General features: G+C 34.9%; 2 protein-coding genes across 2 annotated transcripts; both read right to left on the bottom strand.

The window, feature by feature from the left end:
* Positions 1-28559: 28559 nt before the first annotated feature.
* Positions 28560-47805, bottom strand: LOC138709068 (phospholipase A2-like). The gene is made up of 4 exons (XM_069839574.1): positions 47733-47805; positions 42037-42189; positions 31393-31552; positions 28560-28775 (listed from the first exon to the last, which is right to left on the bottom strand). Exons 2-4 carry the CDS (start codon positions 42176-42178, stop codon positions 28619-28621), a joined length of 459 nt encoding a protein of 152 aa, XP_069695675.1. The 5' UTR covers positions 42179-42189; positions 47733-47805; the 3' UTR covers positions 28560-28618.
* A 10866-nt stretch (positions 47806-58671) lies between these two features.
* LOC138697568 (phospholipase A2-like) lies at positions 58672-135239 on the bottom strand. Its single transcript, XM_069822918.1, has 5 exons — positions 135082-135239; positions 114781-115015; positions 99639-99798; positions 64608-64760; positions 58672-60382 (listed from the first exon to the last, which is right to left on the bottom strand). Exons 1-5 carry the CDS (start codon positions 135112-135114, stop codon positions 60298-60300), a joined length of 666 nt encoding a protein of 221 aa, XP_069679019.1. The 5' UTR covers positions 135115-135239; the 3' UTR covers positions 58672-60297.
* Positions 135240-144179: the final 8940 nt, after the last annotated feature.

The raw sequence follows: 144179 nt of genomic DNA, 5'->3' as shown, positions 1-144179 counted from the left end.
TTTGCGCTCTTCTGCTGCCTCTCTTTTGCGCTCTTCTGCTGCCTCTCTTTTGCGCTCTTCTGCTGGCTCTCTTTTGCGCTCTTCTGCTGCCTCTCTTTTGCGCTCTTCTGCTGCCTCTCTTTTGCGCTCTTCTGCTGCCTCTCTTTTGCTCTCCTCTCCTGCTTCTCTTTTGCGCTCTTCTGCTGCTTCTCTTTTGCGCTCTTCTGCTGCCTCTCTTTTGCTCTCCTCTCCTGCTTCTCTTTTGCGCTCTTCTGCTGCCTCTCTTTTGCTCTCCTCTCCTGCTTCTCTTTTGCGCTCTTTTGCTGTTTCTCTTTTGCGCTCTTCTGCTGCCTCTCTTTTGCTCTCCTCTCCTGCTTCTCTTTTGCGCTCTTCTGCTGCCTCTCTTTTGCTCTCCTCTCCTGCTTCTCTTTAGCGCTCTTCTGCTGCTTCTCTTTTGCGCTCTTCTGCTGCCTCTCTTTTGCTCTCCTCTCCTGCAAATGGGATGTAATGGACTCATTTTTTATTTATGTATTTATTTATTTATTTATTAATTAATTTATTCACTTATTTACTTATTTATTTAATTTTTATGTATGAAGAAACTAAAATTAAGATATAGGCTACTGAAACCTTAAAACTCAAATAGGCGTTTTACAATACTGTAAAACTCTACCAATCTTCATAGTTCTCTATGAAACGTAGACATATTTTAAAAAAATTAAATGAATGCTTAAGGAACAAAATAAACAATTACCTTACTGTAATATCCCAGGTATAATCATTAGGAACACTTAAACACTGTAGTTAATGTAGTATTTCAATTAGCATCTTTCTCAAACAGTAGCAACCTAGTACAAACGGTATAACCTAGAAGTAACGAGATAAAACAAAATAAATTATTCTTGGACATAAAAATAAACTTAATTAATCAATAATAATTACAGAAAACTATGTGAATTGTACACTAAGAAAACTCATAGACACACTAAATGACAAAATGTAAGACATTAAAGAATACATAAATTTAATATTAAAATCTTGCATGTAGAAAATATGTCAGTTGTAGGAAGATCTATTCTTTAATTGTTTATTGATTTATTTTATTTATTTTTAAATGATTTATTTACTTATTTGTTTGTACACATTTTTCAATTTAAATTTATGTAAGAAAAATTCAAATTATAGTCTACTAAAACCATGAAATAGGTACTAAAAGTCAAATAGGCATTTTAGAAGATTGTAAAACTCTACCAATCTTCATAGTTCTCTATGATACATGGACATATTTCTAAAATATTAAATGAATGCTTAAGGAACAAATCCAACAATTACCTTACTGTAATATCCCAGGTATAATCATCAGGAACACTTAAAACCTCTTAATTAATTTAGCATTTTAATTAGGATCTTTCTCAAACAGTAGGAATCTAGTATAAAGGGTATAACTTGGAAGTAACAAGATAAAATAAATTAAATTATTCTTGGATATAAAAATAAAATTAATTAATCAATAAGAATTAAAGAAAACAATGTAAATTATACACTAAGAACTCTCAAAATCACACTAAATTGCAAAATGTAAGACATTAAAGAATACACAGACTTAATATTAAAATCTGGCGTGTAGAAAATATGTCAGTTGTAGGAAGATGATCTATTCTTTATTTATTTGTTTATTTATTTTTATTTATTCATTTGTTTTTTGTCTGTTTCTTTGTTTATTCATTTATTTATTCACTCATTCATTCATTGTTTCACTCTTTCATTTATTTATTTATTTATTTATTTATTTATTTATTTATTTATATATATATATATATAATTTAAATACAATTACACATTTTTCAATTTAATTTTTATGTAAGAAAAACTCAAATTATATAGTCTACTAAAACCATGAAATAGGTACTAAAAATTCAAATAGGCATTTTAGAATACTGTAAAACTCTACCAATATTCACAGTTCTCTATGAAAAGTGGACATATTTTTAAAGAGTTAAATGAATGCTTAAGGAACAAAACAAGCAATTACCTTACTGTAATATCCTAGGTATACTCATCAGGAACACTTGAACCCATGTAGTTAATTTAATATTTCAATTAGCATCTTCCTAAAACAGTAGGCATGTAGCATAAACCGTATAGCCTAGAAGTAATCAGATAAAATAAAATAAATTATTATTGGATATAAAATAACTTAATTAACCAATAATAATTCAAAAAAACTCTGTAAATTATACACTAATAACTCTCATAATCACACTAAATGATAAAATGTAAGACATTAAAAATACACAAACTTAATATTAAAATCTGGCAAATAGAAAATATGTCAACTGTAGGAAGAGCTATTTACATATTTATTTATTTATTTATTTATTTATTTATTTGCTTGTTTATTTGCCTGTTTGTTTGTTTGTTTGTTTGCTTGTTTATTTATTTATTCACTCATTCATTCTTTTATTTATTTATCTATGTATTTATTTATTGAAATACCAATACATATTTGTCAATTTAATTTTTATGTAAGAAAAAGTCAAAATATATATTCTACTAAAACCATGAATTAGGTACTAAAAATTCAAATAGATATTTTAGAATACTGCAAAACTCTACCAATATTCATAGTTCTCTATGAAACGTGGACATATTTTTAAAATGTTAAATGAATGCGGAACAAAACAAACAATTACCTTACTGTAATATCCCAGGTATAATCATCAGGAACACTTAAACCCATGTAGTTAATTTAGTATTTCATTTATCATCGTTCTCAAACAGTAGGCATCTAGTATAAACGGTATAACCTAGAAGTAACCAGACAAAAGAAAATAAGTTAATTTTGGATATAAAAAGAGACTTAATAAATAAATAATAATGAAAGAAAATTCTGCACATTATACACTAAAACTCTCAAAATCGCACTAAGTGACAAACTGTAAGACATTAAAGAATACACAAACTTAATATTAAAATCTTGCAAGTAGAAAATATGTCGGTTGTTGGAAGATCTATTCTTTATTTGTTTATTAGTTATTTATTTATTTGTTTGTTTTTTATTTATTCGTTTATTTATTCACTGATTCATTCGTTTATTTATTTATTTATTCATTCATTTATTTAATTTAAATACTAGTACACATTTTTCAATTTAATGTTTAAGTAAGAAAAACTCAATTTATATAATCTACTAAAACCATGAAATAGGTATTAAAATCTCAAATAGTCATTTTAGAATACTGTAAAACTCTACCAAACTTCATAGTTCTCTATGAAACGTGGGCATATTTTTAAAATGTTAAATGAATGCTTAAGGAACAAATCAAACAATTACCTTACTGTAATATCCCAGGTATACTCTCAGGAACACTTAAGCCCATGTGGTTAATTTAGTATTTCATTTAGCATCGTTCTCAAACAGTAGGCATCTAGTATAAACTGTATAACCTAGAAGTAACCAGATAAAATAAAATAAATTATTCTTGGACATAAAAAGAACCTTAATTAATCAATAATATTTAAAGAAAACTCTGTAAATTATACACTAAGAACTCTCACAATTACACTAAATAACAAAATGTAAGACATTAAAGAATCCACAAACTTAATATTAAATAATTGATTAAATGGTGATCTTACTTGTTGTTAATTGTGTAAGCATATGCGGCTTACAGCTGTTTCGGTGCTTCTTCACACCATCCTCAGAGCCTACTAGATCTCGGCGTCATCTCGAACTTCTAGAATTATTTATATTCAAGTGTTAAAAGCAGTGTACGAAAGATACAACATGGATTAATATTAAACTCTGGCAAGTGGAAAATGTGTCAGTTGTAGCAAGATGATCTATTATTTATTTATTTATTTATTTATTTATTTTATCCATTATATATATATATTTATTTGTATATTTCGTTTATTATTTACTTTCTTATTTATTTATTTGTTTATTCGTTTGTGTATGTATGTATTTATTTATTTAAACACTAGTACATATTTTTTAACTTAATTTTTATGTATAAAAAACTAAAATTATACAGGCTACTAAAACCATGAAATAGATAGTAATGGCTCAAACAGGAATTTTAGAATACTGTAAACTTTACCGACTTCATAGTTCTCTATGAAACGTGGACATATTTTTAAAATGTTAAATGAATGCTTAAGGAACAAAACAAACAATTACCTTATTGTAATATCCCAGGTAAAATCATTAGGAACACTTATCCATGTAGTTAATTTAGTATTTCAATTAGCATCTTTCTCAAACAGTAGGCACCTAGTACAAAGAAGTAACGAGATGAAATAAAATATATTTTTCTTGACATAAAAATAAAACTAATTATTCAATAATAATTAAATAAATGTATTTAAATTATATACCAAGATCTCTCATAATCTCACTAAATCACAAAATGTAAGACATTAAGGTATATGTACACCCACAAAACGCAAAAACAGATGAAAAATTAGAATTTTCGAAATATAACTATTTTAATAGAGAATTTTCACCCCTTTAATTTGATATAAGAATTTTCGATTTATGCCTTATGGTTTTTCAGATAAGTCCCATTTTATAAAATTCTGCGTCATCAGCCACGGTCACTTCTACGAAGATCACTCCAAAAGTAATGCACAAAATATTTAAAGTTTATTTTTTATTCTAAACCTTTACAATTTATGGAGGTCATAGATACATCCTTCCCCCTTGTATTTAAATTTAATTTAAGTCGTTCCCGTGAGTGGCGCTAGGGAGTAGCTCAGACTAGAGCTTTATATAGACAGAGTACCGCAACTGTCTTCCCTACCGCTTGCCGACAATGCGGCGCTCTGATTGGTTCACGTGACCTCGCGCGCTTCTCTGGACCCAAAGCCCGCTAGTAGTAGCATAAGAAAACCATTGAATTCAGTTAAATACCCATTTTCTTCTTAGTTTAAAGGCAGTAAAATGCCACAATGTTGTGCATATGGATGTTACACAAGGCAAGAGAAAGGTGTACATCTTTATCGGATACCTCAAGGGCAGAGAGATAAGAAAAGAAGAAAAATTTGGGTGGCAAGGATAAACTTCGTGTCCATTTAGAAAGTAAATTATACTAAGTACGAATTATATAAGAAGAAGGTAATATAAAATGGACAAGCTTACATTGGAGCTCTGTACTCCTGTATACTAATATTTATATAATTTCAGTAATTGCATGCACAGCTATGAAAATAATACTTTATAATTTCTATCATGGAGGAAGGTGCTGTTACCTCGTCTGACAAATTTCTTTGAAGTTGGGGAAAGTTGAACAAAGTTGAATTCTCTGTCTGATGAAACATCCAGACGATGACGGTATTCTGATTTTTTTCTTTGTCACCTTTATTGTTTTTATTAGCCACCGATCCATAGAAATGGCACTGTACGAAAATTAATAAACTTAATATTTTGTAAGTTTATTATGCTAGAAACTGTAGCCACACGGTTTTTCATACACACGTTACATAGATTTTTAACACAAACACATGGATGAATATTAATAACTAATCATGCCTTTTTTGTCATTAAACCCTATGCGCTTTTCCCTACAAAAGGATCTACTTCCACTGTTCGAAAAACGTATACTTAACACTTCGCACTAACTTAACACAAACTAATGTAGAACAGTCGAGAGTGACTATCAGACTGAAGCTGTCGGACAAAAAAACTTACGTTTAAAGTCAAAGTAGTACTGGAGAAGGATTTTAGAAAGCTGAAGGACAAAAAAATTCTTTATTTTGAAAGGAAAATTGGCACATGTAAGACCCTTTAAAATAGGCCTAAAACCTTTGTTACACGTGCACTTAGAATTGGGAGAGAAATAAAACCATAAAAACGAGACATGACGGTCTCACAAGTTCAATGAAAAGAAGGAAAAACGGCAAACCTTGCCCTTCAACATTTCTGAAAAGTAGAGACTTTCATTCTATATAAAAAAAGGAGTTACCCATTTTTAAAGTTATTGTTTTCGTAACACAGTAAGTCGGTTGGATGACCCTTTCAATGTTTCGTTTTAGAAATTCGGTGTCCATCATTCTTCCACCGTGGCTGTTTGAGGATCACTAGAAGAAAAAAACATTACTTGAGCTCTAAAAATTAGTTTCCTTTTAACATCTCTCTTTAGTTACTGCTTACAGAAGGTCAATATTTTTCTTCCCCTTTTATGACTCTGCCTTTCCGAATACTGTATTCAACAAAACTCTTCCCCTTTTACGATCATGAATGCTACATAGCGAAGAGGAGGTTTTCAATGTAAAGTTACAACACATTATTGACCAGTATAACTAAAAACTATCCTCTAAATAAGTCTCCGAACATATTACAGATATTCCTAAATGAAATTAAACAAAATATTATTCTGTTATTAATTAAAAGAGCATGATAAATCGAGAAGTAGTGCGAAGGGTGGTAGTAGAAGTGTTGGAATGAGAGAGGCAGTTCGAACTTTCAAGTAATTTAGGTCCCATTACAAAGATTACAATGTTAAAATTGACAATATGGATGGAAGAACTCCCTAAGTCAGGTTACGTACTTATTTAAGATAATTACTGCAGAATATGATTCTCTGGTGCCTGTAGGATGTAACAATAGTTCGAACTAAGTCATAAACCTTGATATTACACTATTTTATTAAAAACAAGCATCTGAAACTGGAATAACGATGTAACTCAAGAAAGTGAGAAACCATAGGCCTAATAATAAAATTAGGTTAGTAAACCATCTTTCACTATTGCTACTTCTCGTCATTGGAATTCTCTGCCGCCTGAAGCCAAGAGCTGCCGAACTTTATTTTCTTTTAAATGTAAATTAGAAAAATATCTTATGATGAGTTGCCAGACCTAACGCGTTGCAAATATTTAATGCAATGTATTCCACTGTATTTATTTATATTTTTGTTTCTTATTTTTATTGCGTAATCATGTAAATCGTGTTTATTTATCACTTAACACCAATATGTATGTGTTGTTTTATATTATTTATTATTATTAGTCTACTTTTTATTGTGCACATTTTATTCAATAGTCGGTTTCTGCTTTAATTATGTGAATCTTACTTGTAATCTAATACTAATATGTATTCCAATGTGTTTATTTTTATTTTTACTGTGTATATTTTTTATTGGATTATCGGCTTCTAGCAACATTAATATGTATTCCACTATGTTTATTTTTATTTTATGAGGTATTTTTTTATGTAACTACCTCTTTTGATTTCATTGTGTACCTAAATCGTATCAGTATGTAATTACTTAATGCCGATCCAGTTGTTGTTCAACTTGAGTGTAAGAGAAGGCCTTACGGCCTTAACTCTGCCAGGTTAAATAAAGCCATTATTATTATTATTATTATTATTATTATTATTATTATTATTATTATTATTATTAAACTATTAAAAATTGAGTAAAGTGTAATTTCACCTACGAACTATTGTAAAGATTCATTTACGAAAGTATGAGAATTTTAACTAAATTTTTTATTGGTGCATTTTTTTTTACTAATTTTCTCGTAACTGCATTTTTAGCTACACACTTCTTCCATCAATCTCGACAATTAATGCTAGCCTTATAAACATATTTCAGGCAACGCATTTTACTGAGAGTGACCGAAAATGGCCATGATTACAATAATTTTATATTCGAGTATTTGCTTCAAATAATTTTATTTCAATGTTCTAATTTATTTATCTATAAGTTTGTGTTTCATTTAAAAACAAATGTACTAAAATCACTAAAATATTGAGCTTTTATTGGAGAATATTGCAAACAAATATGAAAGTAAAGAGTTCCACTGAAACTGAATAGGCCAGTCACCTTATTTCATATATTCTGTTCGATATCGTATGTAAGTAACTGCCATCAAACTACATAATAGACTTCTTAAAATTCTACTTGTAAAACAAGAGTGTTATGGTCTGCCTGAGTTTCCTAATTCAAAACATATCATGGAATAATACTTGCAGTACGCCTACATTATATATTTGCTCTCCCGTCTTGCCAGAGCTGATACGCGAATAACATGTATTTGCAACGCTTCTAATTGAGATATTACATTTAAAAGTTCATAGTGTTATGAGTAAGACATTTAGCTACATGTCAGTATATTTACAATTATTATCGGTGCCCTAGAATGGAATTTACAGCATAGAAACTGAGAGAGCGCGTCAATTTCCCTATTCCAGCAATGTTAACAAAGCGAGCGTTTGGGTCCACCGTCGACCTTTGCGGTACTCTGTCTATATAGAGCTCTACAGTGCATGAGGATTAAGTTGGCGTGATTTCTACTGTCCTTGTCTGAGGTCCTTGTCTACCGACTGCCACCAGATGTGACGGGCAAGAGGTTTCCTTTTGTACAATTCTTGGAATGCCCTTTCTCCTCCCTTCTCCCAACACACTTTTGCAAACCCAATTAGTGGATCTCTCAGTGGCGTCTCGGGGTTGTTCGAGTTCATTAGTTAGTAGTATCTTGTGAATAGTGAAGTGAGTTTGTATCTTTTTTTTATTGGGTTATTTTACGACGCTAAATCAACATCTCAGGTTATTTAGCGTCTGAATGAAATGAAAGTGATAATGCCGGTGAAATGAGTCCGGGGTCCACCACCGAAAGTTACCCAGCATTTGCTCGTATTGGGTTGAGGGAAAACCTCGAAAAAACCTCAACCAGGTACTGTAACTTGCCCCGACCGGGATTCGAACCCGGGCCACCTGGTTTCGCGGCCAGACGCGCTGACCGTTACTCCACAGGTGTGGACGAGTTTGTATCTTGTACCAATTTAATATAATATAATTCAGAAATTAAAATGTTTTCGGAGATACATGGTTTCACTGTTACCTTAAATATTGTAATGAGTGTTGTGCTCTTGTATTTAATAATAATGGTAGGCAATATGGGAAAACGCGGGAAAGCCTTGAAGTCGGACGGTATGAACATGGTTATTAATGCACATAAATTCTTTACTGGAGAATATGAGGCACTGAAATGCGGAAAACAAACAATATCTGTGCTGATTTTTATCGAAAGTACTGCTGCAGCGACACATATATCATCTCGTGGTGTTAACAGGATTAAAATAGAAAAAAAAAAAAAACAAACAAAAAAAAACAAACAAAAAATCAAAAGGAAGCGCTAGAAAGCGGAAGTGGAAGTGTGCTGCGAACTCCAGGAAAGAAACGCCCGAACAGAACTCTTAAAAAACGTGTGTAACAGGTTAAAAGTGAGCGCACTTGCAAAAGTGACGAAAGAAAATTGGAGGAAGGCCTGTGAACGCATAGAAGAGGTTGAACAATTTTATTGGGCGAAGGATGGACTTGTAGATGGAAATTTATTATTCGTTCGTAATCAATTTGGACGACACGGACACGGACGAACTTTCTGGCGGAGTGGAGTCAGAATTTGAAGAGGAAGAGAATGCCGCCACTGGTAACTCGTGGTCGTTTGAAGGAGTGTCGACCATCATAAATGAGGGTAGAGAGAGATGGTGAGCATTCTCTCTCTTTCTAAAAGGGACTAGACAAGTAAATCCTCATGGACTGTAGCTCAGACGTGTTGGTTCAGACTTTTATCGTGCAGCTATACAGGCCCTCTTTCCAAGGTGGCGTAAGGCAGTTGAAAGGTGCGGAGGTTATGTGGAAAAGTGACGTATTGTTCCTAAAGGATGTATCTACATCCTATGGAAAAAGCAAAGCTGTAGGCTAAAAATGTAATTTTTAAATAAATATTGTGGATTACTTTTGGAGTGATCCTCGTAGCAGTCAATCTCCTTGTCCAGCATTGCTTGTAAAATAAACTTCTTTCTAGTCCCAAAATAGATGTATAGATATCAGGGCATGATCATGATCATTAGATTGAAAACGCGTTTTTACATAATGAAGTAATTAATAATCTTTTACTGTTAGTCATAAAACTGTAAATTTGTGTGTCAGTGATGTTGTACGTCATTTTAATAAGAGTCCAAAAGTAGAAATTAAAATTCTGAGGAGGATGAGCATAAACCCTGGAACAAGCACCATCGCAGGATTTGTTGCATCAATGGAAAATAAGGACAAAAATGCCAAAAACATTCAACACCTGAAGTTAAAACAAGGCGGAGGTATTTGAGAGGCAGAAAGAAGCTGAAACAGGACCGACATGAAGCTGCTTAAGGGGTGACATATGATGATGCAGTCTTCTAGGCCCTGAAAGTTTATGGTTCATTTACTGCAAATAGAAATTTTAGGATATTTAATTATTTTAAACATGATATCTCAGTCAAATATGGTGATACCAAGAAGATATTGGTGTCATTTTGAAGCTTGAAATGTCCCCTAGTGCCTGACAATAAGTAAAATAACATTAATGTAGTTAATAATTAACTATGGATGTTTTACATGATTTATGCAACATAAAATATTAGTATAAGTTACATATATGGTAATATTTAATTAATGTAAATGAAAATAAAAAATAGCTCTATGTCAGGCACTAAAGAATAGTTTTAGCTATAAAATGGTGAAGAAACTGTGGTTCTATCTTAAAAACATGAGCGATCATGTTTCAAGTTGTATGTCAAAATTATAAACAAAATAATTTTTATAAACAATTTAGACATAATTTCAAGGGATCTGTTCACTTCATTCTCTTTCTGGAACCATTCTCAATTATATAAAAATTTTACAGAGCAAAATTATGCAAAACAAAATTTTTTGTATGTAAAGGTGTACATAATACCTTAAAGAATACACAAACTTAATATTAAAATCTGGCATGTAGGAAGTATGTCAGTTGTAGGAAAATGTATTCTTAAGTAAATTATAATTCAGGATTAAATTTCGGAATGAAAGGAAACCGAAGAGAATAAGTCGCTTGCTCATTTAGAAACCTGGCTGGCAAAGATGGAGGGAGCGAGATATGTCCACCGGTTGGGATCAAAAAGAATGCTTATGAGTCGACTGAAAACCTAAGACACATATGATTGCTTGAACGTTAATGCATCGGAAATGGAGGTAGGTCAAATAAATCAAATGGTTAGAACTTATGACGTAAAAAAAGAAATGCAGACTGTGTAAATATTCTTCGACATTTCTGCTTAACTTTTATCTCACAGGAAATTTGTCATATAAAAACTTTAACGCAGTTATCCTTAGAGAAGGCTGAAGCAGGAATACTTACATACAGTAGTAAACAAGGCATTCGAAAAATATTGGCGTAGTTCCAATGATAAGCAGTAGTATGTGTCTGAAAGCTTGCAGTCTAAATTTTCAATTTTGTATTCATGTTCTTGTATCCAGAGTAACACATAACATAGCGCCTGGCCTTTTGTTGATAAACTTATTGTATCCAGACTCGGTATTGTCTGACTATTGTTAGGACACGGGTTATGGATTCGTGTCTATGGTGACGTATTATATGTATATTTATGTAGCTTGGTATTGTTATATTATTAAGAAATTAATTACATCTTACACTGTAAGTGGAGTTAATTCTTAGTACTGCTCCGTATTATTACTAATCTTCAAAATAATAATTGTAAGCTTTGGTTCTCTTGAAATTATTTGTACAGTCAGTAACTTAGTTGGCTCTAGATGTTTAATTACTTACTTTAATCACTAAAGTAGAAAACTAATATACTAGTATATTTTCCATTTTGTATTTGTTGTGACTTTATTTTTCTGTACCTACTCTATTTGTATTTGTATTTTTACTTTTATTTATTTTTCTTATTTATTTATTCTCTCTGCACTTCTTTTTTGGCAGAGAAGTCCTGATGGTCTTAATTACATCATAATAAATAAATAAATAAATAAATAAATAAATAAATAAATAAATAAATAAATAAATAAATAAATAAATAAATAAATAAATAAATAAAGTAGTAAGTAGTAAATAAGTAATAAGGCGTAAGTAAAGTAAGTAAATAAGTAAATAGGTAAAAAAATAAACAAGTAAATAAATTAGCAAATAAGTGAATTAATAAGTCAATAATTAAGTAAAGGTCTCTCAAGCAGGGAATACCGAAGGAATGCGAATAAAACAATGTGATAAGGAAGAGCGGGCGACAGGAATGGTCACGAGATAGCTTGAATGATATTCAAGAGTACAGTCGGAAGAGAAATGACATCGATAGAAATAGTCTTGCGTTGTGATAGTTACATTACGACTTTAGTTTGTTCCATTGCATGTGAATACGTGTCTTGTATCGCACGGTATTATTATTTCATTTGTAAATATATGTTGCGCGTTTAATTAACTTCGAATTTTTCTCTTGTTACGTTCTTTATTTCCACAGCGATGTCCTCATTTGTTCATCTTCTTGGAAGAGACAAGTACTTCCATCGGCCCGTACCTCCTCCTCTCTCGGCGTGCCTACATACACAAGTCAAAACAAACAGTAACGCCACCATTGCTTTTCGGTAATCGTTCCTTGCGCGAGCTATAAATAAGTAAATAGGTAAATTGAGTAAGGTGATAAGATCATGGATCTACATCATCATGCTTCATGCACTACATACAGTAATATCTTATTTATTGCAGCGTTTTCTGGGTTGATACATATCTCTTCTACTGATTGGCTTATACATTTTAAATAAAATGGGAGTCTGTTTGGATTTCATTCTTTGATCATGGTTTATATACGTACCTTCTTCGCTGTTGTTTAATTCTGCCTTTCTTCCCTTATATCTTGGTGTCTGTGATAGTTTCGTTAAAAACCTCCTTTTATATACCTGAATCTTATTTCTTTTATCTTTTTCTCTAAATGTCAATATTTCACTTCCATATAATAATTTCGACAGATATTATTACTTAATAAAAATATAGTATCTTCCCTGCGTTTATTTTGCAGAAATTGTCTTATAATTATATTTAAATATATGTTTACATCTGTTTTGTTTGTCAGTTTCCATTTTATATTATGGGTTCGTACTATATGTAAAATATATCAACTTGGTCTTCAACATTACTTGCTACTACAATTTTTGGACTAATATTTTCTTTACCTTTGAATACCACAACTTTATTTTTATTTGGACTTACCATGTTATATTCTATTGCAGTTATCTTTATCACCGTTGCATAACGATAATTAACGACTACATTGTATCAACTTTCCAGGAAATATATCGATAGGGACCCTACGTGAATATTGGTTGAATAGGAAATCACAAAAATTCCTAGAATTGGAGGAAATTTTCATTTAAATATTACTATATATTGAGTTGTTCAATTCCCTAAGATAATTCAATTAATAAATTACCCGTAAACAGCAAATCAAGCTTTCAGGTATAACTCCCGTAAAGTTGATTTGAATAATTTCGAAGGAAAAATTGTTCCGGAGCCGGGTATCGAACCCGGGACCTTTGGTTAAACGTACCAACGCTCTACCAACTAAGCTACCCGGGAACTCTACCAGACACCGATCCAATTTTTCCCTCTGTATCACAAACCTCAAAGTGGGCTGACAACCGTCAAGCAACCAACATTGTGTGCACACTAACTCTGTGTGACTTAAATTGTGGCTTTCTGTTAACGAACAGTGACGTATATTATGCAAATCAATCTTTCAGGTATAACTCCCTGTAAAGTTTATTTGAATAATTTCGAAGGAAAAATTGTTGCGGATGGGATTAATTCCAGAGGGGAAAAAGCAAGCACTACCCTCACCACAAGCCTCACCCCCGAGATGATACAAATTAATCCCATCCGAGCTTTACCAGTCTTATTAAGCACACAGAAGATGCCTTTCTTTGAAATAACGAAACCACGTTTTTTTGCAGGTTTCTATTATTTTCACTAAACTGTACTTGACATTGGAAAGGGTCGTAATGTACCCCTTCCAAGAAGGCTCGATTTTCTTGACCATTGCTGCTGTGAGACACCGTGCACTCTGATTATGAAATCGCTCAGTACTGGTCTGTCACCTCTCACCACAGCTGTCGTGCGGCTCCTGACGCATATGACGTCATTCAAAATACGTTTCCAGAGATCGGAAACAACACAGCTTCCTGTTCATGTACACACTGTTATACCATGCGATAGGGATTTTGCAATGATCAAAAGGAACGTACGGAGGCATGATAGGATTTACATTATTCACTAGTTAATTGATCGTAACAAGCAGCTCACAACAAAAGTTCACCTGTTTTGAAATGGAAACACCTGAGATTGTGTTACATTTCAAAAACTGGTGGCCTCCACTTTACAAGAAATGTTTCGTAGCCCAAGAAACTGCAAACAAACCAAAGGGAGAAAGGTTGTTTTTTGGAATAAGCAGCCTGTATCATTTTCATTAGAATTCAGATAACCATGGAGTACGCATAACTTCCACGCATATCAACGGGGTAGTGCAACATACGTTCATCCTGAGGCAAACATCAAGGCAGTTCGTTTAAGCCGTATCCTTTCCTAATCCTGCATTTAAAACAGAATACCATTAGCTAAGGCATAGCTTGAAGACATTGCCAAGGCTATCCAGTATGTTCCAAACGACATAAGGCTTTCTATGACGAGTTTAGGGAATGGCCTGAGTCCGCAGAAACGTAAATCAATGGAGAATGACCCAGGAGCGAATATGGAACTAGGAGGGACAGTAAACTAAGAAGGAGAGCTAGAAGAAATAGTTAAGAATTTGAAACACAAATTATATATTTTGTGTTGTTTTCAGTTCTTTGATTTAATTTTTTGCTAAATTTTGTTAATTTAGTAGATTTTGGAATATGATTACTCTTAATACAGTAGACTTAATGAAAGATTATTTTATGAAGTTCTTGTCTCTTAAACAATTCTATGTAACCCACCTGAGATCTTATAAATTTGTCTCTTTGTTTAGATGTGAATATGTTTTTTTATGTTTTTCCACAAATATAGTTTCATGGAAATATGCTCTTTTAAAAACGACATGTTCAAATATGTCCCTTCAATAAATTAATATATTTTTTTTATTTCACTTGCTCTTGATACCTTATCTTCTACCAACAATGTTAAAATAATTGCCCTTTATCTTCAAATACATTCCAGAAACAGTTTTTTTTATCTCGTGAAAAGTTGTGTTTTTGGACTTGTGACCTTTCTAAAATGACCGATTCGAATCAATATTGTGTAGTCTAAGTCAGATGCTTGTGATTAGACTCCGCCACTGTGTTTTATACTCCTCGATTGATATTACATCTTATATATTGCGGGATGCGTTCAGTGATGTCATCGTGAGTACAAATTTGCCGACTGCTGCATTATACTATAGGGTCATTCCATATCAAATCAACAAGGCACTCAACCCGACCGACTCAGATTTCTTTCAAAATTTGAGGGTTTGTTTGACCTGCCGCGCTAACTAAAACTGCCGAGTTTCATATGTCCTGTGCTTTTCGTTTTCTGTCAGTGGCGTTTCAAACATGAAGAGAAATCACATTTCTGTAAGCACGCCGCTTCAATTAAAATTATATATCTCAGCAACGTCTCCAGATAAATTTACAAAAATTGGGTGATACATTCTTAATATGTGATAGTTTTTATTACTTATATTGTTTTCTGCATGTATTCAATTATACTAAAAAAACATGGTGAAACAATTTTCATATATTCATATTTAAAAATGCGGGGGTTCTATTTTAATGAAAAAAATATATAGTACGCCTCAATTAGTGATATAATGAACTGATAAGTTTCAACTTGGAATCTTCATAGGTTATAAAGATAAAAATTATTATGTCACAGCAAGCGTAAGCTAACCGTATAAGTCGCGATAATTATGTCCCACACATTCGTTGTATTTAATTATATTTGATCATATTCTTGAATGTCGCTATGTAATTTAACATGTAGTACATAATTCGAATTTTTTAAATTATTATCTGAAATAAATTATTGTCACATGGATTTTGTTAAACCTGAAGTTCTGTAAGAAATGCTTACCTTTCATTGCTGAGATGAAATAGCCTGATAATCTTTCCAGACAGAATGCAGTGTTGTTTCAACTGCATTTTAAAACTACTTAGCAAGTATAATACCCATCCTAAACAGCAGGACTGTATGAAACTTGTGTTCCAGGCACTGCTGTGGATTTTGCAAATCGAAGAGCAAGCATTTTTTCCTCTTCAGTGTAGCCTTTTTTAGTCACATAAACGGTATTAATGTTTGGGAGATGATGTCTTGTCCAGTCGTACAATTCCCTAGCTGTAGTTATTTGTTTATCGGATGGTCTCTGCAAACTAGCACAAGCCGCAAACCTTTTAAGTGTCCCACCTACAACGTCGCATGCTCTTTTGCCATGCGATATGCAAAAATAATGCAATTCTGTTGGAAATCCAAAATCTTCTTCATGTTATGTGAGGTTCAGGAAATTTTTTTCTATTTTTATACTGAGCAGAGAATCCATCGGAGAAATACATAATTTTTGTGGTGAATTACAGATGTTTGTTTTAATGACTCCATTAGATATTTTTGAAACAGATGTACAGCTGTAGTGTCGTATTTCGGGCAGTGTGAAATTATTACCAGATTTTTAATAGAGACTGTATCGGATGACGATTCGTTATGATATATTACGAAAGTATGAATGGTTGTCTGCACATTAGTCCTATGATATGACTGAATTTCATCTTGGATTACGAAATAATAGTTTTCAGCGAAGTCGCATAACACAACAAGCAGGCATGGCTGTAGAAATGGTTTCATATCACGTAGAAACTTACTTTGTTCAGATGATATAAATGAGTGAGTCATTAAATCAAGTTTCTCCAAGAGACAGTCGAAAAATTTGTCTGTGGGTTTCATTATAGTCTCAAGCGTTGATCGGTCAGTCGTCATCCACTGCTTGTAGGTCACTGATTCACTGCAGTTTTATACGAAACATTTCTCTAAACCCTCTCTTATTTTGAATGGTTCAGGACATCCTGTACATTTCCTGAACAAGCAATTTATATGAGGAGGATTGCACACCATAGTAGCCAAGAAATGTTAAGTTGGAAAGTATAAAGAAAAATTTTCTTGAAATCCACGTAGACCTGAAACTTTAATAAATTTCTTCCGGCATAAGTTTTACATTCTAATAGGACACAAACACAGACAGTATAGTCCACTAACTCCAGCTAGAATACAATTTCTTGGTCAGGGTTAGAATTTTTAAACACTGCATATAATTAATTTCTGCTCATGTGATTTACTCCCTGATTCTTTAATCACAACAAATATTTCTTACCAGGCCATCATTCTGCTTATTTCGTCAGAACAACAGAATTCTTTAACTTTACCGGCAACAGCCGCGAGCAAGGGTTTTCCAGGTTTCGGATTTGGAGAACACAAAATTCCCTTTCCCTTTGCCAGGGCTTTGGCTTTCCGAATTATGTATTCGAAAGCTGAAAGAAACTCTTTTTTATATTATTTACGCTTCAGTTTTTAGGTAGTAGTGTTAAAATGGTGATTTTCTCACTTTCACCTGAATTTTGAAAATTTTCCTGCAACTGAGACAAAATTTCAGATCAGAAAGGTCCTGGTTCCTCGGCATATTTATATCGAAGGCTTTGTCTTTTACAATATTTTAAAATTTCTGTCTCTTACATTTCTCTTGTTGTAGCCTTTCTTGTTTAATAAGGAACACACCTTGGTCAAAAAGACTTGTATTTAATGAACTTACATTTGCTGTAGAGTCGACGTATTCTTCATTACTAGAGTCATTATGAGGATTCTGCGTAATAGCATCATATTATATTTTTTATTTCTTTGCGACACATAGCGCACACCTTTTGTTCCTGTTTTAAATCAGGAAATACATTAAGCATCCATTGATATATTTTTTTTACTGATATTCCTGAAACGTTTCCAAAATGAAACTTACACCAAGGGGAGAATACTCTTACCTCTATAGCATACATTTTTCGTGAAATAATTTATGACCCGCATTTATAGATATTCAATGTTAAAATGTGTTTCACGTGATTATTCAATAAAGAATTATTACTTTGATGCAAACCTATTTTTATTGAAACGTATGATCCTTTAGCTTTAAAATAAGCCCAAGTTTAAGATTCTACCTCAATTAGAAGAGAAGTTATGAATTATTTTTGTTGACATAGTATGCGACATTTTTACATTTTTTCTCATATTGACAGAATTGCTGTATGGATATCGTGCATTATTGAGGGATAAAATTTTACATAATTACTTAACTTAAGGTTCTTTACTATCCTACCAAATTTAATGAAAATCTGAGGTGGTCGGGTTGAAAAGTCCACTTTTTTGTGTTGATTTGACATGGAATGCCCCTATAAGAAGATAGTAGAGATGCTTCCCAGGAAACACTTGAAACTTGTACGAGTAAATGAATGCTTTAAATGGGCTCAGTAATCAGTTTTGCTGTCTGTTTAATTTCTCGTCTGTTTGCAACTTAATGGAATTTTCATAGAGATGAATATTAACTGGCAGAAGGTGTTAATATTTTCCCGTAAAGTATAGAAGAGTTATTTGTCTTGTATTGCAACCAGCGTTGAGTCCAGCCAAAGTAGGAACATTTTGTTTTGTTCTCTTCAGTGTACAAAATTGAATCACATACTAGTAGTTCCTGCATTCATGTGAGGATTTATTGATGCTGACAAACAGTCTAATTACGCATATTTATTGTATTTTATTCAGTATTATATTAAGTAAAGACAAAACCATTAATCTCTAAAGGCTTATTTAATAAAGTATAATGTATTCATTCATAGTTTTTTTGCCCAAGGGTAGGTCTTTCACTGCAAACTCAGCAATGACTCAACATATTCCTTTTTCTCTTCCTGTTCAGTTTCAGAATCATTCTTTCTTCACTCACTCTTTCCAGCATAGTTTCATTTCTTATTCTGTCTGCCCACTTCACACGCTCCATTTTTCTCAATATCCACATTTCAAATGTGTATATTCGCTTCTCTTCACATAGTCGGAATGTCCACGTTTCTGCCTCATGCAATGTAACACTCCACACAAGGTACTTCACTAGTCTCTTCCTTACTTCTTTCACCAAAAGTCCGCATAAGATGCTCCTTTTTCTATTAAAAGCTTCCTTGGCCATTGCTATCCTCATTTTGACTTCTTGGCAGCAGCTACTGCTTATAGTACACCCCAAGTATCTGAAGCTGTCCATTTACTCTATTGCCTCATTTCCAATTCACTCATTTACATCCTTTTTTTTTTCTTCTTCCGATAACCAGGGTCTTTGTCTTGTTGACATTTATCTTCATCCCATACTGCTCACAGCTGTCATTTAGCTCCAGTAGTATGTCCCTTAGTATCATCTTTGCTAACAACGCCATAATTATCATCAGCAAATATTATACATTTTATTCTTCTTCCTCCTACTGTCACTCCTCCCGTGTTCTGGAAACAGTTCTTCATTAAATTCTTCTAGTAGATGTTGAACAGGGTAGGTAATAAAGGGCTTCCTTGTCGTACTCCTCTCCCTATTTCACTTCCTTCTGACATTTCTTTTTCTATCCTGGATTTGATTCGTTTTTTAGTATAAAGGTTACAGAACCTACTCCAAATGGTTTAGGAATGAAGCTATTTAGCATTTAAATAGACTATGTATTTCAATTTTGCCGCTTTTTACTCCTAATTTTCTTTAAGTAGTTTTCTCATATCCTGTTCTACGATATGGCGACAACTTTTTGGAGTGTCTGTTTTTAATATTCCTTTTATATCATCTGCATAGCGTGTGTAATGAGCAATTATGTGTATGTTACACAGCGCTCTTTATTTTCTGTTGTAAAGGGGAAAAATGGATTAAAATAAGATTTCATTTTTTTTTCAGCTTAAGAAACCAACTTAATTCTTGAGAATTATATTAACTTTATTTAACATAATATTACATTTGCAGTAATTGCACAGCGATACTTAAATACCTAACACAAAATTGCAGCAATAGAGCAAAACAAAGTCTTCCTTTCATTACCCGGGGTATATAACAGTTTCTGGACTGTTCATGTTTACGTCAGTAAATTGGGACGTCAAACCATTGCCATTGTTTCTCCAGGGTCTCGTTCAATTCGTACATTTCACATCTATTCTTCAAGATACTGAAACATTACATTAAACATTGAAATAGTTTGCAGAACAAAATAATATTGATGTGGGAAATATGAAATTGCAGTTTACAAATAAATTGTACATAAACGTCGCTACTGAATGTTGTTGAGATTATAACAATATTCTCTTCAGAATACAATGTTATTTAAATCAGTCACCTATCCCAATTCTCACTGTATTTATAAAATATAAGTCACTGGAAATAATTTCGCATAAATTCTTAAAGGTACTTACAGTATAATTGTATATGGGTATTGAAAGTGGTAAAGTCCATCTATACTAATAATAAATCTGTAGCCGAAATTTTTCTGGTAATTTTCGATTTTCCAAAAATAATTGGTCCTAACATATATAATTAACCACCCTGAAACCGAAAATCGCTTTTTTGACATTTTTGTTTGTATGTCTGTCTGTCTGTCTGTCTGTATGTTTGTTACCTTTTCACGCGATAATGGCTGAACGGATTTCGATGACAATTGGAATATAAATTATGTTCGTTGTAACTTAGATTTTAGGCTATTTGGCATTCAAAATACATTATTTAAAAGGGGGGTTGTAAGGAGGCCTGAATTAAATAAATCGAAATATCTCGCTTATTATTGATTTTTATGAAAAATGTTACATAACAAAAGTTTCTTTAAAAATAATTTTCGATAAGTTTTATTGCTTGAAAAATTTTGATAGGACTGATATTTAATGAGATAAATGAGTTTTAAAATTAAAATAACTGCCATCTAAGGCCGTATAATGAAATAAAAAACAAATGACTTCGTCTACAGGGGCGGCTTTTGGGGCACCACCAATGAAAGAAACAAAAAATAATACCCTAAAAATCAGTTGTAATAATTTATTTCTACGTATTTTATTCTAATTTCATTTGAACGAGCGCGCGCACAGATCGGGACGCACTCTTGCAGTGTTTTTTCGAACGTTGGAGCCAGTTCTCTGTGGCACCGGGTAAGCCCATATAACACTGTACAAAAGACTACTGGTTTAGTTCATATGCGGTTCTTATGGCGTAGACTGAGCCGAGTTCAATTTGACTCAGTAGTTAAAATTCCGCCCGCTGGAGCGCAGTAATCCAGAAATTCCGCTAGATGGCAGGGTTTGTTGGAAAAGTTTGGCAGGAAACCATTGTCTCAAGAGCAGACTTACACGAAAAGTTCGGCGCCAAATCTTAATGCAATGTTACCAATTCAAAACTAATGCACACAACTTGGATTTGAAAGTACAAATTACTATTCATTTAACTGTATCGAATGCAGAGAAAGTCAGTCATGGTTATTTTTAGAAAGACAACTACGTATTTCCTCATATTATGTAACACTATTTGTTAATTTAGTGTGATATTTGTTTTATTTCGCGGCAACTAAATATCGTTACACTGTTGCTAGTATTGATGCTTTTGTTAACGATATATGAGATTTATGCAGGACATGAACATGTGTTATTCAAGCTGCTGCCTTGGATTCATCGGTCTGTTTAAGTGAAGTATAAACGTTTTCATTTATTGTCTGTATCACCGTTCATTTCGTGTGTTTTTGCCAGTAACTTTACGAGTTCTAAAAGTTATTTATATTTTCCATTTCTTTCCTTAATTCTAGAAGATGAACTATGTGATACTTTCGAGGAGACAATCAAAATTTTGAAATTGTTAATTACAATGCCCATCTCCACTTCTGAAGCTGAGCGATGCTTTTCTATGCTGAAAAGAATAACCACATTATTTCTTAGAAACACTATGAAGGAAGAAAGATTGAGTGCTTTAGGAATGTTATCGTGCGAAAAATCTTTCGTATGCAAGATTGAAGGTTTCAATGCAAAAGTGATAGACTTGTTTGCCAACAAAAAGGAACGACGAATGGATTTCCAGTACCGTTCTTTTTAATCCAGATGCAGATGTCTCTCTCTCTCGGCGTTGGATTGGCACTTTGGTGAGTACATTGCTTGGAATTTAAAAATGTTAGTGATTAGTTAAATTCCTCTCTTAACATTCAAATGATAAATTTTATATAAGCATATTTTTAAGTTAGAAAAGTGTTTATTGCTGTTTTAGGTTTCATATAGGCCTACTAGTTGCATTATTAACTGCACACCTGGTAAAATAGCTCGCTTAATTAATTTGTTTTATTTAACATAATGTAAACATGAGCTGTGATTATCACCTTTCACTTGGTGATTTGCGTGCAACCTTCTTACATTTTTGGCACCACCACCAGAATGTCTCACCGGCCGCCACTGTTCGTCTATAAGGGGCCTTGGACAGCAACAATCGAAAGCTATGGAAGCTAGCCTACAGAGAATGTTTCTGTGTTTGTATGAAGTAATATCGGAAGCTAAATTAACCGATTTGTATAATTAATTATTATTTCACCATTGGAAAGTGTAGTTTCTCTAGATGGACATAATGCTATAATGTTATTACAGTAACTTCTGATATAATATAATATAATATAATATAATATAATATAATATAATATAATATAATATAATATAATATAATATTTGAAGGATTCAGAACCATAGTGGGCCAAACGCCATTTACTGAATACGTAGAAAACAAGGGTTAAAATTAAGTTATTACCATAATTCAGTGGAAACCTATAACAAGTAAAATAAAGTATACACATTAAATCTAAATGATGTCAATGTTCATTAAACTATGGTTGCATGTAATAAAAATCAGAAACATGTTAAAGGAATTGTCATTGCACCAATTGAGTGTCTCTGGACCAAAATGATCGCATTTTAATTATTTGGATGCAATTTAAATTAAGTAACATATTAAACGATTTATCCTTCAATCAAACACGAATGTTCCCTGGATCAAATGTCCTATTTTAATTATGTAATTACTTTATATTTATTTCTAACGGGTGCAGCGGAGCGCACGGGTGCGGCTAGTATAATAATAAAGAAGCTTACAAGATATTAAAAAATCCAGAATTCACCCATTTTTGTAAGAAAACTTCCGCCATCCCGCCAAGTACAGAGTGGAGCATTTTCGATTACCTACTTTTAGGTTGTTATCACTCCAAAGCAGCTACCTGTGTTTACAGCGTTCATTTGGATTTCTGAAACTATGGAGCGCTGGCTCGTTCAGCAGCGTATATTCTGCGTATAGCAGTTTATTGCAACAAGGTCCGTTGTAGGAGTGCAGCGGGCGTTCCGGAGGGAGTTTGGAGATGGACACAACCGCGGAGCAGTTCTTACACGCAAGACAATTAATGGTGGACCCAATAATGATGAGAGTATTCATAATTGACCACACCCGCGAGAAGAACGGTACGAACACCTGAAAACATTGCACGGGTAAGTGCTGCTCTCCAAGCGTTCAGCAAGGCGTCACTTACAAACATTGCAATTAACACGACAAGCCTGCATAGGATCTTGCATGATGACCTTCACTTCCACCCGTAGAAGACGCAAATGGTTCAGCACCTGAAGGAGGAAGACAAGGCCTTAAGTGTACAGACACAGTCTAGTGTATACAGTCACGAAACTCAATACGTAGTAAATATGCATCCATAGATAGTTGCTAACCACTAGGATCGCTAATATCGCCTCATTACAGACAATGCGAAATAGTACCGGCACAGTCTATTGTTCCTAGCACCCTCACAACTCAAACTTCGTGACTGTACAGTATATACTAGACTGTGTAACGCACTGCTAACTAGGATAAATTCCGATCCTGGATTCATTATTCCCTCTTTATGATTGATGAGGCTAATTTTCACTTGGCAGGGTATGTGAATAAACAGAATTTCAGGTATTCGGCGCCTCAGACATGAAGACAAGAATCAGGGACGAAATTGCACACATTGCTCCTGAGCTCATTGCGCGTGTCATGCGAAGCTTTGTAGACCGTCTGACGCAATGTGTTGCAAAGTAAGGAGGGCATTTGAAAGACATCATTTTCCACAAATAACATGTAAAATGTAAATCCAGAGGTATACATTGTGTTATAAAAGTGCAAAATATGCATATATTTCACTACAAGTGCTTTAATCTTTCGTTAAAACTAGGTAATCAAAAATGCTCCATCCTGTATATGAAATTCCCATTTTGCGAGATTTTTTCCGCTATCCAACAGCACTGCTGTTAAGCAACAAAATATTTACATCCACTAAATGGAGAGTGACTACTGATTGTAGTGAAATTAAAAAGAGAGTTCGTTATAAACACATTGCTGCTTCATAGTACTGACAACGGTCAACGAATGGAATTTTTCATTGTTGCGCGCGCGCGCACACACACACACACACACACACACACACACACACACACACACACATATATATATATATATATATATATATATACTTTGCCTTCAGTTCCTCCTTCACAACCATGACACATATTATAGCGTGGAAGTGAAATAACCCTGAGATTTTCAGAGCGAATAGCTCATGCTGTATGTAACAAAAAGTGTAGTAACTAAAGATGAGGGATTTGTGCGGATTGTCGTCAGGTTGCGTGTGCATAGACATTATACAGCTGTATGCCCAGTGTTGACTTCCGACGTAAACAAACCACGCGAAGAGTACAGCCGAAAAATGACAAATGCAACACTTCGTTAAGGTTTAGCAGATGACAATATACAAATATGAGGAATATGTTGAAACATATGTATAGTCAGAAGAAGAAACTTGCCCTTATGATTTATCCATAGCTTCAGAGCCATCACAAGCCGAATTGCACTGCACTACTACAGACATTCTTTAATTATCGAATGTCAAACGTCGTCGTCGATCACTCAAACAGTTTTTGAACTGCGAAAAGCTTCTATCAACGTCACAGGACGTTAACTGTGCATATGTCAAGTATACTATCCTATCGCCTGATGATTTTGCATTCTTCAGCATGTTACAAATTGTTCACTTTTTATTAGGTTATTTTACGACGCTTTATCAACATCTTAAGTTATTTAGCGTCTGAATGAGATGAAGGCGATAATGCCGGTGAAATGAGTCCGGGGTCCAACACCGAAAGTTACCCAGCATTTGCTAATATTGGGTTGAGGGAAAACCCCGGAAAAAACCTCAACCAGGTAACTTCCCCGACCGGGCCACCTGGTTTCGCGGCTAGACGCGCTAACCGTTACTCCACAGGTGTGGACTACACATTGTTAAATAGTCCTTATTTTTCTGTAGAATGTTTTGCCATTTTATTCTTTATTCTCTGTTTGCAAGGTCCTGGAGGTCCTTCCCTGATTTTTTCTGACACCTCTTTTATTATTGCTATGCTCTTTGAATTTCCAAACCAGATGTTTCTGTGTTATGCTTTCCTGTATCGTTGCGTGATTTTGGTGTATGAACTTTATATGTTCAAACAGTTTAGAGGAAATAAGAGATTTGGCAGTATTAATGGCAGATGCATTTTCAGTACTTAAAGCATCATTTACTTTTATAACTGAAGTGTAATTTACTGCCTCTACCCCGGTACCAAATCTTCTAATTACTGGTTTTGGTGGAAGGACAATACCTGGTGCAATGTGTCCAAATAATTGCAGGCGCCTTAAGAAATATTTTTTTTATTGCAGATATGAAGGTGTCAACACCACTAAACATAGCACGGATCTCCTCAGCCAATCTATTGAGACCATGAGTAAGGCACGTTATGTGAATAATGTTCTTATACCGTTCTTTTATTCCATTTGCTGCCTTCACCATATAGGGGGCAGCATCGGTAACGAACAGTAGTACGTCTTCATATCTAACCTCAAGAGACCATAAAAGACACATAGCATTATGAAACAAGACTTCAATAGAATTATGATTCACTTTATCCAAAACCTTGGCAGTCAACAAAAAGGTTTTACCTGGACCGTCTCTTGATAGTACACCTACAACTACGTTTGCCACAAATCTGCCTGTTACATCGGTAGTTTCATCTATTGACATCCATATTTTGTTACCGTTGACAGATCTTCTAATATAACCCAATGTATTTTCATAGCAATCAGATACATAGTCTTTACGGAGAGTTGTCTGATTCGGAACGCGCTGCTTGGTATATTTTTCCAAAAATCCTCGAACGGAATATTTGCTTTAATCATCATCGCACATAAATCCTTAGGAAATTCTGATTTTGCTTTTGATACTGATTTTGATGTTGAGGGAATCACCACCTTTAAAGCGCGTGCAATATTGTCTTTATGTTTTCTACGTAATACTTCATACATAATATTGCAGTATCTCCGTAACAAAGTATTTCATTTCACATTCTTTATTTGCTTAGTTTCCGTCATTGTAGGTAACTACTGCTCACTACGTCCGTTCACCACTGCAGTGCATTGGACTATGAAAGCCTGTGTTCGTTTCGTGTTGTTATAAGACGGCAAGTAGGCAAATGGATAGCGTGTAGTTGCATTTCTTTTGGTTGCACTGGTCGTAGTTGTTCACCTGTCTGTCCACCTATGCTCCCTGTCGAGTCAACGTGTTTTTCGTGCCGCGCACAAACCCCTCATCTTTAGTAATAACATATTGGTGGGAAGTTCAGAGAAAAAGTTATTTATTCTTTCCAAATGTTTAACATCCTCTTGTTCGTAAGTATTGCCAGTAGGATCGTGATTTTTGTCCATATCGATAGAAAAACTAATCAAGAAGAATTTCTCTTTCTGACGTATTTCAATAACGTGGACGGTTTTCGTGTAAATTTAATTTTAAAACCACTAATTTCAAGCCACCGAACGATTAAACTGGCTTGCAACTTTCTAGCCAGAGAGGGAAGTTCGCGTAGCGACATAGGCCTCAGTTCCTTGACCTCATACACCTGTTTTACGAGAAGAAAGAGGATGGTGTTATCGGCGATGTTGCCAGACTGCAGACACTTTCAACTTAATTTTCTATTTACTCGTGTATTTAATTATCAAACGTAATATAGGTTTTCTGTTTCTTTAAGTTTATCCTATCGTCTCTTTCAATCTGGAGGATTATTTCACTTGTACCCTATATTCATTCATTCACTCATTCATTCATTCATTGTAGAGAGTATCTTGACTTACGGAGGGGGGAGCTGGACTCTAACAGAAAGACAAAAAGACCGTGTTAGATCTGTGGAAATGGATCAACTGAGGAGTCTATGCATATCCCGTCTCTAGAGGGTGAGAAATGATACGATTTTGGAAAAGTGGAACATACAAGAAGATGTGGTCGACCGTTTGGAATGTCGAAGGCTTCAATGGTTTGGACAGAGGATGCCCGAGGAACGATGGCCTAAAAATGTTTTGAATTGGTCACCCCCAGGGAGGAGAAGAAAAGGACGACTTCGACTTGCATGGAGAGGAGGAGTTGTTGAGGCCATGGAAGCTAGAGGATTGGAAAATGGATCTTGGGATGACCGACAACAATGGGAAAGGGGAATAAAAGGCAACCGCTGAAAGTGGAAACGCCTATAAAAGTAAAAAGTAAATCATTCATTAGTTCGTTCGTTCATTCAGTGTTCTGCCTAAGGGCAGCTCTTTTATTGCAAACCCAGCTTTCTCCAATCTTTCCTATTTTCTGCCTTTCTCTTTTTCTTCTCTTATGATCCATATATCTTAATGGCGTCTATAATCTGATATCTTGTTCTGCCCAGAACTCTTCTCCTGTTCACCATTCTTTCCAGTGCATCATTCAGTAGACAGTATGAATTATATTTTAATTTGTAGCCCTACTTCAGTTATTAAGCAAATTACATTTTCTCCCCCTAGTATGAAATAGACTCGTGCTATGGTTATTTATTTAATTATTTATTTATCCAATTTTTATTTATTTCCTTATTCATTTGTTTACTTACATACTTACTTAGTTTTATATATATATATATTTATTTATTTATTTATTCATTCATTTATTTGATCCGGTGGAGTTAGTGCCATCAGGCCTTCTCTACCACACTATCAGAAATACAAATACAAATGGAAACAAATGCACAGAGAATAAGTAAAGAAGAAAAAGAATTTAAAGTTCTGATACGAATACAAAATAGACACAAATGCAAATAAGCGGAGGAAAGAAAAAAACAAGCACAAAGGTAAAATTACAATAGGTACAAAAACACTAATATAATTATGGTAGCTGTTTTGTCGTCAGTGATTTCAAATTAAACTTCACAAGATTAGGAGTTTTGTTGTCAGTCAGACTCCTGTAAATAAAACTGTTATTGCATGACGTTCCTACGCATTCATTAATTTATTCATTCATTGATATTCATTGATTTAATCTATGCTTCACTGATGCCTATTACTGGTCTTGCATATCTGTCTCTATGCAACGTCACAGGTTACGAATCGGGAATGAGAGATATCAAAATGCAGTACTAATCTGTGAGAAAAACTATGTCTAAACGTTCAGCTTACACTGTGGCCAGAGCAATGGAATGAAGACAAGCATATATATTTTGTTTTGCTTTTTAGTATACTACGACTCTCAATATCAAGATAAACCACTTGAAAGTCAACGGTCAATCACTGACAGAGACATAATACAACTTCTGTACACGTCATATATTTTTCGTACCTCCAATAAAAACGTAGTCACGTGAATAAAACTGATAATCAGTGTTCCGAAGACGTTAGTGTCTAAAATTGTCTTTACTAAATTAATTACACTCACTTATTATGCTTTTTGCATTTCACAATGGGATAGTCGTTTCTGTAGCATTGAGTGCCCAGGACGTCGAAATATGCAATTCCAACTTCTGTGGAAGTGATGTCGTTATTCTCTTTTAAGCAGTGATAGAAATCATAATCGCACTTGCAGATTAATCTGGAAAAAACATATACATACAGTAATAGCCATCAATTGAATGTTTATTACTGAAATTGTAGTTATCAAATAATTTTAGTGTATCGGATGTCTGACTCTAGCCGTTTATAAATTGTTTTAGGCATCACGAACAACACGACTAGGGTTGGACAATTTTCGTCTTTGAAATTATCTAACCCGCAGCGGTTGTATTTTAGTTTAAATAATGATTGATAACAGCTAAAATAAGAAATAGTTTTAAACTAGTTGACTGATTGATATATTGATTCAAGCGATGCGTTTGAGTAAAGAAAGATTAATTTTTAATACGCTAATGGCTCTCAGCTGTAGAAATGGGTACTGTGAATATTTCGACTGTCTGTGAGGGTTCGATCCCCGGTTATTCTTTTCGTACTCTTCAATGTCTAATTCCGATAGAAGGTGAGTATGAAAGTTTCTAGTTTATACTACTTTAAAATAGAAATATGTAATCAATGAAAACATTTTATGAACCAGCTATGAAAGCTTGAATCCTGCCTTCGGTAATTATTCACAGTTCGAATCTCTGAAACTCGTGACAGAAAAAGTGAATGATAGTGGCAAAAGAATAGAATATAAGATATCCCAGCAAGCAGTATATGTCAACATGGTCCAGCTCAAATGCGGGTGTCATTCATTTCGTAAGTCACAGACCATTTGAAGGGTTCAGAGCCATATTGGGCCAAGCGCCATATATTAAAAACGGATAAAACAAGGGTTAAAATTAAGTGGTTACCATAATTTAATGAAACATATGCACATTAAAACTAAATTATATGTAAATCTTCATTAAATTATAGTACACCGTGTCCCGCTTAGAGGGATCGAGAAATAAGTGATAATTTCAAGTGTAAATAATGGTTTATTAACATAACTTTTTACATAACTTGATGTAAAAAAAACTCAGAATGCTGAATGCAAGTCGATGTGTGTGCCTTGAATTGATCTGCAGACATCTAAACGGTATTCAACCTTCCGCCAATTATTCTATGCCATTTGTAGATACACTAGCGCGCTGCACTTGTGATGCGTTGTCTCAGTTCCTCCAAATTGTTAGCTCTTCCTCTTTGGTACACAGCATCCTTCACAAAGCCTCAGAAAAAAAGTCCAAGAGGGTCAGATCGAGTAACCTGATTGGCCAGGCAATGGGTCCTCGTCTTCCAATTCATCTATCCATGTATGACGAACACGGCATTGTACTCGCGTAACAGATTTTTCTTCTGCTAGCTATAGCACATACTGAACTTTCTGTTGTGGTGTCCACATGTTGACCATGGCGTGTTCTCCTACAAAATGGCGCCAGGCTTGTTTTAGCAACAAACAAACGAAGTTACGCATGCAGCTGTTTTCAGACTTTGTTGCGTAAACTTGGACAGTTTCTGCATCTTGTCAGTTGTAAATCTTAACGATATCTTTATCTGATTTTAAGTGGTGAGTATTTTTTCTCGATCTCTCTAAGCGGGACACGGTGTATTTACTTAACTTTAACTCTTGCTTTCTCCCTTTTTAATAATTGGCGCTTGGCCCACTATGGTCCTGAACCCTTCATTTGTATGTTATAGTCTGAATCCAACGTTTTCCATGGTCTATCTAGGTTGTGACGTTTTAAAGATAGTGTCTCTAGCAAGTGACGTACTCAAAATATCTTTAAATAAATGAATAAATTGTGTTAAAACTCTACATGTTCTATTCTTTACGCGTACCTTCTTGTCATGTCCGTTATTTAATCCGAACGAAACAAAAGAAATTAATTTGAAGGATTGGCTAATTTACGATGTTGTTGTTTAGTCAACTATACGAAAACAGGTCTGAACCTCACGAGCGACACCAAGAAGGCACCGCTTATGAGGCAACTGGGCCAGGAGATAATGGGGTAGGGTGGCCAGTTCTTTTCCTCCCCTCCATTGTATACATCACCGACTAGCTACATATTAGCTACACTAGTCAGACTTCAGATGTATACAAACAATATGATTCTTCCTCTTACACATCTCGTCAAGTGAGATTTACTGCCCGATTATAAATGTACATATCATTCATAACCTCAATTAAAGGAATAACTTACATATTAAGAACTAATATGAGAAGAGCGAATGACTCGATAAAACACTACACAATGAAAAACGTTGAAAAGCCGAAAGAAAATAAATAATTAATATAACAGATTGACTGCACATGTTTAACACAAAATTATCAAACTAAAAAGCCTAGGTAACATTTACGTGATGATGTCAGTGGACATTATACAGACACCTGATTTCGCCTGGGAACCATTAAACACCTACCACTTGTCTGGACTGATATTGGGCTGCTTAAAAAAACGGCATAAATCAGACATCTTCTATATTGTGTTAAACCTATAGTCGAAAAGATACATGGAAATAGTACACAATTAAATCTAGCCTGACTATAGTACTTGACTCAAAACGGACTCGTGTGTTTATATTATTCGGTAAAGATATTGGAAAGTCTCTAGTGGAGGAAATTGTAAATACTATGTGACAGAGATGCTGGTTTGCCTCCAGCTGTTCTCAACAAAAGTGTCTGGAATTGTGAGAAAGTCTGAGCACTGTACCAGAAGGAAATAATATAATATTACTTCGTATAAAAGGAGTTGTTGGTGAGATTGTATTTCGTTTTGCCCGCTTCTATTATATCCGGACAGCTATCGTGCTCTCTGCAGCATTTGTCAGCTTCTTGGGAGGTTCCCAAGTCTGTGAAATTCATCGCTATATTTCCCGATCCACACCACTTAGTCCCTGTGAACAAGAGCAGAAACTTGAAACTGTTGTTTGGAGAAATATGGCCTTATGGCAGTATCTTGAAATTCTTAGTATATGATAAAACAGCACATTTAAAAATAATCGCAAATCAAAAATAATTTTTACATATATAATTCTTAATTGGAATAACTTCACAAACAAAAGCGGTTCTACTGCGAAATATATAAGGTTGTGATTGACACTGCATGGGTGAACTCACATGTGTGGAGGCTCGGCATTATTTTGCTCAGTAATAATTCATGACCCGTGGTAACATAAGGGGGTCATGAAGTACAGCAATAATACTGATTCCTCTATTTATAAGTCGTCCCGATATCTCTGTCATTTGTTTCTATTGTCGGGAGGACAGGTAACGATTAGATTTATGGACGTATGATACGTAGGCCTCGGAAGTTGATGAAATATCATATTTTTGCTGAGGGATCATAGACAATGCAGGATGCAATATAAACTCTTTAACTTCAGCACGAACTAATATAGCCTAATTTGCAGTTCATTTTTATGTTCAGATATGTTTAGTAATATAATACAATATATATATATATATATATATATATATATATATATATATATATATAAGTTCAATCATAAGACATATCTCTTTGCAAATGTTTATTTGCTATGAAGGCATTAAATATATATATATTTTTTTTTTTTTTTCTCAGATGCATAAATCATCACTAAACATCAGTGGTGTCCTAAGTCAACATCATTGCTAACGTTTTCGCCTTATTTGGCATCATCAGATATAATAAAATGCGTGATCTGAAATTTAAAAATGAATTGGCAAACAACAGTGAATGAAATCTTGATGAGTTTTATGTATGAAACTAGTATAGGTTGTTATAATTGCAATACAAGTTTGAAAGAAAACAAAGGTATATACATATAACTCATGTTACAGGTGTGCATATATGATTAAATGAGCAATTGAATTATGCAAAATGTCGGCGGTGTTAAAACATCAATTAAAATTTGATTATGAATGAAAATGAAGATATATCATAGATTTAAATTTACGAAGGATAAAATGTATTAAAATACTATATAATTAGTGTAACACTATGTTACAAATTGATGAGTCTTGTATTTTACGTTGACAATTAATCATTATCAAGAACATATGCTTTGGCTTCTGCTGTGATGTACTGAAATAAAGGGGGGGAAGATATGAATCAGTTATGAATCGTAGTTAGCATATGTTGTACTCTTTAATAAATTGTTTAAGTTTGCTTACGTATATGTACACTTGGATTTAGACATGAATATTCTATCTGATATAATGCGTGCTAAAAATAGTTGTCATTGGTGGTTTGTTGTAATCATGGTTAACAGGAATTGTATGTATGCTTTCTGAAAATAAGGAAAGTATTGATTTAATAATATGCTTCGAACAGTGTGGTTGGTTATAGGCCTTCATAGCAAATAAACATTTGCAAAGAGATATGCCTTATGATTGAACTTATATATATATATATATATATATATATATATATATATATATATATATATATATATATATATATATTGCAATATAGCCTAGCCTAATTTAATTTGCATTTTTGGTCTTCTGTTGTCTATTCGTCATTTTTTAGGAAAATATTCCATTTTCTGTTGCATTTTTGTCCTTTTCTGCTTATGAACGGACACTTTTTACGGTGTAGACGTAGTCAATATTAGAGATCTACTGCAGGTTGCTTACGCAAATTGATTAAGTCTTACAGAAATGTTCCTTATGGTTGCACTAGTTTCGATTCCTGATCACGTGTGTTACGTGCTTTCTCCGGTCAACGCAGTACAAAAAATATTGCAGCCGTAGTGCCCGCAGTCAGCATATTTGTATCTCACAAGTGAAGACGTAAAAATTCCGAAGTTGAGCAAATACGACAAAGTTTTTGCGACAGTTTTGATTGCGTATTTTCCTATAAAATCATGATCATTTTTTAAATTTTAATGTCATATTTTCAGAAATTTAAGGTCATTTTATAGGTAATTTTTCTGTAACTTTTAGGCCATCAACATCCGAGCCCTAATGATAATGATCATAGATCACTAGTGTATGACATCATGAACTGGACTCCAGTTCTAGTGACATGTCACTAAATTATACTTGGTTGTTCTTTCAGCGAACGCGCATGCGAATCCACGATCACGTGTGCTACTCAGAACGGCAGTCAGTTTGAACATTTATAAAAATTAATGGAATTATTAATTCTTTCAGTATCATGTCAACATTAATTGTCTTGTTTGCATTTTTGTCTTGTAACATTTCTCAATATTAATGGCATTGCCTTCTCGTACATTTTTTCATTGAAAGAGTAGGAATTGATATAAACGTTTCCTATGAAAGTTGTTTGTTTTGATGAGCTCTATCAAATGGTACCCTATTTGACCCCGACTCCCATTTAAAATTTTAAAGTGATACGCCACTGACCCTACTTCCTGTTAGGGTCGATTGATGAAATCAAGCTCAAGTGAAAGTTTACATGTGGTTTAGTTATAAATATTTTTGTGTCGAAAATTTTAATGCACTAGTTTCAGAAATAAATGGCTGTTACGGGTGATCTGAAGCACCCTATACAGGGTGATTTAAAACCTCTGCGACAAACTGAGTGGTGATAGATCTAACAATAAGGAACCCGTTTTGTTAAAAAACCTATGTCTTTTGACGCGTCGTTTCGAAGTTACCGTTGAAAATGTTTTTGCGCGGGGGTACGTCAATGTATGCGATGTGTGCACCCCTGTTTGTTTGTTGAGATGTTTGTAAGAGACGTGAAGGCTTGTTGTTGTTTGTTTACGTTTAATGTTCAATACCTATTGCTTTCAGTTCAGTGTAATCATCAATTGAGAATGGATGTCTACGCGGTCTTCCACCAATACGCCGGGGACGAAGAGATCCATCATCTCGAAGGCGCTGAGAAGTCAAGCAATGGTGAGGGTGATTTCTGTTCTGAAACTGTTGTTGGTACATGTGGAGAGCTCTTCTTCCGTTTCCGCGAGCCTCCCCGTAACACATTATCATGTCGGCTAACTCGGGAAAAGTGTAGACATCCATTCTCAATTGATGATTACACTGAACTGAAAGGAAAAGGTTTTGAACATAAAACGTAAACAAACAACAACAACCCTTCTCGTCTCTTACAAACATCTCAACAAACAAACAGGGATACACACATTCGCATAGGCTGCATTGACATAAGCCCGCATAAAAATATTTTCAACGGTAACTTCGAAACGACGCGTCAAAAGACATAGGTTGTTTAACAAAAAGAATTCCTAATTGCCAGATCTATCACCCCTCAGAGTTTTTCGCAGAGGTTTTGAATCACTCTGTATATATGCACTATAAAATCTTGAAATTTTGTTACAAATAACTTGAAATGAATTTATATAATGGTAGCATATGATTAGCAACGAAAAAATAAAACATACAATTTTGCTAAAATCCGCCTCCTACTTATTGGTATCACTTGAGGTTTCAACCAGTCTTCGGACTGTTGATTAAACTTTATTCATAAACAGAAGTTTTGGGTGAAGATTTGAGAATAAGACAGAAAATTCTTCGTGCACTACTGCCGTTAGCTTGTACAGCTGTCAAAAGAAAAAGTGGCCGCTCTCCTGAAACAAAGTTCCCTTCGGGTATCTTCACTACAATTCGGAGACAGGCGATGTTACATGTTGTTGGACCACGTTGCCAGATATCTACAGTTATAATTGAAGTATTCTGTGTGTTATTCGATAGCGCAATGGTAGCGTTCAGGCCTCTTATTCATGAGGTCCTGCGTTCGACTACAACCTCGTGCTTTTTATGTTCTTTTTTGTTATGTTTTTGAGAGAGACAAACTATACATAATGGCTCCTTTCTCTTGTACGATTATTTTAGTAATTAACATCAGGTTCATTAATATAATATGCCATGACTTTATCATTATGATATTGTGGATGCAAATGGAAAGAAAAAAGATTTTATTCTCAATAAAAATATCTTTCGTGGCATAAACAAAACAAATTTACTGGTGTCGGCCTTAAAACATTCAAACAATTAAGCGTTCAAAAAACAAAACAAAAAGCCACAATTCAATATTTAGTTTATCTTCCTCTTATCTCGATCATCTTGCAGTCGAGTGGGCATGGAATTGACTAGTCTTTGCATATAGCGACTGTTCTTAGACACGATATTCCAGGCATTCTGAACATACATACATACATAAGTGTTCTCTCCATGGGCAGGTCTTTCATTGCAAACCCAGCAATCTCCAATCTTTCCTATTTTCTGCCTTCCTCTTAGTCTCCGCATATGATCCACATATCCTAATGTCGTCTATTATTCTTTTCAACCAGAGACCCAACCAATTCCTTTTTCTCTTTCTAATCAGTTTCAGCATCATTCTTTCTTCACTCACTTTTTCAAACACAATTTTATTTCTTATTCTGTCTGTCCACTTCACACGCACCGTTCTTCTCCACAACCACATTTCAAATGCTTCAATTCGTTTCTCTTCATTTCGTCGTAATGTCCATGTTCCTTCCCCATACGATGCCACACTCCACACAAAGCACTTCACTAGTCTCTTCCTTAGTTCTTTTTCCAGAGGTCCGCAGAAGATCCTTCTTCTTCTATTAAAAGCTTCCTTTGTTCATGTTTGCAGTTTTTCTTGGGAAGGATAGTTCTAAATGCGGTAACATTCCGTTGCTTTCCGCACACCACTATCTCTTTCGCATCTTATTAAATTCCAGGGGGCCCAAGCGTGGAGATGAGGAGAGTGGATTTGACTAATTGGGCCTTCCGGACTTCACCGAAAGTCACGGTAAGCGTTAAATATTAATTCTATCAGGATGTTTGACCCGATCAGAGACCGGGAAATCTCAATTAGCCTTTGCCCCCCGCATCCTGGACTAGCTTCTACGAATCATCAGAAAATCTTAGAGTGTGACTGGGCCAATTTTTCCGAAAATGTTTCCACACTTTTGCCCTCGTAGCTCAGCAGACGAACGTCGGAATTTAGATGTCAACGTCTCAGGTTCAATTCCTCGTTACTCCTTTTCATTTTATTGTGGTTCAAGGTAGAATAATGTAATAATATAAAAAGAAAAACTAATACCAGTATTATGCAACTGGATTTTTCCAAACCCAATATTAAATTCATGTTATTTATATCGCTAAAGAGCGATTACAATATAAATAACTTGAATATTATTTATACAGTATCACTAAAGAACGATAACAGAATATAAATGATAAATATCGGTTTGTTTAATTAATATAAGATATTATATAATACGTATTTAATTATCTAAATAAAATAACATATTTTACAAAGAAATATGGTTATTTGTGTTATAATAATTACTTACATAAAATACAGATTATTTATATTGCGAAAGAACAGTAACAATATAAATAACTTGAATATTATTTTATAATGCTATTGAAGGAAAACAGAATATAAATGATAACTTGAATATTATTTATATTGCTAAAGAACGATAGCAATATAAAAAACGTGAATATTGTTCATATCGGAATTTCACAGATTTATTACAGATGTATTTAAGAAATTGTAGAAGAATAGTAATTAGTAACAGTGTCCTATTTATTCTTCTTGGAGCCAAATTTGTAACTTTTAAAAGTGTGGTTACTATGTTGAAGTGTATGTGTTGCAACGGATCCTTGATTTGTTATGTATGTGAGTCAGTTATGGGATGCTTGATGTCGTCGCAATGTCGTAATTATAGTTTGATTGTGTTTGTGTGACTATTGTGTATTAATTTATGATGTATGGTACGGAAAGCTGCATATTTGTGTTATAGAAGTATTACGTATGTGTGTTGTTAATGTTTTTGTATGTTTCAAATTGATAACTGATATTTGTTTTGCAATCGCAATGCCTAATTTACGGATTGTTTATGTTTTGTTTACATCGCGTAAGCTAATTTAATTTTCTTTTCCATTTCTCTTCATGCTTATCTTTTTTGTGTATAAAACTATAGCCCTAAAATACGTATGTAAAATAGGGCTAACCCCCATTGGAGATACAATGATAATTATTATCCATATCGTTACAATACGATAACAGAATACAAATGATGACTTGAATTTTATTCATATCTCTAAAGAACGATAACAAAATATAAATAACATGATATCCATAAAGAACGATAACTGGATATAAATGATAATTTGAATATCATTTACTTCGCTAAAGAACGATTAAAAAATAAAATGAACACTTGAAGAAGGCCCGAACCCACAACCTTTGAATCATTAAACAAGCACTCTACCGCTGGTCTACGAGGCGCAGATATGGAACACTTTCATAGTTCGGGAACTGCTTGTACAAGCACATGCATCGTGTAACATCGCCGCGACCCGAAGTGGACTTTGAAAATATTCGCTGTTCACGAGTGCGGCCACTTTTTTTTTTGACAACTGTACATCGGCGAAGTTCTTGTGAAGTCAGTAAATAATGTATGCGTCGCTGTTTGACACAATACTTAGAATAATGTTCTCTTTGTAGTTATTGGTGAATGTCTAGCAAACGTTGACGATTTCATTGTTTATAATTGTAATTAATAATGTTATCTGCAACAGCCAAATACTTAGAATAATTAGGCTGTCACTCGAATTTAAAATAATACTGAGCTTGAGTCTTATTGGTACCTACAGTTATTTTAATCGTAATGACAGATGACTGATAAGGAAACGATCTATTTTGTCACATTTTTGTGATGACACGATTAAAGGTATTCACAAGTTTTGGAATTTTCTGCTAGTATTGTTAATATGGTGAGAATTCATCGCCTGAAATGACACAGCAGAAAAAAAGACAAGTTAAACCATCCATAACAGGATATCTGACTAGACTCTGAATGTCTAACTAAAAATAAAGTAGGCTACAGATGAAATTTACATGGACCAAAATACTTTGCTAAATTCCCAGGACATGTCCTCCAATTATCATCCGTCACACTTTCTAGTAGGCTATATACAGGGACATCATTTTATTTTTACTAACATTTTTAATATTAACCTGTCTATACCTTTAGAGAACCGGAAACACCGCTTGCTCCCCCCTCCAAGACTGGAGTTCGATGATAATGGCGTAAAACACAAATCACTCTTCTAGGTATAGGAAGGAAGAAAAGTAGTTAATCCATTTACGTAAACTAGGAAATATCGCGATTTTAAGTTTGATAATTTTCATTAGGTTTTTCTTTAATCAAAGTACAGTACTGTATTAAGAATAAGTGTTTTTACTCACGAAGTGAGTTATCCATGTGAACGTATTCATTATGCAGTGTATATTATACTGTCTACAGTACATTAGCGTACAATATAGAGAAAGAAGTTAAATTGAAAAATAATCATAATATGAATAGCTATTTAAACACAATTTTGAAAATGGTGGCCGTTCATTTCGATACAGGCTTCAGTTCTTTTGTGCATATTATCGCACTATAGACTATTGCATCTAATTCCAATTGCCAGTTCCGTCCTTCGTACTAGTAACTCATGTTGAAATAATTCTGTACCTACTCTACGTACTGTAAATTCAATCTTCACTTCTGCCCGACCCGAAAATATAAAATTACTCAGACATGCTATCTACTGTCCGTCCAAGTGGTTATGCCGCAGGATTGTAGAAAGTGAGGAAATCACGTGACAGTTAATTACTTAACGAGGCCCTTTTATTTAAGTTAAATTAAACAGCTATATAATATTACGTAAACTTCCAATTCCTAAGAGAAATTAATGTTTTCAGAAAAGAGCTAAGACAGCCCAGCTATTACAGAGGGGCGAGCAGAAGCAGGTGGGGGAAATCGGGATGCGACGTAGGCAAACGGACAGTACCTGTGCGAAAATATGATTCAATATTGAAAGCTCTTTCGTCACTGGAAAACGCGAACATATTTCTGGAACGTACTATACTCAGTAACGCAGTACTGCTTACTATCTGCGGTCTTGGTTCTGTGTGGAGTTGGAACTTCCTTAGTGGGAGTGAAGTACATTCAAAAACTCAGGTACAATAAAAATTGAAGTAAAAATAAAATGATGTCCCTGTATAAATTGAGCTTATTTTCTAGAATTTTGAAAACGTGACATGGCCATTCGCTTTTCAACAACTTAAAAGAATAACATCACAATAATGAGAGTTTTTTAAATAGTTATTTTTAAACTATGACGTAATAATTTTCACTGTATACTCGTAGAAGTCATAATATTCCTGTGACATTTCATCAATGAAAACTTGTTTGAAGATATTCTAAATAATAATAATAATAATAATAATAATAATAATAATAATAATAATAATAATAATACTTTATTGCTATAACAAACTACATTATTGATTTTTTATATATAAAACACTGCAGCACCCCCAGAAAGAGTAAGTTACATACTCGTGCTTAGGGGACATTCCACATAATGTTATGACTAGGGAAAGGGATTTGGAGTATTATAAAGAATGGTGAAACGTAGTATAGATATTCGTAGATCTGTGACTGTCAAGCGAGCTGCGTCACAGAGCATGGACGAGTACAGTTCACTTCATACAAACTTACACGCAACGTGCTGTAAAAGTATTTCAGAATAAACATATGGAATAGTTTAATGACATATAGTGGCCTACATACATAATCTGTATTTCACTTTGAACTACATATGTTTTTCTTGGCAACGCACAAAACACCAATAAACAACATTACAAATATACATAATTAAATATCAATCTCTGCGTCCTCGCGTGTCAGGGGAAATATTGATGGCTGATAGTTGTCTTCTGTATGGAACTCGATTCTAAATATGTGTGTTTTTCTGTCAGGAGCGTGCTAAATTAAAACCTTTATTTACAATATCATGAAATATGATTTATTTTTTTATTTTATTGGGTTATTTTACGACGCTGTATCAACATCTAGGTTATTTAGCGTCTGAAAGAAATGAAGGTGATAATGCCGGTGAAATGAGTCCGGGGTCCAGCACCGAAAGTTACCCAGCATTTGCTCGTATTGGGTTGAGGGAAAACCCCGGAAAAAACCTCAACCAGGTAACTTGCCCCGACCGGGATTCGAAGCCGGGCCATCTGGTTTCGCGGCCAGACGCGCTGACCGTTACTCCAGAGATGTGGACGAAATATGATAATATGTACACAACGTACACTACAGTATTTAGAATATATATATATATAATACTACAATATTTACAACATAGCCTAATAGAGTATCATTAAATGTTGAACAAAATGTAGAGCCAAACGAAATGGCATTTTCAATTAATGCTATGTTTTGGTGATGAAACAATTATTCCTGCTGTGCCTTGTTATAATAAATTGTAAATATCATTTTCAAATTTTCTAAATAATAACTTTGCTCTTTTGCAAGGAAGGAAATTTTTTAACATGGAAAAACTCCGCTCTACATCTGCAGAGACAATTGGAGAGTACTTGAAACAAAATACGTCAATTAAATTCACATGTTGAATGACGTCATTGGGACACGTAGTTAGTGCATCTGAAATCTGACTGAGAATACTGTACCTATCATTTTTAATCAAAACTCTGTTCATTTTTTCACCAACACGTTTTCCTACTTCACCTTCTACTGCACTCAGTTTATTTACAATAGTACTCATAATATTTATTTGCTTAACTAGTTCTACTCCTGACAGTACTAATCGAATAATGGCATCCGGTAAATATAAAAAATTTGACTTAATATCCATGATTTCTTTTTTGATTATTCTATCATTTAGCAGTTCCTGGCATATTTGAATCTCAGTCGAAAGACTGGACCACTTTCTTCACAGATTGGAGGTGATGTGCGTAATAATAATTGTTGCAAGCTTCTAACCTTGACCCCCATCTCTTAAGAACTGGACATGGGGGAAGCGATAATTTAGGGAATTGTTTCCTGAATTTTGATACTCGATCTTAGCTTTTACAAATATAATCTTTCAATTTTGTATTGTTAGTTGGTTTCACTTTCGGCATTGTACATGCACTTCATTACGCTGAACTGCAAACCTGCATGTTGAAGTTCTTATGCGACAACTGTCCCGTTCACCTGTTGTTGACGTGCAGAGATCTGCGAGTATGTCATGGAGGGGAGGACTTGGTATAAAGGGTTGTAAACAAATGACTGTGTAGATGCCAATACTAGCTTTCACTACTCCAAATTCCGTTCCCTAGTTATGACATTATGTTAAATAACAGTAAAAAAACTGGAAAGCACAGATATCACAATAATTGAACTTTAAATCATCTCTCTAAACGGCAATTTTTTTATTGTTTTTTTTAAATAAGGAGCATTAGCAAATTTGATATTACTTTTATTATAGTACGACTCATTCGCACTTCAAAGTAGGCGTATTCCACGTAACTGTATTTGGCTCCACGTTATTAATAATACTGTAATTATACTATTAAATACTAAAAATATTACAACATACGAGTATGTACCTGGAAAGATGAGACTAAACCTTGGATAATTCTTGTATCCTCCTCTCTTGATAGAAATAGACCATCCTTCACATTTTTGCGTCCAGCTCGTTAATATAACGAGAATAATAGACAAGCTCTGGTGAAGGCTGCAATATGCCATAACAGATGAATCTAAAAATAATAAGAGACACTAAAATGAGAATTTTTTGATCATTTAACTACAAATTACTACAATATCTGTTGTTTCAATACAGATTATATATTTGTTTGCAATGTAATCTAAAATTAACTTTTACATCCTTAACTTTATATTACACCTTAAAGGAACTAAAACTGAACATCATCACGTCGGTGACAATGAAAAAAAAAGACAATACATTGAGGTGTACCGGATTTCAGACATCTTCCATTTTTTGTTCAGTAGGTTCGAAGTGATAACACATTTTATTCTGGAATCTAAGTAAAAACAGTATTTTATTCAGATTGTCCCACGAGAAAAGGTCAGTATTCTAGAAGATCATAGCATGGCCATTTTTAAATAAAAGGTTTTTATGCATATGTGGTCTGTACTGAAGGGTTACAGAAATAGAACGGTTTGAATGTAAATGTTAACAAGTTAAAAAAAAGTTTTATTTCGAGTTGTTTCTTGTTCAACTCACAAAGATTTTACATTACATTCTCAAAAATTTTTCTGTCGGTTCAACTCGTGCAAGACGCTGACGCGTTGTGCTCATTAAAAATTATCGTGACGTATCTTGACACCAGCAACAGCATCTATTATACGAGCGACCAGATCGCCTCTTGTAATAATTTTCCTTCTGTACACTTAACTCGACACATAACCTCATAAAGAAAATAATCTGAGATTTTAAGCCCGGAGATCTTGGTGGTCGGGAATTATAGTACCACGACCAATCCACCAATTAGGATATTTGGTATTGAGATGAGCCCTCACACCATGCCATTAATGACGAGAGGCTCTTTCATGCTGAAAGTACATAACACGTTATGTAGCAAAGAAACTTCCTCTAGTAGTCTTAAAATATACGTCGTAAAAATAGTATGTACTTTGTTCCATCCATATGATCGCCTAAAACAGTGGTTCCCACATGGGAGACGTGTAAACAGCTGATGAGTGGGTCACGGAATGATGTACAAATTTAAATAAATTACGCCTTATTAACATACACTTATTGTATGTTCAGAAACATCAATAACATTACTTATTTACTTACTTACTTACTTACTGGCTTTTAAGGAACCCGGAGGTTCATTGACGCCCTCACATAAGCCCGCCATTGTTCCCTGTCCTGAGCAAGATTAATCCATTCTCCATCGTCATATCCCACTCCCTCAAATCCATTTTAATATTATCTTCCCATCTACGTCTCGGCCTCTCTAAAGGTATTTTTCCCTCCGGCCTCCCAACTAACACTCTATATGCATTTCTGGATTCGTCCATACGTGCTACATGCCCTGCCCATCTCAAACGTCTGGATTTAATGTTCCTAATTATGTGAGGTGAAGAATACAATTCATGCAGTTCTGTGTTGTGTAACTTTCTCCATTCTCCTGTAACTTCATCCCTCTTAGCCCCAAATATTTTCCTAAGCATCTTATTCTCAAACACCCTTAACCTATGTTCCTCTCTCAAAGTGAGAGTCCAAGTTTCACAACATCAATAACTTTTAACATAAGAATAGAAAAGGTTTAAATAGTTACACACTAACAAAACAACAAATGTTCCTGATTTTCAGAAAGTAATTCTCAAATCTCGACTGAATTCTATATACACAGTGATACCACATTCAATTTCAATGAAATTTCATATCTTTATTTTGATGGCAACCGAGAAGTTTATTTTGTATAAATATGAGATTGAAAATGTTATCAAAAAATAAGAGCTTCTTTCGCAAGTTGGAGATATTCATGCATTCTTTTGATCCAGAACTGGTCTACACTCTGCGAAAAAGCTAGTTTCAATATTCGATCAGTAGGTACGTACATAATTCAGCCAGTTAAACGCAACTGTCTAAAAATATATTTACTATCCATTTGTGACTGTTGTATTGTTTTCAGTGTCTTCTGGAAAATGCTCAAAAAGCTTTAATCTAGAATTATGCAAACTTAACTCCATATTCGCAAAAAAACAAATTGGGTATTCTTCTGTCATACATAGTTAAATTTTCCACGAGTTTTTTAATGTACTGGAGTGCATCACATTTCCTTTTGTCCAGTCATGTCGACCAGAAATCAAGTTTCTCCATAAATCCTTTGATTCTGTCCCTTACTGTTATTATGTTAACATCTTGGCCTTGCAAACTACTATTCAAAGTGTTAGTGTTCGAAAAATCGGCAAAGAAGGCTACTAGAAATGATGTTCATGTAATATTTAGTCTCGTTTTGCACAGTATTAATCTATTTTGATATTCACTAATTTTCAGTAAAATTATCATTGTTTCGAAACCACTGGTCTAAAGTAACGGGACCTATCGCAATGTCATTCATCATATCCCACCACACATTCATCGGGAAAACGAAATTGGAAATTTGTATCCTCAATTTAGTGTTTGGGAGACTTAAACACTGTTACGTGTATTACTGATTTCGTTATGGATGAACGTAACTTCATTAGAAGATAGTATTACCGGAATCAATAAAATTGACAATTGGTATGTAACCAGTTACGGAGTCGTACATGTTTACCGTTGTCTTCTATGTGATTACTGGGGGCGTGACATCGGTATATTTATTAGTTTGAAGGTGAACATACGACGCCGGACAGAATGTAGTCGACGTGCTTCAAGTACAGACAGCGGAAGCGAATTTGACGCACGCCTAAGCAAGCACGTTCCGTGTTTTGTATACGATTGTTGCGTATTATAAAATCAAGACAATACAGTCATTGTATATAAGGGTTAACATGGAAAATATCTGAAATGCTATTGAGGTTGAGAATAATTGTTGGAAACCATACTTGAATTGTCACAAATGCGGTAAAACGTAAAGAAAAGATGTTTTTTTTTTATATTTAGAATTTTGTTTTACAGTTTTGGAATGCCGAAAACGTATATGGCGTAAGATATAAGCAAAAAAAAAAAAAAAAAAAAAACTGTGGTTTCAATAAGTTATGCAAATATTGCAAGAGTTTTGTCAGATGACAAGTGCGATTGTTATCAACTTGATGTAAAAATGGATGATGTGAAATATTTTACATATGCGCCCTTTGTTTCAGCCGATGTTGAACGCAGTTTTTCCGCATACAAGGTTATACTATCCGACACTCAACGGTCATTTTCATTTGAAACTTTGGAAATGGATTTGTTGTTCATTGCAGCAGGAACCGAAACCAGGCAAACAACAATAAAAAATCGAATTACCAGCAAATAAGCAGAAAACACATTAAAAAATAAATAATATGAACCAATAAAAAAAAAGACTCTCTTAAAACAACTGGAAGAAAAGTGAGGTACAGAATAGATGTGATAAATAAATTAATGTAACATTTAAATATAGGGAAAGCAAAATTGTACGCCATATGCGTTTTTAGCACTCTAAAACTGTAATGCATAACTCTAAATATTAAAAAAAAAAAACATATTTTGAGACTTATGTTTTACCACATTTGTGACAATTTAAGTATGATTTCTCAACCTCAACAGCATTTTAGACCTTTCCGATATTAATCCTTATATACAATGATTTATGCTCGACCATGCCGAAATGTAGTAATTATACACCTGGTAGTAGCCCTTTAATGAACCTCATTAAAATAAACTTATTCAATATAGTTCAGTTGTTCAGCCAATGAGAAATCACCATTGTAGCATTATAAAAGCGCAAGTATAGATTATTCTCGGATATGCAATCGAAAGACAACTAGTGAAACGTCACGGAGGCTGGAAATCCAATACTGTCGCAGAAGGTTATGTTCTGTTACTATAATAAATAGCGTTAATTGTAAATAATATTCAAATAAATTCAATTTGTCATCTCGTTTTTCAATTCTAAATCAATTTCCAGGTTATATCAAGATTAATGTGAATGTTATTCTCTAGATTATATCAAGGTCAATGACATTCGTTCCTCGGAAAAAATCAATACTTTCGCGTCTGCGCACATCTCACAATTTAGGTCAGTTCCGCTCCTCACTTAGATAACCATAACATGAATACTTATGAATAATTTCAAGTTAGAAATATGGTCGAGCATAAAAAGTCGTATGAAACTTGCCTATAATGGTAATTAAGACGCTCGTATGAAAATTATGAAACTTGCTTGCGCTCGTTTCATAAACAAACATACTCGCGTCTTAATTACTACCATTATAGGCTCGTTGCATAATGTACTATTATCGTCTTGATTTTATAACACGCAATAATCGTATACAAAACACGGAACGTGCTTGCTTAGGCGTGCGTCAAATTCGCTTCCGCTGCCTGTACTTGAAACGCTGACTACATTCTATGAGGCATCGTATGTTCACTTCAGACTAATACAAATATACCGATGTCACGGCCTTAGTAATTGCACACGCTATAGATGAAACAGGTACATTCGTCAAGTGTTCGCCCTACACGCGTTAGTGAAACACTGAGACATTGAGAAGCGCAGAAATTCGTCACGTTCTAGTAGGCTAGTAGGGCTACGCTGGACCACAGCAATAATGTCCTCTCCTTCCTCCACATTGCGTTGGTGTACTTGTTCAGATGGCACATGATCTGTGGGAAGAGTACCAGTTCCACGCAATGCATTGAAAACTCTGGCAAACACTCTACGATCACGAATAATTCTGCGCATTTAGAAGCGTTGCGGTACTCTTCAGGTAGGCGCTCACTTACTGGAAAAATTAGTTCGGCGCGTTCGGATTTTTATTAAAGTATCGCTCACTTTTCCGTGTTTCCAAGTTAATAATAAGATATTGTTGTAATCCTCTGATTGAGATACTGTCTGATATGTACATCTATTATCAGGCAGTACATTCACTTGACGACATGTGTCTGAGGAAGAACAATTGTTTGTATCCATCTGAAGTCCGATTAATGCAATATATGTAGCTAATCGGCGATGTAGGCAGTGGAGGGGAAAATGAACTGGCCAATCTACCCCATTATCTCCTGGTCTAGTTGCCTCATAAGTGGTGGCTTCTTGGTATCATTTGTAAAGTTTAGATCTGTCTTCGAACAGTTGACTAAACAACAACAATAGTGTTGTAATTTACCGCTAGAGCGCATTATTTGATTGGTAATGTTCTGAACTGAACCTGGAAATAAAATGAATAGCTCTGTAACTTAAATAAACTCTAGTAGGTCTACATACCTGGTTCATTCAATATTTTTTCCAATCTCACCGTTATAAGGTCTTTATTCATATTACGTTAATATACTGTAATTCTAATTTGTTAAATTGCAAAGCTCTTCATACTGTTGAACTATCAAAATAAGCTTCGCGTTATTCATTTAATTTATGCCTTCAATATTGCAGCGATTGGAGGCTTTACAATCGATATAAATTTCATGACATTTTTTATTTCGATCTTGGCCCGTAAAGAAGTCCGTTTAGAATTCTCTGGCCAGAATTCTGATCGGAATTCGGTCATGCGGACAGAGGCGAAGCAGTTTACTTTAAATTGTAATTTCCATTAGTGTGTGAACATACTGACATTTTAAATCCTTTTAGTATATCAAAACTCTAGAGAGAGACTTTGTACTTACCTTTAAGAATCGATCAAAAGTGGAAAAGTTATATTCCTTGTATTAAATTATTTGAACGAAACTTGCACAAAATGTACACCTGCACTTTAAAAAGAATATCATAGCAGACTAGAATTTATAAGTTTCCTTTCGAATAGAAATTGAATACGAAAGCAAACATTATCACTTACATTAGCCCTCCCATGGTTTTGTATGTTTGATGCGTCAGGTGTTATGAATGTATTGTTTAGTAAAATGAAGAAATTAAGACTGGAGAACAGTGACAGTTCCGTTTGAAATTCCGGACGCGTGTCCATTCAGTCAAATAAGAAAGTCAGTAGGTTAATTATATAATTGTGTCATCGCATAGAGTAGCGGTTCCCGACCGAGGGGTACTCTGAATCAAGGTGTGTTTTCAAACGATATTTCAATTAAGCTTAACATTATCACGTTCTATGATTTTTATTCGCTTGCTGAAATATTTTTTGTTTGTCTCAAACTTTTGAAGTACACAGTTTAACAGGAATGAATAGCCCTGAGGTACTTCTCTTGCCTTGCAAAGTCTTGCATGCTTATCTGATATTTTTAATATTTTTAAATTGAAATCTTCAGGGTCCAACTATAAATGTGTTCACTATTTAGGGGAAGACTGAAGCAACGATGAAGAAATTAAACTCGTAGTGTCACTGAGTTATTAGTTGAGAATTCCATTAATCTCCTACTATAACGGACTTTCTAGCAACACATAGTGAATGACTCCCGTTCTATATCTTTGAACGTATAAAAATATCTTCATTGATTGAAATTACAATTAAAGGCACATTATCCTTTCTGTAATGCGAAAAAAAAGTTGTATGAGAAACTTCTTCTTTGAGAAAAATAAAAGTTTGCACGTCTAAAAAGGAGAGGGACTGTTAGAAATATTATAATTTACTTCTTCTGCATTTACTCGAATCTAATGCGCACTTTATTCAGCTGAATTTACTCTCCAAATTCGAGGTGCGCATTATAATCGATGGCGCGCTAGATTCATATGCAAACTCGAAAATACTACCTATAGTTGTACTGAAGTTCTACGTGTGCTTCGGCTCTGTTCGGGTTACCCATTGTTCCTCAATGTTCCTCACTTAGTGCGCTTCCGTACTTTTGTAGACATTGTTTTTAATACCGATAAAAATTTTAGAGTTGTACTTGATCAGGAGATGGCAGGCAAAAAGCGAAGACTGTCGTATGAAGCAAGCTTCAAACGAAAGATTATACTTTATGCTGAAATCATGGAAACAGGCAGGCTGCAAGATAATTCGATGTAGCTGAGAGCAAAATTCGCTTATTTCAATGACACAGAATTGCTATATTTGCTTCTAAAGCGACGAGAAAGAAGTTCCTGAAGTAGAAGTTTTGAAATTCATATAGCGAAGGAGGAAAAATGGGCTCCTTGTGACTAGTAACAGAATTAGAAGTACCGGTAGAGCTACTGAGGTGGCTGCAGTCCATGGTATGTCAAGGCACGTGTAGATAGGTAGATGTGTATAGTAAAATTAAATTTCACAACAGCTTTACAGCTGCGCATTACATTGGCCAGTATACATTTTTTTTATTTGGAGCCTTAAAAAATTGAGGTGCGCATTAGATTCGATGGCGCATTAGATTCGAGTAAATACGGTAATTCGAGCTTAAACAGTGTGTCTCCTACAGTGTCCCTGTTGCAGTCTTCATGCACCACTCATACAACGCGATGTTTCCCAAATTACAATACAACATCCAATGTCATCTACATGAAGATAGTTGCGTGAGATAACATTTTATGCTCTGGTTTACTTGAAAAACAAATGTAGAATAATCTTAATGTTGAAGTGGACATGCTACAATTGAGCCAGACTTCACAAACCAACATCAACGATTCCACTTATAACCTCAAGGGAAGTATGAAAAACTGGTTACATATTTGGCAGAAAATACATGATATTATGTACCTGTAAAATACAGTAAATTTGTATTTATGTATTTTCGGATTATATTCAAAAGCTAAAACTGGAATGAATATCACTATCAATTTTCTCGTATTAAGGATATTAAAATCACTACATTATGCAAATGTTTAATTTGTAGAATATGATTACCAATCTAAATTATGCAAAACATTTTGGGGTCCGTGACACTCAAAAGGTTGGCAAACACTGGTCTAGAAAACATTAAAATATAAGGAACCTACACATTATTTGAATACAGTAGCTATAGGTTGTAGATCAATTTTTGATGCATTTTGTCCGAAATCTTTTTAATTCTGCATTGAAGTTTCTACCACATTCATAACAACATTGTAGTAAAACAATTCTTGTTTGAAGATTTAAACATATTTCCTCGCATATGGAAAATTTATGTAATAAACGAGCCTTCGATTGAGAAAGTTGTTAATTTTAGAAAGTTTGATTGTTGCATTATAACGACAGAAGCAAATAATTTATCATATAATAACTAAAAATCCGGTAGTGCATCTTGGTTGTTCAATAATTTGCTCAGGAATTGTATATTTATTTAACTATGTTACTTCCTTTATAATATGCCTTATTTAATATATAATTAATTTCACGTTCAAACACGCTTTTATTGCGATCTTATTTTTGTAACGCAGCCACAGCTCACAAATCGTGATTTTAAGTAGCACGCGTAGTAGATAGTGAGCAGATACTGGTATCTTTAGAAAACACACTATCACCGTTTTCACACTTTCACACGAGATAGTCGCAGTACGTGACACGCATCAATTAACGGTAAGCCATTCCACTTCATTTCTGATGCCCTGTGTGTACGTAAACGTGAAGCTCATGTGCAATATACAGAATAATTGGCAATAGGGCAATATTTCGGTAAACGAAAAAGAAAAAGTATCACATGAACTTGCTGAGGTAGAGATGACTGTAGCTGAGCGAAACAATGATTTTCTTTCTCACCTAACTCACCGATTTATTATCTTCCGTGATTGCATCAACAGCAGTCGTAACATAGAATGATCAGATGTGTCCTTTTTCGTCATAAGTCCTGTTGTCCCGATATACAGTATTATTGAAGGGCGCCAAATGAGGCGTTTTTTCCGACTTGAAATAAATCAACGTTTTAATTTATGTAATTTAGATTTTAGGTGTTTTTTTAGCTCAGTTTCTATTTTCTCTAGCTTTATATCGCATGTTTTGCTCATATAATGAGTACTGTACTTACTTGAACATTCTTTTACTTCTTTATCTTGCACCGTTTAATAAACCTACTGTATTCAAAAAGTATCGAACCTTTGGTTGGCAAATATGCATTTACTTACTCTAATCTCCTTCAAAGTAGTTCCCATGGTAATGCACAAACTTCTCTCAGCTGTCTCGCAATTGTTGGAAACACTTCTGGAACGCATCTTTTGGAATGATGTTCAGCTGGGTCGTCGCATTTGACATAATATCTTCTCTTGATTCAAATTGGGTCCCTTTCAGCGGCATTTTCAACTTCGGAAATAGCCAAAAATAACACGGAGCCATATCACGAGAGAAAGGAGCCTAACGAACCATGGGAATGCTGTGTTTAGCCAAGGAATCTGAATCAGATGTGAAGAATGGACGGGTGCGTTATCGTGATGGAGCTGCCAACTCACCTTTGCTACATGTCCAGTCATTTGCGTCGCACAGCATCACGAAGGCGATGAAGAACCTCCTGGTAGTACTCCTGGTAATGGTTGTGCCTTGTGGTGCGTACTCGTGATACACTATCCCACGGAAGTCAAAGAAAATGGTCAGCATATTCTTCAAATTGTTGCGGACTTGCCATTCTTTTTTTGGTCTCGGAGAGGATGGATGTTTTCATTGTGAGGACTGCATCTTTGTTTCTGGGTCGTACCCGTAAACCCACGACTCATGGCCAGTGATCACGGTGTTAAGAAACTTGGGGTCACTGGTTGCGTTGTCCAGCATGTCCCGTGCGATTTCCAAACTGAGTTGCTTCTGCTCCATCGTTAGCAGCTTCGGGACGAATTTTGCGGACACTCTCTTCAATCCTAAATTCTCGGTTAAAATTGAATGCACCAACCCACATCATTCGCAAGTTCTCGGACTGTGATACGACGACCCTGCATGACCAAAGTCCGCACTTGGTCAGTAACATTGTCGTTTCTACTTGTTGAGGGCCTACCGGGGCGCGGTTCGCTGTCCACGATGTGCGGCCATCTTTGAAGAGGTTGTACCGCTCCTTTATCTGTGAGATGCTCATAGCATCATCCCCGAAGGCCTGTTGGCTCTTGCGAATGGTTTCCAATTGGGTATCACCAAGCGTTACGCAAAATTTAATGCAATATCGCTGCTCATGTCGTTTCGTCATTTTACAACAATTCGAAATCCGACGAGCATTAGCTACACGTCTTCACTCAGAGACTGACTGCGGTTATTTAGTAAGTCTATGATTGCCACCGACTGACGCTATCTGCGGGCGGGAAAAAATTCGCGCGTGTTCATGAATGCTTCCTACACATCTCCACCAGAGGACACCTCCCTTGCTTCATTTGTTTGGGCGGGAAAAAGTAAGATTCGATACTTTTTGAAAACACTACGTATTGTACGTTATTTACAGCACATTGTTTTCTTGAGTTTGCTGATAATTCCAATGTTAATCTCCCTGCAACTTCTTTTATTTCCTCCGGTTCACTTTCACAATTACTTACTTTCGAAAGCAAATTTTAAACCCCTATCGTAATGTTCGTAAATATACCCCCAGGTGGCACCTATCATGTCGATCAATATTCTAATTGCAGTTCACACATTTCCCGTCAGATAGCACATCCAGTAACTTCAGGTAAAATATGTAAATAAATTATTAAATTATCTAATGAATTTGTAAATACTGAACAGCTGTATAAAAACACATCGTCCCTCCTCTGGCAAACTAGCGAAAGTGACAAATTAGCGACCCTGCACTTAAGGTCTATATTGCACTATTAAATAGTGCAATATATACCTTAAGTGCAGGGTCGCTTATTTTTCACTTTCGCTAGTTTGCCAGAGGAGGGACGACATGTTAAATTGACTTTATTTTGTGAGTAGGCATGTTCACTGAAAGAGGTCTACGGTCTTAATTCCTAAACGACCCTAGTCACAAAATAAAATGTCATTTTAACAGTTAAAATTATAAATTAAATTTGACACACTTTACGAGCATAAGATGAAGACAGATTTCTTGCTGTCTTACAGAAAATTTAACTGTCCCAAACACAAACTTTGAGTACGCAATACTAACATCTGTTATAGGAAATATCGACTTATGTAATTATGTACTGAACATTCTAGAGAGAGATTTTTCTTCCATAAAAGAAAAGTTTGTTACCATATCAATGTTTCTCTAATATTCAATACAACTTCATTATTGTTGAAGACTGCAGTGGAGCAATCTAAACAATAGTGTAATATTGTTGTGTTTCATGACTACGGATGTGTTTTGGACATTATTAGTTAATATTTCTACTCGATTTAGTGTTTAAAATAATAAGCCAAAACTCCACATCTTTTACATGTCGCTCTTTTCATTCTGTATTACTGTATTTTCCCTTCGCTACCGTTAACGATCACAACGCTCCTAACCGTTGCTTAATCTCGTAAGCAACGTTCCTAACTGCCACTTGCGAATTGGCACGCGGTTTAAGTATTTGTGATAACTGTGACTGTAACATTTATATATCTGTGACTTTTATCGGTGACTTTGTCACACCGATAAAAAAATCATGAAATATTAAGGAACATGCCATAGATCGATGATTTATATGAGAAAATTCAACAAACAAATTATATAGGCCTACACGTATCATTAATAACAACAAATCAATACTTACCAATTGAGCAGTAACTGCCAAAAATTAAGATTATGTACCAAGAGATTATATTGTAGGTACTCAATCAATTGATAATTTTAAAATGAAGTTGGGTATGGAGAAATTGAGGTTATGTGATTATTTTTCATCGATTTAAGATTCGTCCGTTTTATACATATACAATATGGTGAATAAATTATTTGAATTCTTGCATTAACATAATAATATTGTAATATATATAGAGTCAGAATAAAATTTAATGAAACATATAGTATTTGGAAAAACATTGGAAAATAATTACAAAATAAAACATAGTTATGTTTTTAGACAAGATTATACACAAGTAGTCTACTGGTAACCAATGATGTTATTATTGAAATAGTTTAATCAATACAAAATTTAGAATAAGTTTGGAGCTAAACTAGCGCTGAGGAAGTTTCCTTCGTATTGTGCTTATAAACCTTGCATATACGAATCAGTGACAAGTTAGGTTTGGTTAGTTTAGGCTTGTATTATGCCTTGTCTATATGAACAACTGCATGTCCACAAAATATCCCTTGTAAATTTTCACTCATGTACAAAAGACGGCTAAACTAGCGCTGAGGTAGTTTCCTTCGTATTCCGCTTATAAAACTTGCATATACGAATCTGTGACAGGTTAGGTTTGGTTAGTTTAGGCTCTTATGATGCCTTGTCTATATGAACAACTGCATCTCCACGAAAAATCCCTTATAAATTTAACGATTTTCACTTCCGAAATCATCGGAACTGCATTAACGCTAGTTTCACCGTTATTCCGAATATTGTATGTTTCATTCAGTTTTATACTATGACTTAATATAGGCCTATTAGAATATTATTATGTTAATGCACGACTTCAAATAATTTATCCACCATATTATTACAATAAAAAGGATCAATTTTAAAACAATGAAAAATAATCATATAACCCCAATTTCTCGATACCCAACTCCATTTAAATATTATCAACTTATTCGGTAATTATCTCGGAAAGCTATACCAAAGAAAGGCAGAATTTTATTTTCCTTCAGTGGCTTCTGTGAGATGTATATATAGTAATAAACACGTGGTCTTAGTTTGCAGTCACAAATTCTTTCAACAAAATATCATTTGATACCTGTAATGCACCGTTGTACCCCATTCCCACTTGTTACTTGTTACCAACATGAAATGCGAGATCCAGGACGAATTACTAGGAAAATGATTAGATTCCCTGGTATTACTCCCGGACCCCTCGAGTGTTATATTTGTAAGAAGTAGGGGGAAGGGAGCTACAACAGTGCACTAAAATATTCAGGTAAGTATGTATATCAAACGATATCTATGATGAAAGTAATACCAATAGGTGTAATAATATTTACCCCATGTGTAAATTTACACATTCAGATAGATTTATTTATATACTCAATAAGAAATAATGACAATTAATGTTGTCCCAATTAATCATATGCCGTAATGAAGGCTTTAAGAATTCGCGTGGAGTGTACAAAAACCCCATTTTTATTTAGAACACTATACGTCGGAAATTATTTCGTTTAAAACGCTGTGATTTTCATTACCTTTTAGGAATGTCAGTCTAAACTTTGTCTAAACAGAAAAAGCCATTTTTGTCCCATTCGGTTTTAATACAGTAGGTACTGTTGTCGCTTGTGAGAAATGTTCGTAGGTTCGGAAAGCCATAAAAGTGACACAGATTGAATTAATATGATTTACTTTTGATACCCCTTATTTTCAAATGTAACTGATTATCCCTTTCATGTGTACGTGTAGGCCTATTTTAAAAGTGTGCAAGACAATGAAGACGGTTTTTGGACAGTGTTTTCTAGATGTCAGATTTTTTTTCTTGTAATTTATAAAATTGTCAATTTTTGCTAATTAACCCCTTAATTTTATATTTAAAACTTGAAAATTACTTGTAAGTTGATTTCAACAACATCTAGACAAATATCACTAAATACGGTATTAAATTCAAAACATTGATTAGACCTATTAATTGGGGTGTAACACCCCCCCCCCACACACTTTGAAAGTACTAATGTTCAGAAGCACTGCGCTACTTTCTAAGGGTTAATAATCCATAAACATAATGCACTTGCTACAAACAATTTTATTTTAAGTTTAATTATTTAAATTAATACCACCATGTATTGATGTATTCGTGTTAATATAATACAAACTGAATAATACATAAATGAGAGAAGTAGGCCTGCAGGTAATCAGGTTATTACAAATAATGTTGTAGACTCCTTATTTTAACTATGCAGTTTGTAATTAAAAATGTAACTGGACAAATATTGTTACTATGTAACAAATTAAGTGAAAAATACATATAAGTTAATGTAAATTCACAGTTATATGAAAATAAAGATCTTAGGAAATAAAATATTTAGAAAAACATATAGGCTTATACAGAGTTCGATAGTGTTATTTTGTCACAGGTATTTCGCTTCTTCAGTCACAGATATACAAATGACAACCACGTACCTGTGACAAAATATCGATTTGTGATTTTTCGGTCGTCTATAGTTGTTAGATTTCAGAGTCATAAGTACAAGGCTTAAAAACCCTCCTGACGGGCACCATATCCATTCAACTATGCTCCATGTCGTTCTTATTAACTGTCAGTACATTAAATAAGGGCTCTGTACTAATGATGATGTACTGCTTGGCTTGGCCATAGCTCAGTTGTAATTAATGTTTAGCAGGGTGCGAATTAAGATTTCTGATGAGAGGGGGGGGGATAGAATCCTAGATAGAGAATATCATACGTACCGGTAACATTATTATCCTCATTCGATACGGCTCAACGCTTGGTTGCACTGAGTTGCTTGTCTTGCATCTTGATTATAATAATAATAATAATATCCATGAGCAGGCTTAAGACGAGATGTGCAATTTCTAAGTTGTTGATTGTTATCAGCTTGCCGGTGATGATAATTCATTAATATTATTTTCTTTGCTTACTTTATACTTTATAAAGTATACTCATACCGTATTAAAACAATTATATTTTGTAAGGGGGATAGAAGTTATCCCTGGCAGGAATGTTAATATGAATTTATGAGAGGGGAATTACTTTCCAACTGCAACGGGAGGAAATCCCCCCCCCCCATCCTCCCCGTTAATTTGCACTCTGGTGTTTAGTGGTTCCGAAACTTGTTTTATTTGTGTGCTGCTTGGCAGTCCATTTTAATAAATTATAACCATTAAATTAACATAATATTTATAGAATGATACGTAATATTGTAATTAATTTAGGTATATCTTTGTGGGATGTAAAATAATACAGATTTGGTGAGATGTCAACATTACTTTATTAATACTGGTTTTATTCACAGCCGTTAGTATAATTTGAACTTATACATATAAGTTATTTACAATACATTTTTAACAAACTTCGCCAGTTTATTAGGTTTGTACATTGCATTTCAGAGTAATACATAAAAGTATTAGCAAAGGCGGAAAAAAGAACTTTTTATTCATTTACATGCATCATCTGGACAGGTTGAATTTCATAAATTCACTACGTGTGTATATGTGAGAATGGAATGAGTAAATAAATGAGTGAGTAATGGATATGAGACGTTCAGTTTCAAAAATCTATAAATCGATTCGAGTAAATTTTGCGAAAAGGAAAAAAAAAAACCTTTTAATGCTTTTGTTTTTATTCTGAGATGTGTAGGTATTTAGAGGATATTTAAAAAGTAGGCTAACTATTTTTCAGATGAACATTTTCACTAATGTAGAGCGCTTTCAAATATTAATGATGTATGTGTCAATAGGGTGCGTTAATCGTTACTGTGAATAGGTAAAAAATAATTTTAATGAAAAAGTGGATTTACAGTGTTTTGGAACTGTACGCCTCACATGTTCTTTCTGAAGAATATGCTCTTCATTCTTACAAATATGAAATTTAGATGAATTATATAGAAATATATAGAAATGTAATATAGGCATACGTACAAGTAAAACATTTTCTATGCCAAGTGTGTCCAGTAGTTTGTTTTACGCCGTTGAGAAATGTCTTATTGTTCTTATGAATTTCACTGAAACGTGAGGGGAATGAAAGATGAAATATGTTAATCTCAACTCTTACCCTTTGTTTTTAGTTTGAGTTGGAAAGTTGAGAGATATTATTTAACTGAGGAATGTAGAGAGAATTACATACGTGGTCTGTTTTACTGGACAATGAAGAACTGAGTCTAATCAATTCATCAAGCCTAACTACGTATCTAAAACTAGCAAGATTAAGAAATATCAAATTTTGAATAACAGAAGTGCTATGTCTTTATGTCATTTAGAATTCCCACATTGATCCTAGTAATTCCACTGGAACTTAATGAGAACAGATATACTAATATCAACCTAAACGCGTACGTCTTTTTTATTAAGTATATTGAGTCGTAAATTTGAGGGATATTTGTGATTACAGGGATGTACACAGATAAACATTTAATCCGTTTTCGTAGACATTAAAAAGCATTCGAAGACGGAAGCGAATCCATTTGTCATCTATAATAACGAATCAATAAATCCGTCGCTGACAATTTGGTTCATTGAAGAAATGTACAAGATTAAGTAGGCCTAATAGAAAATTGCAATAACATAATCATTATGCATTTAAAAGTGACTGTATATTTTTTCTTCCTTCTTTTGCAGCTGGTGTACTATTGATTCACCATTACTTGATTACACATCTTTAGGACTAACAAACCTAACTTATATATTCCTTCTCCGCTCTCAATGCAGCATGGGAGGTGGATCTACATTACACATGGGGGATGATTATTATGATACCTGATGGAATGGTGAAGTAATACTATCAAGGAAAAGAAAATATCGAGTGAAATCCTGCCCCATACACAAGCTTTGTTCAGAAGGCCTATAAATATCAGTTCGACTCGCCAAGGTGTGAACTGAGGTCTCTAGCGTGAGAAATGCTAATAATAAAGAAATAAATTTAGATATCCTATCTTGACTAATCAGACTACGTTATTTTCACGATGAAAGTGTCTTAAGTTCTTTTATACTATCGAAGATGTTACCTAAAAATGAAGTACGTATAAGATATTAGCAGTGGGCACTTCGGAACATGTGTTACCCTCATTATAACATTTAAATTTACAGTGTGTATATTTTTCCACCATAATAAAAAATACAGACTTCATACAAATTACGATAATAGGCTGTAACGGTTATGAAAGACGTAATTTATAAAGTTCTGGATTAAATGTTATTAAAGTATGGCCATCATCTGAAGACATCACAATATGATTTTTAAATATATCGAAAAAATAGAATTCCTCGGAAAGTATAAAATGGGAAATGTTTGAAAAAGGTACTATGAGGAAATAGAAACCTCAGTTTTCAATATTTTTTTTCGATGAGTGTAGGAAAAAGATAGGAAACTAACGGAATTTCTGTATTCGAATATAATAAAATCGCTTTGGTCTTCACGTGTAGTTACGTTTTACTTTCAGTGCTCAAGATGTCGTTAGTTACAGAATCTAAAAGGTAACATAATAATGTTATTAAGTGTTAACTTAATAGACAAGTGTCAGAATATCTGCAAGTAATTTTTTGTGAAATCGTTAATTTCTTTCAGTTTTATAAATTGGTATAGGGGAGAGTTGGGTAGTATGGGACATCGGGTAATATCGGACAGTGATGTTTCTTTCATCTACCACCAGATGGTAGTACCTAAGTGACATGGTTACTTTTCTGTATGCGACATCTGAACACCGCTACTACCATCTGGTGGTAGATGAAAGAAATATCACTGTACTACCATCTGGTGGTAGATGAAAGAAACATCACTGTCCGATATTACCCGATGTCCGATATTACCCAACTCTCCCCTAATGAAAACCGTTGTAATTTATTTCATTTTCTAATCCGTATTTCAGTAGGACTACCTGATTATAGGGCCTACGTATTTCTTTGTTCGATATATTCTGTAAAATTATATCAACAAATTTTCATATAATTACTTTTATTTTTCCTTTTTATGTAAACATTATATAATTTTTCTGCTTTCTTTAGTTGCGATTTTTCTGAACATGTTCACTAAACGAAATATGCATTCCGTTCCCTAAGGTATTGTGTAGAATGAACTTTTTCGTGTGTGCATCATTAACTGAACGCCTGAAATGTCGGTTTTCACATTCAAGACCCGGATTCAAATTCTTGAAAATCTAGGTGAAATTTATGATGGACGAAAGCAGTGTTAAGGGCAGGTTTTCTAAACACAATCTTATTTTGTTTACCATGAAGTCGCCATTTTGTTGTTACAGTAGGACTAATATTGTAAATTTTATATCAGTTCATCTGGAAAACATTAAGGTATATTTCAAGTAAATCGCAAATACTTCCGATCAAAATGTAAATCATTTGCTATCTTATATTGAGATCATTTAAAAATATTGATTTACCTCCTATAATTTAAAACATTTTTAAATACATCATTAAATAAAATTCATTCCTCACTTTATGGTACACTGTAGATGTGTCCTGAACACTATAAGAAAATTCAAAACATAATAGCATATTACAAAAGAAATCATTCGGTTAATGAAGCAATTCTATGAAAGTCAGCTACTATTACATTGTTCTATTTGAAGATGGATTCAATTTTCTGAAGCTGGCGTATAAGGAAGAGTATAATATTTGTTCCGAAGGTTGATGCTGTAGTAACGCAATAATTGTAGTTTGAGATCTTTTGCAAACTTGATATTAAAATTCCCTTGCTTCAAACCATTGCCAAGACATCTGTGAACTGAAGTCATATCCATATCTGGCACATCTCTTGATGAGTAATCTGAAACCACAAAACCACCCACGAATATCAGTTCATTGCCATATATTTGTAAAAACTATTTCATAAATCCTATAATTTAAATGTCTGCCTTTGTAATTGCTTCCATAGTCGCGTTCATTCTTGTTATTTTAATTTACAGAACATACTTTTTATTATTCGGCCGAAAAAATACAAATACAAATTTTACAATTATAAAATCTTAACATCTTAACAAAAGTTTCTACTGAGATTGTTTTAGTTTGCTTCTCCAGAGTTTCCGGCCTGCAACATCTTCTCGGATACCAAATTCTATATCCTCTAATGCTGGCATAGTCTGATGCAGTATGCTGCAGGATCATAAGAATGTTTGGGACGAATGTCTGATGCAGTATGCTGCAAAATCATAAGAATGTGTGAATTTTACCAATATAAATCAAAATTACCAAATCAAATTCCCATAAATTTACAAAATTTATTACTGCGAATAAAGACGAACGTCTGATGCAGTATGCTACAGCATCATAAGAATGTGTGTGACGAATGTCTGATGCAGTAAGCTGCAGCGTCATAAGAATGTATGGGACGAATGTCTGATGGAGTATGCTGCTGCGTCATAAGAATGTGTGGGAGAAATGTCTGACATAATATGCTGCAGCGTCATAAGAATGTGTGGGACGAATGTCTGATGCAGTATGCTACAGCACCATAAGAATGTGTGTGACGAATGTCTGATGCAGTAAGCTGCAGCGTCATAAGAATGTATGGGACGAATGTCTGATGGAGTATGCTGCTGCGTCAAGAATGTGTGGGAGGAATGTCTGATACAGTATGCTGCAGCGTCATAAGAATGTGTGGGACTAATGTGTCGAACGATTGTCTGATGCAGTATGCTGCAGCGGCATAAGAATGTGTGGGACGAATGTCTGATGCAGTATGTTACAGCTCATAATGATATGTGGAACGATTGTCTGATGCAGTATGCTGCAGCGCCATAAGAATGTGTGGGACGAATGTCTGATGCAGTATGCAGTATGTTACAGCTCATACCCGAGCACGAGCATATGCTCATTTCGGGTATCTATCCAAATGTAAATTCAAATGTAAATTGTAAATAAATTCGAATTTGAGTTTGAATTTGAAAAATTTGAATAATGATATGTGGAACGAATGTCTGATGCAGTATGCTGCAGCGTCATAAGAATGTGTGGGACGAATGTCTTATGCAGTATGCTGCAACGTCATAAGTAGAGCTCGGAATTTGAGGATCTAAAAGTTAAAAATGACAGTGAGCATATATAATTAGTTGTGTGTTAGAATATGTAAGGTAAGCGTCTGGTTTACACTTCTTTGGAATGCAAAGACCCTTTGCTCAACACATGGTATTACAAATGAAAAGAATTGTTTTATTTTGTGTAAACAGCGCCACAGATTTTGTTACCTGTGGGAGGGTACTGTAATCTTCCTTTTGTTTACGTTTATTGCCGAAAAATTGTGAATAGATTTCGGAGTCAATGTTCACCAGGCGTAACAAAGTACCTAGTGATAACGAGGATTCTACCTGAGATAGGGGAAATGTTTTCTTAGCTTGAACTATACTACGTTGCAATACTGACTTCTAGGTCTTCAACTTCCGAGCCCTAGTTATAAGAATGTGTGGAACGAATGTCTGATGCAGTATGCTGCAGTGTCATGAGAATGTGTAGGACGAATGTCTGATGCAGTATGCTGCAGCGTCATAAGAATGCGTGTAAACACCGTCACATCGAACGGTTCGAGACAAAAACGTCCTGTACGAGGCAGGAAGTCCGATGCAGTATGCTGCCGGCCTAAGAAAAGTGATTCACTATTTGTTGCCATCTATTCAGCTGCACATTACCCGTTACGCGAGCAGTGTTGCCAACTCAGAATTCCATTTACCGCTGCACAAGCTTAAAAATACAGCTAAACTGTAGTTGAAAAACTCCAGATTTTTCTTAACACATCACTTTCAAATTTGAAATACAAACTATACAGTTTTAGGAACTGGAGAATTTTATAAAAATGTAGACTAAATTATGGAAAGTGTGTATCACTTCGTAGGCTCTATGTTCTATGTAAAATCATATGGACAATTAAAACTGAATATTTTGCATTCAATATCACCTTACACCATTTACATCGAGCTTTCCAACTATCACCGGCAACTTCTTCCACCCAATCTTTCAACACAGTATGTTTTTTTCACACATCTATAAACTTTTATACGTATGGAGTTTTACGCGGCATATTTCTTCAAAATTGAATAAAATATATCAAGAATAATATACTGGACACTTCGGATACAATCACATTCACAATCACACCAGTCGGTTCTAAATGTGATTTCATACTGAGTTAGAGACGTGCATGCCAATAATGAGTCTGGTTTTAAGTTTTAAGTATGTCTGTGTTACATAAACTACAATGAGGAATGATAAATGAAATAATATATAATATAAAACGACATTAATAGTATGAGGAGACAAAGAATAAGGCAGAAAGTAGGAAAGCTGGAGAATGCTGGGTTTGTAGTGAAAGACCTGCCCATGGGCAGAACACTATGAATGAATGAATCATAATACAAGTTATGATAAATGAAAATAATAATTCACTTCATTATCTACTCTTTATCAATTCATTTACAAAAACATACTAAGAGTTTACGAATGTGGCATACCTTATTTGTACAACAACAATGGATGAAACAAGAAATGGACATGGTTGTACGAAATCGAGTTAATATAAAACGTTGATATTTTTTATATTCGCAGAATGAAAAAATTGTGATAATACCATATTATCTCTGGTTTATGATTAACTAATATTGTTGTCTGCGAGTACATATAAAAACAATTATAACATTTTACAGAAAAATAAAAACTTAAAAATGTCGTCTCCCTCTGCCGGAATCTTCAAAAAAACATCAAATAGCTAACCGCTGACGGTAAAATTCTTTAGCTGACCATAGTCCTGAGAACACCAGATTTAGCTACAAAACGCTGACTTGGCAACACCATACGCGAGCCTCTCTCTTCTCCTGGGATGCCATCTATAGATAAGTCACGGTACTACGTTCTGCTGCAATTTCAAGATCACGATAGAGCTGAGACGAGATGTTATGGCACCAACATGCGCGAAGTTTTAAATTGCCGGCCAGCAGGGTAGAGGAGTGGGGGTTGTTTGGGTTACGGTTCGCAAGCTCAGAGCGGCAGGCATATCCGTTTCATCTCTTTCCAAAAACATTCGTCTTACCTTAGTATCACCACTTTCCTACTCAAGAGTCCGAAGGTACCTAATGGAATTACGCCCGCTATTCCATCTTTATATTCTTATTCTCCATCCGAATCAGACGACTGATCTGTGCTGGAATCAGATGTCCCTAAGTCTATGGAAATGTTCTCCAAAATACTGTCCATCACGTGCTCAATTTCAAAGTAATTGTTCTCTACTTTCTTCACATAATCATACACTGATATCCATTTTTGGAAGAAGCGATTGCAGAGTCGGCCTCTGCTTATGCGTAGCGTAGAAATTATAGATGAGTCTTCTTAGGACTTCCTCATCAAAACTGTCTACAGCTGCAACAATCTTTTTCTTCGGCTGTGATTTTTCCGGACTGGAGAAAGAATCTGCTGTTCCTGCCTCAATATTTTCCCCTTCTTTCCTGATTCTTGCCAAGGTTCGCTTTGAAATACCAGTGGCAGCCAGTACTCTTGCACACACGCTTTTCAATGGAATTGGTATTCCCTTTACAGTCTCTTCTGACATGAATTTCCATACATTGTATGCTATTTCATGTCCTTGACTATGAACTACTCTATGATTTCACACCTTAGACAATGCCATAATGAGGGCGGTCAGAAGGACAATGTTTTCAGTACTAGCAGTAGCGGTAATAGCAGAACGATCTGAACACTCGGAATGCTAGTAACCAACTAACCCAACATCCCTCCAGTTTAATGTGAGGGCGAGTCCAAGTAAACGAACTAAAATGCGTCTCTCGCGCCGGTGCCATAACTTCTCGTCCGGGCTCTACTTTCTTATTTCCCATAAGCTGGAGCGCGAAAAATGCGGTCATGGTAATTCCAATGATGACAATTATGCTTTATCGATAATGAAATCATGATAAACTAATATCAGTGCATGGAAAATCATGGCATCTTCAATTTATGGCGATAGATATATAAACCTCTCTTTGGAAAAGAGGATGATCATATATTTAACTTACCCATCGTATTCCTCACACCCTTTGACAAGAAAATCCATCTTGAAACAGTTTGGCCGTAAAATGTTGAAATAAGTCACACCAATCTTTTTCGAGATTAGTGTCCTTGCATCCTTCAGACACTCGTAGAACCTGTCATCGCAGTCACAATGGGACCTGAAATCCAATACATTGCATGACATGTTGGATGATCTCTCATTAGTTACATGTAATTTAGCGAGGTTAAGTTGCACTCGCTTTTTGTGGGGATGTGGTACTTATAGTCTGATCTAGGAAATATTTATATGTACCAAAAATAATTCGCTGATCGATATATTTTAAGGGGGAACCCTACCGAGCGTTTAGGCCAAAGTTTCGAAACCAAAATTGAAGTTTTCGCATAAAATCATATACCCCAACACAGGGATATGTTTATTTTTCGCTAACGGCCATTTTTAAAGGAAATATAGCAGTATATAAATGACATGTCCGCTGACCTTTGTTGTTAGTTGAAGTTGGTGTACTTTTCTCAAAAGAACATTTTTTTTACAACTCAAAATGTTCCATGTGTTTCAGTTTTGCTCCTATCTCCTTGAAAATTACATATAAACGTATATATTCGCTGCATAAACTGCATTATGAATATAAAAAAATATGCATTACATTCAAACATTTGTCTCAAAATCTGATAAAGTGAAAAATATGAATTAAAAAAATTCGTATTATACTCTTAGGGCAAACACAAGAATTTTACTTGAAGCAAGTAATGAGATAAATTTTGAAATAAATCCCAAAATAAACGAAGTATATGATTATGTCTCGTGACCAGAACATAGTACGAAATGTAAATATAAAAATTGAAAATTTCTTCTTTGAAGAGATGGAAAAATTCAAATATTTTGGAGTAACAGTAACAAATATAAATGACATTCGAGATGAAATTAAACGCAGAATAAACAAGAAAAATGCCTGCTATTATTCAGTTCAGAAGCTTTTGTCATCTAGTCTGTCTTAAAAAAAAACTGAAGTTAGAATTTATGAAATAGTTATATTACCGGTTGTTCTGTATGGTTGTGAAACATAATATTTGAAAAGTGTAGAAACTTTCTAGAAATAACATATCTTACTCTAGTCTATGTTAGCATTTAATCCAAAGCCTACAATAATCAAACGTATCAGAATATGCACATTTATAATACACAAAAAAATCAATTTAGATTACTGTGCTCATTGTAACAAATGTATAAAAATGAACATATAAATAATTAATGTAATTAGGCTACTTTATGTTTAGATATACTTATATATTTCGTATTTATACAGATGGATCTCTTCTTGATAAACACAGTAATGCTGGAGCAGGAATCTACAGCGACATTTTTAGCTTTTACATATCTCTTGAAACACTGTCTACTCATGATGGTGAATTAGAAGCAATAAATACAGCCAGAAACAGCTTTTTCATCACATACATAAATTTAACAAAGTGGTTATACTTAGTGATTGTAAATCTGGACTCCAAGCACTAACAGCAAGTCCTCCAGAAAACAGACGAGTAAGAGAAATTCTTTCTGCGTTTAAAATGCTTCAAAGACTTCGTAAAGAGGTAATACTTCAATGTATACCCTCACGCTGTGGAATAGTAGGTAATGAGAATGCTGACTTCCTGGCCAAAAAGGAACAAACATCAAATAAACTCCAAATAAAATCTCCTTTCATGCCTCAAACGTCGGGACCAAACACATAGTCCAGTTCTTTTGTAAACAGGAATTTCTGAAGAAAAGCGAAGGCAAACCTTGGAACATTCTGCTAGACAGTAATACGAGGGGCAGTCAAAAAGTACCATAGAGGATTGTTTTATTAATTGAATGTGTACAATAAAACTACAAACACTTCATCAATTTTGAACATAGTATAACAGGAACATTTGCAGTGAACGTAGTTGGGACTATGCTGAAAAGTATTAAAGTGTTTGTAGTCTTATTGTACATATTCGTCGTCGTCTTCCTAACAAGTATTAGGCCGAGTGGCCTGTTACGGTCTCAAATTAGAATTTTCAGTCCATCTCTTCTCTGGACGACCCAGAGATCTTTTGCCATGCGGATGGTAATGAAACAGTGCTTTTGGAATTCTGCATCGATCCATTCGTTCGAGATGACCCTTCCACTGAAGTATTGTACATATTCAATTAATAAAACAATGATTAAGGTTACTTTGTGACTCTCTCTTGTAACATCCCATATTTACCTCGAAAAAGGCTGTCGCTATATTTCGCTTAACCACCGGGCATGATTGTCTCGCCCCTCATCTACATCGGATTAATATCTACCAGCACCCTCTGTAGAAATCAGAACTCCATCATGGATAAAGAACATTTGCTACAATCCTCAGCAATGAAGAAAATAGATGCTGATTTATCATCGCAGCTTACCAAGTAGGCCTACTATTGGAACGCACGCAGAAGAATGGAAGAAATCCAAGATCCTTAGCATTGGTCAACAATAACAACAGCGACAACGACAACGACGACGACATGTTTAGATGCATTAGAACAGGCCTGCACAAGATTTGCGCTCTCCGAGCCGACTCACAGCTCATGAGCGGAATGCAGCTATTAGCTGCGCTCTGTATAAGGGTGGACTAGAAGAAGAGGTGAACTCGTACAAAATGTACACAAAAGAAAGTACTAGTAAGAGTGTTCATGAAATGAATTCCCATTCAGTGTTTACAAAACTATCTTAATTAATAAAGAAATATTTATTTTACAGAAATAATAGAAACTCTATAGAGTAAACATTGGTAATTTCGTGGCAGTGGTTATTTCGTGATATTTTTTCCTGGCTCTTTCGTGAACTAACCAATGGTGTTACGAGATTCAAACTTCCGCCAAGGGATTGCATATGTTGTCCGGTTTCCAGAAACATACAACAACGCTTTGTGTGACTATTGTAGCCGCTTCCGTGAGCTTTTGTGTTTGGAGAGAGTAAGTTAGAATCGATTTTTCAGGCGTACAAATTTTATGGATGTTTATAATTACATTACAGGCTTATTACTGAACGTAAGCATATGATATTTGGTACAATGATTTATTATATATTAATGAAATTTTAGAACACACTTTTGGAATTTTAGATACACCTCTAGTAGCCATATTGGCTTAGCGTTACTGATACAAATCTTAGCTGTTTGAGGCGACATTTTATTGAGCATTACGGTTAAGAAAGCTTTGTGCCAGATGGGTTCCGAGGATGTTGACAAAAGTCCACAAAGAAACTTGAGAAACAGTGCGCAGTGAAATTTTGGACCAGTATGCGAATAGTGGAGATGACTTACTTGCAAGAATTTTGCCAGGAGATGAAACATGGCTCCACCATTTTGAACCGGAGACAAAGAGACAGACAATGGAGTGGCATCATGCGAATTCACCAAAGAAATAGAAATTCAAAACTGCGCCTTCGGCAGGAATAGTTATGGCTACTGTATTTTTCGATCCAGAAGGATTCTTGCTTGTGAACATCATGCCACACTGAACCACCATTAATTCTGAGGCGTATGTAGCAACTCTCAAGAATCTTCAAGCTCGAATGAGTAGTGTCCGACTACATCGGGAGAAGCAGGATGTTCTGCTATTGCACGACAACGCACGGTCACATGTCAGTCACAAGACCACACACCAGATCAGAAAACTCGGATAGACAACACTGAAACACCCGCCTTACAATCCTGATCTGAAACCATGCGATTACCATTTCTTTGGTAAACTGAAGGATCCCTTCGAGGAACGAGGTTAGAAGATGACTCCCTCGTGCACGCTACTAAAGAGTGGCTCAGACGTGTTGATTCAGACTTCTACCGTGCTGGTCTACAGGCCTTCCTTCCTAGGTGGCGTAAGGCAGTTGAAAGGGACGGGGATTATGTGGAAAAGTGGCATTTTGTTCCTAAAGGATGTATCTACATTCTGTGAAAATAGCAAAGCTGTTGGATAATAATGTAATTTTTTAATAAATGTTATGCATCACTTTTGTAGTGACCCTTGTAATATACAGCAAAGTCCGTAATAAAAGTGTTCACTCTTTCAGCGCAAAGAAGATCCCTTTTCAATTTCAATTTTTATTTTGATTGCATTAATAATATATGCTGATATGTATTTCTATATTTTCTTGCTAAGAATATTAGCCGGAATTACTATGTTTGAAGTCTTGTATTAATAAATGATAATTTCATTTGACTTTAATGAATTTTTCCACAATTCTTCTATCTCTCACGAAATTATCAATGTAATATCACGAAATTACTAAGGTTATCACAAAATAACCAACCAACTAGCTTAAGTTATAAAAGTGGTTTTAGGCAGTTCAAAAACGTATCCAATCTTTTATGTCTCCAGTTTTGTACAGCGCATTATCCTCTCATAGATGGAAAAATCGGAATAAGAAAATATTTACACATTTGCATTTTAAATTAATTTTCATAAAATTATCACGAAATTAGCAATGTTTACCCTAGCTACTTAAATATATAAAATATCATTTTGTCATATTTTTATTTACCAGTACATCAAAATAGGGTTTTATACTGTTGGCAGCTGAAAGGAACAATACTGATGTAATGAAAATCAGTTACAGAATGAAGTTCGATGCCTGCCTTTATTAAAGTTGATTATAGAAAACAGTTGCTCACAAATATAAATGTTGAGACAAACATAGCAATCATTTTCACAGCCATCTGTGTAGTTGTGGGTATTATTGCTGAGGTTTAGTCTCGTAAAATTCAACCAGGCTAGTAGTATTATTCAAACGGTCTTTGGCCCTTACGTCATATTGAAGATCAATAAGTTCAAGCTGTAAATCGTTAAATGTTATGTTTTATTTAACAACGCTCGCAACTGCTGAGGTTATATCAGGTCGCCGGTGTGCCGGAATTTTGTCCCGCAGGAGTTCTTTTACATGCCTGTAAATCAACTGACATGAGCCTGTCGCATTTAAGCCCGGAATCGAACCCGCAACCTCGAGCATTGAAAGCCAGCGCTATACCAACTGCGCCAACCAGGCTGACCTGTAAATCGTATGACACTGTTTGAATTGGTGTTGAAGGAATTTATTATGATAACTTTAAACTTCTTTCCAATTAAGACAAGATCTTGGAACCTAGAATTAAATTCAATTTGAATTTAAATTAATATTTGCACATAATCTTTTAACATGGCTTGATTACGAGCAGTTTTTATCGTTCGAAAGTGAGCCATATTACCTTTCTGTTAGTTTACGACTGAAATCCCGTAATTTATTCAACATATCAACAATGAGCTGTCCTTTTCCCTGAAGAGAAATATTTAAATTGTTGAAGATTAATAAATTCTAACTTATCCTACGTCATGTAATAATGCAACTTTCAATTCCTGAATCTCTTTGCTGCGATCTTCACCAACAAAACCATCGTATCTATATAATATGTGGACTAGTAATGACGCATTATATTATGTTTTCCTCTTTCTTTCAAACTTTTGTGGCAGATAAGGCACTGAGTACTGACGCGAGCTGCTGTGAAAAAATAAGCATTTTCCCATGCAATATTAAAAAAATTTGCCTGATGATCACTTTTCCGTCTTTTAGGGTGCTATTCATAGACATAGACGAGTGTACCGTACTAAGCTAGCCCCGGCTATCCACTGGTTACTTGTACAGAATTCAAATCATATCCTATCGCTAACACTGGTTTATGAATACGATAAACGCTGATCATCCACCGGAAACCCGCGCTAAAAATGTCTATGAATACGGCCCTTAGATTCCTCCATTATGTAGCCGTAGATAGGCAAAGTGAAATAGCTATTGATAATACACACTACACCAGATAGCTGCGTGGACTATCCTCTACCTATAGCAGGCGTACGTCATTCTGACGTGTCTTTCCGGCGAGCTGTTAGACGGCTTTCCCACTCCGAAGGAGCGGCAGCGCTCGATGAGCACCGTTTATGCAGGCCTGCATTAGAACAACAGAGATTTCTTACGGATCATCATAAGAGAATGTTACAGCGCCAATGGAGCAATAGTTGTTTTGAAATGATAGAAGCCGAAGTAGTTATTGACTGTGTGCTCCACAGAGGTTCTGTGTACAAGATATTGCACAAAAATATCAAGTGTTCATAAGTTTTTATTCTTAGGGAAAATTTTCTTGCTGACTGACATATGGAATGCTTCCTAGCAAATTAAATGCCTTCGAAATATTTCCTACCGCAATTCATGTGAGAGTCGTTTTGTGTATAGCTACTGAGAATCACGTAAGAGTAGTTCCTAAAAGGCTGTCTCTTCAGTGTTGCCAACTAATACTAGATACCACCAAAAGAGGATAAAATCACACAATGCCGTGTACTTAATAATAATAATAATAATAATAATAATAATAATAATAATAATAATAATATAGTATTAACAATAACGATGACTTGCTTATTTACCACATCTCATCTTTATGTCGGGGATTTGTTTTCTAAAAGGTTCAATAATTTGTGAAAGAGTAGACAATAATGTATTTTATAGAGTAGACTATAATTTTCTTCTGGACCTCTCGCACATTATGTTAGTAGTTAGTAGATTAGTGTATGATTAATATTAAAATGTATTTTTCTGGCAATATGAAATTCATTGCTTTGATTAAACAGTTTACGATTCACGAGACCGAACCTAAAAATGTATTTTGTTTGTTCACGTGAAATGATAAGTACGAATTCCGAAAACGAATACCACTTTGAAATGTATGCTTTAGAATATTTACTCCATTATTGTAATAAAAGTCTAAACAGGAAAGAAATTAATTAAAATGTGAAATGGTATTTCTATCGATTACCCAAGGGCATATATCACACGAAATATATTATGTTTATTTACACTTAGCCTACCTGACTCTAATCTTGAAATTATAACCACAATACAAAGAAACACATACAATAAGTATTATGTATTAGGCTAATATTTATACTGATATTAATTATTAGTATGTTCAAATTTCACTAGCTTCCAGTAATGGACTCAGAAATCTAGAACAATTTGAATTTTCAGAATTTAAACTACCGTCAACTTGTGTCACTGCTGCCTACATAACAGTTATAAAATCACTACCAGTTGTAGTATTTCTCAGTACCAAAAATCGAAACGAAGTTGGCAAAAGAAAATTCAAATTGCAAACCATAATCTACTAGCTTATGTAGTAATGGGGGAAAAAAGGTTAGGTTTCACCCTTAGGGTATTAAGCTGACCCGGACTATACTATGAATATGGGTAGACGACTCCAAAACTTCAGTTATCTTCCTTACAATATTCTCTTTCAATTTTATAGGATCTCTAAATGATTTCATTATGAGTTTCGAAGTGGCATACCCATGTTTAAATTTCACGCAATGAGTTTATAGTCCTTAATGTATGTCATATTCAAGGTGCTCTCTAAAAGTTTATGTAATGTAAATATTATTATTTGCTTTGCTAAAGTATTCAGATATATGGTAAAACTTCGATCCAGCTACACACCACACGGAAGAGAAAAGGAAACGCATTTCTTTCTTTCTTTCTTTCTTTCTTTCTTTCTTTCTTTCTTTCTTTCTTTCTTTCTTTCTTTCTTTCTTTCTTTCTTTCTTTCTTTCTTTCTTTCTTTCTTTCTTTCTTTCTTTCTTTCTCTCAGTTTAACCTCTCCCTTCTAGGTACATTTACACGACCCACGCCACCCGGGCGGAAACGCATTTAATAAGTTAAAATAACTTTACAATTTTTGCACATTACTCTAGAAACACGATGTGATCACTGTGAATGCTATTAATCTACCCAACTTAACTGAAATACAATACTTCTGTTTCTTATGCCAGGCCGATGATTTTCTCCGATATTTTCACACGCTATGATCACGAAACCCAGTGGCACCACCGTGATGTTGCACTACACGGGAAAGCACTAATTTCTTCGGTCCAGGGTAAATCTATCTGTATACCTCTCTACCAAGAAATGTACTGTAGTAAGGCATAACAAACGTCTGAAAAAACCAAAGCCAATTTGTCACTGAATCTCGACCTTATGAAAATGCACTTTCTATTTGGATCTCGACCTTATGAAAATTCACTTTCTATTTATCTAACAAAAATCGTATATGCAAGACATACAAAAGCCTGGACGAACCTAATCTAAACTGTCACTGATCCTAGGTCTTACAAAAGCTCGCTTATTAGTAAGTTTGAATTCCTACCTCATGTGTCTGGGAGGTGTCCTCTTAAGGTGTCTTAATAATAAAACGACACGTCATCATTCATTCCCTTCTTGCTGCTGCTCTCCGAAACAAAGGTTTGGAAGTTTACGAAGAAGTTAATTGTTTGGCTGATCAAGATAGCGTACGGAGGATTGATAGGAAAAAATCTGTAGCAGAGATCATCGACCCTACAATATGCTTTGAACAGTCCAAAGCACAACCTATGGATGTTGATAAAGAGAAAAAAGAAATATACGAGTCAACAATATCTTATTTCGTAAAAAATACAACGTCCAGAGTATCACAGTGACAGGTCTGCTGTTGGGGTCCCGAGGAATAGTCCCTAAATTTTTGTGACGTGGAAAGGGAAATATAAACTAGGCAAATATATTCAAGACGAAATTGTCCAAAACATAATTACTCAGTTGCCATCTTAAAAAATCATCTATATGGTAAATACTTACTTACTCAATGGCTTTTAAGGAACCCGGAGGTTCAGTGCCGCCCTCACATAAGCCCGCCATTGGTCCCTATCCTGAGCAAGATTAATCCAGTCTCTACCATCATATCCTACCTCCCTCAAATCCATTTTAATATTATCTTCCCATCTACGTCTCGGCCTCCCGAAAGGTCTTTTGCCCTCCGGCCTCCCAACTAACACTCTATATGCATTTCTGGATTCGCCCATACGTGCTACATGTTCTGCCCATCTCAAACGTCTGGATTTTATGGTCCTAATTATGTCAGGTGAAGTATAAAATGCGTGCAGCTCTGTGTTGTGTAACTTTCTCCATTCTCCTGTAACTTCATCCATTCTCAAACACCCTTAATCTCTGTTCCTCTCTCAAAGTGAGAGTTCGTGTACCAAATCTTATAACATTTTTCCTTTGCTGTGGTCCTGCCGGAGAATCAGTCCCATTCCGAGGCTTACTGTTAGGTTTCGTAACAAGCTGTTTTTTACGGTGATGGGTTGTTAGCCCTTCGCCTAACCCCCAAGCTGGAGGACCACCCCTTATCGGCTGTCCACGACTGCTTATTCAATATATTCGCAGCTACCCTCCATATCTAGAGGCCGTCTCCTCTATCCGCAACCTGAGGACGCGCCATGCCGTGGTGATAGGGACCCACAATACATGGTCTATATGGTAAATACTCCACATAATGGTTTAATTATATATTTGTGATTGAAAACCTGTATTTTTATCTTAAATTATTATCTATATATTTTTTTCATATCCCTATTCATGTACAACCATTATTGTAAATTGTGTGTTAATCTGTGTGTCTATAGCCAAGTCTTGGAAGGTCAGATAGTAAAAATAAAAAATAAATCGTTGGTGGAATTATGGAAATGTAGTGTATGAAACGACACAAACATGTGTATTTGTAAAGTTCTAACACCTTTAAATTGCATTTAATAAAGTAATTCTCCGTAATACAAGGCATGTCAGACGTTAGTCCCGTGTCTGGTGCGTAGCCGGATCGGTGTTTCAGTGTATATTAACAGATTTTTTTATTCCATAAAGATAATAATTGAAATTATATTATATAACCATTACCTTATATCTGCATTTTACGGTCACGTAAGAATTAGTAATAAGGAAAATATCTTCTTCTTGCTAAATCTAGCATTACTATTATAACGTGTATTATGAATATTGTGATAAGTTTTACTGATAATACAACAATTAATACGGTTATTGACACAGCCCACAACACAATTAACGCAATGATCTTTAGCATTTTTACTTCTCATAGGTTATTTTATATTCTTCAATATTTTATCATCATACGTGCTTCATGAAATCTATCCTGCCAACCGTACTGGCCTCACAGATATAACAAGATTTAATACCAACAATTGACTGAAAAATTTTCCGTATGTATAGAAAAAACGTTTGTAAAATTTTATCCAGACATTGTAGATAAAACAAAAAAAAACACAAATTTCCAAATATAATCGAGAGAATTGAACAAATAAAATTTACCAAAATCGCATTAGCAAATAAAATTAAATAGGCATATTGTAATATAATACAAATAAGTATATGTGTAGAAATTAAAAATCAATAAGCGATAACATTAATGTTATTGTTTATGTCTTCAGTAATTTATATACATTTTTGAAAATCCATACATAGTCTCTTTAGGATATAAGTCCACTGCCTGCTGGATCACACCCTATGGCTGTTTACGCAGCTATAGCACAGTCTAGTATATACAGTCACGATGCTTGAGTTTATGAGGGTACTAGGAACAATAGACTGTGCAAGTACTATTTCGCATTGTCTGTAATGAGGCGATAGTAGCGATCCTAGTGGTTAGAAACTATCTATGGATGCATATTTACTATGTATTGAGCTTCGCGACTGTATATACTAGACTGTGGCTATAGGATGCGATCTAGCAGGCAGTGTATAGGCCTAATCATTTATCGTTCCAACGGAATTAAGCTGACATTGAAACAAAAACAAACTCGTTCCTGTTCAAAGTAAGTGATAGTCAAATATTTTTGTGAAGATATAAGTGCTCGGGTTTCAAAACGTTTATAAAATTAACGAAGACCTGAACAATTCAAAGAATTACCCTTTGCTTCTGAAAACTCCACAATTAATATCTCTTGCGTACTGTACACTTGTTATCTACATACCGAGCGTACATACTCTTATATAATTATATAGGGTAAAGGTTGGTAAATTGTGATATGAGTACTATTGTGATAGTTTCTTTTTGAGAATTAATTACAATTTTACTGAGCGAAAGGAAGATCGGTTTTTTGTGTCAATGTATTAAGAGAATGTTCGTGGACAAGTTGCTGCAAGAAACCGGATCTTCTCTCGCTCACTCAGTAAAATTGTAATAAATTCTCAAAAAGAACTATCACAATACTACTTGTATCACAGTTTACCAAACTTTAACCTAATCAATAGGCCTTCTTACTGTAACAGTATTTAAATTACGTTAATTTACATACGTTTTTGTGGCATGAATAAATGATGCTTAATAAGAATATACAAAACTATGGATGAATAGTCTCCCATTTACTGTTACAATCTTCATCATCAGAGATGTCAGACAGGCTGTTGCAGAGCCAGTGGTGGCTCTCACGAGTGTTTCCAACCTTTTTAGACTAAAAATCCTTAAAATACTGCATATGTTTCCCCTAGATTCGAATAAAAATCCCTAATTTCAAAATAGAAATTCAGGTTAAGGGCAGCGGGCTATGAACGCATACAAAAATTATGGCAAAAAATGCACCGACACTTTTGACAATATAAACCACAATTTTATGATAATCATAAATAATTTTTGTCACTGAATCCCGAACGAAGGCTGAATTGAATGACATACGGTTTACTTAATTTAGATTATTCATCTGTCCTAAATAATTTGTTCAGTTGTTGTAACAAATCGAAAATACACTGAAACATTAGATGACATAGGTACAAAATCGTAGTAAACTAATGATCTCATTGTCCCTAAATGTTTATCAGATCTTACATATACACACATTGACCAGGCTAATGAGGTCATATATTCGATTCCCGGTTTGAAAACAGGAATTTTTTCTTAAAGAATTAAATTCCTATTGTCCATAGTCTGGAAATTGAGTTAGGCTTAGGTTTAAGACCTTTCCTGCCACTTCGTAATCATCCTATCATAATATCATCGGGGCAGCGTACCTCCGCCTTCCAGGCGCCCCAACCTAAAAAGTGGATCACAAATAAGCCATTGCCAGGAGACACTAGAAATGTCAAATGACTACCTGGTGGCATTGGAGAAAAAAAAAAAACAAATACATATATTATAACTGTAAAAAAACTCACTTTTTACTTAATTTGAGAAAGATTAGTCGGTTTTGTGATATTTCAAAACATTAGAGTTAGGAAAAAAATAATTTTCACAGTATGTATAAAATTATGAAACTAACTTAATTTTCATTTTATACAAATGAAAACTCAGTTTTGCTATAAAAAGGCAATACTTTAAGGGTACTGGGACATGACGACTGCCTATTTTAGCTCTTGAACTTGCAGATGAGATATAGGCCTTACTGAAGCATTCCTATGTCACAGATTTACGAAATTTATACCATGCATTAAAGAATCCTTATGGTATCTTTTATGAAAAATTAAATCACTTATCCTCAACAGAATCTTTATAGGTTGCCCCCAAATATGATAATTAGAAATCCCCGTAACCTTCATTTTTCAAAACTTAGGTACACTTATCTCATAAACTAATGAAGATAGAGTCATGAAATTTTTGTGGCAGGTATATATTAATTAGCTCTTTGAAATGAATGGAGTGGTGTGCTTTTAAATTTTATCTTCGAATTTTTAAAAAATTCAAAATTAAAAAAAAAAAATGAAAAAAAAATTATGTTCATACATATACACCACATATATATTATACATATGTGGTGTTTAGTTAAGAAAATAGTGCATTCATTTTGTCATGTGGTATATTCTCATTATACGAGAAAAAATGAGAGAGGTTTAACTAAAATCCTATGAGATAATGTGTACCTAACTGATGAACCATGCGTACAATTTATTTTCTAATTACCGTATTTGGCGACACCCTATAAATATTCTGTTGGGGATAAGTGACTTAATTTTTCATCGAAAGATAGCCTACTATAAGCATTGTTTAATGCATGGTATAAATTTCGTAAACCTGCGACATAGGAATGTTTTTGGAGGACATATATGTCATTTGCTATTTTCAAGAGCTAAAATAAACAAGTCGTCATGTATCAGTACCCTTAAGATCTGGTAAAAATTTGGGACTAATGGCATCATAAATTTACCAAGAAAATTTACTCATGTATGCTATCATAAATCTTGTGTTAGATATTATCAAAAGCGTTACTGCATGTTTTGCCATTATGGCAAAAATTATTTTTGTATGCGTTCGTAACCCTCTGTTCTTAAGATTGAATAATAATTATTATTAACAGAACAAATTAATGGAACAAAATTAAATGGCCAAATATAAGCATATTTTTGCAATAATTAGCTCTCATAAAGTAGGCCGACTACTAACCAAGGGGAACTTACAAGTTTTATTATACGAGTATTCCTATCCTCCCTCTCCTCACTATACACCGTGCCCCGCTTAAAAGACGAATAAAATAAATGGGTGTAACTCCAAATATATATGGCGAAGAGAAGTATATCTAGTCAGGTTTGGTAGTGCAGATTTTGCAATTTATATGGCCTGAGATGCAAAGTTGAAGCAAACAGGATGCTTGTCATTGAGCAGTGGTAAGCATGCTAAGAAAAGAGTTTCTGAAGAAAACATAATGTAATCGATTTAGATTACGCAATAATATTTTACATTTGTAATCAGTTTTAATATTCAGTGTGCACACAGCGATCGCTTTTATAATTAATTTAAACAAACAGAATTTAAATGTATTTTCTTAATTGAAATTTATTTATTTAATACACTAGGTTTACACTACATTAAGAATTGCAGCCCGAAAGAGCAGAAGCTTGTGCTCGGGCGCAGTTCAGTTTAGTTATACAACATTGAAGAGTGTTCATTCAGCACAACAATATTAATACTGACCATGTAATAACGTATACAAATATAGAAAATAAAAAGTGCACGAGTATTAGCTTACAGTTTTAAACTCAATTAGCTTAAGAAAAGATAAAACAAATAATTAATATAATTTGTTTCCTAAATGTGTGTGTGTGTTCAGTGTACTTAGTTCAGGGTAAGCTCTAATTAATGTATTATAATTATATTCTAGGTCCAAAATTTTTGCAGTCATATTTTTATTTTGTTAGGAAATGTAATTCTAAGAAAATATTTTAACTCAAATTTGAAATAGTTTAGTATATAATTTAAAGTAGAAAATAAAATAAAAGAAAATATTTAGTTTTAAAGGAAAAATCAAGAAATCCGTAGAATCAATGAATTTAGAATAACTTATGCCTTTATCCCCAGATGGCATTCAAATTTCCTAGAACTAGAGATAAATCCCTAGGATTGGTAACACTGGCTCTTACTGAAGTCTTGTAGCTCCCGCGAGAGAGAGAGTCATACATATTGTTGTCATGGAGGCAGACTGTGGACGGGGAAACGTATTGCCACAATCTAGTATATACAGTCACGAAGCTTGAGTTGTTCAGGGTATAGGAACAATAGACTGTGGCGGTACTATTTCGCATTGTCTGTGATGAGGCGATAATAGCGATCGTAATGGCTAGCAACTATCTATGGATGCATATTCCTTACGTATTGAGCTTCGTGGCTGTATATACTAGACTGTGATTTGTCTTTGGCTGTGTTCCGCGTTGCCGATTTAGCGCCAATTCCGAACTGACGCAATACTTCTTTAAGCATATTAGTAATAATGTATAGAGCATGCATTGAATGTGTGAACTTAAGAGTGCTGAAGTGCGAATATTATTAAGTTGGCATAAGCATCTGGTAAACCTTTAAACATGCATGTTAGTTCCCATTTCATCCGCTCACACTATAACAAAATACTGCCACCGACGTAGCTCAGTCGGATAAGGCACTTGTCTTCCGATCCGGAGTTGCGCTCAGTTGCGGGTTCGATTCCCACTTTGACTGATTACCTGATTGTTTTTTTTCCAAGGTTTTCCCCAGCCATAAAACCGTCAGATAATCTATGGCGAATTCTCGGCCTCGTCTTGCCAAATATCATTTCGCTATTACCAATGCCATCGATGCTAAATAACTTAGTAGTTGATACAGCGTCGTTAAATATCTAAATAAAAAATCTTCTGACTTTAGTTTTTTCCTCTACGGCCACTACACGAAGTATTAACATAGGTGTTGCCTGTCTATAAACTGGCTCAGCGCAACGCTTCAGTCTGACATGACTGGTTAAGTTCGATAGAAGTTCACATTAGACAGATTTACACCTGACGTGAGGTCAACACGACACTGGGCTTATGCTTGAAAAATCCATGACATGACGTTAACCAGGGTCAAATATCCATACCCTCGATCGTAGCCCTGCCGCATCATCAACAAAAATTCTGTTACGCTTTGGTTTTTCTGAACCCATGCATGAGACGTGCGCATTTCACAAGTGTCCGTTCAGAAAAACCAAGGCTTCACGAGTGATGTAAAATAGCAGTTTAGTTCAAATTCACAGCTAGAAACGAAGTCTGGTATTTTTTCTTATTTACATAGGACATAAAAGCATTTAATGGAATTCTCAGATTATGGAGTGGTATAATTTACTCATTTCCTTAACTTTATTTTCTTCTTCAAAGGTAATAATGTCTTAACGCTAAAATTTAAAATATTAACATGAAATACTAAAAACAACAGGCGAAAACTAAGAATTATTTTAACTTACCGGGAATACAATATTATTCCATAATTGTGTGAAATAAAATAATTTATTCTCCCCTACTATAGGCCTACATCTCTTTAAAGACAAAAAAATCATGTTTTGACTACATTCATGGAATCGAAATCCTTCTGAATTGAGCGAACTTCTCGAAATAGTTTTCTTGTCAAAGACATTTAAAACTAACGGATATGTCTCCTATGAATGTAAGGCCTATGTATGTATGTATGTATGTATGTATGTATGTATGTATGTATGTATGTATGTATGTATGTATGTATGCATGCATGTATGTATGTATGTATGTATGTGTGCACGTGTGCACGTGTGTGTACAGTCCGCATTTCACGAGAAGATCCGAGCAAGGAATGCGAGTTTTTCCCCCACTCTTATAACCTAAACCGGCCTGCCAATGACCGAGCCTTGTTTGTACCAGCCGGCCAATGATATCACTCCCATTCACCTGCTCCTTCAAGAACGCCGAGTCACTGACTTAGTACTCTCCTCTTACCCCGCAAGGACCATACTCCCCTCGCAGGGATCTTCTCGTGAAATTTGGACAGTATGTATGTATGTATGTATGTATGTATGTATGTATGTATGTATGTATGTATGTATGTATGTATGTGTGCACGTGTGCACGTGTGTGTACAGTCCGCATTTCACGAGAAGATCCGAGCAAGGAATGCGAGTTTTTCCCCCACTCTTATAACCTAATCCGGCCTGCCAATGACCGAGCCTTGTTTGTACCAGCCGGCCAATGATATCACTCCCATTCACCTGCTCCTTCAAGAACGCCGAGTCACTGACTTAGTACTCTCTTCTTACCCCGCAAGGACCAGACTCCCCTCGCAGGGATCTTCTCGCCAAATTTGGACAGTATGTATGTATGTATGTATGTATGTATGTATGTATGTATGTATGTATGTATGTATGTATGTATGTATGTATGTATGTGTGTGTGTGTGTATGTATGTGTGTATGTATGTATGTATGTATGTATGTATGTATGTATGTATGTATGTATGTATGTATGGGTACCTATGTACGAGTATGCCTTCAGTCTTGCGCTAGCTGTCGTCTAGTACGGATCGCTAGTGTGTTTTGTGTTCGGAGATTCGATACTATGCTCTTATAGTTCAGCGAGATTACTTTCTTTTTTTGTTTATAGTATATACTTTAGTATACATATAATTGGTTTAATTTCTACACTTTTGTTTTTACTTTTTCTTTTGTGTAACAGAATCAGTGCAACCATGGCTCACATACAACGAAAAAACACAATCAAGATCACATTCCCAGCAGAGGCAGCGAAACCTACGGCATTGGAACTACACAACTGGATTGACGCAGAGTTAAACATCACTCCAGATCAGGTAGAAATGATACAGCTTAATACCTTAGAACGATCAATTTATCTCAAATTAACCTCTGTAACACAGTATGAACGACTTATGAATACATACGAAGGTGAAGTTAACTTCAAATACGATAATCAGAGTATAATAAAGGTCAGTTTTCAGCGTGCTGACATTAACGCAATTACAGTGCGAATATTTAATGTACCTCCGGAAGTAGAAAGTAACTTAGTTAATCAATCATTAAGTCAGTATGGGACAGTGAAAACGATACGTGCCGAACTCTGGAGTACGCAGTACAAATTTCCAGTTAACAACGGAGTTCGCGCTGTGCGAATAGAGATGCAGAAACATATTCCAAGCAAACTAATAATTGGTGGTTATACAGCAGTGATACATTACCCAGGTCAACCGCAACTGTGCTACATATGTGGGGAAAGTTCACATCTTCGTTCCGAATGCCCAAGAAGAAAATTTAGCTTTCCAGTAACTGTAGCAGGTCGGAAACCCCTGCTTAGTGAAGTGGTGGGGGGAATGTCAACAAACGTACGTAATATCACTGATCAGTCAACGAATTTGATAGAAGACCCTGTACAACAGGTAAATGTTAAGGAACAAATGACAAACAGACAGGTGGAAATGCAAACTGAAAATTCAACAACAGGTCTGAATAACTGTGACTCTCACGACACTAGCCCAGTTCGACCAGAAGACGAACACATTACACCCAGTGTTCCTCTGCAAGGTACATCAAGCATGAATACAACCACAGAATACTATACAGAGCTTGCATTGCAAATCCATACAGAAATAAATGATAAGAATAAAAGACAACAGAAAGATGGCGAGGAACAAATGATGGAAGATGATGCTGAAGCTACAGATAGTGATATAGAAATGGAGAAAAACATGTCTGAAAACATCTCAATTCCACAACGATCACTACAACAAAAGATAATGGAGCAACCAAGAGATGATTCTGATGGCAAAAACGAACTGCCCCCGAACAGGGATCCTAGAATGAATAGTAAACAACGAGAGACTGACCGTCAAGAACAAGTTACACAACACGATACCTCAGAACCAAAACAGAAAATAATGAAAAAACATACTACACGAGCAGTACCATATCTTGTTTCTGGTAAATTTCCAACAAAACCGGGGGGGGGGGCATACTGATTCAGTATCAATATCTCATACGCAACCATAATGTGTGTAACATTATCCAGATTCATATGTCGATCCTACTCATTCTTGTTCCATAGAAATTAGAATACCTATATTATAACAGAGATACCTACTTATATACAATCATCGAGGCAAACGTGTCTTCCGAAATATAACAAAATATTCAATAACTTATGCAGTCAGATTACTATCAAGGGCAGCATACATACTTATAGGACGATGTGTTTTTCAACCTGCAGTGACATGTTCGAAGAGCAGTCATACTAATGGCTACGTTCTTAAAGCTCTGGAAACCGCCCAAACCTAACGAAGCTGAGGGAACGTGAAATGCTGAAAACGTCACACAGGTTAAGATTCTGGATCACAATGTACAGCTGTCAAAAAAAAAAAAAAAAGTGGCCGCACTCGTGAACAGCGAATATTTTCAAAGTCCACTTCGGGTCGCGGCGATGTTACACGATGCATGTGATTGTACAAGCAGTTCCGTAACTATGAAAGTGTTCCATATCTGCTCCTCGTAGACCAGCGGTAGAGTGCTTGTTTAATGATCCAAAGGTTCTGGGTTCGGGCCTTCTTCAAGTTTTCATTTTATTTTTTAATCGTTCTTTAGCGATGTAAATGATATTCAAATTATCATTTATATCCAGTTATCGTTCTTGATGGATATCACGTTATTTATATTTTGTTATCGTTCTTTAGAGATATGAATAAAATTCAAGTCATCATTTGTATTCTGTTATCGTATTATAACGATATGAATAATAATTATTATTGTATTTCCAATGGTGGTTAGCCCTATTTTACATATGTATGTTAGGGCTATAGTTTAATACACAAAAAAGATATGCATAAAGAGAAATGGAAAAGAAAATTAAATTAGCTTACGCGATGTAAACAAAACATAAACAATCCGTAAATTAGGCATTGCGATTGCAAAACAAATATCAGTTATCAATTTGAAACATACAAAAACATTAACAACACACATACGTAACACTTCTATAACACAAATATGCAGCTTTCCGTACCATACATCATAAATTAATACAAAATAGGCACACAGACACAATCAAACTATAATTACGACATTGCGACGACATCAAGCATCCCATAACTGACTCACATACATAACAAATCAAGCATCCGTTGCAACACATACACTTCAACATAGTAACCACACTTTTAAAAGTTACAAATTTGGCTCCAAGAAGAATAAATAGGACACTGTTACTAATTACTATTCTTCTACAATTTCTTAAATACATCTGTAATAAATCTGTGAAATTCCGATATGAATAATATTCACGTTTTTTATATTGTTATCGTTCTTTAGCGATATAAATAATATTCAAGTTATCATTTATATTGTTTTCTTTCATTAGCATTATAAAATAATATTCAAGTTATTTATATTGTTATTGTGCTTTCGCAATATAAATAATCTGTATTTTATGTAAGTAATTATTATAACACAAATAAACATCTTTCTTTGTAAAATATGTTATTTTATTTAGATAATTAAATACGTATTCTATAATATCTTATATTAATTAAACAAACCGATATTTATCATTTATATTGTGTTATCGTTCTTTAGTGATACTGTATAAATAATATTCAAGTTATTTATATTGTAATCGTTCTTTAGCGACGTAAATAACATAAATTTAATATTAGGTTTGGAAAAATCGAGTTGCATAATACTGCTATTAGTTTTTCTTTTTGTATTATTACATTATTCTGCCTTGAACCACAATAAAATGAAAAGGAGTAACGAGGAATTGAACCTGAGACGTTGACATCTAAATTCCGACGTTCGTCCGCTGAGCTACGAGGGCAAAAGTGTGGAAACATTTTCGGAAAAATTGGCCCAATCACACTCTAAGATTTTCTGATGATTCGTAGAAGCTAGTCCAGGATGCGGGGGGTAAAGGCTAATTGAGATTTCCCGGTCTCTGATCGGGTCAAACATCCTGACAGAATTAATATTTAACCCCTACCGTGACTTTCGGTGAAGTCCGGAGGGCCCAATTAGTCAAATCCACTCTCCTCATCTCCACGCTTGGGCCCCCTGGAATTTAATAAGATGCGAAAAAGATAGTGGTGTGCGGAAAGCAACGGGATGTTACCGCATTTAGGCCTATCCTTCCCAAGAAAAACTGCAAACATGAACAAAGGAAGCTTTTAATAGAAGAAGAAGGATCTTCTGCGGACCTCTGGAAAAAGAACTAAGGAAGAGACTAGTGAAGTGCTTTGTGAGGAGTGTGGCATTGTATGGGGAAGGAACATGGACATTACGACGAAATGAAGAGAAACGAATTGAAGCATTTGAAATGTGGATGTGGAGAAGAACGGTGCGTGTGAAGTGGACGGATAGAATAAGAAATAAAATTGTGTTTGAAAAAGTGAGTGAAGAAAGAATGATGCTGAAACTGATTAGAAAGATAAAAAGTAATTGGTTGGGTCTCTGGTTGAAAAGAATAATAGACGACATTAGGATATGTGGATCATATGCGGAGAGTAAGAGGAAGGCAGAAAATAGGAAAGATTGGAGATTGCTGGGTTTGCAATGAAAGACCTGCCCATGGACAGAACACTTATGTATGTATGTTCAGAATGCCTGGAATATCGTGTCTAAAAACAGTCGCTATTTGCAAAGACTAGTCAATTCCATGCCCACTCGACTGCAAGATGATCGAGATAAGAGGAAGATAGACTAAATATTGAATTGTGGCTTTTTGTTTTGTTTTTTGAACGCTTAATTGTTTGAATGTTTTAAGGCCGACGCCAGTAAATTTGTTTGTTTATGCCACGAAAGATATTTTTATTGAGAATAAAATATCATAATGATAAAGTCATGGCATAATATATTAATGAACCTGATGTTAATTACTAAAATAATCGTAAAAGAGAAAGGAGCCATTATGTATAGTTTGTCTCTCTCAAAAACACAACAAAAAAGAACATAAAAAGCACGTGCTTGTAGTCGAACGCAGGACCTCATGAATAAGAGGCCTGAACGCTACCATTATGCTATCGATAACACACAGAATACTTCAATTATAACTGTAGATATCAGGCAACGTGATCCAACAACATATAACATCGCCTGTCTCCGAAGTGTAGCGAAGATACCCGAAGGGAAGTTTGTTTCAGGAGAGCTGCCACTTTTTCTTTTGACAGCTGTACATACCAGGTTAGTATTCTCTTAAGAAACAACAAATACGATATTGATTACCTATCTATCTTTCTTCTTCCGATTATTATGCATCTAATTCGCAACTATGCCACTCTTAACATAAACTGTTTACGAAGCCTCCCTAAACAACAGTTGTTGCGTTCATTCATATACAATAATGATATTGATGTCCTACTATTGCAAGAAGTGAACATTGATAATTTCAACTTCCTGCAACCAAATTACAATGTTATAAGTAATGTGGGAGAAGCAAATAGAGGAACAGCAATAATATATAGAAGCGGGTTACCCATCAAACAATCTGAATTTCATCCCAGTGGTAGAATTTTATCGATTTTAACAGAAGCCAATGAATTGATAGTTAATGTTTATTTACCATCAGGAACAAATAATAGAACGGAACGGGAACGCGTGATTTCTGAAGATCTTCCTTTCTATCTTCGACACAAATACAATATGCTCATCCTAGGAGGAGACTTCAACAACGTACTTAATGCTAAAGACCAATTAGGCGCCTGTAACCCGTCCCCAGGTTTGAAAAGAATTTGTGAAGACTTACAGTTGCTTGATTCTTGGGAAGTTTGCCATGGAAACTACGTAGAGTTTACATTCTACCGCGGTAACTCGGCCTCCCGAATAGATAAAATTTTCGTTTCTAAACAACACAAAGAAAGAGTGACTCATGCGCGTGTAAGCCCAGTGGCCTTCAGTGATCATCATTGCCTCATAGTTAAAATGGAAGTGGATAATACTATTCCTAAATGTGGTCGCGGATACTGGAAAATGAATGCTGCGTGGTTATATGACGACAACATACGAGATGAGTTTCGTGAAAGATGGGAAATAGCAAAAAGACGAGCACTGCACTCAAATATGACTGAATTACAAAAATGGCTTAGAATTTATAAACCCTCCATTAGTTTTTTTTTTCAAATCACTTGGAAAGGAGAAAGCCCAGGGAAGAAGAAATATGAGCGACTTCTACAACACATTACTTCAGGAACTAATTATGAAGCAAAGAGCTGGACAGAACGTCGAAGATGAGATAAAGAAAATAAAACACCGCGTTTTACAATTCCAAGAACACATTATGGAAGGAGTCAAAACTCGATCACGTACTAAAACAACCACGGAGGAGGAGAGAGCATCCTTATACCAGATTGCGACAGAAAAGAACAGAGGTCAAAAGAAATATATCTCCAGTCTAACAACACTAGATAATCGTCGTATTACTTTATGTAAAGAGATACTACATGAAGCAGAATTATACTACACTCGGTTATTTGGATATAAACCGTCTGACGAAAAAGAACAATTTACAGTACTAGAACACATAACAACTTGCATCCCGGAGGAGGAAATAAATCTACTAACAAACCCCATAAGTCTTAATGAAATCTCACAAGCTATAAAAACTTCCAGAAAACACTCTGCACCTGGGCCGGATGGAATCGGTTATAGCTTCTACAAACAATATTGGGACATCATTAAACAGGAAATGCATCGACTGATGAACGAATTGCTGTGTACGACGGATTCTCCCATGGGATTTAACGAAGGAATTATCATCCTAATACCCAAGAAGATGACTCCAACAATCATGAAGGATTTTCGTCCTATTACACTTTTGAATGCTGACTGTAAATTATTTTCAAAAATAATAGCCAATAGAATCCGGCCGTATTTATCATCATTCCTTGGAAATGAACAGAAATGTGGCGTTCCTGGCAGGTCGATTATAGAAAATCTTGTAGGAATAAGAGACACCATTATTCAGCTTGCAAGTGGAAAAAAGGAGAAAGCAGCTCTATTATCTTTGGATTTCCAAGGAGCTTTTGATAATATGGATCACCAATATATGTTTCAGATCATGCGTAGAATGAAAATACCCAACTTAATCATAAATGCCATTAAATTTCTTTACACGGAGGCACATTCCAGAGTACAAATAAATGGGTACTTTACGCACCCAATTAAACTTCAGAGTGCTGTAAGACAAGGATGCCCGTTGTCCATGTTACTGTACTCCCATTGCTCAGAACCGTTAATTAGGATGCTACAGGCTCATCTCACTCGTTACATACCGCAAGACAATTTATTCTCAACGATAGCATATGCTGATGACATAGTGATACGATTAAGACACCCCAATCAAATGACAGACCTTCAACGTATACTTAGGAGTTATGAATTAGCATCGACAGCTAAAATCAACCTTAAAAAATCCATATTATTACCACTGGGGAATTGGCCTGTCGACAGATCTTTCGTGGAAATACCTATAAAAGATCGGGTCAAGATACTTGGGATGATTATCCACGCAGATATGCAAAAAATGCTGGAACTAAATTGGACACTCTTGTTGACGTACATACGATATACTCTAGCTCAACATAAATATCGAAATTTAAACTTATTTCAGAAAGTCTGGCACATCAACTTACTTGTTCTTTCTAAGTTATGGTATCTCATTCAAGTGTTGCCCTTGCCTGTAGAGATATCTCAGCGTATTGAACTGAGTATTAACTACTACTTGTGGTCCGGGCATTTGTATAAAATAGCTAAAACACAATTATGGAAACCAATAGAAGCAGGGGGACTGGGTCTATACTGTGTTAAAAAAATGCCAGGCCCTGCTCATAAAAAGTATATTCCGGACTCAGTCACAATACCTGATAGTTTATCACAACATTTTATATTCAGACGAATTAGGACAATAATTGAAAACCTTCCAACTTCCGTGATACAGAATGCAAAACACATCACAACCAAGGATATTTACTTACATTTATCGACACTACAAAATAATTCTGTTTCAATAATGATGAAATTTCCTAATTTCAATTGGTATAGAATTTGGAAAACTTTTAAAATATCAACGATACCAACAGAATGGAAAAGCAGTGCATACAAATGCATAAATGACATTATACCAACTGAAGCCAAAAAATTTACTCATAATATTAGTCATTCTCCACTATGTACAAGGTGTGGAAACATAGACACCTTACATCATAGACTGACTATCTGTGTACCAAATTTGTGGGCATGGATATACAGTACCATTCAAGATGCAACGAAAATAGACAACCCGAATGATGTAAAACGAACGGTACTCTTCTTAGATATTCCTCCACACCGTAATAGAAGTTACATTATTTGGCTCAGTATGGGATATCTGCACTATGTTACAACTACACAACAGCCCACATTATCAGGGTTACAACTGATGTTAAATTCTGCAAAAATAATTATGAAGAAGAAAGAACAAAATGCTTAGTCCATGGACAGGAGAACATCATACTTTTTAATAACAATATATAATATATAAATACAGTGTCTCCCCCCCCCCCCGCTAATAAAAAAAATGTATTGTCTATTCTTGACATTGATCTTATAATAATAATAATAATAATAATAATAATAATAATAATAATAATAATAATAATAATAATGATTATAAGAATGATAATAATAATAATAATAAGGGAAAAAATAATGATAATGATAATAATTTAATAATAGCCTTGGTGAGAAGTTAAGTGGGTGGATCGGATGGCTATAAGGGGTGATGAGGAGACCATCAAAAAAAAAAGTATGCCTTGTGCGGTAAATATTAGAAAGACAAAAACATCTGCTTACAATGTAGTTCACAAATTAGTGTAGTTATTTATTGAAACCGCCTCCGAACATGGGGTTGGACAAAATAAGTATTTATTTTGCATTTCATGTAGCAATAAATACTAAATACAAAATATGCGTAACAATAATAATAATAATAATAATATTAATAATAATAACAATAATAATAATAATAATAATAATAATAATAATAATGGGTGCATTCATAAAGGGGACCAGTATTTGAACTAAGTTGGCGCACCGTTAGAAGAACGACTCGAATCTCAACTTTCGATCGACGACGACGACGACGACGACAATAATGGGACACAGAATATCTGTGCCGTGGACCTGTTTTAGGGATTTATAACCCTTTTCAGATCTTAGGTTTTAGGTGTGTTATATATTTGTTTGAAGAAAGAGGGCACTGGGGAAGAAGTTATTTGGTGTTTATTAGTTTAGTGCTGCCTTGCTAAATGTTCTTGGAGGGACACGAATTTATATTCCGGAGAGTCCAAATAGAATATGTGGTGAACAACGAAGGTGATAGGTCGGATTTCCTCGTAGTAGGCCTACTTTCGTTCTCTCTACCGTAATACAATGTAGCTCAATTGATTCTCCTTTATAACTATATTTCCTGTGAAATGAAATAGATGAACACTGTAATGTGCCCTCGGCTCTGTGATAGACTACAGGCTCCATCTGTCAGAGATACAATGGCATAATGATCCTAGATTAAGTATTATAAATTAAATAACCTATTATCCGTTTCCAGAATATCCATTGTTGTTATTGCAATATAAACAAAGTTAAGTGATTTGGACATGTTACGAGGATGGTTGTTGAAAGATTTCCAAAGAAGACAGTGATATTAAAAGTTAGAGGACAGACATGTCAGAATATCTAGGACAATATAGAAAAATCGTGTGAAACAGGATGTGGAAAGTCATGGATGGAAGTAACGAATATGTGGAATGATCGAGAAAACTGGAGGCTGATATCTCACACTTTACCTCCATAATCGGAACGAATGATGACGATGATTACGTATAATTTGTTAAACGTTTGTAATTTTACATTTCCTACTCAGTTTGAATTAATTGTTTACTAACTTCCTCAATGTTAGTGCTTTGTAGAAACTTGTTGGAATGGCACTAAATTCATGAACGCATTTTTCTATTTTAGAAGAAAAAGAAATGCAGTATAATGAAGATTATGCACGCAACTGTGGCTATTTCTGGTGGTACGTGAAGGTAATAAAATGGAAACATGAGCAGTCTTAAAGTTTTCATTCCATGAACTGACCGTTGTCTGCGAGTCGGATCACGTTTGCACAGAGCTATTGTGTTTGGCTCTGGAGATACCCGACCACATATGAAACACGGAAAGAATTACATCATTATCTATTTTTTCAAGTCAATGTCACCTATCCTGTTCAACATCTACTTGGGGGGATTTAGTAAAGAACTGTCTTCAGAACATGGGAGTGATAGTAGGAGGAAGAAAAATAAAGTGCTTAAGATATGCTGATGTTATGGAGTTGTTAGCAGAGGAGGGGATGATATTAAGGGATATGCTACTGAAGCTAAATGACAGCTGTGAATAGTATGTACAAGGGGCGTCCAGAAAGTAAGTTACCCTAGGTCGTCAACAGAAAGAAAACACAATTCCATGGACAAACAATATTGTAGTAGATACAGCAAGTATTGCACTATTTTTCCACATAATCACCACCAGAATTGAGACATTTGTCATACCGTGGGATCAACTTTTGTAATCCTGTGTCGTAGAAGTCTGTTTCCTGGGATAGAAACCAGTGTGTAACAGTCGTCTGCAACTCTGCATCACTGTGATACGTGTGATAATGACCGGACAGGAATTTCTTGAGGCACAAGAAAAGGTGGAAATCGCTGGGGGCGAGATCCGTGTTATAGAGTGACCTGCACTAAGCATCCCCAGCCGCTTGTTCTGAATGGCCCTTCGCAAATTCTGCAATGTTGCACAGTAACGCTCAGCGTTCACTGTCTCACCTCTGGCCAGGAACTCGATGAACAGAGTGTCCTTTCTGTCCCAGAAGACCGTTCACAACACTTTCCGCGCCGACAAAGACTGCTTGAATTTGGTCTTGGTCGGAGATCCATTGTGATTTCTATGCATTGACTGCTGTTTACTTTCTGGGGTAAAGTGTGCAACCCACGTTTCATCGCCTGTGACAATCCGGTCCAGATATATCTACTCGTCCTCGTCATCGTGGTACCTCTCCAGAAATCTCAATGTTGACCCCATGCGCTTTGTTTTGTGTTCGGATGTCAGTTGCTTCGACACCCATGTGGCACACATTTTCTTAAACAACAGGTGCTTTGTGACAATTTCGTGCAATAAAGAGCGGGAAATATGCGGAAAATGGCTGCTGAGTTCCGTAATCGTGAAGTGACGGTTATGCACAATGCGCTGCTGCACTTGCTCTACAAGATCGTCCGTGGCGAGGGATGGCCGCCCACTGCGCTCCAAATCACAGATCACAAACAGACTTCACAGCATGCACATTCTGCCGACCTTCTGAAAATTTCCTGCACCAGCGACGCACCATCTGCTTGCTCATGATGTCCGATCCATACACTTAACACAAATGACGATGGATTTCGATCGATGCCATGTTTTGTGCGTTGAAAATTTTTATCACAGAACGAACCTCGCAATTGGCGGGGAATGGAATTAGAGGCGCCATCTTCATCCACTATACTACTGGTGCTACTGTAAGGAATCAGGCAGTGTCACCTGGCGCATACCATTGCCACGTCATTACTGTGTCACGCACGCGAGAGGCTAGTGCCTGACACTGCCTGTCTCTTTATATATATGATCTAGGATTTAATATAGTAAGTACGATTCTACGGAATAATAAGGGTGTAATTGATGTTTTTTTTTTATTTGAAGTGTTGTATCAGTGAAGAAGTGTGTTTGTCAGTGAAGTGTGTTGGTCAGTGAAGGGTGTTTGTGTCAGTGAAGTTTTATACAGTGCGATCGGAAAGTCCTTCCGCAGCTCTATTAGTTCTAGTAACTCTAGAATATAACCCTGTAGAAAGTTGGCACTTCCCCATTCATTCCAGTTTGACAACCTCACACCCCCAGTCCATCATAAGCTTAGCGGCCAGTGCTGCCACTTGAATTCTCTACAAAATACACTTGAATTCTCTGCGTAGTGGATTCTCGGCTACACAAGCACTGCGGAGAGACTTCTCGATCACACTGTAGTTTATAGTGGTAGTGCAAAGTATTTGAACAGTGAAAAGTTTTTGAAGTGTTAGTGAAATGTGTCGTAGTTTCAGTGCAGTGAGTGAGTTGAGAGCAAAATGAGTTTAGTGCTGAAAGGTACTTATGCATGTATGAACATATATATAATACTCGTGGGTTTAAGTTCGAACTTAGGGTTAAGATACAAATTAGATTTACTTTAAATGCTATTTTAATTTCATTTAACTTAGGATGCTCCTTGCTAATATTATTATACTATTGTTATTAACTTATTATTTTTATTAATTGTCATTATTGAGTGTAATTAGTTACCACTGCCACCGGATATTTACCCATTTGCAGTGTGAATAAATAAATACATAAGTTGAGAATAAAGTTATTACAGGTTCTTCTTTGAATGTTCTCAACAACTTTATATATTATAATCTTATGATGGGTGTTACGTAATACTGTATACGTAAAACGTTAACAGTTTTGGATCTCAGTCTAATATAACACCTATCGGAAATTAAATTAGTTTAGGAGAAAGAAATAATCCAGACATTTGAGATGGACAGGGCATGTAGTACGTCTAGGTGAATTCAGAAATGAGTATAGAGGGTTAGTTGGAAGACTTGAGGGAAAAATACCTTTAGGATGATCGAGACGTAGATGAGATGATAATATTAAAATGAATTTGAGGGAGGTAGGATGCGATAATAAGGACTAGATTACTCTTGCTCAGGATGCGGACCTATGGCGGGCTTATGTGTGGGCGGCAGTGAGCCTTCGGGTTCCTTAAAAGCCATTTGTAAGTAAGTACGCCTATAAAAGAAATACTCAGTTTCTGAATACTGTAGGAAACAAACTCACCTGTGTTGGTTTCACACTGCGTCAAAGATACTCTTAACTGTTGTTAATAATAATAATAGTAGTAGTAGTAATAATAATAATAATAATAATAATAATAATAATAATAATAATAATAATAATAATAATAGTAAGTATTACGTGATAGTCTCTTCAATTATTTATAGCTCTGACATTAAAGAAATAACCATTATTTTAGGATGTAGACCTAGCCGGAACTGGTTGTATGTACTCGTACCTTCTGTTATGAGCAGTTATTTAAATGATTTCTGTATGACAGTCATATCCACAACTCATGGTGAACATAGCTACATATTGGAAAAATATGTTTTAGCTATGAGTGACATGGCTGTAACAGATGCCTGCTGTTGAAATTTAATCAAATTTATTACAGCGATGTGCAGCCAACCTCGCAAAATGCTAGGTTCGGCAAGAGGATGCAGTAGCCAAAATGAACATAAACAGAGTCGCTTTGTTTCAGACTATATTGTATTTTGTAAAGCCCGAAGTTGGAAAGTATTAAATCTGTATCCAACTCAGTGAGTTTAGAAGAAACAGTGGTTATTCATATGTTTAAAATTCGTATTCGAAAACAGAACATGGATTCATACGTAGCTTCTGCTTGGGAAATCAAGGATTCATTGTCGACAACTGAATCCAGCACCAGTTTTTGTTTGTTTGTTTGTTTGTTTGTTTGTTTCTTTATTTTTTGTTTTACTCTAGCCATGAAAATCTGATGATATAAAATAGGATAGAACATGATGTATTGATTTACAAAGAAGACACATTGGTAATAATAAATTCACAATGCATTTTTCATGTCCTCAGGGTGTGAATTAAGATTTATCATGGGGGGGATAGAATCCTAGATAAGAATACCACACACAAACACTTATTATCCTCATTCGATACGGCTCAACGCTTGGTCGCACTGAGTTGCTTGTCTTGCATCTTGATTATAATAACAGTTATATCCATGAGCAGGCTTAAGATAAGATGTGTAATTCCTAAGTTATTGATTGTTGTCAGCTTGCCGGTGAGGATAATACATCAATATTATTTTCTTTGCTTACTTTATGCTTTATAAAGTATACTCGTATTAAAACAATAAAATTATATTTTGTGAAGTGAGATAAAGTTATTCCTGGCAATGATGTTAATATGAATTTATGAGAGATGGATAACTTTCCAACAGGGGGAAATCTCCTCAAGCCCTCTGTTAATTCGCATCCTGCATGTCCTTTGCAACCAAGCTTCGTAGCGAGTTCAGTCCATCCATCCGATCTTCTATTCTTATTTCGCCAATCCACTCACCCCTTCGCCGATTTCTGTTTTTTTTTTAATCTACCTGTACATAGTGGAAGTAATATAACTTGCAGAGTTTAGTAGCTTATTCCTTGGATGGAGTACAACAAAAGTTCCTGACACCATATTAGTCCGAAATGAATATTTTCTCAGAAAAAATATTTTTCCCATAAATATTAACACTGTTTTATTAAATAATTAGTATTCGTACGATTCTTATTTTTATTCTTATTAACTTACTAGAGGAACTGATAAGGAATTATTAATCCTTTACAGTTTTTCAATAAAATGGACGATTTTATTGCAAATAAAATTTAAAAATTAATACATATCGTAATTTCTTGTCATTAGGAAATCTGGCAACCCTACTGGAGTGACTGAGGAACGGAACTTTGCTGTTCAGACCGAGTGCTTTCGTAGGTGAGTCGATGAAGCACTGTTGTATTGTATTGTATAATATTGTATTCCATAGCATTGTATTGTAATTATTTACATGCCATGGTGTCCGTATATCGCTTCACAGCTAGAAAATGGAACATGTAAACAAAACTTAATAGTACTACAAAGTCTTAATTCATAGTCACTGTCTACTTGAAATATATATAGAAGAATTTTAAAATATACCAATACAATTCAAGCGGTATTATCGATACTTAATACAAGATAGAAATATTCATGCAGCGTTACTGAAAGTCACAAATTCGCCTACAGAATAGAAGGCTGAGAAATTAAGTAGGCCTACTTCTTTAATTTGGCCCTAATTAATATGTTTTAAATTTGATTTTTTATATCCATAGGGAGGCTGATAAGTTTTTTGATGTATGAAATTAAACTCTTTGGGTTGGTATGTTGAAATGGGTATTGAGTAATTATGTGAACTACAGAGATCCTCGCATGGCAGTTGGTGCACGTTAGAGGAAGACTTCAGTTTATTTCATAAGAATGTGTCGCTTTGGTATGACCAACACGTAATCTTTTGATTATAACTTGAAATTGACGTTACATTTTCTGTATTGGTTATTTCATTTTCGAATTTTGTATTACTCCATACTCAATTACGCCTTTAACATATAGGCCTACATTCCAGTGACTAAAATCCAAAACGATCGTCAAATTTGGTATATTTAAAACAGTTAACATGAATGAATGCCGTACTCATTCCACACGCACCCAACACAATTCAAGAACCTGGTGAACAATTATTATAGAAGATTCCAACAAATGTATTGCATATAAGACATACAGTACACCATTTAACTACATCAGTAATAGCTGCATAACACCATGTGAATCTGTCTTACACAGATATAAAGTACAAATATTTCATATTTTTATATTTTATCAATTTTAACAATTTTATGTATATAATAGTGACATCTAACAAAATGTAACATGAATTCTGTGTAACTAAAATTCATATTCTATAATTATACACAAATTTTACTAGTGGCTTATGCAGCAAATGCTGCAAACTAAGTTCATTAGACGTTCAAATAAAAATTTATCAGATTTATTTTCAATGAAAAATATCAGACATTTTGAAAATTATTTGCTTCCATAATAATGAAACATACTCTCTCTGAATGGTTTTTTATGCCAAATACTTTTTCTTGAACCTATCCACCTTAGGTTTTGAGTTTCAATGCGAAAACGCAAGTAACAATGTCAGGACGATCAGTGGGTTTTTCATGTGGGAGTAAAGCAATAGCTATTTCAGGTCATTGTGGATTGTAGATGAAAGTTAAAAAAAGTCAGGTTTGCTATGCTTTCGAACAATAGACATAGCATCTTGGTATAGCTGCTGCATGCAGAGCTTGAAATGTAGAGGGTAAAATCATTTTATCCTGCTAAGAGATCTTGCTGAAATGGTCGGGAGACTACAAAATTTTGTAGGCTTCTTATTTTATCAGTAAGTAATACCTTTTGGTCTTTCCTTAGGAACTGTAATTTTTGCGCTATCTCGAGCCAATACTGAAGAGAATTATGCATATAAATATATACACCAAACCGCCATTAAGTATATGAAAAAGACCCAACCTCACTTGATAAATAACTATAAAAATATTTGATTTTTAATAACAATATTATTATCTTACGTAAGTTTTATATACACACATATATATATATATATATATATATATATATATATATATATATATATATATATAATAGCCGCCACTCAGTAAATTATAGAAATGAAGATCTAATTTAATACGATATTCTCCACATCTACTTATATAACCCCAAAATGTTTCACTTTCATATCATCAATATATCATTAATATGTATAATTATTAATGAAAAATAGTCACATCGTGGTATTAACTATAATAATATTTCATTTCTAATGGTCATAATGTCATCAAACCACCTCAAGTTTTGTAGATTTTAATATCCAATACACAGCTGTACTCAGAAAATTACAAATCGCAGAATCAGACCTGTAAATTATTTTTAGCAAGTCTTGAAGCTTTAAAACCAATTAAATAATAATAAATAATAATATTTATTAATTCTATACACTTGAGCTACATTAGGCATTGCAGCCCGAAAGAGCAGAAGCTCGTGCTCGGGCGCAGTTCAGATCAGTTATACAAAATATATCACAAAATTACGAGAGTTCATTGAGCACAATCACATTAATAAATGGTAAAATACATACAGCATGTAATAACAGGGTCTATATACAAATAGAAAATACAGAATTACATGAATATTAGAGTAACAATTTTTAACTCAATTAGCTTAAACAATTAAATAATTAATCTGATTTGTTTCTTAAATCTATGTGTGTTAAGTGTACTTTGCTCAGGGTAAGCTCTAATTAATGTATTATATATTTTGGGTCCAAAATTTCTGCTGTGTTTTAATCCAGCAGTTGTCTGGCATTTGGGAGTATTTAGAAAGAAACTGTAGCTTTGTCTCGTCTGGTATTCATGAGGATCAAATTTAAAAAAAAGTTCTCCCCGGCGGGGAATCGAACCCCGGTCTAAATATGTCAGCAATCCTGCAGGTCATGGCCTTCGTGTAATAGCCTATTGTTTACTATATTGTGTGTTTTGTTTTCTACTGAAATGCAATTAGTTCTCAAAACTGACGAAAGATGGATTTTGGAAAATAGGAAAATGATGAAGGAAAATTCACATTTCACTGAAGGCTACTATTTTTCTGAAAAACGTTCCAAGCTTCAAAATGAGGGGTCATTTGTTAAAATCCGTTCAGCCGTTTTCCCGTAATTTCCATTACCAGTTCAGATTTTATATATATATATATATATAGACATTTCACTTTTCGGCAAATCGACAAATTATACAAATTAGTTAAATTGACCATTTCCCAATATAAGATTTTCATTACATGTAACTCATGATTAATTATTCAACTATTGTTATGCATATTACTGTGTACAACTTAATGGACTTATGTTTAGATTTCGTCCTAAATTTTTGAATATCTGATGATGCCATACAGGCGAAAACGTTCATAAAATTTATTTTATAAGATGTATTAGCAGATAATAACTTTGCAAAATTGATAAATCATATGATTGAAAACTTTAAATAAATTTATAATCTTGAACAGATTTATCTGAAAATCAAAAATGAATTGTAAGATCCATAGAGTTTGCTAGATGATGATTCTTTCCGTGATGTTTGTCAATGATGAATGCAATTTCTGGATAGTATTTAACGGCATCTATATGAGGAACAGGTAATGTTAAGGCATACAATAGAAGTCGATAGCTTCTTTCGCTGTAGCATATGCAAGTTTTTACCAGGAATGCACTGATGAGAAAGGATCCATATTAGAGATATTCTTCATCCTTGTTTCATCATACCAGTAGATGGCTGGCGTCAGACGTCTGATATTGCTTTTGTGTGATGAGAATTAGTCTATGAAAAAATGTAGTGTTTGCCCGTTTTCCCTTCCTATTACAGCGTTCTCGCCCACTAGACGAAAGGCCGAATTTCTCGCGTGTTGGGAAAAAACCTATCTGTATAATTGATATACAGTAAATGTATATATAAGACAAACAGAGTTCAGCGAATGGGCAGTGAATGAATGATGCCACTGTGTAGCATTTCCCAGGCAAGTGCACTATGATAACTTCATGATTTTCAAATCTCGCCACCTCTAAGTTGAATGATCGAATGAATAAAATAATGAATGGAAGATTGAATGGATTAATAAGCAAACGAATAAGAGAATGAGGATGATTTCAAGGGGAGTTGTGATTAGAACAATGCAAGCCAGCCTCGAGTTCCTGTAAGGAAACTGCATTTATGCGAGCACTAAGCGCAGGCCACTTTTCTGGTTCTGGGATCCATTGTCTTAAGGCTGGTTCACAATAAACCGGAAACGGGAACTACGAGGAGAACGAAAACGGAAATAATGTTAAAATAAATGTATTCTAATGTGAGAATTCACAACACTTAATTGTGAATGCTCACATTCAAATACATTTGTTTTAACAATATTTCCGTTCTCGTTCTCATTGTCGTTCCCGTTTCCGGTTTATTGTGAACCAGCCTATACTGGAGAAACTTAAAAAGTTTTGATTGATAATGGAACAAAAACATTTCCTGGATAGAACGGTGAAAAGAGATAATATAATTAAGCAAAATAACTTGGCCGCTGGACAGGTATTTTATCCAAAAGCCTACATTCTTTTTAAGTTCCGAGAAATCTGGTTCTGAGGGACTCACCTCGTGAAGAGCCCAGTATTGTTGAGCCCGTGCCTAGACTCTCCAGCTGGTATGTTGTCCGGACAGTTATCGTGTTCTCTGCAGCAGTCGTCTGTTATTCTGAATAGTCCCAGATCCTCTATATCTCTCGCTCGGTTACCTCCTCCACACCAGTGAGTTCCTGAAACGATGAATTGCATATTGCATATTCTATTCATATTCATTTATATGCTGTATACAGAAGGCGTAAATCTGACAGAATGTATTACGTTTGATACAGAGTGACTCACTCGCGAGAGAGATAAAATTTTCGCAATAAAATAACCTAAGAGAAGAGAAACTGATAAGGCAAAGGAAGACTGTGAAAGATAAATATAAAGATTTAGAGGATGCAGACAGAAAGGGAAGATATGATTTAATGCAGAGGTTCCCAACATTTTTGGACTGACGACACAGTTTACTGAATGCCCGCGATATTGCGACACACTTACTTGTTTTTATTAATAATAATGGTGATAATGATTATGATGATGATGATGATAATAATAATAATAATAATAATAATAATAATAATAATAACCAGTGTTTTCTTTTGGAGAAAAAGATGGTGGAACTCTTGTGTAAAATATTTTATAGCGAACGGGATGATTACTGTTTATTGCACTGAAATTTTGTCGTTTTTAATCTCTTTATCGTCCAACTATGCCTTTCAAGGTCTAACAAGCAAACGTTCTGATGAGGGCAGAAAAAAAGTTATATTTTTTTCTTCCACCATGTTAATAATGTCAAAAGAAGTGCTTATACAAATTTTGGTCACTCGACCGCAATTACGAGGGCCGTAAATAAATAAAATCGCCAGGGGCCGCTAATAGAAAAAAAAAACAATTTCATTGGACAAATTTATTGGAACGGACACAGGAATTATTGAGCTATTTTTCGACATATTTTCCATCGGAATTGAGACATTTCTTATATCATGGGATCGCCAGAGAGAGGTGCAGACGCAGTCAAACTCCAGTTCCGATCTGAGGCGGCTGACTTCTACGACACAAAAATTGATCCTATGGTATGACAAATGTCTCAATATCAGTGGGGATATGTTGACAAATAGCGCAACAATTGCTGTATCTGTTTCAATAAATATTTCCATGAAATTGTGCTTTTTTCTATAAACGACTCTTGTCCACACCTGTGGAGTAACGGTCAGCGCGTCTGGCCGCGAAACCAGGTGGCCCGGGTTCGATTCCCGGTCGGGGCAAGTTACCTGGTTGAGGTTTTTTCCGGGGTTTTCCCTCAACCCAATATGAGCAAATGCTGGGTAACTTTCGGTGCTGGACCCCGGACTCATTTCACCGGCATTATCACCTTAATTTCATTCAGACGCTAAATAACCTAGATGTTGATACAGCGTCGTAAAATAACCCAATAAAATAAAAAATATATATAAACGACTCCAGGGAAAATCACTTTCTGGACGGCCTCGTAATTGCGGTCGAGTGGCCAAAATTTGTATAAGCACTTCTTTTGACATTATTAACATGGTGAAAGAAAAAAAATTAACTTTTTTATCTGCCCCCATCAGAACGTTTGCTTGTAAGCTGTTTCAGCTCGTTCCGCCAGAGAAAAAGCACTGATAACTTCTATGTATGTAGTGTCGGACATCCAACGCGACTAAAAAACAATATCTGTGTGTCAAAAATTCCAACCTATCTATACTGGATGTTCGATAAAAGATTTTCATTATCGTTTTTGAAAACTCGCTATTTAAATTAATGTGAATTCTGCGCTTGGTGAGTTGCATAGAGTTTCTCTGTACGTGGCAAAATTGACAGGCGAACATCTAAATCATCTTCAAGATGTAGCAGTCTGTTCCTTTTTTTTAGAATTCACTGTTTTCATGGTAGAAAAATTCTGATTCACACAAGTATGAATTTGAAAACGGCAGTTCTAAATAAATGTTTAGCTTATTCGGCACCATCGACTGATTTGACAAAACATTTCCGCATATAAGACACTCGGGATTTTGTTTATATTCATCTCCACGCCACGTAAAACCATATTACAAGTGTTCACTATATTTACGAAATGCAGCACTGTACGTTTTTGTGAACCCTGAAGGGAATTTTCACTCACATTATTTGAATTACCACTGCTGTCATCTAACTCAAAACTTGATTCAGATTGTCTTTTTCGAATAAAAAATTTGTCCATGATAAAATCTAATTAAAGCACTTTGATAAAATAATCACACCCTATCGGAACTGACCAATATGTTCTGACGATTCTAAACTATGTTTTTTACTAAGTCGAAAGAGTAAACGAATTACAAAGCATTGTTGCAGGTGTTCACTTTCATTCGAATTGTCGCCAGGCAGAAACATTAAACAGAGCATTGTTGCAGATATTCACGTTTAAATGGTAAAAAGTCTGTCTCAAAATAAAATGTAACATATCAAAGACTTCGTTGTAAATAAAAAAATTCTTTGTAAAGAGACTTCCTGGAAGGCATAAAATTTATTTTTCAGTTCAAAAATTCCGCGACAGATTCCATAGGGCTGCGCGACACACCGTTGGGAACCCCAGATTTAATGTAACGCGAAGTAAAATGTTTGGACCTCATAAATAAGAACAAGAAATCGATGTTATCGATACAGGACGAAATCTGCAGCCACCGTCGTAGCTCTGTCGGCTAAGGCGCTTGCTTACCGATACGGAGTAGCGTTCGGGCGCTGGTTCGATTCACGTTTGGGCTGATTATCTGGTTGGGTGTTTTCCGAGATTTTCTTCAAACGTAAGGCAAATGTCAGGTAATCTATGGAGAATCTTCGGTCTCATCTCGCCAAATAACATCTCGCGATCACCAATCCCATCGACGCTAAATAACCTCGTAGTTGATACAGCGTCGTTAAATAACGAAGTAAAAAAGAAAGGACAAAATCGGAAATTAAATAACAAACTAGGAATATTGAACGCATGGACGAAATATGTAGAAGAATTATATAAGATATGAAATCGTCCTGATCACTTAGCTATAGAAGGCGAATCAGCCGTATCAGAAGACGAAAAGGGATTTCATTTTTAAGGGAAAAAGTTGAACTAGCACATAGGCAAATTAAGAATGGGAAAGCAACAGGAATTGATGGAAACCTCATTGAATTAATAAAATGCTTGAGTGAAGACAAAAAGGAAATTCTATCATTTATGCAATGAATTTATGAGAAAGGCGAATGGCCTGAAGATTTTACGGAGCTAATGTTGCTTCCAATACCGAAGAAAAATAATGCCAAGAAATGTAAGGAGTTCAGGACTATGAGCCTGATATCACACTTGGCGAACATTCTTCTCCGAATATTGAATCGAACTTCATATTCAAAGCTGGAAGGACAGTTGTCAGAAGAGCAGTTTGGCTTCAGGAAGGAAGAAGGTACGAGAGATGCAAGAAAACTGGTGTGGGTTGAAAAGACGGGAGGTGTTCAGTAATCTTTATATGAAACAACGAGTCAAAGTCAGGAGAGGAGAAGAAATGTGAAGGAAGTGAAATGGAGAGAGAAGTACGCGAACGATGCCCTTTATCACCAACCCTGTTCAAAATTTACCTGAAGAATTTAGTGAGGAGGATAGTAGGAGGAAGAAGAATAAAGTGCGTAAGATTTGTTGATGGTACGTCGATTTTATATAGAACGTAGCAGTGAACTAAATTGAATTGAATTCAATTTTGGGAGAGGGCTCTAAGACCCAGTATTAGCACTGCGATTTTTCAAGGATTAATTGCGCTAACCCTCCAGCTAAGCACATTCCCAAACCCACACCGGCTGACTAAACTAAGGTTCGCTGCGTAGGCTACCCAGGTTTCGAGCAGGCAACCCCACTCGTCTCTAGACCATCTCGTCTGTGCGTCGCCAGCCAGCGTTCGAGAAATGCCATGAAATGGTGACGGGATGATGTAGGTGCCTAATATGGGGAAATGGAAGAATCCCTAGAAAAACCCCAATTGTCTCGTTGTTCGCCACTAGTGCTATTATGGATTTATCTACAGTAATCTCACTAGAGGTTTTGATTTATCTAGAGAAAATCAAAACTCGAGTGGAATTTAATAGACTATTACACCGTTAGAAGAAAATATATGAAGAATAGAAGAAATAAAGTACTGTAATACAATTAAATATTGACTTACAAAAATATGTACCAAACTGTCTCGGAAATGTCTCATTATTACAAATATTCCGCTAGATGGCAGTAGTGTGTTATCATGGGCTCTTCTCTTGTTATCAGTTGTGCCAACTATACAATCTTCATTGAACTCTATGGACCATTACTAGTAGGAAGGCTTTGTTGATTGTGTTTCATTTTTATTAAAACAGGTGCATTTAATTTCAGTTAACAATATATATTAAACAATCTCTGATAAGTGACTATCCATTACATTATACAACAGAATCTATAACATAATCTAAATCCTATAAATAAGATAAAATGATAGAAAAGTTTTAATTAAGGATGATTAAACAAACATGAATGATTTTAAAAGGTACAATTATATTATTGAAAGTACAAAGCTCCCAAACAAACAAATAAATGCTAGAGAGGTGATAAAAAGAAAAATGCTAGGGAAGTGACAAAAACAAATGCTAGGGATGTGATAAACATTGTAGGATAAGCAGCCATGATTGGTTGAAGTACGTCGTTCTGTACCGTTTTATTGGTCAAAAATAGTATGACGTAGTAAAAGTGTAATAGTCAATTAAAATGATCTGGCCTGACCGGGACTCGAACACGGACCGCTGAACGTCTAACAACTCAGCTACCGCAGTATCCATAACATAGCATTGTTTCACCTGAGCGAGTTCTTGAACTCTCAATACACATGCAGAAGGTGATTCAGAAATACATATAGCTTACGAGTATAAACTTTGTGGGTACGTTCTCTACATCTAAATAAGAATGAAGCAATTCATGTACGCATATATTCAGAAAGGCCTGGTTACTCAGTGACAGTGAAAAGATTGTATTCAATACTTTTATTTCCAGGTATCGGTACAATTATACAGTGCGATCGAGAAGTCTCTCCGCAGTGCTTGTGTAGCCGAGAATCCACTAGGCAGAGAATTCAAGTGGCAGCGTTGGCCGCTAAGCATATGATGGACTGGGGGTGTGAGGTGTCAAACCGGAATGAATGGGGGTGTGCCAACTTTCTACAGGGTTGTATTCTAGGGTTACTAGAACTAATAAAGCTGCGGAGAGACTTTTCGATCGCACTGTATTATATCCTATGCGCAGTTACAATGGAAGTGGTCATGATCCGACGTTTCCATGCGTGAGTTGAATTAGAAGAAGGATATTTAGGGCATTTATTGTGAATTGTGAGTAGAATAACTATTGTACTGAAGATTCACGGACTTTATTTTGATCATTTTTATTATAAATTCATTGTCAGTTTGAAGTAAAATGTTACATATAGTTATGTCTTTTTCGTTGAATGTAATATTTCGGTTTCAACTCATAAACTGGGTATTTGCAGATATGTGTATGACTTTTTTGTGTGTGGACAACTCACCCCCAAAATTTACAAGTACTCTTGAATCACTCTGTATTTGAGAATGGAAAATACGTGTGATGTGTATACACAATCTTTGCATTAGAACGAAATCAGTGTGTGCTGTGCTTTGCTTTGTAGGCGAATTATTGGTTAATTGTTAAATAAACTATTACTGAAGAGGTCTAGTCCAAATGTTAAGTTAATGCTTGAATTATTTACACAATCTAGTATATATAGTCACGAAGCTCAATACGTAGGGAATATGCATCCATACATAGTTGCTAACCACTAGGATCGCTACTATCTCCTCATTCCAGACAATGCGAAATAGTACCGGCACAGTCTATTGTTCCTAGTACCCTCAACAACTCAAGCTTCATGACTGTGCTATTTAATGAAAAACTAACTCCGCTACTCGCCCGGGGACCCGATTCCATACCCTGGCGAGTCCAACTGGAATTTTTGTCGATAAAATCTGAGTTTGCGGCAAATTTTCGAAGAATACTTCCATTTCTCTTACCGATATCTAAAAATTTTTCCGTTAGATAATCGTCATCATCTATCATGTATCATCAATCATTCCAGTCTACCGCGGTGGAGTAAGGTTAGCATTCCTATCCGTGTTCAAGTCCTGGTTGGGATAAGTTATCTGGTTGAGGTTTTGTCCGGGGTTTTCCCTCAACTCATTAAGAACAAATGCTGGCTTGTTTCCGACACTGGACCCTGGACTCATTTCGCTCCCATTAACACCTTCATTTCATTCAGACACTGGATAAGCACAGTAGTTGATAAAGCGTGGTAAAATAAACTAGTAAAAGAAATAACCCCAGCATAACGGGAAATGAATATAACGACTAAGTGAGCTAGACAATTCTGCAGGAGAAGTACACTTCAAGTATATCTGTGAGAATCATTTAAACTTAAAGGAAACATAAAATACAGACCTGCTATAAAATCGAAAATAATTGAAACTGAATAAGAATTGATAGCATTATATTGAACACTCTGTATATCCTCACGAAATATCCACCCTTCCTTCTTATTGATGTAGGCAGGTAATCGATTCATATTATTGCCCGCAGCGACAAGAGAAGAATACAATTAAAATTGTTACGCAAAGATCCGCTCATCTTCAGAATGATGTCATGGAAAATTTTCGTAGCTCATCCACTAAAGAGATTTTGTTAAGCAACAAAAAAAGTTTCAAGCAATAAAACGTGAATTGTAGGTGATGCCGTAAGGTCAGGCCAGTAGCAGGACCAAAACAACGCCTCACGCGTGATTATCAGAACTTGACGACCGAAGCAATAAAAGTAAGCAGTTGTAAACGTGTTGCAATTTCTTCACTATGCCAGACGCTTACGTACAGTATTTTTCATGTCATTCACCTTCATTCTTTGTCGATTGTTTTCAGGAAATTCTGCAATCTTGTGTGTTCTGAAAATTTACGTGATGTACCAAAGTATACAAGCAATGTAAAGGAGTTCAAGTTTGAAACTGTTTTCCATTTCCACATGTTTCGTTGCTCTTGACTTACTTTCACTATAAGCAAATTCAGTAAATATTAAATCATTTGCGATATTACAAATAAATCCTGTACAATTTTTGTACGAGACTTAGGCTATGCAGGATTGGACAGAAAACGTTACTAATAAACAGAGACCGGAAGTTTAGGCATTATGGATCATTAAAATTGGAAGGCAAAAAGGCATCATAAATAGCTAAAATAGGCAGGCAAAAATGCATTATAAATAGCTAAAATACGCAATAAAAGGCAATTACAAAAACCTTGCACTAGACCCACAACCTTGCACTTTTCACAAAGGGATTTCGGCAGCAAGAAAAGCTTTACATACTGTAAGTCGAATGCAAATTGAGATTTCCGACTCGATGTTGCAATTACTGTTGGAAGCAAAGAAATCTTCTTCCCGTAGCCTTGGAAAGTGCATTTTTGTGTTTGGTTGTACTGCTATGTTGCGATATGAAATATCTAGCTAGCTACAACAACGTCGAATGAAAACTGAAAGAAAAATAACCGTTAAAAATAACGTTAGACCCGCACTCATTGTTGCGTTGTCAAATAAACACAAGCGATAATTAAAACGCTTACTGTTATACATTTTTGCACAGCAGCACTCACTGTTGCAAAGATAATATGAACTGACTGAAAGACAATAATATACATTCGGTAAAGTCACTTTCATTGTAGCGGTTATAGAAATAAATTAAAGTATATCTGTAAGCAATTTTTAATAATAGATTAATAAATAATAGATAAATAATCAAATAAAGGCAAAAAAAACATTTATTTTGTAAATTAGGCATTTATATTTAAAAAGGCAGAAAAGAGCAACATAAAACTGTGACGTTTCAATCACAAAGGTATAATTCGTACAGATTTACTTTCAAAATGAAGATAGGTTTAACACATTTCAAAAGGCATTCTGCCAAATTTCCGGTCTCTGCTAACAAACCATGCATAAGAGATGGATGTGTAAGCAATGTATGGCTATGCGTAGGAATTGCTTTGCTATAGTTATAAAAAATGGCCGCCTCTCTAACAAATGTTCGTATCGATTGTCATTTTATGAGATGGTTGCCTTGTAATCACAGAGGAACAAAACAAAGAGCACAGAGTAATAGAATATAACGGTGTAGCTGTACTCTTTGATTAAAAATACAGCGTGGTAATAGATCAGGCCTTGTTGTACTATCAATACTTAGAATCCGTTATTCTGTTACCTTTCGTAATAAAATAATGACGAAGCTATGACGTAACTGTGTAATACTGTACTTGTATTGTTATACACGACGTGTATGTCGTAGTAGTAGTAGTAGTAGTAGTAGTAATAATAATAATAATAATAATAATAATAATAATAATAATAATGATAATAATAATAATAATAATCATTATTATTGTGCTCTGCTGAAATTACTTGAAAAAATGCATAAAAGTACTCACGTACATTATATATCATATTCAGTCAATTTTCAACAGGAATTCGTGACAGTGATTTATCATCTATACTAATAATAAATCTGTAGCCGAAATTTTTCTGGTAATTTTCGATTTTACAAAAATAATTGGTCCTAACATATATAATTAACCACCCTGAAACCGAAAATCGCTTTTTTGAAATGTTTGTTTGTATGTCTGTCTGTCTGTCTGTTTGTATGTTTGTTACCTTTTCACGCGATAATGGCTGAACGGATTTCGATGAAAATTGGAATATAAATTAAGTTCGTTGTAGTTTAGATTTTAGGCTATATGGCATTCAAAATACATTATTTAAAAGGGGGGTTATAAGGGGGCCTGAATCAATAAATCGAAATATCTTGCTTATTATTGATTTTTATGAAAAATGTTACATAACAAACGTTTCTTTAAAAATGATTTCTGATAAGTTTTATTCTTTGAAAAATTTTGATAGGACTGATATTTAATGAGATAAATGAGTTTTAAAATTAAAATAACTGCCATCTAAGGCGGTGTATTGAAATAAAAAACAAACGACTTCGTCTATAAGGGGCCTTGGACACAACAATCGAAAGCTATGAAAGATAGCCTACAGAGAATGTTTCTGTGTTTGTATGAAGTAATATCGGAAGCTAAATTAACCGATTTGTATAATTAATTATTATTTCATCATTGGAAAGTGTAGTTTCTCTGGATGGACATAATGCTATAATGTTATTACAGTAACTTGTGAGTGAATTGAGGACAGGTAAGATTAAAATAGCTTCTTATGCACAGAAAACTTGATAGGTTATTCTGTATATTCATTTCCTGTATTTCTGAAAATAATGTTTATGAGCATATTCATTTTTATCTCAGAGAATTAACGAACATACGAGAGTGTATTGATTTAGTAAGCAGTAATAGTACGTTAGCTTAGCAATCCATTATTTTATAATTCAAATTTTAACTATGCTCAATTGAATCGTGTTAAAATACATAAAATATACATGCAATAAATGCAATGCAAAAAAATTGAGTAATGAGCCAAGCAGATTATGTTGCGCTGTTGTAAAAGCTGTTCCTCCTGAGATTCAAGAGCTCCCACAACAAATTAAAAACTTTCTACTTCGAGTACATCCGTTATCAACACACTTTTTACATAATACAATATAATATAATATAATATAATATAATATAATATAATATAATATAATATAATATAATATAATATAATATAATATAATATAATAATCAGGGAACGGATTTATATGGACTAAAAATATATGAAATATGTAAATATATATGTAGTTATTTTTACCAAAATATGGAATTAAATATGGATTTTTACCAAAATATGGAATTAAATATGGACTTAAAATTATAAAAAAATGACTATGTACGTTAAATATTGGTACATTTTAATCAAACTAAACAAAAAATATAATGGACGTACCTTATCTTCCAATGTAGTTTCAACAAAACACAATTTTTATTGCCTGTTACCATAACAATAGGTTACAAACATTTCTTTCAAGTGCTGAAAAGTGAATCTTCTTCTATTGTCTCTGAGGATAGATTTATACTGACTAAAAGAGCGTTCGACGTCACAAGAAGTAACTGGTACATAATTCAATTTCACAATGTCTGCTGGGGATAAGTCCAAGTTAATCTTCACTGTTGATTCACCACTCATCACAGCAACAACCTTTTGTAGTTCTTCATATCCAGGGTTTTTTGAAAGTACAGTGTCCACCTTAGCTCTTACTGCATCTGCAACTTTACCTCTACCACGATTCAGTTGTTCCACAGTACTATTTATAATTTCAAAACTTTCAGATAGTGAAAGGTGCCTATTTTGGAGACTTTTGAGCGTTTTTATGATGCATGAAAATGTATGCTGAATGTGAGCTAAGTCATTCTTCACACTTATGTCACAGGTAACTGTTTTCACAGTATCAATTGAGACTGCATCTTCAGAGTCCAATGCAAGGAGAACATTGTTAATAGAGTCTATATGTTCGGCATAATATTCAACTGCTTCTAGCCATGTACCCCATCTAGTTAAAATTGGCTTTGGTGGCAATGGAATTTCAGGGTACATTTCTTTCAACACGTTAACTCTACTGGGAGCTTTGAGAAATACTTTTTTCACTGATGAAATCAACAAATCTACTTTAGGGAAATTGTCTCTGACCACTTCTGCCACACGATGAAATGCATGCGCCACACAAGTAAAATGAGTCAATTTAGGATATACAACAGATAATGCTTGTCCAGCTTTGACCATATAAGGGGCAGCATCGCTAATAAAGAATAACACATTATCGTACATAATACCCTTTGGCCACAGGATACCCATAGCTTCGTTGAACAGTTTAACTATAGTTTTGTTATTGCACTTTTCTAGAACATCACAATGTAAAAGAATTCGTTCAGAATATTGTTCACTTAACAAACCGATAACTACATTACCAACAAGTCTACCTTCTTTGTCGGGAGTCTCATCAATGGAAACCCAAATTGAACTATCTTTAATTTCATCTCTTATCTTCTGTATTGTCTCATCGTAGATGGATGGAGCATACGTCTTCCTAAGTGTTGACTCATCCGGGATTGTATGTTGAGTATATTTTTCAAGGAATTCCCTGAAGACCTTATTCTTTAGTTTGTAGAGAGGAATATCAGCAGAGATGAGAGAACGGCACAGGTCGATGTTAAACTCAGATCTTACATTCGATGTTGTTGGTTGTGTTAAAAACAATTGTCTCTGCTTGGAATTTAGTTGTTTGTTGGCCTGATGTTTACTAGTTGTAATGTGTTGTTGCACCAGGAACTTTTGTGTAGATGATACTGCACACTGACACAAATTACAAAATAATATTTTATTGTCAGTTGATAAACCATCTTCTTTAAATTCTGAAATGTAACTTGTTAGTTTTGATTTTAAATTGACTGAATGACGTACTTTTGGCATATTTACCGTCTTTATAGTATGATTTACAAAACTGAACCTATGTGTACTCTGACTGGCATTTAACTGTTGAGCTGCACAACTGAAGTCTGTTAAAAATTTTAAATTAAATTAATACAGTTTTGTAATTTACTTTCCCATTGTTGATAGGACTGCTAATTTTCAAATAACTCTGATGTTAAAGGGATTACTGAACATGTGTTTAAATCTCTATTGTTGAAATGTATTTTTAAAAGTTAATGGAATTTTGTTTTGTTTTATTGTTAAACCTAATATAATATGGACTGTTTTATATGAAATATGGAAAATATATGGAAATTAACGAAAATATGTACTAAACTCTAAAATATGGAAAAATATGGAAAATAAAAGTAGGATTTTTCAACCCTACACATTGTGAAACATAAAGATAATGCAAAATATAAATTATATTAGCTTTATAAGTAAATATGTATTTACATATAAATCCTTTCCCTGATAATAATAAATCTGTAGCCAAAATTTTTCTGTTAATTTTCGCTTTTCCAAAAGTAATTGGTAATGACAATTAAGAAACATGTTAAAGGAATTGTCATTGCACCAAATGAGTGGTGTCTGGATCAAAATGATCGCATTTTAATATTTTAAATACAATTTAAATTAAGTAACATATTAAACGATTTATCCTTCTATCAAACACGAATGTTCCCTGGATCAAATGTCCTATTTTAATTATGTAATTACTTTATGTTTATTTCTAACGGGTGCAGCGGAGCGCACGGGTACGGGTAGTATATAATAATAGCTCATTTTATTTATACTTGTTATCTATTCACATTTGTATTTTTCATATTTTGCATGTTTGCTACAAGATTATATATTTAAATTCATTCTGTAAAACATGCATATTTAACAAGTCATTACCCTTTAATATCTACATATTATTTTTTTACATCTTTTGCCACATTGCTTTGAAACTCAATTATGAGTATTGCAGCATTTATTCACACATGTAGTTACACATTTTTTTCTAGTTAAATATGCATAATTATATAACATTTAGTGATATCACATGTATCAATTTCTTGTTTTATCTTTTTTATGTTTTTAACTTTTTAACTGTATTATTCTTTTGCATCTTTTCACACATTTTAATGTGAATTCCATGTTTTCATAAGATTTTGAATAGGCCTATTTATGTGTGAAGATGCCATGATTTGGCGAAAACGTTCACAATGTTAATAATATAGTGTAAAGTAACTATTATAGTATTTTACATTGAAAAATAAGTCATATGACTGAACATTATCTATTTTTATTTGTTAGCAGCCTAAAGCTTAGAAAATTTCAACGACTTAACTCGGCTGATTTCTCGAGAAACCAATATTGCGAACCATCGCCGAGAAAGTCTCAAATCATACATAAATTTTAATATATCATTTTTTTTTTAGTCAAAATATATACTCAATATTCTGAAATCGATCGATCGTGGAAGTGTATAAGGAGCTTGTTCAATTCTATTAGACTTTTTGGAGGATATTAATTCCACATTTTTCCAGACTTTGTGTAAGTATAGCCTACACCTATAATAATAATAATAATAATAATAATAATAATAATAATAATAATAATAATAATAATAATAATAATAATAATCCGTGGCGCTACACCCGTGAAGGGCCTAGACCAACCATGGGGAAAAATGGCTCCGAAGGCCACTGCACTTAAAGCCGCCTTACCTCACTCCACCGACCCTCTCCTCCGCCTGGTGCTTCTCTAGACATGCTTCATTCAGTGGCGGGTATGGCTTCGATCTCGGGACGTCAGTTTCAGGAAGAGTGGCAGAAAGAATTTTTTTCATTACTTACAAAAAGAAGAAAGTCTGTTGCTTAATATGTGGGTTTAAAATTGCGCATATAAGACGCTTCAATATTAAACGCCATTTTGGTCGGAAGCATAAAGCGAACTTCGGTGATCTTACAAGTATTTATTTACAATTTTAAAAGCTATTTTCGTAATATTTGAGAAAAGATACAAAACAAGATATGTTTATGGTATTTTCAGGATTTAGATACTTGTTATTTTATTAAGTATCTGGAACTGAACTTATTTGAAACTTTGAGTGCATATTAGGCCTACTTGATGCGTTCTCTTTCCAAGAAAGATTTTCAGAAGTAACTGCAATGGACATGGAGATGTGTCTGTTCAATAATCCATTTGTATTTGATGTTATCCAATACATGAGCCACTATAGAGATGCAAAAGAGCACGCCACTAAAGTGTTTAGGAAAAAATGGATTACCTACCAGAGGAGCAATTCCCTAATCTGCGCACATTTGCAATGCGTATGGTATCTATGTTTGGCTCAACTTACTGTTGTGAGCAGTTTTTCTTTTCAAAGTGAATATGACCAAAAGTTTCTCCAGGTCTAGGATCACAGACATGCATTTAGTTTCAGTATAGTTACCTGGTTGAGGTTTTTTCCGCGGTTTTCCCTCAATCCAATACGAGCAAATGCTGGGTAACTTTCGGTGCTGGACCCCGGACTCATTTCACCGGCATTATCACCTTCATTTCATTCAGACGCTAAATAACCTAGATGTTGATACAGCGTCGTAAAATAACACAATAAAAAATTAAAAAAAAAGTGTCAGTATTACGGTTGAGTTGTTCTATTTTAGATCCAAATATATCCTTTTTAGTTAATAACAATAAATTTCGAGGGCAATCAAAAAAAAAAAAAAAAAAAAAAATGAAAACCAGCAGTATAGGCCTACAGTAGTATTTCGTTTCATTCATATCTCATATATTTTGTTTAATATGTTTTAAAGTTAAATGACAGTGGAGCTTAGTTTTACTTTTTTTAGTACTTATAAAAAGAAACAATTGATTTTGTTGATCATTATATTGTGTTTAATATGTTTTCAAGTTAAATGACAATGGAGCTTAGTTACTTTATTAGTTTTAAAAAGAAACCATTTATTATGTTGAGCATTGTATCTTTTAATATATTGTGCAGTTAAATGAAAATGGAGCTTTGCTTTTTTCTTTATTGTTTTTAAAAAAGGAATACTTTATTATATTGACCACAAGGCAGTTTAAGAATTTCTTGTGCACATAATAAAGGAATAGTTATACAATTGAAAAATATATAATTTGCCTAATGACAGTGGTGGCCGTCATAATTATTGTATGATACGTGTACTTCCTATAAACAAAATACTATAAAGATTTTTAAACAAGAAATAAGAGCGGAGAAATTACTGATGTGCAAGGTGTGTCGAATCCACCACTGCACTTGACTTAGCAAAACAACTGCTTTACCCCTCGCCTGTCAATCAAACGAATGTGGGGTGAGTAGGAACGTTCCCTCCCTACTTTGCTTATAGTCCCCATAGCTGGCCTAGACCGACCAGCCGGCTGCTGGCCTCACGTCCACATGCCGAAGCAGAGGTGGACGATCATCCAACCAGAATGGAGGTATCGTGTGGATGGCATGATGATCCCCTCAGCCGTTATAGCTGATATTCGCAACCGGATTTCGCTACCTATCGTAGCTCCCCAAGTGCATCACGATGCTGGGTGAGCACCGGTCCCATACGCTGGCCGAAATTTCATGAGAAAATTTCTTCCGTAACGCGAGTCCTAGGCAGGATGCCTTAGACCGCGACGCTACGGCGCGGGACGTATAGCCTACACCTTACAATTAAAATACCTGGAAAAATAGGCTTCAGCTGTGATTCGATTCCATCCGCTATGACGTTTACAGGCCTAACAATTCCGCCAATTAAATCTTTCTGTGCCGGCAGGAAAGTATTTAATGGTTTCACTATTCCCCCAACGATGTTGGATATGAAGCCGCTCCTCGGCTGCAATTCTGTGTCCTCGGTGTCTGTGGAGTCTGAGATGACAAGGTCTGTAGCAAGCCCGATGTATAGCGATATCAGAATCTGAAACATGAATACACAGTATATGAAAATACATGATATGGGTTGATTTAAAGGCTGGGAAATTACGCTCTTATACGACTACCACTCATCTGAGTACATTGCTTTAGAATAAAAAAATTGTGTAGGTAGAAATTGTCTGTAAAATTTTTCAAAACCTCTCTGATTCAGAGATAGTTACTTAAAGTACCATGACTTACGACAAGGGTCATTTACCTTTACTCCCCTTTCGAAAAAAAATATCATGGTTAAATTTTCTATTACTCTTAGAAATCAATCTCCTTCGGCCGGCTTTGAACCTTAGAACCTAGGATCTAATACCAAATATAATTACCATTAGACCAGCGGTGACCAAAACTCGAGCTGCAGTGATTACATGCGACAGACAGCCTATGAAGTAAGGAGACGGAGGAAAGGTACTTGGCATGAAACCTACAACCAGGGGTGGTTCCTGTACTAACATCTTGATCAATCCCGCGGATAAAAATCTCAAGCTTTGCTGAATCAGTAATGTCACTGCTGTCATCAAGAGCCAGTGAATAATATAAGATTTTTCTTGCTTCTTTTTTTTAACCTTCCTCTTGAATATAATCAGGAATTTTCTAAATTCTTCTCTCGATGCTTGGTTGAGAAATTCATAGTTTTTCAACATTAAAAACTTCTTATGGACAAGTTATTTAAGCTATTTTAATCATTGCTCTTTTGAGAAATTTTGTTCTGTTAAAAGGCTTTAGAGCACGAGATATTTCAAATCCCATTAGGTTTTACATTTATTTATGTCATCTTTCTCTTCCTGGCTATGACGTAAGACATGTCAATTTCTGACGTCTAACAGTTCGTTGGCACATAATATTGAATCAGTTTTTCTACAATATTATTATTAAATGAATAACTAATAAATAGTTACCCTTATCTAAAGATTAAGAAAATTAAAATTGAGATAAAACATAATAATTTTATCCTTCTAGGGAGAATATCTAAAGATATAAATATTCATGCACGTACAGAAGAACTATAGAAACACATACTTAGTGGTCAGTAATAATAATAATAATGATAATAATAATAATAATACATTATTCAGTGTGGCAATTAATGTTTCTATATACTCATAATTGAACCGTTGAGCAAGGTAAACATATTAAATGTTGTCCGACAGAACAACAAAATAGTTCTCCTTCTCATTCTTCATGAAACCACCCTTTACTGCTTGTAGAGACAGAGTTTGTAGAGCGACATGATACCGCCACTGCTTGCCTTCAGTACGTGAATGAAACACACAACAATGTACAGGAAACTCCTCGTACCCGTTTCAAAGTCTGTGATTACACGATGTAATCACGACACCCGCTGATTAGACTTTCAAGGGCAACAGAAAAGTATGTATTATAAATCATTTTAAATGTTATATCTAGAGTCAGTAGAGAGTTTTCGCACCTTACTGGTCTGCTAAACGGTTAACGCTATGTTGACGTCAGAGCCATTCACCTCACTTTATTTCAATATCTGACCCGCTATCTCTAAACCGATAACTTGGATGTGAACAGAGTTTACCGTAGACCTAATTCGGTGTTAAAGCATTGCATCTCATTTGAGATTTACCATTGCGGATCATGTTCATCTAGACCTACTTAAAACAGGTCAAGTTGGATAAATTATTCAGGCTTAAGTACAAGAAGGCTCAGGAAAGTATTTTTCGTTGAGATTCCAACTGATAAAAAGTTTGATTCGTGAGTATTTCGCCAAGCGAAAAAACATCTTTAACTCGCCGTAACTTGGAAACAGTAAAGATGTTGAGTAGTGATCACTTTTAAAAGTAATCTCCATTCTTTGTCAACATTTCTCTCGCTTTGATCCCCCCCCCCCTAATCTAACGTTAAATAAAAGTTTACCGCCTATCAACTATTAAAAAATTACAGCGCGATTGATTGACTATCATAGAAGCTGCGACATGATAAATGTCGTATAATATAACCTTACTTTAAAGAAATATGTGCACTGAACCTTTACGATTCTTTCCGAAGTTTTACGAACGTGAACATACGCCACCAGATACGTCACTATTGACGTGAACATGGCGTTAGCCGTTCAGCGGGCGACGAGAGTGCGAAAACTCTCTAGTAGCTACTTATTTGTGATGGCATGTGCACTGGAATCTATTTTCGTAACTTCAGAGAAACATAAGGCAGGAAGGACGGACATTCTTCCATCGCCTACTGGAGTCTCTTGCTTCAAAGAGAGAAAGAAATGGAGATGTATTCTATGCATTTCTTTAATTATTGTTTTCCGGACCTATATGGTCACCTGTTATGACACGCAGATACAAAATAAAACATACAGGAATTGTATCTACTTTCCAGGAATAACAATTTAGAAAATATCAGTCTGTAGATTCGGATAACAAAGCAAATAATAATGTCGAATACAGAATTCGATAGTTGTGGGCTGAATAATATCGAGGGCATCATGCCAGAAGGGCGTATAAACAAAACTGTAATTTTACAGTATAACCATAAAAAGATGGGATGATTTTTTTTCTTTCGTTGTCTAGTACATAACGAGGTACTTTCTTTGATATTTTCTCATGCCCATTGTAATAATAACCGATTTTTTCAAACATAAAAGTAGGGTTTCATTACAAATATCTCAGTATCACAAAATTTGTTGTACCACCGCTCAGTCGGTTAAGGCTTGCCGATCTGAAGTTGCGTTTGGGCGCGGGCTCGATCCCCGCTTGGGCTGATTACCTGCTTGAGTTTTTCCGAGGTTTTGGCCAACCATAAAGTGAATGCCAGGTAATTTATGCCGAATCCTCGGTCTCATCTCGCCAAATACCATCTCGCTATCACCAATCTCATCGGCGCTAAATAACCTCGTAGTTGATAAAGCGTCGTTAAATAACTAAAAAAAAAAAACAGAATTTGTTGATACGCTCTTCTGGCATAATGCCCTCGATATGGTAAACGAAGAAATTACCAAAAATTCCAATTTTCATTTCTTTCTTTGCAACGAATGATAGTAGCTGCCATTCTTTATACCTATAGGCCTACAATAACGTGGTAAACATAAAATTGCCAGAAAAATGTGGCTTAATAATAAGTTTGTCCAAAGGCTTCACTAGTGATTAATGTAGCAGGTAAGTGACCAGGGGAACGTTGAAAATGTCTCTGTTTGGCGTGAACGAGCATAGTTTACCAGCAAATGCGTACTTCCCGGAATCTAGTAGAAAATCCGTCGCAAAGCCATTAAATCTCACAGGTTATGCATTTCATTTTGTGCGGACTCGTCTGGAGAATAGGATAAGAATTACTTTAACTGTTCATTGTTTATAATATTAGTGGAAGGGTAGGCAACAAAAGTCGAATATAGTGTAATAAAGAAAATTCAGGTATTTAACTTCTCACGCCAGAACCCGTTAGTCGCAAAATCCTATTGTCTCAGACAGAATACGGTTTTCTTCAACGAGTTAGATACTATAGAGAGGCTAAAGACCTCTGATAAGCGCTCCCTGCGGAGGCCAACAGTACTATGGATCGTTCCCTAAAAAACATGGCGTCTTTAGTACCGCCAGCCTCCGCAAGGAGTGCTTATCAAAGGTACACTGTAACGAGTTGGTACATGTATTATATTTTTCAGATACATCAATATTTAATTTAAACATTTCGCTATAGGTTTTGTAAAAAGCTGATTTATAAATGAAAAAGTAATAATTAAGACTTTAAAATTTCCAAAAATGTCTCATTCCCTCGGATTTAAATGAAATGTACCGTAAATCATAATATTCGTTGCTGGATAATTAAACCCTCTCAATACAGGTACCATGGCCGCAGAGAATTATAAGATAAGACGGACTGAGCATAAGCGAAATATCTGTATTAATAAGTTTGTACCATCAAGAGTTTAGTATTTATTGTGTTTATAGGGCCTACTCCAATTTTCTTTTTATTAATGCGTTAGGGCTCTTTTTGTTACCAAAGAGGAAAGTTAGCACTTGCATCACACACAATTTGTCATTATTGTTCAAAATAATGTAAGAACAGTTTTATTCTGCAAAAGCCTCTGCTTAGTTGCGAGACACGTGTGAGATCAATGCTTGTTTCAAATTATATTAGATTACACGATGTCGCCATCACGCGAAAAGAAGTGTACCTAGCTGTGGCTCCTGTTGTTTCTGATAACAATGTTAATCGTAAATATCTTATCGTTTCAATAAATGTGGTGAGTTATGATCATGAGTAACTTTCTATTAGTGTCATTCTTTAATTATTATGTTGCATGCTAAGAGATTATTTGTAGTTTTAATAATTTCAGTTTTCAGAAGTTCTCTGTGTTAATTCCAATTTCAAATGAATTTTTCTCAATAACTTAATTACTGGATATTTTTTTTTAATTTTCGCCACTACCTTTCCTATATTTTACTCCTATTAGTTACATACGTCGTCTCTCTTGAAATCACCTGGTGAGCACTGAATTACATGATTTCATATTAGGTTAGACTAGCTGTAAGGTAATTAAATTTGTGACGAAGTCAAAAAATTATTTATTTTTCTTCTGCCGATTAAATTCATCCGTCTTTAGGTGCTTTGCTTTGGTTGCATCGAGTATAGCTTGTCATTTAATATCTGGGCTATATTTAGTGAAACTAATAAAACATAGGCCTACAGCTGTTATAAAACGTAAAGTTTTGTGTGTATTTTACTTTTTACTTATTAACATAGTCTTAATATGTAACTCAATTCACAATAATACTAACTTCATCACAGTCATTTCCTACAACATCCGAGCCACGCCCCTTTGTTTTGACTAACCGAAACATGGCGGACCAATGTTCAATTGTCTTCAACTTTCTGAGATCTTTGTCCTCTCTATAGTATCTAGCTCGTTGGTTTTCTTCGAGGAGGCACCGTCTGCCTATAATGTGGAAACCTTTCGCTTGCTGCACCCACATTCATAAACGCGACATAGGCCTATACATTCAGCTGAAGACGAGTAATCACTAGAACGATATTTCTCAACTCTCAATACAGTGTATCTTCCTGGTTATTAGCGTCCTGAAGTTAGCAGCTTCTAAATCCAATATTTACACTGTTGCAACAGTTCCGCAGACCTACAATCGTAACACATTGCGCACAACGAGGAATTACTTTAACTCACAGAGGCTGATGGGAAGACTACATTCTGACTAACAGATTTTTACTTATTCATAAGGAAAATTGTTCTTATTTAATACACATCAGTATTACTGTTGTTGCATCAGTAGCGCGTTGGTCTTCCACCCAAGTAACCCGGATTCGATTCCCGGCCAGATCGTTATGGAATTTGTGATTGACAAAAAGCAGATGTTGCAAAATGTTTTTCTCGGGGTAATCTCTCTTCTCTTTATCATTCTACCAACAATCCACACTCATTTAAATCTACAACAGTTAAAAATAGGATCGCGTTAAGTCTTGGGGTGGGGAGGGGGTAGTACGGGTTTCCGATGCTGATACAGAAAATCCAGGCCCTAGGACTTATCAGTAGAGCTAGGATTTATATATAGTAAGGGTTAAGAATGACGCCGAGTATAGCTGAGTCGATGTGATGCCGGTTAAGTAGGTTTTAAGCCTGGTTGACAAGATTCGAAATTCAAGAAATGTCACAAGGACTAGACAATGCAGCTTTTAAACCCTCCGCTGTTTAGTAAGTGGGAGTTAAGAGCATTAAAGACTATTAACGCTAACTAATGAAAGTACTGGATGACAAGAATGAAAAGTATAAGGAGTGGGGGGCATGCCGACTAAAATATTAGCTTTTATTACATACGAATCCCAGCTCTACTTATCACGTTATCAGGTACTCCTTGGGTCTGGCTTTGTTAGGACTGAGGCAGAATGGTCCAATTGTATCTGATTCACGAATGCGGCCCAGGCCACCTTGGACAATCAACACATATAAAGGGCGCACCATGACCAATGCGTGCTTAAGTACAAAGATCTGTCCAGGGTCTGATCCTCGAAAAGCCTACCCAAGCCAAATGTTATTTTAATTTATTGCGTATAATTTTAGTCATTCATTCATTCATTGATTGATTCATTGTGCTCTGCAAGGGTGGGTGTTTCACCGCAAACCCATCATTCTCCAGTCTTTCCTATTTTCTCCCTTCCTCTTGATCCATATACCTTAATGTCATCTATCTTCCCCGAACTTTTCTCCCGTTCACCATTCATTCCAGTGTATCCTTCAGAAGGAAGTTTCTTCTCATCCAGTGACCCATCCAATTCCTTTTCCTCTTTCTGATTAGTTTCAGCATCATTCTTTCTTCACCCACTCTTTCCAACGCAGCTTCATTTCTTATTCTGTCTGTCCATTTCACACGCTCCATCATTCTCCATATCCACATTTCAAATGCTTCTAGTCGCTTCTCTTCACTTCGTCGTAATGTCCATATTTCTGCCCCATACAATGCTACACTCCACACAAAGCACTTCACTAGTCTCTTCCTTAGTTCTTTCTCCAGAGGTCCGCAGAAGATGCTCCTTTTTCTATTAAAACAGGGCTGGGCACATTACGTGATTCTGAGAAATGAGCGCTGTGTGCTTTAAAGAGCGGTCCTTGCGAGCGTGGTGACGTATGCATACTGTTCGTCATTCAGTGTCGGTGCAGTGGTGACTCTGCAATATGATGGCGAACTTTGAAGACGGAGCTTCCGCTCATACATTAAAGCAACTGATGAACATGATAATGATGATGATAAGTATTGTATCACAGAATATTCCGAAATTGCATTAGTAATGCAGTTTTTTTTAATATAACCTAACTGATTAAGAAGTTCAATATCCAACGGCATTATTCTTTACAACATGCTACTGAATATGACAAATATGTTGGTAATGAACGCCATAAATTAATACAACTTAAAGAAAATGTTTCTCAGGTACTTTATATCAGAGTATCTATTTGATATTTATATTGCATTATAAGTTATTATGCATTTAGTAATACATAATTTTAAATTATACAAGTAATATGTTATATCACAGTATAGTCTGTTACAGTTTATGATATCGTATCTTATCATATATCATATCATATCATATATCATAACATATATCATATCCATATCATATCATATCATATCATATCATATCATATCATATCATATCATATCATATCATATCATATCATATCATATCATATCATATCATATCATATCATATATCATATCATATCATATCATATCATATCATATCATATCATATCATATCATATCATATCATATCATATCATATCATATCATATATCATATCATATTGTATTATATTGTATTATATTATATTATATTATATCATATTATATTATATCGTATCGTATATTATATTATATTATGTATTAACAGGATGATAATGCACTTAGTGAATCGGCTATGAGAATTAGCTACAAAATTTGCCACGAAATTGCAAGAGAATTGAAAACATTCAACCAAGATGAATTCAACAAGCGATGTTTAATTATATTGGCAGGTGAACTCTCCACAGCAACTAGGGAAGTGGAAGCCATACGCCTGTCACGTAGAACCGTGGTGAGGAGATTGCAGTATGTGCGTATGGGTTATGTAAATAAGCCTAATGATTTGTGTGTGTGCATAGAGCGAAGTTTATTCCAGTAAATTAATAAGAGTGTTACAGAGTCTGTAATGTATAATGGATTGATGTAATATCCTTATAAACTATTATGTACTGACAGACTGAATGACTAGAACAACCGTGGCTCTTGTTACATTAATGCAGGGAAGGTAGCTGTAATGCGAGTCCGCCACTGCGTGAGCGTTCTGCTCTGGCTTGGAATTGAAGTGTCTCGCGGAGCGAGAGCAGCTCTGGCCGGATATATGGAGCCGCTCTCATGCCCGGCCCTGTATTAAAAGCTTCCTTTGCCATTGCTATTCTTCTTTTGACTTCTTGGCTCATGTTACTGCTTATAGTAGCAGTAGTTATTTAATTGGAGTTGAATTTCTGTCGTTATTAACATACGAGTATAGAAATACAGCGATAAAATTGTAGAAATTAACTAAGCCAAAAAAGTAATCTACGTAAAGATAATTTTATTTTTGGTCCTACAGAACCAAAAAAGTAATAGCTGTACTAACAATAAATAAACATTGAAACACAAAAGACAGATATGAAGTTATTAAGAGAATACGATGGTACAGAAATAAATAATTAATGTGAAAGTACGACACATTTGGGCTTCTCCAGTCAGTTCTAGAGTGCCGATTTGTTCCGCGGATCTGGGATTCAATACTCAGTGCTAACTGGAGTGGTACGTGTGGGGGACAAGAAATTTGTTCTGTTTCCTTTAACACACTCAGCTTCATGCTGTTTTTCTTCATTTACTAATATTATAAAATAGGGATACAGAATAAGGTGTTCGTTCTTCGGAGATGCCAGCTGAGATGTTCATGTTCATGCCACACGCAGACTCGCATTAAGGTGCGTACACACTTAGCGAACGAACAACGAACGAATGATGAAGCAAAACTTCGTTGTTCGTTCGCTGTTTGAAGCGACGTACAAATCATCAGCAAATTGTCAGAAAACATTCACGTTCGCTGATTATTCGCTATAAAGGCAGACGAAAATATAATTATAGCAAGTGCAGGCCTGTTTCATAAACACAGTAATAATATTAAGTAATAATATTAAGTAATAGTATTGCAGTCATGAAAACAATTTTATTAACCGACTAAATTCTGTTTCATAAACGTTTTGCACGAGTCATAAAATACGTACAGTAGCCAGATGATTTGAGGTTAAGGCTGACAAACATAACCAAGTTGGTCTGCACTCTACAGCTATTTATATTATTCTCTCTGTTAACAGTTGTTGAATGAAATAAGTTTTGAAGTACTATCTTTAATAGCAACAACTGAGTAAATCGTAATATGTGTGAAGGTTTGGGAGACAATTTATTTCAGATAAGATTGTAAATCACTGCAACTCGAAGTTATTGTTTCTGTTATTTGATTCAGTTGATTTACGAGTAAAAGAAACAATATGATAAATCTAAAATATTGTGAACAGATATTTATCATTCCTAATTGTTCACGTCTCTGCTGTTGTAAAGTTTGCAATTCCAAAAACAGTGTATCAGTGACAGAAGCGTGTGTGTGCGCGCGCGTGTGTAAAAATTGGACCTCGTTATCTAAAGAAGTACCATATGAAAATGTTAAGCAGTGAAAACTTTTGATGACAATATTGTACCAGCCTTAAGGACAGTGTTTAACGACAGGGTTAGTGGACCCTGCAAAGCGTCTTATGTAAGATATTTCAAGTTCCGTTATAATTCGGAATACTGCGCAAGTACTTAAATAAAAAGGCTTAAAAATTATTGGTGCAAGCGTAAATAAATACACATAAAAATTACTCTTTTACCAAAAATAAATAAGTAATGCAATAACGACATAAGTATTTACGCGGTGAAGTCGTTCCTAGAAAATATAGTGTTTGAGTTTGAAGGTGTGGATGTTGCAGAAGATTAATGTTATGACGAAATTAATAAAAATACTGAAATTGTCTTAATGGGTTTTTATTGCTGATTATGTTGTAAGTAGTATTTTCAAGAAGTTACCTGACTATACAAAATGCAAATACATATGTTCTAATTAGAGATTGTGATGTGGAATTGTGGATACGGTACCTATAAATCTCGTAAGTTAATTTTAGTTTATGCCCTCAATAGGGGTGGTTTAAAGTAGTCCACATATTTTGTAATAGATCTACTTGTTGATATATGTCTGCAAAAGATTTTGGCTCACCAAGATCTTCACAATGTTAATTAGTGAAGAGTATATAGATTCAGGTTGTCACAAGTATACATTGAAAAAACATTTCAATAGGTACAGAAAATATTAATATTACTGTATTTTGTTATGTAGATGTCCCATAGGCATATATTTCTGAACAATTATTATAATTTTAAAAATGACGAGAAAGGAGGGAAAAACGTTAAGTTCAATCATTCAAATAACATAAAATAATGTAAAATATACAGTAATTACTTTCTAACAGTTCTATACTGTAATTGAATTTAATTTAGGTTTCATCCTTTCCAATTGTTCCTCTTTTACAATTACATAAGATAGTTTTCAATTTCAGCCTGGTCCACCTACATTGGCGTCTATGACAGTTTGTAAGTATTTGTAAGTATGGAGAGGGACTTTGTTAGTCATTCATTTTGTCTCTTATGCTTTTTAAAATGGGGAAAAGACGTGAAAATAACTTGAAGGAACAGAGTTTTTTGCGAAAAGTTCTCGAATTTAAAGGTCAACTATTTCATTATATTCGTAACTTTCTTGCATATGGTTGTAGGATATTCGTTGTCTAAAATTTCTTGGACGTCGGACAAACACTCCCTCTTCATCACTATTTGAGTCAGAATTATCCATTTCAAATGGTTTCATGGTTTTATCTTCAAAATCTAACCCTACATTGGCATTTACTTTTTACAAATTATTAAACTATTACTTAAAATACAGTCATGGAACTAACGTTAATATTATTAATAAATTTAATTATCTTTGCTGCTTTATGAAACGCTTTAGTAATATTATTATTTATTTTAGTAATAATATGAGCGTTTACAGTAATAAATAATATTATTAAATATTACTTTTATGAAACAGAACAGTAATAATATTACTTAATGTTATTACCTTTTTAGTAATATTACTTTTATAAAACAGGCCCCAGGGGAAAGTTTCAGTACACGGATACCTCACTGACAATAATTATCTTAAAATATTAAAAAGAGAGATTTGTCTGTGTTTGTCGTATGCGCATCATGCTTACGAAAAGACACTTTTCAATGCCAATAATTTATTTTGTGTGCACAAGGTTGGAAATTTGTTTTTTCTGGGCGTGAATTTGTCCAAAAGGAACGACATATGTTTATACGCGAACCAAGTTGACTCGTACACTTCATCACTCCCCATTCCAGAACTTTTTATGGAATTCTGTCTTTCACTCCAGAATGATGTCAGTAGGGATTCAATTTTCTTTTTGACTTCTGCTCCCTACAATAAACAAAAAACATATATCCACTGAAAATAAATAAACAAAAATAATTTTCAAATTTTGCACGTGTTTGACTCGCCTATCTTGCAGCTAAACATCTTTCCAATAGGTTCCCAAACATCATGTTTTCTTACTTTATTGTGGTAAGTAGGATATTTGGGATTCCATGAAGTTTCCTGCTCCCTATATGCATTAATAAGATTTATAACAGCGTCTTCCGTCCACTCCAGTTTCGACATCCTGTTAGTGAAATTGAACTAAGCGCTGCGTTCTGCTACGAACTACAAGCTAGTGGCAAATCCCGTCCACAACGAATACCAACTTCCTTTGATGTACCGACAGGCGACGGATCACTTCCGAAGGCAAACCAAACGATCGGTTTGCCTTTGCTGCGACGTACACACGTACCGATTTCAATCAACGAATGCAATCGTTTGTCTTTCGTTCGTTGTTCGTTCGCTAAGTGTGTACGCACCTTTATGGGAACATGTTACTGATGCTGAACGAGCGATGTCTTGCTTCGACACTCGCTAGCATCCGAGGGATGGGTCAACAGTTAAGGCTGCCTAAGTAATGTACCGTTAATGCTTGGAAACACTATGTTCACTGGTGACCGTTAATTGAGCTAGGTCTATATATTATTATGTACACATACAATTCTTAAAGTTTGTCATTCATTTCGTTTCTACCTTCTCGGAATTATATCTGCAGTGCTCGGGAAAAGTGACATAAATCAGTTTCCACAAACATTTTTTTGATAATTTATTGACAACTTATACTGGTTTATGTCGATTTGATTTTTTTCTGTATGAATTATTGTAATGGGAGAAATACTTATGTATTTTTTTCAAGCGAGCAGATGTTCCGTAAGTTGTCAATAAATTATCAAAAAAGGTTTATGGAAACTGACTTATGTCACTTTTCCCAAGCACTGCAGATATGTATAATGGACCTGTATTGAACAGACTACATAAAGTGAAGGTAAATGTAGCCTCCTTCAAATACCATGAAGACACTTGGGGGACATGGTGGTAGAACCCCATGTTCACTTGACCTCGGGATTAGAATGAGGTGGTGTGATCGGCACCCGGGAAAGATCCGGTATCCAATTTGATAGGAGGCTGAGTGAACCTTGGGGCCGTTCTGGAAGCTTGGCAACGAGAAAATCCCGTCACTACCCGGGATGAACGCCCTACATACGGAACTTCATTCTGTCCCACCTGTACAAGATGTAGCCTAAGTTACTAAGCTTATATAGTGCGTATACTAACTGGCTCCGCAGTAAAGCAAGCGGCAGTATTCGACCCGGCAGCGATGTAAAGTTGGTACTGTGTAGCGCCTGGTTTGACACGAAGGAATATTACATCTCTCTCGCTCCCTCCCACTCTCCACCGTTCAATGCGGCCGAGGTCATTGACTCTAACTGCATGATACCAACACAATTCCTCGAGTCCCCGCGTTCTGCTTGCCACTTTTCCTGCGGTGATAGTATACGCACTGTATAAACACACGACAGATGAGAAAGAGAAATATAGTAATGGCTAAGTTATTGAGGAGTTTCGAGTATTTAAATAGCCTATGAAATGTGAATACAGGAGATTAATATTCTTCTAAAAAATATTTATTTATGGAAAGAGCGAATCAAGATGTATTTCATCCTAGATTGAATTGCTAAGCACGCGAGGCGTAGGCTAACGTATTAATTTCAACCTATGGATATTAAAAGTTGTAATTAGTTTGTGTCATACGATATTTTTTTTCAACACAGAGAAAGAAATCAGAGTCATTCTATTCTTAACTGTAATTGAAAGTAATTGACGCACTAATATTTTCTTGCATTTTGAAGTTCGAAGATATGTGAAGTTGATTAGCTGTCGATAAATATTTGAGCCGATCCTGTTATTAAAAGAAGAATAAGGTCGTAAAAGTTGTGTTAGAATAATTGGCTATTTTATTCGTTGGTGATTAATTTTATCCATCTTTATTGTTAAAAGCATTCGAAGAATTTGCTGCCTAATTCACTAATGATTAAAATACAATTCTATCCATCCTTGGTTTAGTAATGAGATTTCAATTATTCAATTGCAAATTTATAGGTAAGTGTTAGAAAGATAATAACACAGTAATATTAAGGACTGTATAAATCGCTAACATAGCAATATTAATGACTATACAAAGCACCGGCTCGAAGAAATACGAGAGTATGAATAAATCAAAGAGTGTATAGACCAGCCATGCCAAACTCAGTTGAAGGGGAAAGTGTGACGTCAAAATCACTCCAAATCTTTTAGACACGATTGATGTTCATCGATCTCAAACTTGCTTCAGTGGCGGGTAGTACATAAAGTCATGTCGTAAAAACAATCATCTCTCTAAACATAAATTAGGATAAGATTGATAAGTCCACACACAAACTATTGAAAATTAACTGATCGTAGACACCTCTTATTTTCCATAATGCATCAATATTCGGCTAGATTGTGTTAATACATACACGTAGGGAAGGTCAAGATGATAATCATGTAACCTTGAATGTGCAACTTAATTACACTGATTCATTAAAAAAACTATTCACAACAATATGTCGATCCAAACATTGCAATTATACGACGTACAACTTTTTTCATGTTAGGATACATTTCTATTGTCAATAACTGGTATTAATTTTGAGCACTTTTCCCTGATGTTTTGATGAAACTGTTTGGCAATAAATAGTTTAATCCTTTTGTCATTTATGACATTATAAATATTCCAAATAAAAAGAAAATAAACAAAATAAACAATGCAATAACAATTTGATATAATTACGTACCTGTAAGTTTATTTTTTCCCTAATCTTTACCATGGGCAGCATTGAAATGACGTCTGATATTATAATGCCGTATAAAACGAAATTGAAGGGAACATAATAGTCAATTAGGTATATTGTCTCCTTCAACATCAAAATAATAATAATAATAATAATAATAATAATAATAATAATATTCCCATTCCTTATTGAAGCTGTATCTTGGTATTTTAGACAGTGCCATTTTCAAATATTCTGTAAACTGCTCGCCACTGAATGTTTACGACGTTTTGCAGCTAACGACTGACTAAACAGAATGAAAACAGAGTCACGGACAGGAGGTGGAGGAAGTAGGGATGGCAATGTTTGCGCTCTAGGGAGCTCATGTTTGGCATCTCTGGTATAAACAGAATCAAAACCAAATCCGTACGTAAGTACATAAAATTTTAATTCTGGGGTCGCAAAATGAAAGATGTTTGGAAGTTGCACAAATTATTTCATGCCTTTACTATGCATATGTAAGAAAGATAGAACATTATAAATGACAATATTATCATGTATTGTGAAATGAAAGAGTAACACTAAAGCATCAATTGGGAAATATGAAATAATGAGGAAACTTTATTTTAAGATCATCAGTTCTTAATTTTCCCATGCAATTATAAACCGTATTTGAAAAGAGACTTAATGCGAGAAAGTCAATGAACAGAAAGCTATACGTTATATGAATCACCTGCGTAGCTCAGAATGTAGACGCGTTTGTTTGCTGATCGGGAACTGCGCTTGAGCGTGGGTTCAATTCCCTCTTGTGCTAATTACCTGGTTAGCTTTTATCCGAGGTTTTATCCAATTGTAACGCGAATATCGGGTAGTTACTTGGCGAATCATCAGTCTCGTCTCGACAGTTACCACCTCGCTGTAACATTCTATCGATTTTGAATAATCTTGTAGTTGATACGGCGTTGTTAAATAATCGACTAAAATGCCTTAAATTTAAACGCTATATAGTTTTCTCTCAGTAATGCATTTTATAATAGTTCCAGAAGAACTTTTTGTCTCATACATTGATGAGGAAGAAATGCTAATTTTAATATAATGAGCGGATGCTTTTAAAACAGTATGTGACGATGTACTTCTGGTGACTGCTTGTGGTGGGAGATCCTAGTTATTCCTAAACTTAACTTACATCTGGCACAGCTGTAACTTAATTGGCGACTTCTTACCACAGACTAGTGGAGTTCGTTTGCGGACAGACTCTCCGAGGTTTGTGGTGGATAATGATGCTGTTTAATAAGCCTCTTTTTTAATTGGGGCTTCCCTCTGTCTTTCACTTAATAATTACTCTGTTGTCACCATACTATCCTTCAGTTGTCCCTGAATACTTTCCAAACGCATCTCAATTAAGATTATATTATAGCTCATAACGCTCAAAACGGTACGTTTAATGATAATTACAATTGACATAAAATGATGTAAATCTGCTTAGGTAATTGACAAAAAATGCTTAAAGAATTGTTTATCAAATACAGTAATTAGCTAAGATATTGTAGCATTTAGTATGTAACAATTTTTTTTCGAAGCTTTTATTTGACCCCAGCGAAACCATATTTTTTTTTCTGCAGCCATTATAAAAATGTTTACAGAAACGAATAGAAGAATTTGAAATGTGGATATGGAGAAGAATGGGACGTGTGAGTGGACAGACAGAATAAGAAATGGAGCTGTGTTGGAAAGAGTGAAGATGCTCAAACTGATCAGGAAGAGGGAAAGAAATTGGTTGTGTCATTGGCCGAGAAGAAACTGCCTGCTGAAGGATGCATTGGAAGGAATGGTGAACGGGAGAAGAGTGGGGGGCAGAAGAGGATATCAGATGATATCGATATTAAGATATATGGATAATACTCGGAGACAAAGAGGAAGGCAAAAAATAGGAGAGATTGGAGAATGCTGGGTTTTGCAGTGCTCTTGGGCAGAACACTACGAATGAATGAATGGATGGATGAATGAATGAATGAATGAATGAATGAATGAATGAATAACTTACGAAATATAAAAGAAAAAAGCAAATGCTGGAAGGATTTCGGGATTTGGTTTTACATAAAAAAGTCTACTCCATGAAATTTCACATTCCTTTTTGATATAAATGACTGAGAATTCATGTAAGGAATATGTAACTATGTCAGGATGTTCTAGAAGATGAAGTACTTGAAGTTTCTACATTAATTTCGACATAAAGAATATCATACGCGATATGTGTCCCTATCTACGTTGAGTTTAAGGGCAGATATTTCCAATAATTTATCTATAAAAGTCCTAACAATCACTGCTAATTGAGTAACCTATTGGTCAATGTAGTTATATCCATTTTTTTTCTTTTTTGGCTAGAGCGAAAAATCTTGTATAGCTTTTCTCAATCAAGCTATCAAAAATAAAAAATAAAACATAAAAAAATATTTTTGTTAGTTAACAAAACATGTATAATATGGCATAAGAAATATAACAATAAATTATTAAAATAAAATGCACTTGACTAGTTTTTGCGGCTGGACAAAGGATTTAGCTGATTTTGAAATTTCTGTGCCAAAATTTTAGACAGATTTATGCATTTATGTGCTATAAACCCGAAAATATGTACGAAAATCTAAAACGTATCTGCTAAAAACTTTAATATTTATGGGTAAAATAGTTAAGTAATGTCAATTTTCTTATATTTTTGTTGAACAATGAATTAGGAGTGTCTTATTCTAATCTTGTTTTACAAATTTTCAAGAACATACAGACCTAGTGCATCTATTTACGTGGAAATAGATATAAAAATTTATTGCAAACTCTCTAGCATCTCTTAGCGTTTTTTTGTTGAGCTCGCAGATGGTGTTACATGTCAACAATGTGACGTTGAAACGTGTTCAGGTTTCTGTCCAGCGACAATTGTGATATATTGGATTTCATTTGAAAACAATGTAGTTAAGAACTCACGACACTCGCAATCATATAAATATTCAGATTCTATCTAGACACCCGGGAACTTCTCTTCGTCAAGGGAAATTCCCAAAGAGCCTAGTTCGAGAATCGAACCCAGGACATCCAAATCTTGAAACCACCCTGCTGAAAACCAGACCATAGAACCAGTCAAAAAAATGAATATCAAGTATTCCTTTTGGCATGATTATGATGGTAATTTGGTTGTCACCAGAGGTCTGTGAGGTTTGATAGGCCTATAATGAAAATACTAAGTATAAATTGGACGGAGGTACGCAATAATAGACCAACCGACAATTTGAAAAAAAAAAGTAGATATTTGCACAAATCTATTGGTGGTAGGCTAATTTAACTCGGGAAAAACCTCAAGAATGCGATATCTGAATTTTGCTGCTATTTATAAGCAAACATTCGTTTATTGCATAAAATTTGTTTATTTATTTTGCTTTGAAACATTAGTTCAACTGCTGGTCTCTTATTAAAAATCGATTAGCCTTTTTTGGTATTATTTGTGCTATTTTTTGTAATAGTGTGAATGTTATAATACTTCTTGCATACAATGTTTTATACAGGGTGTTTCCGGGGTGGTGTTACAAACTTTCAGGGATGATAGCGAAGGGCACATGTATCAATTTGAGATAAGGAACCATGGTCCGGAAATGACTGAGTCGAAAGTTATAAGCAAAAATAATTGTGCGGAAATGGAATTGTAATTTGGCAACACGTGCCCTCCTTCCCTTAACCTTTAGAACAGTCGTGGAAAAATGGTATGGGCCAGATGTCTCCTACGTGGGTACTTGTGCCGGTACATTCTGTGAGCTTGTTTACTGTTCCCATTGGCTCATCCATATTCGAAAATCAGGTCTGCTTATTCCGTTCTCGTGTTCCTCCATTTCACTAGGACTGATCGACTGGACACTGCAACTTGTACACATACACTACTGTCTACAGACGTGCATAGCAGGACCGACCATGTCCGTTACACATTACGCTATCTGCATTGCTTTAGTGTAGTTTCCTGTCCCCACCCCTCAGACAGCGCACTGAATGGAATATTGTAAGTAAGTAACGTAAACAACGTCAGATGAATACAGTATGTGTAAGATGTACAGATAAATACACATAAATAAGATGTACAGAGGAATAAAATTATTTCATTTCCACTCAAATATTTTTGCTTGTAACTTTCGACTCGGTCATTTCCGGACCAGGGTTCCTTATCTCAAATTGATACATGTACCCTTCGCCATCATCCCTGAAAGTTTGTAACACCACCTCGGAAACACTCTGTATAAAAAAGGTTTATTTCAATGGCCAAGATCTTGAAACAGATTTTTGGCACTTGGATCACTATTGCTAATCACCGTCCAATTTAAAGAAAGTCATAAAATACAAGATTGTTTTGAAATTCCTAATTCTTTGTCCACACACTGTAATGTTACTTAGACATTGAACTTATATGCCTTATTAAAATAAATTGGTTAGTAATTTTATTGTTGGCAATTCTGAAAAAAATTCAGTTGAAATTAATTTTATTCTGTAATCCAATAATAAATATAAATGTAAACCATCTATACCAAATCACAAACTGCACCTTTGGGTTTTACAGTGCGTTACGAAGACCACTCTCAAATTTTCGGTGAAGTAGTGGTATTATTGACGATTCTTACGAAAAAAAAAAAGCCTTTTAGCGAGAAAATATTCGTTTCTCATCACAAGTTGTAAGTTTAGCATACCCTTGAATGAAGCCAACTGTTTCTTACTCAGGTTTTCAGATAGTGATGTATAGTCTTCACTAACCAAGACACTGCTCATAGCACAGATAATATTGAATACAATATTTTCATATAAGCAGAATTGTAACTTTTTTTTTTTTTGTTTGAGTGTAACCGTCCTTCCGGACAGATTTGTTATTTTGATGATAGTGGTTTCCTCCTCTCGAACCTTATCAGCCAGAGTAATATGCGCACTTTCCAGGCAATATCCCACAGTTGTTTATTGAAAGAGCCCATTAGCGAAGAGTAACACAGAACACCAAACTATGCAATTTTTATATATGCTTATTTTTTAAAAAATATGATTTAAGTAGATTTGCATTTAAGAGAAAATATCCAGCTTAACTGGTTCAAAAAATATATTTTTATGTTTTTTTCCGAAATCTATAATATATATTTTCTCCTTTCTGTCTATGAAATAATTTTCTAAATCTCTATATTAATTTCCGAATAATGACCAAAAATATGCGCTAGGACTGTGCCAGATAGCGCCGCCTGTTGGTAAATTTGTCATTCGTTCTCCGAAACTTAAAATTTCAAATCGTTTCCTCATAACTCAAAAACTATTAAAGATAATACCATGAAATGTTGCATGGTTATTTTATATGTCATGAACTACGATTTCAATTAATAACTTTATCCTTTCGTTAATAGAAAAATAATAATATACAGTATTTGTGTTACAGTTTCAGAGAAACTACAAAAAAAATTCTACTTACACTGCAAATAATTTAACGATATCGATTCACTCTGTTGCCACAGCCTTCTGGAATAGGTCGAACAAAAGAGCTATAAAATATTTTCAAGATTGTGAGAGCTAGAAGGTATACGGTGATTGGCTGTACAAAAAATTGCTACAATTTCGAAAATTTGAAATGCGGCAAGTTGTTTTTCTTTTAATCCAAGTAGTGGTTGTTTTAAATGAATATGTGAATAATAACCTCGTTAATGATAAACTAATTCAGTAAGGGGATTTGAGAAAATGAAAAAAAAAAATAATCTACGTAGTTCTCATCTCATATATTTAAGCTGAATGTTTTTCCTTAAGAGATTCGATTTAAAGACAAAGAAACCTCGAGATATTTGCATTTTATATATGTTGTTTTATGTTGCAACGCCCTATATATACATTAAAACATTGAAATTAAGTTTAAAAACATGTGATAAATTATTATCATACGAAGTTTCAGCGATGTCCAATGCAAAAAATAAAAAATAAATAAACAAAAAACCGGGCCCTACTTGTTGTACCCCATCCAGAAGAAGAAACCTTACGCTTGAATGTAGATTAAACGAAAATTGTTATTTTATTACTTTCTCTTTATGAATTATTTTACGTATGATTTACTAAACACTTTAAAATTTTCAATCAGTATTTCCTGCTAATCTATAATTTTTCTACTTTTTTCCTTCCTTTGAAGAGAAGTGTGAAATGTAAAGTGCTTCGGTTCCCTTACCACTAGAGCTGGAGGCCCTCACCTTCATGCTGTGGCTCTTCGCCGAGGTGTTCATGATCTGGCGTGGAGGCACTCACTATGTAAGCTGCTTGCTGTAACTCTACAGCCGCTTCCATTCAAGGTCCACGATCCCCACTCCCAAAGTTATATATTTCTTGTGTTTTACCTCTAGCCGCCTCCCCCCATCTCTACTGTTGTACACTTGATAACCTACAACTTATACCTTTTATTGCAAAAGTAAATCATTACTGTGATTCTGAAGGTCGGAAACTCATACATGCTTGAAAGCTGTAATTCCTTCAGCTGTTTCCGTATTATTAAAAAACCCCCGGATGCATGGAAATTTTGTTACACTGACGCATAAAGCAAGGTGCATGGGAATTCCGGGATGTTAACTCTCCTATTAGTAGACTTCTTCCGCCCTATATGTCGGATAATCTACTGTGTGAAGGTGATATAGCTCAAGTAAGAGAAATAAATGTTTTCGAACTATAAGGTTCGAAGCGGGACGAATAAATTGCTTCACCATAACAGTGACATGTTGTTCGTTGGCCCGGTTGCATGAAAGTCGCTAACTTAAGTGCACTTTATATCCAATATCAGGAATTGATGTGAGTTCTGTCTCTAATTACGTTGTATAACTTTGATCTTAGGTTATGTGAACTTCATTTAATGCTGAACTAACATCATTGCAGTTGGCCTGGGTAGCGCAGTCGGTATAGCGCTGGCATTCTGTGCTCGAGATTGCGGGTTCGATCTCGGCCCAGGTCGATGACATTTAAATGTGCTGCTTAAATGCGACAGGCACATGTCAGTAGATCTACTGGCATGTAAAAAAACTCCTGCGGGATAAAATTCCGGCACACCAGCGACGCTGATATAACCTCTGCTGTTGCGAGCGTCGTTAAATAAACCATATTTTTTTAACATGATTGCAGTCGGCCTGGGTAGCGCAGTCGATATAGCGCTGGCCTTCTGTGTTCGAGATTGCGGGTTCGATATCGGCCCAGGTCGATGGCATTTAAGTGTGCTTAAATGCGACAGGCTCGTGTCAGTAAATTTACTGACATGTAAAAGAACTCCTGCGGGACAAAATTCCGGCACACAGGCGACGCTAATATAATCTCGGGAGTTGCGAGAGTCGTTAAATAAACCATAATTAAAAAAAAAATAATATCATTGCAGGAATACATGTCATAACAACACGAACTAAAAAGAAGTAAAAATATGTGTTTGTGTTATAGTGGATTGGTTTGCCATGTATTATCGTTGAATATTTATTTGTCAGCTGCTGGGAGGCAAGAGGGAAGATGATGGTTCTTCCACAGTTAAATTTGTTTAATTATTTGTTTTGTATTTGTGTTGTATTATTGTACTGTCATCATAGTCGTGCCAAATGATAAGCTCAAACGTACTGCATTAAATAAATAAATAAATAAATAAATAAATTTATTTATTTGTCGAATTTGTAACAAGCGTAACCGAAAATATTAAGCGTGGTGCATGACAGAAAGAGAGAATGCGTGTAGCAAATTTAAAAAATGAAGAACGCGAACGAGAGAGAGAAATATGTAGACAGATAGAGAGAGATATGTTGATTAAAAATGTCCATCAATCAGTTATAGAGAATAAAACCATTGTTATCTCCAAATAAAAGATAGAGATTATTTAGAAATAAATTCCTGCAGACTATTTAATTATACGAATTGAATTCCACGAATGTAATTCCAAGACATTGATAAAATCTCAAATTGCGTCATAAAAACAAAAAGAAGCGTGAAATCTGAATTATAACATAAGCTACAACCCATTGTACTCAGCAATGTATTATAGCATTATGCATCTGAAATATTAACGCATATACAGTAATTAAATCAAATTTCGCTCGTAATTTTACTTGCGGGAATAATATATATAATGTCCGCGGGGAAAAAAAAAATGTAAATCAGAAATTGGTGGTTTTGAGTTATTACCGCCATATGCATACAAATAATGTAGGTAACTACTTCTTCAGATCGTGTCTATCCTCTTCCATAATGATGTAGAGCAGTGGTCGTCAGCACTCTCTGAAATGGGTAAAGTGTAATATGCTCAGTCGTGCAGAAGATATAGAGAGAGACAGCATACCCGCCAGCAGCCACGGGTGCACGCTAGGGCAGGGCATAGTTGCGCGACACGGTCAGATAAAATGCAGCATATAAAAAAGGGTCCCTGTTTTGTGGAAATAGGTAGAGAAAAAGACACTACGGAAACTCGAGCCTCGTAATCAACCAACCTTATTGATTTCTTATTCGATTTATATTAATTATCGATACCGTTAAAATGAACACCATGAAGTTGACAGTACTTTCTTAACTGTTATTCTACTGTTTTTGTAGTGATTATCAATAGCCTACCGTTAAAATGAACACCATGAAGTTGGCAGTACTTTATTGACTGACATATTCAAATGGAATATGGAGCCTTAGCAGTCTTGACATTTTATTAGTGATTTTCACACCGTCTGTGGCGTATAGTGAGGTTAATTTAAAATGAATGTTAAGTTTAGTGAAAAGGGTGAAGAGTTAATAATTGATAATGGTTCTAAGTTCAATTTTCGAAACCCTGTACCGTAGGGTTAAGATATCGATGTAGAAACAAAAAATGCAGTTAATTTATTGTGTGTGATCAATAAAAAAGTGTTATTTTAAATAGCAAAATTGATCATACGCTAGGCCTACCTGATTTCAATGCAGCCATCACTGTAATATTTTTAAATAATTTATTTATTTTATGACAATCACTTTCGTGTGTACTATCCTCATCGGGACGTAATTATGCCATGTCCATCCTGCTACTTGATTTCTTCGGGGCGCAACTATGCCATGTCCCATCTGCTACCTGATTTCTTCGGGGCGCAACTATGCCATGTCCCATCTGCTACCTGATTTCTTCGGGGCGCAACTATGCCATGTCCCATCTGCTACCTGATTTCTTCGGGGCGCAATTATGCCATGCCTAGGCCTCCAAATTGACCGCGGGGTGCAACTATGCCATACCGGCACGTTAGTGCAACAGATTATCCGCGGGAAAGAGACGCTAGCCCGAGGGTGCACTGTGCTGATGACCGCTGATGTAGAGCGTCAGATTTCCAGCCAATCATAAAGATGTTGTTTCTCATTTCAAACTCTGCTTTTGCTCTACCGAAAAATTACAGTTTATGACTAATACTTTTTTTTGCCGCGCATTATAGAGATAGTCTATTCTTATATATTTTTGTCAAGAATTGTTCATACTCTGCTAAATTAATCTGAACTAGTTTGAAAAGATAAAAATTGCCAGCTAGGTTTAGTCATAGATCGAGATGAAATGTTATGATTATTGTGTATTAAGGGAGGAGGTACATCTTTCGCTAATATAATTTTATTATATTTCAACATTTTTTCCTCTGGAAACAAAATTGGCATAGTTAATATGCATCATCTGTACATCAATAAATAATTTTCATGGTTTTGAAAACCCAATAGTTATTTTTTTTTAATTATGAAAAATGTTTTAGAGTTTTTTTTTGGCCTGGCAGCATTTAAATTATAATCCAAAAGTACTTAAAATATCTTAATGAATCTTTGCATGCATCTAAAGTTCTCTCATGTGTGCAACATGCACTTAAGTCTCTAAATTAGAATGAATAGTTAATTTTTTAAAATAATTTTCATAAAAAATTTTTGAACACAAATTAGTTTAATATGAAATAAAAATTTAAAATATTTTTAAAACTAACTTGTTAGACATTTTAGTACAGTAGAACCCCGATTTTCCGTCACCCTATTAACCGATTGGCGGATTATCCGACTGTCTATTTCTCGCCCTTTCTTTTCTTCAGAAATAAATAACTTACATGAAGTACTGTTTTGTACACCAAATTAGTAGGTTTTACATATGTTTTTGCTAGAGAGTATCATTACAAGCCTTTATCGTTACACAACATTGTCTACTGTTCGAATTGCCGTTCTATAATATAACTTGTATACAGTATAAAATGTCTTCCACCGGTGTTAACAGAAAACGTGTTGTGCTAAGTATCGAAAAAAATGGAAATAATTGAATGGTTTGAGAAAGAGAAACTGTGGCTCATTTCGCATCAGAATACGAAATTTGGAGTTACAACTGCGCGATTTAATAAAAAAGAGAATAAAGTGTAAAAAAGTATGTAAATCTACAACATGAGACCTCCTTTATTCCTATCTTTCCTGGGACAGTCATTACAAAGAGCTTCCTTGTGCCTTAAAAACTCATAGTTGACAACCAGACTTAAATTAGTGAACTTCTGATCCATTAAATAGCGAGTTAAATACAAGACCATGGAGGAAATTACAAAATATTTCATGGTACGGATTATCCGATTTTTTCGATTAACCGTTAAGTCCATCCCCTTCATTACAATGGATAATGGAGGTTTTACTGTATATGTTGTAGACATTTTTATTGAAAATACATCAAAAGAAGAATCTCTTACATCAAAATTAAAATATTTGAGTAACGCTGCCAGACTAAAAAGTTCTCAATAATTTTTCATAATTAAAAAAAAAAATACTGGGTTTTCAAAAACAATAAAATTATTTGTTGTTGTACAGATAGTGTATATTAAGCATGCCATTATTTTTTCTAGAAGATCTATAGACTCTGAAAAGAAAAGCTGATATAATAGTTATTTATGCAACAAGTGGATAATCTTGATGATTAAGGCTGGAGTGAATGTTTGTCGCATTCGTTATCAATCGTGCGACAATTTTCACGAGTGTCATAATAAGATTATACACGAGTTGGATACAACACTTTATGGCATCTAAGCATTAATTGTAGGAAATAAATTATGAAAGAAATTCGGGATCCATAGCTGACAGTTTTCATATGTTCGTATCGATTAGTTACGCCTGGCATTGACACTGAATAAAGAGGAATGCATGTCCTTGCAGCTTATGTTACAAATGTGCGTTTATTTTGTTAATAGAGTTTCTCTGAACTACAGAACTGTTTTATGTGATATTACAAAAGTGATACAAAATTGTTAAAGATTGAAAATAAATGATACATTACCTTCTGTGCTGCATTTCATTTCTTGTTACGTCGCGCGTAGAACGGTAAGCAAGATAGCAAGCGTTCCGGTATTACGTCATAGCGAATATGTCATTGCTTTTATTGGCACACGTGCAATAATAAGCCAATTATGCACGATATCGGATGTAGTAACAACCTGTTCATAATGCTAGGATGGCATAAAGTAAAATTATGCTAGCGAAAGTTGTACTTCCTCCCTTAATACAACAAAAACCTAAGTTCAGTTTGACTTAAAATTAATTTTATTCTCTCATTTCAGATTAACTCTATTCGTACAACTAGCCGACAGTCCCGTCGAGACATGCTGCCCGGAATTTTATTCCATTGTTAGCATTCCCGAATATTTTGTTCAACTTTAATTCATTCTAAGTACACGTATCAAACTATTTGTCTTATTTTGCTTTCAATTTAAGGGATGGCAGACACAGTATTTTGAGAGGCTTAGGGTCAGTTGTATAAGTAATTAACCTGAGATCAGATAATGAAGTTAAGCTTCATTTAAGCAAAATTTTGAGTTTTTGATCATATAAACACTAATTCAAGATCATTATTTCTTCTTTGTATAAGGTCAAATATGCAGTACCTGGCCACATTAATGGAATCACAACTATTCAAATACTTTATTTTAATGTTATATTACTGCAATGTATATATAAAAATATTCAACTATAGACCCTATTATCTCCTCTACATTTTTAGAACACATTTTCAACAGTATTTACATTTTCTTATTACAAAATGACGGAGTACTGTTTATTGAAGCCCATTTGAAGGCCTTAAATTTTATGGATCCCCCTTTCACTTTAATAACACTCTCAACTCTGCGCGGCATAACCTCAATTACTTTGGTTATGATAAACTCTTTAGTCATTTATTGTTTGAATAAAGCTCACAAATTGTCGAATGGGTTCAAATCCGGAGAATTTTCTGGCCAAGGTAAAAGAGGGATGTTTTTCTGACAGGATATTTGAACAATTGTAGGTGATTCTCCTACTATAACTGGCGATTTTTCTCTGTGCAAGATGGTTGAACTTACTCTAGCAGAAGCTAAATAATTCTTTATCAAAATGAAGAACAAATACTGTTTCTAAATGTAATTTCATAAATAATAAAACTCTTCATAATGTTGGACTTAATAAAATAAACTTCACGTCTTCCATTTCATTACACCTTCAATATTACCACAGTCTAGTATATACAGACACGAAGCTTAAGTTGTGAGGATACTAGGAACAATAGACTGTGTCGGTACTATTTCGCATTGTCTGTGATGAGGCGATAGTAGCGATCCTAGTGGTTAGCAACTATCTATGGATGCATATTTACTACATATTGAGCTTCGTGACTGTATATACTAGACTGTGATATTACCGCGATTGGAGGCCTTGTAATCGATATATTTGCCATGACATTCCTAATCTCGGTCTTAGACCGAACATAAATCCGTTCAGAATTCTCTGGACAGAATTCTGGACGGAATCCGGTCATTCGGAAAGAGGCGATAGGGCCAAGTGGACGATGCTCCAATTGAAATATTGCAAAGAATAAAAATAGAAACGCGCCGTACGGATCCGTTCCGATAAGTGAGCGCCTAACTTCATCTGCCATCGAATAATAGGCTACAAGGAAAGTGGAAGAAATACATATATTTCGCATTTTATGTTCAATTTCGCATTTTATCGGGGATTAAAAACTACAGTGCTATATCTAACATACTTTTAGACATAAAATTACTTATTTTTACAGCATGTGACACAGTTCGCATTTATCGTGAGTGCGAAAATCTATCAGCTCTAATAATTAGTGCATTTTATTCATATGTCATATTCATATATTAAACCAAATATGGAGGGTTGTTTCCGATCTCTGGAAACGATTTTTTAATGACATCATGTGCGTCAGGAGTGACAGCTGAACTGTGGCGAAAGGTGACAGACCGGTAGTGAGTGATTTCATAGTCAGAGTGCACGGTGTCTCACAGCAGCAATGCCCAAGAAAATCGAGCTTTTTGGGAGGGGTACATTACAACTCTCTCCGATGACAAGTATAATTAAGTGAAAATAATAGAAGACTGTATAAAACGTGATTTCATTATTTCCAAGGAAGACATCTTCTGTGTACTTAGTAAGACTGGTAAATCTCGGATAGGATTAATTTGTATCATTTCGGGAGTGCAGCTTGTGGGGGGGGGTGAATTTGCTTGCTTTCTCCCCTCTGGAATGTATGTCGTCCGAGCTTTGCCAGTCTTAAGTACACAGAAGATGCCTTTCTTAGAAAAAACGAAACCAAGTTTTTTTGCAGGCTCCTATGATTTTCAAGTAACTGTAGGCTACTTGACATCGGAAAGGGTTGTACTGTACCTCTCCCAAAAAGGCGTAATTTTCTTGGGCATTGCTGCTATGAGACACCGTGCACTCTGACTATAACATCACTCACTTCTGGTCCGTCACTTCTCGCCACACTTAAGCTGTCGTGTGACTCCTGACGCACATGACGTCATTCAAAAATCGTTTCTAGAAATCGGAAACAACCCTCTGTATACAAATGCGATAAGCTGAGACCATTGTTGAACAGTTGTGAAGCTGGTTTGTTGTGCGTTAATTTTGTCTTTAATGAAGGAAGTAATTTGGTTTTATATTTTATATTTATGCTTACTTTCGTAAATTTGCACTGTCAGATTTTCGCCGTACTATGATAAAATGATATACAATATGCTCTTTCATGGTTCGCAGGGAGAAAGGTCTTTCATTTGCAGTCTCTGATTTCTCATAATATCATTCCACAGAGTCAAGTTTTCATAGGGATTAGTTGCAATAACTTCATGTAGGCTATTAACATTAAGTCATCATTAAAGCTCGGATTTCTGAGCAAGATGCATATTCTTTTCCACACTTTTAAAGGTAAGCAGAAAGGTTATACTTCGTAAGACACACCTAGATAAGCAGTTTTAACTATGTCTGTTAGTGCTTATAAATGCTTACTTAGCAGGAAAACGTTTTTGCTTACTTATTTTACGATGTTTAATTAAAACATATTTTATTCAAAACTGTAATTTTAAAAGTACATATTTCTCTCTTAGCCGTTATTTATCACTGATTCCCCTTTTTTATAGGCTAATAAGAAATTAACTTCAGTCGAATGCGTAAGAAAGCAATGCTAGGGTATGATCCAGGATGTTGTGAAATAATACTGCGTAGTTCTAATTAGGAGAGAACCTTGGGATTCCCCGCCAAGCTTCTGCGACTAGGCAGGTCAATCGATTATCGCACTTATCGGAATAATGTCATGTGCATGGATGGTGAATCCCCGAGTTCCAAGCTGCAGTGTGTAAATTGTGCAACACGCGTTGGTTCAATTATGTGTGTGTGATTGCTCGCTGTTGTAGTTAAGGAATGCCAGTCACAAAAACCTCTCAATCAGTATTCTACGAATCATCATATTTCCGTGTATTCGCTTTTGCTTATTTTCACCATTTTTCGTGCTTATTTGCTTGCTTATTATACTGTTTGATTGTGCTTAGAAATCCGGGCTTTAGTCATCATTAATGTTGAACGTAGTCTTTCCTGCACCATTTTGCTCAAGATAAACGAATAGGATTTTCGTGTAAGTATTTGGTGTCCCCGTATCACGATTACTGGTAACGCTAATAATGTGACGCATGCATAGAACGTTAAACATGTGACTTTACAATAAACAAAAACCAATGTGTCAAAAACTCTCTATTATGTATGAGATTTTGTGCTTAATACTCGGTCTAATTTTTATTCTTTCTGATTAATAACAAGCTGATACAGAAATTCTCCTATGATCGTCGCCTTCGTTACTGTCTACATTCATAACCATGAAATCTTCATGATATACTACCAAAGATGAACCCAGTGCCACCTTGATGATTATAATTATAGGCCAAAATTAGACATTCGCACAGTGGGATTTCCAAGTCTTGAAGTCAGTATGCTGCAAGGTCACCTCTTTGTAAACTAAAAGATAAATGCAGGCTAAGAATACACAACCAAACACCTT

The sequence above is a fragment of the Periplaneta americana genome, chromosome 1, assembly GCF_040183065.1.
Source record: "Periplaneta americana isolate PAMFEO1 chromosome 1, P.americana_PAMFEO1_priV1, whole genome shotgun sequence".
NCBI classification, from domain to species: Eukaryota; Metazoa; Arthropoda; class Insecta; order Blattodea; family Blattidae; genus Periplaneta; species Periplaneta americana.
Note: the sequence above shows the minus strand (reverse complement) of the source record. Positions and strands in the feature narration are given on the sequence as shown.

Bases quoted from the DNA above. Each gene is read 5' to 3' on its own strand.
- LOC138709068 (XM_069839574.1), bottom strand. From the start codon at position 42,178: ATGGCATATTGCAGCCTTCACCAGAGCTTGTCTATTATTCTCGTTATA. The intron at 31,553-42,036 runs GTACATACTCGT...TCTTGTTCACAG, and splicing joins GTTTAGTCTCATCTTTCCAG to GGACTAAGTGGTGTGGATCG. The intron at 28,776-31,392 runs GTAATATTATAT...TGTTTTTTCCAG, and splicing joins AACAACTCCTTTTATACGAA to ATTAATCTGCAAGTGCGATT.
- LOC138697568 (XM_069822918.1), bottom strand. From the start codon at position 135,114: ATGAACACCTCGGCGAAGAGCCACAGCATGAAG. The intron at 115,016-135,081 runs GTGAGGGCCTCC...TTCATGTTTCAG, and splicing joins CGAAGAGCCACAGCATGAAG to ATTCTGATATCGCTATACAT. The intron at 64,761-99,638 runs GTGAGTCCCTCA...ATTGGATTTCAG, and splicing joins AATACTGGGCTCTTCACGAG to GTCCCATTGTGACTGCGATG.